General features: G+C 36.7%; 1 protein-coding gene across 1 annotated transcript; it reads right to left on the bottom strand.

Annotated features, from left to right (window-relative positions):
- Window positions 1–52,959: 52,959 nt before the first annotated feature.
- MFSD14B (major facilitator superfamily domain containing 14B) lies at window positions 52,960–129,715 on the bottom strand. The gene is made up of 12 exons (XM_027874966.1): window positions 129,409–129,715; window positions 102,138–102,233; window positions 96,024–96,086; window positions 90,289–90,416; window positions 88,287–88,401; window positions 75,953–76,171; window positions 75,018–75,131; window positions 70,396–70,467; window positions 65,158–65,270; window positions 63,255–63,352; window positions 55,944–56,101; window positions 52,960–54,680 (listed from the first exon to the last, which is right to left on the bottom strand). The coding sequence occupies exons 1-12, from the start codon at window positions 129,559–129,561 to the stop codon at window positions 54,477–54,479; spliced, it is 1,533 nt and encodes a 510-aa protein (XP_027730767.1). The 5' UTR covers window positions 129,562–129,715; the 3' UTR covers window positions 52,960–54,476.
- Window positions 129,716–144,179: the final 14,464 nt, after the last annotated feature.

Below are 144,179 nucleotides of genomic sequence, written 5' to 3'. Positions count from 1 at the left end.
AAAAAAGGCCGAGTCTTCCTACTCAAAAAAAAAAAAATCAATCTGGGAGAAGACCCTCAGAGTTTCTGGCCAAAACAGAAACAATTGCTATTTACAGTCACTCTGAGGCATCAAAACCCAAACAAAAACCAAGTGAAGATTGGGCTGGGACCTATTATTGGTCAATCAGTGAGAGCCAGAGTGATTTGGGTTTTTAAGGCATGGACAAGTAGCTCCCAATGGGCTTTATCAAAGCCTGGTTTTTCAGAGTTCTATTTCAAGAAATCATAAATGAAATTACATGGAACAAAAGAGTTCATTGTCCCAGTTTTAAAAAAAAAATAATAGAATAAATAATTAGGGAAGAGAAAAAAAATCTAGCCTCCAAACCCCAAGATATCTTTTGAGGTCTAAATGATCAAAATTTATATTCCTTTGGGAGATCTGCCCAAAGGATCTAGAGAGCAACAAGAATGGAGGACTTAAATGAGAAAGACCTAAAGTGAACATTGGAAGCAACCAGAAGCAGCAACCCAACACAGAAACTCTAGACCTAAGGGTTCTAAGACTGCATTAGAGGACCTAAAGATCTAGTGAGGCCTAAAACATAAGAGTAATCTACCCCAGGAGACAAAAGTAAGCATAGGTGTCTAATTTGAGACCAAGCAGTGCTGACCACCACACATAAAAGTGCAGCATAGGGCAGAATCTGGCCCTCTTGAACCAGGAGAACAATTTATAGTATAATATTGTAAGGAAAAATAATGCAGTAAGACTTAAGATCTCTGATCAAAACAGCAACCAATTATTTCTCCACAGAACCTATGCTGAATCATGTTACCCACTTCCTAATAAAGCAGTGATGGACTCAAAGTGTTGAAAGAGACAAATTTTTGGACTCAGTCACTGTTGTGTTGATTTGCTTTGCTTATCTATGCTTATTTGTGGGGGGGGTTTCCTATTTTTAATTAGGAAGAATGATTTGGTGGAGGGTAGGTAACAATAATAATGCAAAAAGAAAAAAAAGAGGGCCATTGAAATATTTTTAATACCCAGAGGAGAACAGAAAGGCACTTAGAAAGAAATACAGAGAAGCAGGACAGTTTCAAAAGTAATGTGTTGAATTTATTATGTGCTTTTAAAAAAATGAGCAATATTGAAGAGTCATGGGTTTATGTAGTATCCTCCTTTTCTGCTCTTATATGAAAATGCTCTTTTTTAATGTTTATTAAGTTCAGGTTTTTAAAAAAGAATGTAAGCTCCTTGAGGACAGGGACTGTCTTATATTTGTATTTCCAGAACTTAGCATACAGCTTGGCATAGAGTGAGTGCTTAATAAATGCTTTTTATGGGGCAGCTAGGTGGCAGGGGCAGCTAGTACTGGCCCTAAGTCAGAAGGACCTGAGTTCAAATCTGACCTCATACGCTTGACACTTACTAGCTGTGTGACCCTGGGAAAGTCACTTAACACCATAGCCTAGCCAAAAAACAAAACAAAAAACAAAAATAAATGCTTTTTATTCATTCATTTATTCATTCTACAATGCCCGTAAATGCTCCAGTACTGTGACCTCAAGGACTGTATCTTCAAAGTATATGTAAATCTGATCAAGGCAATGACAAGCCACGATTCCAGGGGACTGATGATGAAGAATGCTACCTAACCCCTGACAGAGAAGTGATGAACTAACATGCAGAAAAACATGCATTTTGGGACATGTTGAATTTGGACACACGTTTTTGAACACAACTAATGTGGGAATTTGTTTTGCTTGATCATGATTATTTGTTACAAGGATTTTGTTTTGTCTTGTTTTTGAAAGCTGGAGGAAGAGGTACAAGGGAGATAAAAATAAATGCTTAATAATTTAAAAAAATAAAATTTAACATAAATAATAAATGTTTCAAGTCTCAAAAAATGTAAATACATTATGAAGAGAATTTCTTTAAAGTGCATGTAATGTCAAAGACAGGCCCCCCTGAGAATCTCTAGTACTCATCTAACATTTTTCAGACTCAGGTTCCTGCCATTTCTGAATCTTATGTGGAACATGTTCTAGCCAGGTAGCAATGACTTTCTCACCAGATAATCAAGAACACTCCCCTGAAAATAACCATGATTGTCCATAGTGTCCTCAGGCTACATTGTTCAAAAGTGCTTTAAGATGAGCCAATACTGTTTGAAAAGAACAGGAGGTTTCCTTAGCTGTCCCCATGAATATTCCACTTCTGCTTTTTCTACTATGGACTTAATCTCATTCACCATCTCCTGTCATAAGTAAGATGCTTAAAAATTAGTTACCTTGACCACTGGGATTATAAGGACATTATTGAAAGGACTTGAAAAGATGCTATGAATACCTTGGGGGATGAGGGGGATGGTATAAAATACTGAGAAAGATATTTAGAAGCAGCAATAAGACTGCTGGGTTATCTGAAATTTTTGTTTCTTCCTTGCCAGGTATCAATTCAGGAACCTTGGAAGGAGCCAGGATCTCAAGTAGCCATCAGTCATATTGTCCTTCTTTGCAAGTATCTTTCTCAGCTGTGGGGATAAAAATTATCCAACCTACAATAAGAGAGATGAGGCAGAGCTCTGAGCCAATAACATTTTAGTCATGAGTTGGGAAAGGCAGGAAATATTTCCAGTGACTAGGTGGTCATAAGGTGGTCAGATGGGTGAAGCATAGGGTATCTCTACTGACTAGGTGGTCATAAAATGGTCATAAGATGGACACCTGCTCATGTTGGACAAGAGAGAATGGTCAGGAGGTACAAAAATAATTTGGGGGGACTTTCCATGTAGTTGAGTCACCTCTGCCACACTGGGCTTGGTCACCATGACAAGGAGAAAAATGGTGGAGGGCCTCTAGCTAGCTTCCTGTGATTACACAAGTGATCTTTCCATCTGCAGGTCACAGCTCTGGGGCCAAATATAGAGACTTATAATCACTACCCCGATCACATCAAATTAATACTAATTGGAATAGAGTAGGGGTCTTCAATGAATCAACTTGCTCACAGCACTTTATACCATATACCACCTCTGCCCCTAGGAATTCATAGCATATTTTGAAATCCTCTTAATGATGCCCTCATCAAAGTCTACAGGCTCCCCTCCCCTCCTTAGTGAGGGTCTACAATCCATATTGTACATTAATCCCCCAATTATTTGTTAGCCACAGTGGTGGTGACCCACCTCAACACACAATTGTACAATGTTTCCTATGAGAAGTTGACAGTGTAGGACCTGTTGTCAAGAAGACTTTAGCTCAAATTCTGACTCAAATCCTTACTAGCTACGTGACCTGGAAAAGTTACTTAACTTCTATCCTCTTCAATTGCTTCATCTATAAAACAGGTATAATAATATCTCACAGTGTTGTTGTAGGGATCAAATGAGCCAACATATGTAAAGTGCTTTGTAAACCTTAAAGCACGATATAAGTACTAGCTATAATTACTATTATGAAGCTCAAACCTGCTTGTTCACTTGCAGGGTCTGTACTACATAGGGCACTACTAATGTTTAATCCCCTCAAAACATCAATTTATCCTACACACTTTCCCTCCTCCACCAAAGTCAATATAGACTAGGTTAAAAAAAAACAAACACCATGCCACTTGAGTGCTCAGAGCCACAGCTCTCCACTCTGCATCTGCTGTTCTGCCTGGTGTCAACTCCACAGCACAAGATACTCCTCCCAAAAATTAAGCTCATCACCTCAAATCTCTTCACTGCGCTGCTAACTCAAGCCTTGATTGACACCACCTCCCTCAGATTCCTCCCCTGGAGTCCTGGAGAGCCAAAATCTTCTTAAATGCCTTCCTTTATAGAGGGGAGGCCCACCTCACTCTGCATCTGCTGCTCAGTCTGGTCTCAACTCCATGGAACAAGATGCTTTAGTGCAAGACACCTCCTGGCATACCCTCCCTTTCCTGCCTCCTTTTGTATGTTGTCTCTCCCTATTAGCTCCTTGAGGGCAAGGCAGTGAAACCTTCAATCTGCCTCCTACAGGAAGCGGGTGTGGAACTCAAACATACACACACACACACACACACACACACACACAAACACACACTACAAAAGCATGAGCAAGCCCTATATCCCTATTTCTGGCTGCAGTCCCTCCTAGCTGGCTTTCTTTGGTAGAACACCCACCACATGTTTCCCTAGATATGTTTCCCTCTCCTTCATACATAAAATGATGTCTTAACTCCTTCTAAAGGCGGAGAAACTAGTATTCATGAGCCTATTAAACATGAGTATTCTAAGTAAAGCTTAACCTTTGTCCTACTTCCAGCCTCTTTAATCAAACAACCAGTTTCACCCAATTTTGGCTGGTTCTTAAAGCTCCTGACCCAGAGCTACTTTTCTCTCAATTTCCTTATATGGAAATATAATCATTTCTTACTTCTCACATTTCTCTATGGAAACATGTGAATTTAGCTTATTTCTGACTCCCCTGGGGAACTTTAAGTCAAGTTACCTACAAGCAACAAGGATATTACTAACAAGTATTTTGAACTTAAAGCATACTATTACAAGTGTAGCCCAGCCTTGCAAGACACAGCAATCCCAGAATGTGTAGCAATGGATGTTCTAGAACAGAGACTCTCAGAAAGTTGCTTGTAGAGTGGCTGGGTCTTGTTCATGAAAGAAGAAACTGAAAGATGAGTGAGATAGAAGTGGAATTCAAATTGTAAGCATGTCCTCCATCTTTGGGAGGAACATATGGAGGAGGCGTTTCCTAAACCCTGGCTTGTTTCCCTGCCTTTCATTTAGAGATTCCCTGCCTTTCATTTAGAGATTATGAAAGTAATTGTAACTATACTGACCATAAAGAGCTATGGTCTCTGTGGTACTGAACGAATCTAGGTTGGGGACACTGGCCCCCTCAGAGACATTATCCCTCTCCCCACCACACTACCAAACCCTCTAAGCTGTAAAGGAAGCTATATGTTAACTGCTCCTCTCCAACATTGAAAAAGGAACTAGCTGCGCTCTGTTCTTGGCAGTCAAAAGCTCTTGGTGCTGCTTGCTGTATTTCCAATAGACTAAGCTGGACAGAACCTCCATGTTTCTTCTCTCCTACCCTGCCCCTTCTGTCTGTTCCATCTTTGACAACGAATACCCTACTGTAGGATAAAAGAACCTGGCACACTAACCTTTCTTATTTGGGGTTATTTTGGAGCAATAGCGGTTGGGAAAGGGTGACTCTGGAATACAAACCTGAGGAGTTCTCAATGACCTACTGCAGAAGCCTACATCAGGCAGGGAAGCAACTGAACAATGATTTCTCCCCACCCCCAGGTAGTTCCTACCTCGTGGCTCCTCAACACAACAGCCTTTAACCTGCACTAGGTGAAAAGGAGAAATAAATAAAAAGCAAAGAATGTGTTCTATAATCTGAATTTCATTCTCCTATACCAGAAGCTTCAAACATGTTACAGAGGCCCACAAAAGGCCAGGTACAACCCCAATTAAAATGTAATTGGAAAATATTTAACAAAATAAATAAAAATATAATAGATCAGAGACAATGTTAATAGATGATTTTCTAAGTCAATATGCAGCCCAAAGGGATCCTTTTGAATGATTTAATGCCCCCCTTTTCTACTTGAGTTTTACTGCCCTAAACCACATGTCCACAACCTTTTTTGTGTTATGGATCCCTTTGGCAGTCTTGTGTAGCCTGTGGTCCTTTTCTCAGAACAATGTTCTTGGTTTTTTTTTGTTTTGTTTTGTTTTGTTTTTTTAGTGAGGCAATCAGGGATAAGTGACTTGCCCAACGTCACACAGCTGGTACGTGTCAAGTGTTTGGTCTGAGGCCAAATTTGAACTCAGGTTCTCCTGACTTCAGGGCCAGTGCTCTATCCACTGCACCACCTAGCTGTCCCCAGAGTAATGTTCTTAAATTCCTAAAATCAAATGTGCAGAATTACAAAAGAAACCAATTATGTTGAAATACAGTTATCAAAAATATAATTTTTTTAAAGTTCATAGACTCTAGGTTAAGAGCCCCTGCCTTAGAGAGATAGATGGATAGATAGACTGAAAGACAGCAGATAGATGGGGAATAGATGTGTGTATATGTATGTATACACATACATACTACATATGTGTATAATGTATATATCTATAAATACACGTGTATTTATAGATCTATAAATACATCTATCATCTATCTGTCTATATGTATGCACTGTGTACATAGAGAATATTTTAGCAAGCCCAAAAGCCAAAAATGAAAGAAGGACAGTGGAGAGGGAGTGTACTGCCATGGATTCCTTTGGATTCCTCTATCCCTAGCACATGAACCTGTTACATATGGGGATTTCACACACAACACTCACAGTGTGCTCAAAATGCTACCCAAGCATGTGAGATGTAAAATGTTTTGTGTCCATTTGTTAGATGTATTTTCCTATCCCCACATAAGCATACTTACAATACTAACAGGAAAAGTCTTGATGTAAATGGAGTTGAAGAACCTTACTGAAGACAGCATTTACCTCCCATCCATCCATCACTGCTTCTGCTGCAGTCTAGTCCCCTTGTGCAATGGCTTCCACCTCAGTCCTGGCCTTGCGCACCCCTAGGAGTACTTACAGTCACTACCTTAGGCCCATCACCACAATTTTAGAGACCTCCCTCTCCCTCTTCCTCTCTCAACATTACTTCTCTACTTTCTTTTGGATCTCACAAATTACTATCCCAATCAGTACCTGCTCCTTATCCGTAGGTCATAGTGGGAAAGTGAAACCCTTCCTACTCCTCCTGTTCTGTATTGGATTTTTTAAAATATATTTTATTGATGCACTATTTCTTTTGATCATAGTCAGTTCTAGGGAAATTCCACCTTTCCGGATTGAACCCTCCTGAGTAATCAGATTTAGGATATCATCACTTTAGACATTCCTTCTAGCCATGCCTGTTTTACCATGAGGCAGAGGCCACACCCCAGTAAAACATCTCAGCAGAGGGGCTAAATCAGGTTGAGGGTAACTGATAGGCCTCAAACCTGTCAGTGAGTTAGGGGAAGGCTACCCCAAGAAAGTGAAGTCTTCCCTCCCAGAATGGGAGGATGAAAACAATTTGTTCCAATGGCCATGAAGATGGTTGAAGCAGGCGCTATGGAGCCCTTAGAGCTTGGTCAGATACTGCATTTTGGGCTATCACCAGCTGTCCTGACTTTTGTCTTGCACTGGATTTCAGTGACTCAGGAAGAGAGAGTGAGTCTGATGACTTTGCGCAATTCTGCCTCACTTAAATCCAATTCACACGTAAGTCAAGACATCACCCTGGATGTCATTGGTCCCCTTTGAAAATGAAGGATGAACAATGCCTTCTGCTCTGAAACACTTCCAGCAATTGGAATGCTAGTATTTGTTTTATTCTTTTGTATTTTGTGCATTTGACATACCAGAACGATAATAGTAACAATAATAGCAGGTATTTGTATAGGCTCTAAAAGTTTTAAAAAGAGTTTTACATGTTTATCTCATTCAAAAAACAGAGAACCTGAAAGGGTATTACTTACTACTGTACTCTTTGTCATGATGAGCATCACAACAGTTTTAAGTAGAGCTGACCTAAAATTCTAGACCGTCTCATAAAGTTATAGGAGCAGTCATATCACACTGGCTGGAATGCTAACCCAATCGGTGTTATCAATAGAACCTAATTCACTAGTATTTCAGGGTTCCTGGAAGGCCTTCACAGCTACCATAGCAGCCTCAGGGCACACAGTCCCAATCTGGATGAAATTCCCCTTCTCTACCACTGAGCTCCCCTCAAATCACAAATAGTTGGTTGGGCTTTAAGGTAAGTATTACTGATTACTATTATCAATAATTTATTATGATGATTTATTTATTATCAATGATTTAATTATTTATTACTATTAGTAGATTATTTATTGTCATCAAAAACAATATTACTGTAATCCCATTTATCATGTCATCATTAGTGATTTGTTATTATTGGTAGATTATTTATTGTCATCAAAAACAATATTACTGTAATCCCATTTATCATGTCATCATTAGTGATTTGTTATTATTGGTAGATTATTTATTGTCATCAGTAACAATATTATCCTCATCCCATTTATCATATCATCATTAGTGTAGGAGGCTGAAATTAGTTTTGCTCCATAATGATGTTATTAATGCATTGTCATTAGCCTTTAAGGAAGAGTATTACTATATAGAACCCTAAATATAATAGGTTCAATCATTTAAATTTAATATACTCAAACAATATCTACAAAAGATTTTAATAGTCTGCCTGCATCAAGTCATTTTGTGACTTGGGATTTGGGGTGTTTAAATACAAATGATTTAGTCCTTGCCAAAGTGCAGGTATAAGAAACTGATCCTATTACCAGTGGGTTTGGGAAGGTAGTAGGGGGCTAGTTTTATGTCTATATCTGAAATGTTATCCTGGGCTCCTGCTATTCCTTCTAAAGAAAATTAAACCAATAGTAGGGACCCGCTGGATTTCATTCAGACTCACCTTAGCTCCACTAACTTCTTCAACTGTACATTCAAAACAAAAATAACAGCAGCTCCTTCAGTGTAGCAAAGAACTTAAAACAAAGTGAGTGCCCATTAATTGGGGAATAATTTGACAAATTGTAGTATATAATACAAGTATGTGTTGGAGCTAGCTCAAACCAACCTATTGTTAAATTTTTAGTGTGAGCATTTATTCCTCAGACATTGGTAAGTCCTGCAAATCAAGGCTTGATTGATTGTTTAGGCTCAAGAAAGTGATGGAGAAAACATTAATAATTCAGAATAAACTTAAAGTATGTCTTGCTGTACATTTTTTTGGAGAGCCAGTTGTGAAACATTTATCAACACATCTGTATGTGAATATAATAAGATAGTGTTGCACTGTAGAGAAACTTGGGAAGACATGTAAACTGAGAGAAAGTGAAGTAGGCTAAATCAGGAGAACAGTTTATACAATCACCACAGTAATGCAGAGGAAAACAGCACTGAAAGACATCAGAAGCCTGAGCTATACTGGGACCACCTGTGGCTTCAGAAGGCTAATGGTGAACCTCGCCCTCCTCTAATTAGAGAGGTTGTAAACCATAGGTTCAAAAGGAAGCATATGTTTTCACACATGGGCAGTATGTTGTTTTGCTTAAATGTGCTATATTATAAGAGAGGAAAGAGGAGAGAGGAAGGAATAAGAGTCATCAGGAAATGACAACAAGGTTTTTTAAAAAGAACACAAATAAAACATTTGTTCTTTAAAAAGAATGTACTCCACACTAAAAGTACTTCCTCTGCAATCACAGGATCTAGGGCTGGGAGGGACCTAATCTAGGCATAGGATCACAGGCATAGAGGTGGAAGGAACCTAAGACACTTCCTAGTTCAACTCTTTCATTTTATGGGAAATTAAGTAAATTACCCAAGGCCATCCAAGTTACAAGACAGCAAAGGCGAAATTTGAACATAGGTCCTCCAACTCTAATCCAACCCCCTCATTTTAAAAATGAGCAAACTGAGGCCTAGAAAGATGAAGCAACTTGTACCAATGTCACCCAGGTATTAAGTAGCAAAGTCCATATTTGAACAGAGGCCCTCTGACTCCAACTTCAGGACTTTTAGTATTACACTCGTTCCTTCTAAAAGTATATAACTCTGTATATACCACTACTCAGTAAAGGCCTTTTCTCTAATGGATGGCTTATTTGTCAAGAGATCTTAGAGACTAATAACAACTTTTTTCAGATTTTTTTTGTTGTTTTTATTATTGTTCTTGTTGTTGTTCTTTGCTATGATGACAATCTGGTGATTCTGCAGCGTCTTCCTTGACTTTGTTTTGCTCATTCCATCCAGGCCAAGCCTGCTGATTTGTTTATAGCAATGCTTCCTGCAGTCATCACCATGTCGAGGGGGGTAAGACTGACTTAGAAGAGAATGCATCTGAGACTAATCTTAACATGCCACAGTAGTTTATAGCCTTTTTCCTCCCACTCTGACTTTGCTGATTGGAAGCAGGTGCTGCCCATTAGACACAAATGATGATGTAGTTCTCACAGAATAAGTTCACCTTGTGGATGTTTCATAACATACTCAAGTCCTTTGATGCATAGAAACTTGGTTCTATAATGACTGATTTCATCTGATTCACTGTTTATAGCAAATTCAGTTTAAGGAAAGGAAGGGAACTTGGTGAACAAGAAGATTCATGAGCATTGGCTTTTATTTTTTTAACAGTATTTTATTTTTTCCCAATTACATGTAGAGATAATTTTTCACATTCATTTTTTTTTAATTTTGAGTTCCAAATTTTCTCCCTTCCTCCCTCACCTCACCCCTCCCTAAGACAGTAAGCAATTTGATATAGGTTATCTATGTACAATCATGTAAAACATTTCCATATTAGTCAGAGCATTGAGTTTCAGTCTACACAGTGCAAGAAACATTCTCCAATAGCAAATTAGGCATCCGGAAACACATATTCATTGGTTCAGTTCACTAGGGTAGTATTTAGTACATTATTATTTTAGCCCACTTACGTAAGCTAGCATTTAAATAGTGCCTACTTTGGGCCAGGCATTGTTCTAAGTGCTTTATAAATATTGTCTCATTACCTCACAACAACCCTAGGAGGTAGGTGTTATTATTATCTTTATTTTACAATTGAAGAAACTGAGGCAGACAGAGGTTAAGTTCTTACCCAAGGTGACAGAGTAAATGTCTGAGACTGTATGTGAACTCATGTCTTCCTAACTCCAGGTCCAGCACTCTATACACTTCACCATCTAACTGCCCAATAGTCTGACCCTATCCTAGGACCTCAAAGATAATAATTCATTTCCATTAGCATTGTAAGGTTTACAAACCGTATACCTCTCAACCATCCTGTGACGGAGGTAATGCAAAGGTTATCAAATCTGTTTTACACATGACGAAGCTGAAATTCCAAGAAGTAAAGCGACCTATTCCTATTCATACAGTGTCCCAGCAAGAATTCAAACACAGGTCCTCTTGGTTTCCAATCCACCAGTCTTTCCACTATCTCACACTGGTGTTGAACTGTCATAATATATCACGTGCTACACTAGGGCATGAATGCTTAATATAAGTCAAATTCAATTACAGTGAAAGCTATTAAATTTGAATCTCTCATACAGTATAACAAAAATATTTTCAGCAACATTTTCTTCAACTCATCAAGTATTCATTGAATGCCTATTTGCTATAACAAAACTCCAACATAGTGAAATTCCTTCAGAGTGAAAAATTCCCTTAGAATTTATAGTAATGGGATTTGACCTGTTTCAGAATCTTGTATTAATATGTTTATCACATTTTGGAGCAATTAAAACAATCACAATTTATTGTTCTAGAATGCATCAAAATGTACTTCCAGGGCTGATGATAATAATACATGCTTCACACTCATCTTATCCCTTTCCCCCCAAAGCCTCTAAATTGCTACAAGGGAGAGATTTAAGGGAAATTAGGCTCTGGTTTTTCTAGACAATCACTCTGTAAATCTAAGAGAGAAAAAAGAAATAACAGGACTCAAAAGGGCTAGGTCTTTTTTTTCCAAGATGTGAGAAAAAAAATCCATTAGCTAAAGAATATGGAAAAATCACAGAGTAATTTAGTGTTATGGAATGGAGTGCTTGCCTGAAGCATAGGTTCATCCTATATACGTCTTTTGGCTGGCCCCAAAGTTTAGATTTCTTAATTTGGGAATTAGTCTGGCAAACTAGAGTGCCAATCTTGAGACACAGTCAGAAACATGCCTACATCCCATTGGTTAGACCAAACTAAGCCATAGTGGGGGGAGCTGGAGTACATAGCACCTGAAATTAAACGAGGCAACAATCAATTGATAGACCACAAGCATAGATCAAATTCAGGGTCAAGGCAGGTTGCTGGCATGCCCAATCGCTAAAATCAGAAGAGGCAAGGGTGAAGAGTTATAAGGTCAGGCAAAGAGTTGTAGGTTACTGGTTCAGAGGGAAGTCAGTCCTGCAGAAGAAGAATTGCTCCAATATGTAGACTCAGGTCTGATGTGAACTTTTAACTTCAAAGCTCCAGGACTATTCAGTTGTCCTTATCTTCTAGGTCAAGGACTCTTAGCCCTTTTGTATGTCATAGACCCCCTTTGCAGTCTGAAACCTATGAACCCCTTCTCAGAATAACGTGTTTAAGGCATAAAATAAAATCCATAGGATTACAAAAGAAACCAATTATATTGAAATATAGTCTATTGACAAGAACTCTGTGATCTAGCAGCTGGTCTAATAACTACAATAATTTCAAAGTAATGATGAGTGTAAACAATATTTCAAGAGAAATGCAACAGCTGTAATATGGTATGAAGATATATGTGGTTTTTATTGGTGACAAAGTTACAGGTACTGCTAAGACTACTTGTGATTTATTGCCTGCATACATAATTGAAGGATATGCTCAATTTAAGTTAGAACTTAGTAAAAATAAAGATGTCATTTTTTTTCCCCATCAAAGTTCATGGAGGCCCTGAAAATGGGTCCCAGGTTAAGAACCCCTCTTTCATATATCTCTGGATATCTCTAAATGTGGTTGTTAAGTAGACCTCACTAGTGTTCTCTGGAGTTAAGGAACCATTCTTACTCCATACCACTCCCCTGTGTTGCTGTCCCCAAGGACTTTTGATATTCTATTTGTGGCTAAAAGAATGACCTCATTCTCAGGCATAGGACCTAGATTTTGAGTTGGAAGACCTCAGAGGTCATCTAGTTCAACACCCTCACTGAGAACCAGAAATGTTAAGTGAGACCTGACTTGAAAGCTTATAAGGATTGGGAAGGAAGTCCATAATGTTGCAGGAATTGGGGGTGAGAGGGAGGAGGGGGACATTATAGGAGAGAGTCAATGTCTATCAGACTACTCAGGAGTGGCCATATTATCTTCATCTGACCTTTGTAGCCCAGGGCCAAGACTCTAAAATTTCCATTTATCTATTTTTAATGCCGAAATATCATAGTTGATCTATGTGTGGACTCACTCATTACTGGCTATAAAGCTATATTAATGTTTTTCAGGAGAGTGCTATACCCTAAGCTAAGTATTATATTATTATCATCAGTACTGAACCATATCCAACTGAAAGGATAACGTATATTCTTTCAAGAAAATGGTCACGAGAACCTAAATGAAGGTGACTTTTTCCCAAAAGTATGACTGTAATTGATGAAATTGCCTGACATCTCACATACCTATCAGTGACAAACTAACTTCTATTTTAAAATGTTTAATGTTAGAATTAAATACTAAGGAAAAAGTTATTTTTTTAAATAACAATGTTAGGAAATGGATATTAATGTCCTCTTCCCAACCAAAAGAAAATTGAGTGTTTCTCCATTCTTTTACATTAGCCAAGGGATAGTAATATGACAGAATGTTCATAAGCAATTTTGAAATGTAATTCTTTTTTTGTTGTTGTTATTCTAGATTCTCAGGTTTGTAGCTAGTAATTGGCCAGATGAAGAACTCCACTAAGTAAATTTTTGGCCGTTTGCCATTTTCTAAAGTGTGCTGAGTTAAAGAGAGATCAGAAGATATAAAATTTGAGAACTCTCTCATTCCAAAAGAGGGTAATACTTTTTTCTATGGGGACAAGAACAGGGCAAGAATCACAGGAGCAAGTCTTTTGGGTAGGAGTTTTTCTGGAATACACATATTCTGAAATGAAGAATATTAAGCACTAAACTTAGGATGGAACAATGAAAAGCAAAATTAAAAAGCACTACTTAGAAATTTATTTCATGAGTATTTTTCATCTTATTAATAAGCTGCTTGAGAGCCTTAGCAGAGAAATATTCAAAAGTACTCAGTCCCACAGAAATTCAATTTCTTTTTCCATTTTAAAAATTAAAGGTCTTCAGCAGCAATAAGGAACTCTTTGCAGGATAGAATCAAGAACAGCTGTATAACATTGCCAGCTAGTGGTCAGTGGACTACAGAACACAGTAACTCAAAACAGCAGGAATCCACTGTTTTGAAAATACTTAATGGCTATTTAAGAAATAATAACCATAATCATTAAAGCAAGTCTTGAAAATTAACCTCTAAGCAGAGTGCACATTAATTAACCTATAAAAATAGTAACATCTTAAATACATTTATCTTTTTGGAACAGACATTCTTGGACAATCTAAAAAGAAAAAGACAGCTCATTTAGAGAATACAGATAGCTGCATTATTTTGTTATTGCAGACCATTGGAGAGCCCTGTGTAAGGGGCACAATTTTTGCATGGAATCATGGTTACAAATGATTCAAAAGAAAGACAGTAAAACCAACAAAGATAAAAACCCAAGGAAAAGCTGTGAGGGGGAAGGGATGCTATCTACATAGAAACTTAAGCAGTGAAAAAATTAAAATTAAAGTTATTTTAATTTTTAAGGCAAACACTTCTTTTTATAGATGAGAAAACTGAGAAATAGAAAGAAGTCATGACTCAAGGTCACAGTCAGGAACAAAACCAAGAAAAGAGCATGGTCTCCCAACTCCATGGTCTTCACAGCACAGCAGCCCGCAACACTCTCAAGTGCAACTTGAACCAGATGAAAATGTAATTGGGAAATATTTAACAAAATAAAAACATAACTTAGATAATATTGATATGTGGTTCTCTAAGTGGTCCCGCTTCCATTTAAGCTTGATGCCACTGCTTCCCTACTATATTGCTATTTTCTACTTCACTTTATGCATTTTGCCTGGGTCTAAAACATTTGGGATTGTCATCCTTTAACACTTTAATGGATATCTGATCCCATCGATGAGGTATTCCCTTTCCTATGTGCACAATACAACCCATCCATGCCTTCTCATTTTGTGTGACTTTTGTTGATGTGCTCCCAGAAATCTTCTACAAAGGTTCCTCCCTTCACACTGGATTCTTTCCTCTGTATCTTTTGACATTTCCTAGATACTGGAGGAGCACATGACTGTTCATCAGTTATCCCTCAATCTCCCTACCTGATCAGTCTTCTCACTTTTAAAATCACTCATCCCTTTGGTCATATCCTCTGTATGACACTTCTCCTATGCAATGTTTCATTGTTAATAGCTTGCAGTCTATATATATTCAGCATGTACCTCCCCATTGATCTTTGGGTAACCCACAATTTTAATTCCATAGAGATTGGGATGGTTCCATGACTCATGACTGTGCAGCAACACTGGAAAAATAATATTTCAAAAATTGAGCCATTCCTCCGTGGATAAATGGTCAGAGGATATAAATGGTTCTTAAAACAAGAATTACAAACTATTCTTTTTTTTAATTTTTTTTTTATTTTTAGGCAATTGGGGTTAAGTGACTTGCCCAGGGTCACACAGCTAATAAATGTCAAGTGTTTGGTCTAAGGTCAGATTTGAATGCAGGTCCTCCTGACTTCAGAGCCAGTGCTCTATCCACTGCACTACCTCGCTGCCCCCAAATTATTCTTATCTGTATGAAAGACTGTCCCAAACTTCTAATAATAATAAATGCAAATGAAAAGGACTCTCATGTTTCACACCTAGCAAATTGGAAAAGTTGGCAAAAAATGTGTCGGCCATGTTGGAATTGTGGAAAGACAAGTACACTAATGCACTACTTGGAAGAGTCAGTTAGAATTACACCAAGAAAGGGACTAAAATGTTGATACCCTTTGACCCAAAGATCTCCTGCTAAGCATAAATCCTAATAAGGTTAAATATAGGAAGAGAGATCCAATATCTATAAATATTTATTCTTTTAAATAAATTTACTAGCAAAGAATTAGAAACAAAATGGAAAAGAAATGATTGGGGAATGATCAAACAAATCATAGTACATGAAAGTGATGGAATATCACTGTACTGTTAAGAATTGGTAAATATCATGGGAAACTTTACATGAATTAATAGAATGAAGTAACCATAACTGTAAAATATATAGTTATTAGAACAATGTAAATGGAAAGAAATAATAACAATAAAATCAAAACTGAGCACTGCAATTTAATGACCAATCTCAACACTAGAGAAAACATATAAGAATGCACATTTCTACCTTCTTTGAAGGAAGAGGGTGACTATACATACAGAACATGGCATATACAGTCAGACTTGATTAATGTGTTAAGTAGTTTTGCTGAATTTTTTCTTTCCTATTCCCTTTTTACTTTTTGAAATAAGGAGTGGCCCTCCAGATATAGGAGGAAAAAAAAAGATATATTTGCAAAAGAAGATGACATAAAAACAAAAGATCAACAAAATTATTTTTTAAGTTGGTCCCTTGTTTCAGGGAAAAATTTGGAGGTCTTAAAATGCATGAGAGTTTTCCAAATGTAATCCAGCTCATTGTCATCCTCCCATAAAATTCTGGGCTCAGATTATTGTGTCTCCAAATTGTCAAGCAGTCAGCAAGCATTTAGGGCAGCTAGGTGGCGCGGTGGACAGAGTGCTGAGCATGGAGTCAGGAAGACCTGAATTCAAACCCAACCTCAGACACTTACTAGCTGTGTGACCTTAAGCAAGTCACTTAACCCTGGTTGCCTCAGTTTTCTCATCTGTAAAATGATCCGAAGAAGGAAATGGCAAACCACTCTAGGATCTTTGCCAAGAAAATCCCAAAATGGGGCCACAAAAGAGCAGGACACAACTGAACAATGGCCACAGTAAGCATTTATTAAGTGCTTACTCTGTGCCAGGCACTATGTTAAACCCTGAGGATACAAAGAAAAAAACAAATTGTCTGTCCAAAATAGAAAGACTGACGGATAAACTATATGCTATCTGTTCAACTGCATACCATTGTTTAGAGAAGAGGCATTCTCATCCATTTGGTTTTTCCTATGCAGATAGTTAGGTTGAATTCTGTTGAGTAATGATGAATCTCATTAAGAAGGCACTACGACATTCCAGACTTTGATGCAATCAGTGCCATGTGTAAACTGGTATAACTGGAGGTCCTCACCATATATAGGGAATCCCTCTTCTGGTATCCTGGCCACCATGCCACTTCTAACAGTTTCTCTGTTGTAACCCTAATGGGGTCTCCCCTTCCCTCCTGACCTTTCCTTTCCAGCATCCCTTTTAGCTCCTGCTGGGCAGGGACTGTCTCTCATATCTGCAGCACTTAGCACAGTGCCTGACATACAGTAATGCTTGATAAATGCCCTATCTCTCTATCATCTATCTCAGATTTCTTACTCCTGGATCATGTTTTCCAACAAGTCTTCCCCATCCTCTTCTGTGACTACCCATATGTTGAGTCACTGATATTAAAGGAAATATTGATTACTTTGTTGGGTTTTATCAAATTCTTTGTAGAATTTCTCTTCCTCCTTTCCTTCAGCAATTTTTTTTAACTATATCTGTGATATTGTTGGTATAGGGTCTTCATGAGAAAACTTCCTCTTACAATACAGAGTGACAACAACTCAGCCATTTATAGTCTTAGATTTGCCTGGGGCCCGAAGAGAATGAATGAATTTGCCAGGATCATTCAGTCAGGGAGCATCAGAGGTAGATCTTGAACCCAGATTTTCCTCCCTCTGAAGCCCACTCTCTATCCACTATGCCAATCTTTCATGATGTTGGCACATAAACTTCAATTATCTTCATGGTGATCTTTCTGGTGACATTTATCATGAGCACTGAAAGATGAAAACTACATTTCTTGTTGCCTTTGGATGTATGATTAAAAACCAACTTTATTTCTTTACAAGGGGATCCAAAGGGGAGAAGGTAGGAGGAGGAGCAGATTAAAAATGCATGAAAAAATAATTTATTTTAAATTTTTTAATTATCTAGTTTTGTAATGTCTCCAATTATTTTAAAGTAAAATAATATCCCTTCATGATGAATAAATGTAATAACAGGTTTGAAGAGAAAATCCTTTAGAATAGTTTAAACTAGTTCAAGACAATTTAAGTTAAAGAAATAGGAAAACACAAAGTAAAAAACCCAAATCCAGAAAGCGTGATCCACTCTGTTGTTTATTGGATACACAGCTACTGTTACTGGTGGAAAGACTGTTGTGTTTGCTTGATGTAAGATTTTAACACAGATTGCATGGAATCTAATAAATCAAAATAACATCTCAAAAATGTATAAGCCTATAAATTTGCAGCTAACATGGCGCAATACATAGAGTGCCAGGCCTGGAGTCAGGAAGATCTGAATTCAAATCTGGTCTGAGATACTTACTAGCTGTGTGACCCTGGGCAAGTCACTTAAACCTAGTTGTTTCAGTTTCCTCATCCATAAAATGAGCTGGAGAAGGAAAAGGCAAATCACTCCAGTGTCTTTGCCAAAAAAACCCCAAATGGGGTCATGAAAAGTTAGACATGACTAAAACAACTGAACAACAACAAAAAATTGGCAAGACAAAATAAATTTTTTCTAGAGAAAATTAGATTCTTAATAAGCAAAAACAAACTTTTTTTTAAAAGTTTGACATATTATATCACAAAGAGAACAAATAAAAAGGAAAAGGACCCATTTGTACAAAAAGATTTATAGCAGCTCTTTTTGTGATGGAAAAGAATTGGAAATTGAGAGGATGTCCATCAATTGGGAAATGGCTGGAACAAGTTGTGGTATATGATTGTAACAGAATACTATTGTGCTATAAGAAATGATAAGTAGGTTGATTTCAGAAAACCCTGGGATTACTTACACGAACTGATACAAAGTGAAGTGAACAGAAACAGGAGAACACTGTACACAGTAGCAACAATATTATACAATGACCAACTGTGAATGACTTAGCTATTCTCAGCAATATAATGATCCAAGACAATTCCAAAGGACTCATGATGAAAATTGCTATCCACCTCCAAAAAAAGAACTGAGTCTAAATGCACATCAAAGCATTTTTCACTTTCTTTATTTTTTTCATGGTTTTTTTTTTACTTTTAGTCTGTTTCTTCTTTCACAATATGACTAATATGGAAATAATGTACATGATTGCACATGTATCAAATTGCTATATCAAATTGCTTACCATTTAGGGAGGGAGAAGAGAAGAAGAAAATTTGGAACAAAAAAAATCTTAATGAATGTTAAAAGTTGTTTTTACATGTAATTGGGAAAAAATAAGATACTATTTTTCAAAAAGTCTAAGACATCAAAGAGCTCTTTGCATTTTACAAGGTTGCTTGCAGAACTGCTGAGGGCCTCATTTTATAAGAGAAAAAAAGTGGTGCTACCTGCAACTATAGATATGGTCAAAATAATCCTTAAGAAATCATAAGCAAAACTGTTTCAAATGGTTCCTCTTGTATATAATACAGAGGAAAGGAAAGTTTTCCATTTATCTTCAGACCTCTGTAATCAACTAATGATAAAATTAAAATCTTGCATTTTAAGGGAGCAAAATACCATGTATAAGTAAAGATATTCATTTAATTACATCACATACCTTAGAGACAGGGATTGGATCTGTTCTAGTGAACTCTTGGATATAGAAACTCTCTGTGCCAATGCAGTTGTATAGACTTGCCTTGAGCTCTAAAAGATTAAACAGCCTGCATGGAATCACAGCTAGCATATGCCAGATGTGAGATCTGAACTCAGCTCTTTCTGGTTCTATGACCAGCCATCTTGGCTCTTTTTTTAATGATCTCATGCTGTTGAAATCTGCTGTTAGGAAAAATTCATTTCTCTGAAAACCTATTTATGTTAATCACACATCAAGAGAAATTTTCAATCTGACAGATGTTGGAATGAAAATTATATAGAATTTGAAAATGGTATTGGATTTTGCACCTGCAAGACTTCATTTGATATTCATATCTAACACAAGCCTACCATCATTAGTTAAACATATGGCCTCTCACATATTAAAAACTAGAAAAGTATATCAGTGAAACCAATTTGATAAGCAAGGAACAGAAGCAAGTGAAAACAGTAGTCCAATATTCAATAAACCCATGAACACAAACTACTGAGATCAGCTAGGTAGTGCAGTGGTTAGAGCACTGGTTCTAGAGTCAGGAAAATCCAGACTCAGGCACTTACTAGCTGTGTGACCTTGGGCAAGCAGCTTAACTCTGTTTGCCTCAGTATCTTCAACTATAAAATGGGGATAATAATAGCACCTACCTCCCAGGGTTGTTGTGAGGATCAAATTAGATATTTATAAAGTGCTTAGCACAGTGTTTAGCACATAGTAGGCACTATACAAATGCTAGCTATCATTATTATTACTTGGGGAAGAACTCTCTGAAAGCAAGTTGGCAAGAACTCAGTTTGGACTATCATCTTATACCATATATTATAATAAGCTCAAAACAAGTAAGCAACCTGAATATTTAAGGTCATGGCATAAAAAAATTAAAGACAAAGAAATCAGGTACTTTTTAAGGACAGTTCCCATCCTTAAGGATGGTAAACCTGAGTGATTGGGGGGATAGTAGTGCCCTCAACAGAAAAAGAGAAATCTGAAAGAGGGGTACATTAGGGGGAACAGATAGTAAATTCTTTTTTGGGCATGTGTTATACCTTAAAGCCAAGGGTTTGCCAGCTGCCAAAGTTTATTATTTATCATATATCTAATTTTATCAAAATGCTATACTTAACATTATTGCTCGTTTGACCTCAGGCATCTCCTAAATTCAATGCAATTAATCAATAATTATTTACTAAATACTTAATATGTACAAGAGAACAAGGTATACAAAGGCAAAGACAAAAACAAAAGAAATAGACTTTAAGGTACCTAATTACACTCTATTAGATAATTCAAATAATATTACATATATATAAGTATATAAGTTGATTTTGTTGACAGGAGGGTACTAACAAGTAGAAGAATGAGGAAGTCCTCAAGTAGCAAGTGAAACTTAGGCTGAACCTTGAAGGAAACTGGGGATTCCAATGGACAGAGGACTGGGGAGAAATCATTCCAGGGATGCAAGGTATCTTATGAGCATGCACAGAGAAAAGAAATAGAATGTCATGTACAAGAGAAATATGGGCCAGTTTGACTGGAACATAGAATTCATGCTAGGGAGTAATGTGAATTCAGTGTGAAAAGAAAGGCTGGAACCAGACTGAGAAAGGATTTAAAGACCAGAAGAGAAGTTTGTATTTTATGCTAGAGGCAATAAGAAGCCATTGATGCTTCTTCAGAAAGAAGGTAACAATCAGAACCATGCTTTAGGAATATCAATTTGGCAGCTATGTGGACAATAAAATGGAGAAGGTAAAGAACAGATGCAGGAAACCAATTAATTTAGAAGACTATTACAATAGTCAGCTTGATGGCACGATGGATAGAGTGCTGAGTTAAGAATCAGAAAGACTGGAATTCAAATCCAGCCTCAGACATTTACTAGCTGTGTGACCCTGAGCAAGTCACTTAACTTCTGTCTGCCTCAGTTTCCTCAACTATAACATGGGGATAACAATAGCACTTCCCTCATAGGGTTGTTGTGAGAATCAAATGAGATATTTGTAAAAGTGCTTAGCACAATGCCTGGCACATAGTAGGAGCTTAATAAATCACTATTCCATACTCCCTAGTCCAGGCAATAGGTGCTGAGGACCTAAATTTGGGTGGAGAGTAGATTTGTGCTTGGGGGAAGAACACTAACAACTAAAGGGATCAAGAAAGGCTTCCCAAAAAATTATATATATGTATAGATAGATAGAGGGCACAGGGTGAGTTGAAGATGAAGGGGTGATATCTGGAAAATAAAATTAAGGGGTGAGAGAGGATTATACTGGGAGAAGGAGAAAGGGAGAGGTAGAATGAGGTAAATTATCTCACATAAATCAGACAAGAAAAGGCTTTTACAGTGGAGGGGAAATGGGGAAAGGTGAGAGGGAATGAGTGAATCTTATTCTCGTCAGATTTGGCTCAAGGAGGCAATAACATACACACTCAATTAGGTATGGAAATCTATCTTACCCTACAGGAAAATGGTGGGGGAAGGGGACAAGAGAGCAGGAGGATGATGGAGGGAAGGGCAAATTGGGAGAGGGGGTAATCAGAAGCAAACACTTCTAAGGAGGGACAGGGTCAAAAAAGAGAATAGAATAAATGGGGGTTGGGATAGGATGAAGGGAAATATACTTAGTTTTTCACAACATGACTACTATAGAAGTGTTTTGCATGACTACATATGTATAACCTGTATTGAGTTGCTTGCGTTCTCAATGAAGGTGGGTGGGGAGGGAGGAAGGGAGAAAATTTGGAACCCAAAGTTTTAAAAACAAAAGTTAAAAGAAAAAGAGTGAAAAAAAAGAGCCTGACATTTCAATAAATTAGACTGTCCTTAAAAAAAAGAAAAGAAAAGAAAAGAAAAGAAAGACTTCCCATAAAATGTAGCACCTGAGGTGAGCCCTGTAGGGAGCTAGAGATTCTAAGGGGTGGAAGGCAAGAGAAGCCCCAAGAAGCTTTGGTAGTCAATGCCATCCAAAAACTGTATAACAATACTAGAAATCAAAGTCAAGTTACTAACATTCAAATTCTCTAACCATTAGAACTCTAGTTTCATCTCAAAAATCAAGTCAACAAGACTTTATTAAGGACCTACTATGTGCCAGGCACTGTTCAAAGTCCTCATAAAATGAAGTATTTTCAATTGGTTAAGGGATCTCAAGGTTCACATTAGCCTCTATAATATACCCAGATGGACTATGGACAGTCTATTAATACAGACTTTATACGTGGCTACCTGACATATTTGCATATTCTTGGGAAATTCTTTAAGATATTATCACTCCCATGAAGATAGCCTTTAAGAAATACATATTTTCCCTCTCCATTCTGACACTCAAATGACTGAAAAATGATGCAATATGGAGGCAATTGGAGAGAAAGAATGGACTTGAATAACCCATAAATTAAATAAACAGCTAACATAGAGGTGCAGGTGATCCGTGCACAAATGGACTTAGCAGACTTTGATTCTGTATAAGTCAGAATTTCCCTACTATTATAACTGCCCAAAAATGAAATGATTTGCCTCAAAAGGCAGTGAGTTCTTTGTCACTGGAGGTAGATGAGTATAGGCCTGTTGACCTGTCAGGGAAGCAGCGGAGGGGTTTCACGCTTCAGTTGGCTATTAGGCTGGATGACCTCCAAGTCTCTTCCTACCTCTAACATCCTCTACCCCTACGATTTAAGCAAGGGTTGGGCTGACTATATAATAGCTAGTGTTACTTCTAATTCTAAGCTTCAATGGCCTTTAATGGCCTTCAGCATGACAGTTCTTTTACTGATATAAAACTATTGTGGACAAATCTCTATTCTACATATCATTACAGCATCTGACTTCTGGTCTTTGTTTTCCCTAGCTCCTATCACAGTGTCTGAAATGTATTAGGTGGTGAATAAATGCTTGTTGAATTGAACTGAATATCTATAGGAATTCAAATGGAACAAAACACTAAAGAACTCAAACAAATAAAAACACTCTGGGCTGGTAGATGGATAGGGTGCTGGACCAGGAGCCTCAGACCCCTACTAACTAGCTGTGAGACCCCACACAGGTTACATAACTGCTATCTGCCTCAATTTCCCCATCTGTAAAATGAAGATAATAATAATAATAATGAAGTACCTACTTCCCAAGGTCATTATAACGATAAAATAAGATGTTTGTCAAGAACTATGTAAATGCTATTATTATCATATTATTCTTATTAAAACCACAATGCCCTTGACGAGCTCAACAACGCTGCCCTTAGGTAATATAATCACTTATTTAGCAAGATGATACTTTTCTGCACCGCTCTCTCTGTGTTCAGACATCTTGAACTAGATGTCTAGTAGACATCTTAAACTCAAAATGTCCAAAACAGAACTCATTATGTTTTCCCGTAAACCACCTCCCTTAGGTCCCCCCACCACCTTCCTTTCCTATTACTGTTGAGAGCAACACCATCCTCCTAGTTCCTCAGGTCTGGAACCTAGGAGTGAGTCATCCTGGATACCCCACTATCTCTCACACCACCTCCCCACATCTAAGCTGTTGCCAAGCCCTGTCAATTTCACCTCTGCAACATCTCTTTTATACACTCCTTCTCTCCTCTGATGGAGAAGGAAATGGTAAACCACACCAGTATCTTTGCCAAGAAAACCCCAAACGGGGGTCACGACGAGTCAGACACAACTGAAAATTGACGAAGCAACAATAAATCTCTCCTCTGACACTGCCATCACTCTATCCCAGGCCCTCGTCACCTCACACCTGGGACTATTGGAATAGCTGGAGGGTCTGCCTGCCTACTCCAGTATACCTTACATTCAGTCACTCAAGTGACTTTCCTAAAGTGCAAGTCTAATCATGTCACACACAAACCCAACTCAGTAAACTCCAATGGCTCCCTACTGCCTCCAGAAGCAAATACAAAATGCTCTCTTTGGCATTCAAAGCCATTCATAACCTCGCCCCCTCCTACCTTTTTATCATTCTTACATCTTACTCCCCAGTACATACTCTTTGATCCAGTGATACTGCCCCCCACCCCCGGCCATTCCACAAACAAGACACTCCATTTCTCAGTTCTAGGCATTTTCTCTGGCTGTCATACCTGGAACACCCTCCCCCCTCCACAATTCCCTGGCTTCTTTTAAGTCCCCACTACAGGAAGTCTTCCCCAACCTCTCAATTCCAGTGCCCTCCCTGTTATCTCTTATTTATCCTATATGTAGTTTGCTTTATATATATATTTGTTTGCATGTTCCCTCCCCCATTAGATTGTAAGTTCCTTGAGGTCAGGAACTGTCTTTTACCTCTTTTTGTATCCCCAGCACTTAGCACAGTGCCTGCCACATAGTAGGCTCTTAATAAATGTTTAATTGATTGATTGTTAAACTAGGAGGTACAGAAATACCAGTGAACTCCATTTCAGCAGTTTTAGTGGCCAGAGAAGAATCATTGTTTACTGCATTTGTGGCTCACCTTTGTGGCTCTACCTCAGGAGATTAGCTAATAGACCAACATCCGATAGCTCTGGAAAGGATGTTTCCTGTAGTTCTGATGTTGTCAAGTCAGATCTGAAAACAACCAGAATTCCATTCACAACTCTTAGAATTGGTCAACATGAAAATCTCCCAGAGGCCCTCTCTGCAGTCTGTATCTTGTTTGACACAGGCTTTGTGATCGCAATTATATTAGCAGGAAGCTCCATCGTGTCATTCATAGCCCATTTCCATAGTTCCTGCCAAAGATGAGCTGTCATAGTCAAAATAAGAAAGGGTAGACCCAGATAAAACAGGATCCAAAATGATACCACTTTTGTGTTGCAAATACAGGTGTCCCCAGACAACCTATAGTTAAGGTGGGAGAAGACACAGAGAACCACTTAGAAGTATGAGACAGCCTGACCAAGGTCACCACTGACTGCCAGGTCAATTGTAAGCAATAGCCAGCTGGGTAGGCCTGAGTTTTTGTTACTAATAAAATAGCAAGAAATTTCTCTTATGTAATATGACAAGAGGTATTGCAAATTAATGAAGTGAAAAACAGCTGTATGTCTAAAAAATCAGACTGTGCTAGAAAGTTTTTAAATTTTTAAAAAAAAATTTTTTTTTGTCTATAAGCAAAATAAGTTTTACCACTTATAAGAATCATCCATCGGGGCAGCTAGATGGTGCAGTGGATAGAGCACCGGCCCTGAAGTCAGGAGGATCCGAGTTCAAATCCAGCCTCAGACCAAACACTTGACACTAACTAGCTGTGTGACTCTGGATTAAGTCACTTAACCCCAATTGCCTAAAAGGGAAAAAAAATACCAAAAAAAAAAAAAGAATCATCCATCAATTGGGGAAAGGCTGAACAAGTTGTGGTATATGATTGTGAAGGAATACTACTGTGCTATAAGAAATGATGACCTCAATGATCTTAGAAAAACATGGACAGACTTGCACAAGATAATAAAGAGTGAAATGAGTAGAACCAAGAGAACAGCAATACAGTAACAGCAATATTGTTTTAAGAACGACTTTGAGGGGCAGCTAGGTGGTGCAGTGGATCGAGCTCCAGCCTTGGAGTCAAGAGGACATGAGTTCAAATTCAGCCTCAGACACTTGACAGTTACTAGCTGTGTGACCCTGGGCAAGTCACTTAACCCCGCTTGCCTCACACACACCAAAAAAAAAAAAGAAACAACTTTGAGTAAGTCATTTTAACTATTATAAACACCCAAATTAACTACAAAGGACATATGAAGGAAGATGCTATCTACATCCAGAGAAAGAACTGATAAATAGAAATATGTATAGAATGATTTACATACATACATATTTTATATATATATATATTATATTTATATATATTTGTGTCTAATGGTAGCCATATCTAGGGCAGGGAAAAGGGAGGAAAAAAAAGATATTGACTTGATAACTTTATTATCTCTTTAAAAGAAATAGCAAGTTACATATATTAGACTTGCAGTTTCATGTGCAATAATTCTTTGTTATACTATGTTATAGAAATGCTTTTTTATTCCATAAATTAAAAATTAAATATATAAAAGTTAAAAAAATGGATCGTACACTTTTTGAGGCAGTTAGGTGATAGATAGATACTATGTTAGAGAAATGCTTTTTTATTCCATAAATCAAAAATTAAATATATAAAAGTTAAAAAAAAAACCAGATCATACATTTCTCGAGGCAGTTAGGTGATAAGAGTCAGGAAGAAGGACCCAAGTCCTGCGTCAGACACTTAAACTTAGCCATCAGACCCTGGACAAGTCACTCAACCCCTCTCAGCCTCAGTTTCCTCATCTGTAAAATGGGGATCATAATAACCTCTGCCTTGCAGCATTGTATGAGAAACAAATGAGATAACTTTTGTAAAACACTTTCGTAAACCTTAAAGCATTTATGTATATGTTAGCCATCATTATTGTTGTTAAAGTAGTATGGTGTAATCTAGTAGCATCAACTCAAAGAGAAACAGATTCCTATGAGCTGCATACTTACTTAGAAAATGACAAATTAACATTATCTATGTTATATTGCATTTTTGTTCATTTTATCAAACATTTCCCAATTATATTTTAACCTGGTTCTGGCTGCACTGGGGAGTTGTGAGGGCTGCTTGCTAACCATGCCACGAGTTTAACACCTCTGGAAAGAGCCCTAATTAAAGGTGAAGATGATCTGGGTGGAAACTTTGCTCCACTACTAAACTTTTAGTTGTCTGACCTTAGGTAATTCACTTAGTCTTTGGGGGTCTCAATTTTCTCATCTATAAAATAAAGAGGTTGGTTAAGATGATCTGTAAAGGTCTTTCTAGATTTAAATCCTCTGAAAACTTGAGGTCTTATGAGTATTAAATCAATCAAAATCTTAGAACTATATCTTCAAGATATGGCAGAAAACAAACATATTCTTCAGAGACAAAAACATTTTCTTCAGTTGTTTTTCAGTTGTGTCTGAATCTTCGTGATATTTGGGGTCTTTTTGGCAAAGATTCTGGAGTGGTTTGCCATTTCCTTCTCCAGCTCATTTTACAGATGAGGAAACAGAGACAAGCAGAGTTAAGTGACTTGCTTGGGGTCATATAATTAGTAAGTGTCTGAGGCTGTATTTGAACTCAGGAAGATGAGTCTCCCTGACTACAGGCCCAGCATTCTATCCATTGTGCCATTTATGGAAGCATTTTTATGGTTCCATGAATGAAATGCCCTTTCATAGAATAAAAAACCAGGGAGTTCATTAATCCCTTTTGCTGGGAAGTGAAAACCACCAACTACTATCCCAAATAGATGCCATAAGTTCTGAACACAAAAGGTTAAAAATTGAACAATAGAAACCATACAAACAAAGAAACCAATTTTCTGTTAGGTACACTTAAGAAGCTGGTAAAGTAATTCTCTCTATATGTCATCAGCAAACTATCTGGGAATTGCCCAGGATGAAAGGTGTTGTCTAAATATAAATTATTATTGTTTCTAGGGCAAAAAGAGTTTGTACCATTTTAAAATAATACAACCACGCATTTTTTTTCTTTCCTAAAACAAATGAAAAATGTCTCTGACTCAAATGCTCTCAAAGTAGATGTGAAGCTTTAATTTAACATTCGAAGGTCAGTGCCTTCGGGCATCTTCTAGCTCTAATAATACATTGGATTTTGTAGACAGATATAGGACCTCAGCTTAGATTTTCTCCCATGACCAAACTGCTTAGTCATAAGTGAGCTCTAGTTTTTATGGAGACAGATGCCCTAAGTCTTTCTGAGACAACATGATGAGGATTTCATGCCATGATATAGCTAGATAGGAGGGGTATTTTCTATTCCCAACCTCGAATTACATGAAATTGCTGTTAGAAGTGATTGCCAGGGCAAACTTTTGCCAACAGCCTTCACCTTCCATAACAATCTCTAAAAAACCTGTCCCTAGAGTCTTCTAAGCCACAGGGATTAATGGCCTGGAAAACCAGTTATCAGCACTTGTATCAAGTCCAAATTAATTAAAGGAATGTAGGAATAAAAGAAGCTTAAAGGCAAGAATTTTAATTAAACACAATACCTAACAGTGGACATTCAAATGCTAACTTAATCAAGTTGCTATAATCATGTTTCAATCATGCTTTTGTCACATATTTAAAGTGATATTTGCCACTCCCTAGCTGTGTAACCCAGGTGGCAATCATTTCTTCCTCTGCATTTCATTTTCCTCTACTATCAAATAAGAAGGTTGTGATGAGAGATCCCTAAGGGTCTTTTCAGCTCAGATATTCTATGTTCAAATAAAGCTATAATTCTATGATCTTACTTGGGGTATGGTTTAGAATGGACTTTGGACCGTTCCATCATATTAACCTGATCGGTGAATCACAGAGTCAAAAAACAGAAATAGATGCTGTAGAAGGTGGCATCAGTGCAATAATTTAGTAAATGCCCACTCATCTAGAATCAGCCTTCATGAGCAAAAATCAATCATACTTGGTATATGACAATGTCTAAAAGAGCAACCTCTTTATTTTTTTTCCCAGCTATGAGCTGAGCTTTCCTACTCAGAAGAACAACAAGGTAAGCATGAAGGTCAAATGAAAATGGTCACATACGATGATCAATGTCAATTCCTACAAGCGAATTCAAATACAAAGTCCTTGTATTAAGCTGAGTCCAGATGATGTTTTGGGGGGGATTTTTGGGGTTTTTTTAAGACTCTTTTGTACTTATGATCTTGTTTTTCTCTCTTAAAGCATCAAGGCATTTTCAATTTTAATGATGCTTTGATTGGTAAAAACTATATCAAATCAGTTAGTGTTAATGCCATAGAAAGAACAATAATTGTCAATGTAACCATTTCAAGTTAAGAAAAAACACTGTTTGGAGTTATAGCAAAATGGCTGCATAAGAGGCTGTTTTATTTTGTTTTGTTTTGTTTGTTACTTTTATTTTGAACTTAACAAACAACAAATAAAACAAATATTTCCATATTCAAAGTAAAACAGAAAAAGAAAATAGTATATGATAAGTTCAACTTGTAACATGTAACTTTCTAAGCTATCCTGCCTGTTTTCTTCCAGACTTCTATTTTCTTCTGTGCATTTTTTTAAATGCTGCAATGACCCTCCTTTATTTTTTTTATGAGAGAAATATCTCCACCTGACTTCATATGGTAGACAACTGCTTCCAAAATACATTTACCACAACAGAAATTACAGAGGTAAAAACCTAGGTTTTATTATTATGATCAAGCATAGGATCAGGCTTCAGAGAAAACAATAAACCTGAACAATCAGGATTCTAATAAGGCCTCTTATAGGCAAAACCATGTCAGAGTGACAGAAATAATTCTTTTACATATTGCCATCTTGTTAAAGAAAAGACAGATTCAAGGATTATAGGAAGATGGCGGAATAAGGTGGGAAATTTCCTCCACAATTTAAAATAATGCCTCAAAGTGAACGTTCGTGCAGCAGAAATAATTAAAAGTCCGGGTTAAGCAGTTGTCCAGCCTAAGACAATTTTTGAGGACTTTGGGAAATACCTGACCTCTGGGGTGATGGTCTGGTCTAAAAGTGCAGACACTTCCAGGCAGATACTACTGATTAAACCAATAACAAGCCTGGGGGGGAAAAGGGGGAAGGCTGCAGTGTGTGTGGACTGCAGCCTCTCAGCTTCAGGAACTTTCACCCAAAGGACAGTGTAGGGGTCAAGTAACTCATAAGGGAGAAACTACAGGACCCTCTGCTGGCTGGTGCTAGTTGAGGGGCTGAGGTTCCCTGACCAGATATGGTCCCAGGCTTTGGCTGTGGTTGAGAAGGAACAAGCACATGCCAGTGAGGGTGGTCACAGAGCAACAGTGGCCCTGTTGACTGTGGTCACTCACAGGAAAGCAGAGTCCCTGGTTTTGGCTCCAGGGCAGAGGGTTAAGCTGAAGCTTGCAGCCACAGGAGAGACTGCAGGGAGTAAGAGTATTTGTAGTGACAGCATTGCTGGGGGCCCTGGTCATGGCTCAGAGGCAAAGATGAGTACCTGAGATCAGGCCCCCAGACAGAGCTGAGAAAAAGCAACAGCATGACAAACTTGAAGCTTAAGACACTGGCCCCTACACCCTGGGACTAAAACCCAACTGTAACACAAAGTTAACAGCCAAGAAATAAGCTGCTTAAAAAAATAAATGTGTAAGCAAAAAAGAAAGAATCCAACCATAGATAACTACTATGGTGATAGAAAAGATCTGGGCTCAAACTGAGGAGACAGTGAAGTCAAAATAGCTACTTCTACTTCAAAGAAAAATGTAAAATGGTCATAAGTCCAAAAAGAGTACTTGAAAGAGCTTAAAAAGGACTTTTAAAATCAAATAAGAGAGATTGAGGAAAAATTAGGGAAAAAAATAAGAACAATGCAAGAAAATAAAGAAAATTATGAAAAGAAAGCCAACAAATTAGAAAAAAGATCCAAAAACTTACTGAAGAAAATAACTCTTTAAAAATTAGAATTGGGCAAGGGGAAGTTAATGACTTTATAAGACACCCAGAAATAATAAAAAGAAAATCAAAAGACGAAAAACATAGAAGAAAATGTGAAACACCTCATTAGAAAAACAACTGACCTAGCAAACAAATTAAAGAGAGACAATATGAGAATTGTTGGATTACCTGAAAGCTATGATAAAAAAAAAATGTAGACACTATACTTGAAGAAATTGTTAAGAAAAATTGTCTTGAAGTTTTAGAACTAGAGGGTAAAATAGAAATTGAAAAAAAAAAATCCACCGATCACCTGAAAAAGATTCCAAGATTCAAACTCATAGGAACATTATAGCAAAGTTTTGAAGCTCCCAGGTTAAGAATAAAATACTACAAGCAACTAAAAAGAAATGATTTAAATACTGTGAAGCCACAGTCAGGTTAACATAAGATTTAGCAGCTTCTACATTAAAAGACTGAAGGGCATGGAACAGGATATTCCAAAGAGCAAAGAAGCTGGGTTTGCAAACAAGAAGAACTTACCAAGCAAAGCTGAATGTAATCCTGCATGGGGAAAAAATGGATATTTAATGAATTAAAAGACTTTCAGGTATCCAGGAGGAAAAGAACAAAACTAAACAGAAAATTTGACCTACAAGAATCATGAGAAACATAAGAAGGAAAACATGAAAGACCAATTATAAAGGATTTAAAAAGATCAAAATGTTTACTTCCTATATGGGAAAACATTATAACTCTAGGATTTTATCCTAACTAGAATAGTTAGAAAGAATACACACAGATAGAATGTTTGAGGTTGAGTTGAGTATGATGGCATGATCCTAAAAAATAAATTGGTAGGGAGAGGTAAAAATGGAGCAATTATCTCATATAAACAAGTCATGAATAGAAGAACTGTTACAGGGGAGGGCAGGAAGGAGTTGAGGGCCAGGAGTGCTTGAACCTTATTCTCATCAGAACTGGGTTAAAGAGGGAATGGCATATACATGTCGAACAGTATAAAATTTTTCTTAACTTACAGAGAAATAGGAGGGTGAAGGGATAAGATAAGGGAGAGACTCTCAGAAGGGTACACAAACTAAGAAGTTAAGAGGGCAAGAGGATAAAATAAGGGAGAGACTTTTAAAAGGATGGCTAGATTAAGGAATAAGAGGGCAATGGGAAAGGATAACTGAGGGATTCTTAGAAGGGGTATGGAATAGAGGCAGTGGTCAGAAGTAAATTAAATATCTGAGGAGGGATAAAGAGAAAGAGATAAAGTGAGGAAAAATAGGATGAAAGGAAATACACAACGAGTAAGGTGAACTCACCCATAAAACAGAAATGGATAGTAGAATGGATTAAAAACCAGAATCCAACAATATATGCTATTTACAAGAAACACATTTGAAAATGAGAGATGCACATAGAGTAGAATTTATTATGCTTCAGCTGATGCAAAAAAAAAGCAGAGTAACAATCATGATCTCTGACAAAGTTAAAGCTAAAACATATTTAAAGAGACAAACAAGGAAACAACATTATGATAAAAGGCATCACAGATAATAAAGAAATATCGATACTAAACCTATAGGCACCAAATGCTATAGTATCCAAATTTTTAAAGGAAAAGCTAAACAAATTACAGATAGAAATAAATAACAAAACAATTATAGTGGGGGACTTCAACCTTACCCTCTCAGAACTAGATAAATCTAACCAAAAAATAAATAAGAAAAAAAGACAAGGAAATGAATAGACTCTTAGATAAGCTAGACATGACAGGTATCTGGAGAGAACTAAATGGGAATATGAAGGAATATACCTTTTTTTCAGTGGTACATTGTACCTTTGAAAAAACTGATCATATATTAGGACATGAAAATTTCATAGTTAAATGCAGAAAAGCAGAAATATCAAATACTTCCTTTCAGATCATAATGCAATAAAATTATATTTAATAGAGACCATGGAAACACAGATTAAAAATTAATTGGATACTAAATAACCTAATCTTAAAGAATGAGTATGTTAAAGAACAAGTCATAGAAAAAATAAATAATTTTTATTAAAGAGAAGGATAATAATTCAACAACATACCAAAGCCTATGGGATGCAGTGAAAGCAGTAATCAGAGGAAAATTCATATCTCTAAATGCTTACATCAATAAAATAGAGAAAGATTAGGCCAATGAATTGGGTATGCAACTAAAAGAAAATAAACTAGAAAAAGAACAAATTTAAAATCCCCAATTAAACACCAAATTGGAAATCCTAAAATTTAAAGATGAGATGAATAAAACTGAATTAATAAAAGCATTGAATTACTAAATAAAATACATTGGTTTTATGGTAAAAAAACAAAATAGACAAAACATTGCTTAATATTTTTTAAAAAGAGAAGAAAACCAAATCACTAGTATCAAAAATTAAATGATATACCACTAATGAAGATGAAATAAAAGCAATTATAAAGAGTTATTTTGCCCAATTGTATGCCAATAAATTTAACAATTTAAGAGAAATGGAAAACTATTTACAAAAATATAAACTACCTAGATTAACAGAAAGGGAAATAGAATATCTAAATAAACCTATTATAGAAAAAAAATTGGGGGGTCAGCTAGGTGGCATAGTGAATAGAGCACTGTTCCTGGAGTCAGGCGGACCTGAGTTCAAATACGGCCTCAGATACATAACACTTACTAGCTGTGTGACTCTGGGCAAGTCACTTAACCCCCAATTGCCTCACCAAAAAAAACCAAAATAAAACAAAAAAAAAACTAGACAGGCCATAAATGAGCTTCCTAAGGAAAAAAAAAAGCATTAGGACCAGATGGATTTACATGTGAATCTTGCCAAACATTTAAAGATCAACGAATTCCAATATTAAATAAATTATTTGGAATAATAGGCAAAGGAGTCCCAACAAACTCCTATTATAAAACAAATATGGTGGTGATACCTAAACCAGGAAGAGCAAAAAGAGAAAGAAAATTATAGATCAATTTCATTCATAAATACGGATGCAAAAATCCTAAATAAAATACCAGCTAGGAGACTACAACATGTCACAAAGATTATACTTTATGACCAAGTGGAATTTATACCAGCAATTCAGAAATAGTTTAACATAAGAAAAAAACTTAAAATAATTGATTATATCAATAAAAAGTACAAAAATCATATGATCATATCAATAGATGCAAAAAAAGCTTTTGATAAAATGCAACACTCATTCCTATTAAAAACCCTTGAAAGCATAGTTATAAATGAATTTTTCCTTAAAATGATAAGAAGCATCTACCTAAAACCATCAGCAAGCATTATTTTTAATGCTGATAAGCTAGAATCCTTCTCAATAAGAACAGGAGTGAAACAAGGATGTCCTTTGTCATCAATATTATTCAATATGTTATTAGAAATGCTAGCAATAGCAATAAGAAAAAGAAATTCAAGGAATCAGTATGAGCAATGAGGTAATAAAACCATCTCTTTTTGTAGACAATCTGGTGATACCATTGGAAAATCCTAGAGATCCAACTAAAAAGCTAGTTGAAACAATAATTTTAGCAAAGTAGCAGGATTTAAAATAAACCCACATAAATCATCAACATTTCTATATATCAGCAGCAAAACTCTGCAAGAAGAGATAGTAAGAGATACTCCATTCAAACTAGCTATAGCTGGCATAAAATAACTGGTAGTATATCTGACAAGACAAACCCAGGAATCACACAATTATAAAACATTTTTTACACAAAGAAAACCAGATTTAAATAATGGAAGAAATATTAATTGTTCATGAATGGGCAGAGTCAATATAATAAAAATGACAATTCTACCTAATCTACTTATTCAATGACATTCTAATTAAATTACCAAAAAAATTATTAACCTAGAAAAAAATGATAACTAAATTCATTTGGAAGAATAAAAGGTCAAGAATATCAAAGGAATTGATGAAAAAAAAGTAAAGGAAGGAGGTTTAACAGTGTCAAATCTTAAACTATATCATAAGGCAATAATTATCAAAACTATCTGGTACTGGCTAATAAACAGAAAGGTGATTCAGTGGAACAGAGGAAACATACAATACACAGTACTAAATTAGTTTAGTAACCTTGTGTTTGACAAATGTAAGGATTTAAGGTTTTCAGATAAGAATTTACTATTTGTTGAGAAAATTGGAAAGCAGTCTAGCAGAAATTGGGTATAGACCAATATATTACACTATTTACCAAGATGAAATCAAAATGGATACATGACCTAGATATAAAGGGAAATATCATAAATAAATTGGAAGAACATGGTACATATTACCTATTAGACTTATAGACAGAATAATGTATTAATAAACAAAAGACAGATAGCATTGTTAGATTTAAAATGGATAATTTTGATTACATTAAATTAGAAAGGTTTTATACAAACAAAACCAATGTAGCCAAGATTAGAAGGTAAGCAGGAAATTGGAGGGGGTGGATTTTATAGACAGTTTCTTGAATAAAGGTCTGATGTCTCAAATATATAATTTTGTCAAATTTATAAGAATATGAATCATTCTCCAATTAACAAGTGGTCAAAGGACATGAACAGGCAGTTTTTCAGTGAAGAAATCAAAACTATATATAATCATATGAAAAAATGCTCTAAATCATTATTGATTAGAGGAATACAAATTAAAACAACTTTGAGGTATCATCTCACTCCTATCAGATTGGTTAAAATTATAGAAGAGGAAAATGACAAATGTTGGAAGGAAAATGGAAAAACTGGAATACTAATACACCATTGCTGGAACTGTGAACTGAACCAACCATTTTGGAGAGCAATCTGGAATTATATCCAAAGAGTTATGTGTATACCCGTTGACCCACCAATATCACTATTAGTGATATTTTCCATGCCTTCTGAGAACTGTTTCCCAAGGTGATCAGGGAAAAAGGAAAAGAATCCACATGTTCTAAAATATTTATAACAGCTCATTTTGTAGTGGCAAAGAACTGGAAATTATGGGGATGCCCATCAATTGAGGAATGGCTAAACAAGCTGTTATATGATTGTGATAGAATACTACTGTGCTATAAGAAATGATGAGCAGGTTGATTTTATTTTTTTTAATTTAATATTTTATTTTTCCCCAACTACATGTTAAAAACAATTTTTAACATTAAAAAAACTTAAATTTCAAATTCTGTCCCTCCCCATTGAGAAGGCATGCAATTTGATATTGGTTATACATGTGCAGTCACACAAAACACATTTCCATGTTAGTCATGTTGCAAAAGAAAACAGACAAAAAAAAAAAAGAACAAGAAAAATAATGAAAAAGTGTGCTTCAATCTGCATCCAGACTCCACAAGTTCTGTCTCTGGAGATGGATAGCATTTTGCATCATAAGTCCTTCAAAACTGTCTTGGATCATTGTATTGCCAAGAACAGTTAAGTCATTCACAGTTGATCATCATACAGTATTGTTGTTACTGTATATAATGTTCTCCTGGTTCTGTTTATTTCACTTTGCATCAGTTCATGTAAGTCCAGGTTTTTCTGAGAACATTCTGCCCATTATTTCTCACAGCACAATAGTATTCCATCACAATCATATACAAAAACTTGTTTAGTCATTCCCCAATTGATGGATATCCCCTCAATTGCCAATTCTTTGCCAACATAAAAAAGTTATTATAAATATTTTTGTGTATATATAGGTCTTTTTCCTTTTTGTTTTTCATTTCTTTGGGATACAGACCTAAATAGTGATATTGCTTGGTCAAAGGCTATGCATGGTTTTATAGCCCTTTGGACATAGTTCCAAATGAGCAGGTTGATTTTAGAAAATCATGGAAAGACTTGCATGAAATAGTGAAGAGTTAAATTAACAGAACCAAGAGAATGTCATATATAGTAACAGCAATACTGTTCAAAGAAAAACTGTGAATGACTAAGTCATTCCGAGTATTAGAAATACTCAAATCAACTACAAAGGACCTATGAAGAAAGATGCTATCCACCTCCAGAGAAAGAACTGATAAATAGAATTATGCATAGGATAGTTTTACATGTGTGTACTTGCGGGGTTGTGTGTGTGTGTGTGTGTGTAAAATAGTGGCTTTCTCTAGTGTGAGATGGGGAGAAGAATGGAAGACATTTTAGAACTTAAAATGTAACCTAAAAAGTCAATTAAATTTAAAAACAGAAAAGACAGATTTATAATAGGATACTTGCTTCAGTGTCATAAAAATCAGACAAACTTAAACAGTCATAATTGCACCCATCCCCTAAGGAAATGAACTTTGTTAAACAAACTCTATAGGTAAAGTAAGTGAGGTTACAGATTAAACCACATTTAGAGGGTTCACAAATAGGCTAAAAGAAGAAGGAATTTACATGTCACCAAGAAGTTGAGGCCAGTTAAGAATTACTGTTCATGAGAACAGACCCCCAAATCTAAAAGTTATAGAAAGAAATTTATTAGGTCATTTGGTAGAGGAGCAAGAGCCAGAAGGGGAATGGCTCCCCTCACCGCACCCCAATTCTGGAAGATTTACATGATAAAGGATTTTGACAAAGGTTTCCCACACAGGAACCCCATAGTTAAGCAATTTTGTCAAGAGGGAATCCTAAAAGCAAGTAGATTGAGATAGATATAAGTAACTGTAACCCTAAACAGAAGCTTAGCGTGGACCCTTCAGGACTACCTGGATATGGTAACCCAAAACAAGAATGCTTTGGATGGATCTGAGACCTGGGGGAATCAGAAATACTTTGCTTATTGACATCTCTGGCATTCCTAGAGAGTTAGTGAGGTCAAGAAATGTTGTGGATATAAACAAACTTTAATTACATAAGATTGGATTTAAGCAATTTTATTGTTAATTAAACAATATTATAATTAATAATAATAAAATTAAATTAATTTTTCCTAAATGGTATAATAATTCATTTTCCCCACAGAATCTTCTTCTGGCTTCTTACCTAAGGATTGCTTAAGGCCCCATGTAAATTTTCACATCCCGTGGGACAAATTTTGGTGAAGTGAGTTTAATAGAAGATAGGCTTTCAGTTAACCAAAAGTTGCAGGAGGGATGGCCCTAAGCCCCAAATAATAAAAATTTGTCAAAGGAAATAAAAAATCCCCAATACATTTCTTTTCTTTCCTCTTCCCTTCAAATCTACTGTCCCTGAAAAAGAAAAGGGAAAACTCTTATAATACATACACACAATCAAGCAAAAGAAATTTCCATTTGGAAATTGGCCCATGTCCCAAAAATGTACGTCTCATGTTTTATCTTGAATCTATCACCTCCTGGCAGAAGTGAGCAGTGTCTGCATCATGAGTCTTCAGGAATTATGGTTGGTCATTATTGCATTGATCAGAGTTCTTAAGTCTTTCAAAAGGGTTTGTTTTTACCATGTTGTCCTTATTGTATTCATTGTTCTCTGGGTGTTGCTCACTTCGCTTTATATCAATTCATAAAAGTCTTCCAAGGTTTCTTTGAAACTGTCCCCTTTATCATCTTATAGCATGATAGTATTTCATTACATTCATATGCTATAATTTATTCAGCCATTTCCCAAATAATTAGCACCTCAACTAGTTTCCAATTCTTTACCACTCTTGTAATTCTTGTGCCCAAGCCACGTTTTTTTTTCCCCAAGGCTCTACTTTAAGTTAACGTGAGGTCATTGTCTTCTTCTTGGTTTACCCCTTGGGCAACAGACACTGTTTCTTATGTTTCATGTTTTGTTTTTTGTTCTCTTTACTCATATTTTCAACATTAGTTCTTGATTTGAGATTTTGTGCTCTGGTCAGTCATGTTTGATCCCTTTGAATGGGTTCAGTAGACCTTTTTGAGTCATGTCTCCCTTATAGTCTGGAAGTACCTGCCATTGACAATTGGACTGGAATGGCTAATTTTAGATGTCAAGTCCTTGACTTCTACCTCAGTCTCCTGCATTTCTGCTGAAGATTCTGGCCTCATCCAGACTCGAATTTCTTCACCTCTTTGTCTACTACCCAATTGTGAGTTACTTCTATCCTCTGCTGTGGCCCTGACAGGCCCAAGACAGACACTGGAGAGATCACACTTTAAGTTCCAATTAAATTCAAGAAATAGATATAAAAAGTTATATCATAAATGAATTAGACAATACAGTAATTAATACAGAGTCATTTTTATTAACAAAAAAAAGGGTGACATGAAGAAAGTGATATTTTAGAAGATTAGTTTGCTTCCCAGGAACATGACGGTATAATCCTTCAGGGGGGAAAAAATGGACATTCAATGAAATAGAGGACTTTCAGACATTCCTGATGAAAAAACCAGAGCTGAATAGAAAATCTGACTTTTAAATGCAAGATGCAAAAAAGCATAAAAAGGTGAACAGGAAAGAGAAATCAAAAGGGATTCAATAAGGTTAAACTGTTTACATTCCTACATGGGAAATCAATACTTGTAACTCCTAAAAAACTTTCTCATTATTAGGGCAGTTAGAAGGAGTATACATAGACAGAAGACAGGAATGTGAGCTACATATGATGGGATAGTTATCTAAAAAAATAAAATTGAGGGGTAAGAAAGAGAAATGCACTGGAAGAAGGGAAAAGGGATAAGTCGAATGTGGTAAATTATCTGACATAAAAGAGACACAGTAGAGCTTTTACAGTGGAGGAGAAAATGAAGGAGGCAGGGTGTGAGTGTGTGAACCTTACTCTCATTGGAAATGCTTCAAAGAGGTAATAACATACACACTCAGTTGGGTATAGAAATTTATCTTACCATACAGGAAATAGACAAGATGAAAGGGGAGAGAGAAAGAGTAGGATAAAGAGGGGGAAATAGAATGGAGGGAAATATACAAGTAATCATAACTGTGAAAAAAAATTTTACAGCACGTTTCTCTGATAAAGACCTCATTTATCAAGAATACAGAGAACTGAGTCAAATTTATAGAAATGAAAGTCATTCCTCAATTGATTAATGGTCAAAGGATATGAACAGGCAGTTTTCAGACAAAATAATCAAAGCTATGTATAGTGATATGAAAAAATGCCCTAAATCACTATTGATTAGAAAAATGTAAATTAAAACAACTCTTTGAGCTACCACCCAAACTTATCAGATTGGCTAATATGACAAAAAAGTTAAATGACAAATGTTGAAGGGGATGTGGGACAATTAAGACATTAATGCACTGTTGGTGAAGTGGTATAGTGATTCAATTATTTTGTCATGCAATTTGGAACTATGCCCAAAGTGCTATAAAAGCATGCATACCCTTTGACCAAGAAATACCACTATTAGATCTGTATGGTTGAAGAAGTTATTGTATATAATGGTGATGGAATACTATTGTGCTGTAAGAAATGATGAGCAGGATGCTCTCAGAAAAATCTAGAAAGACTTACATGAAAAAAGTGAAATAAGCAGAACCAGGAGAACATTATGCACAGTAATAGCAATATTTTATGATGTTCAACTGTGAATGACTTAGCTGTTTCTTGGCAATACAAGAATCCAAGACAATTCTGAAGGATTTATGATGAAAAATGCTACCTACCTCCAGAGAAAGAACTGATGCAGTCTGAATGTAGATCAAAGCATGCCTTTTCCTTACTTTATTTTTCTTGGGTTTTTTTTTTTTTGGTCTATGTTTTCCTTCACAACATGACTAACACAGAAATGTTTTGCATGACTGTACATGTATAACCTATATCAGATTGCCTGTCTTCTCAACTGAGGAGGGGGGGAAGAAAGAGGGAAAGAATTTGGAACTCAAAATTTTTTTTTAAATGTCAAAAATTGTTTTTACATGTAATTGGAAAAATTAAATATTAAAAAAAAAAACAAGAAAGCTCATTTCCAGAGTAAAGGATTTAAATTGGGCCTTGAAGGATAAGAAGAATTTACAAGAGAAACAAGACAAGGTGTCTCAAAAGTCTTAGTGCAATTTTAAGTATAAATAGCCTACCATTAGGCCTAGAACATAATAAGAATTCAATAAACAGTTGCTGAATGAAATTCAATAATAGTCTAATAAACATTTATTAAATGCCTACTATGTACCAGGCACTATGCTAATCACTGGGAATTGAACAAATGCAGAATACAAAAATCAAGAGTGGTTACAAAGTATCAATAATTTTTGAATACACTTTAGAAACTGGTCTGGCCAAATTGGAAAGTGTATGTTGGATAGTAATAGAGAAAAAAAAGCTGGACAAGTAAGCCAGATTATGAAGTCTTAAAAGTCAGGCAACAGAGTTTGGACTTGATGCAGTAATCAATATAGTCATTGTAGGTCAGCAAAAAGCAGAGGGTGTCATGAAGAAAGTGATTTTTTTGGAAAATTAGTTTGCTTTCAAAAAGCAGAATGGATTATAGGCCTGAGTCACCTGCAAGAATTATATTTTTCTTGCCATTGATATATTTTGTTTTAGATCATCTATATTACGTATCCCTTTCCCACTCAGCTAGCTCTTATACTGCTTCCAATCGGCCAATCATTGAGTTGCCAGGGAGATTCAGGATCCTAGAAGTACCTGTGCCAATCAAACAGATTTTTTTACCCAGAAGTCTCAGAAATACAGGTTTGTGAGAACCTTGGGGATAAAATGGAAGTCATAGACATGGCATCTTGCCAAGTTACAAGGAGGAGCAATATTCAGTTGGTGTAAAAGAGGCACATGCCCTCTCATGGAGCACCATTTCTCCCACTCTGCAGTCCTTGCACAATGGAATTCTTGCAGGTTGCAGGTGCAAAGGATGGCAATCAGTAGCTGCTGAGCCTGTGAAAACAGATGATCATATGAGGCTGATGAGCCTCACACAGATTACTCTGACTCCTCTCTTTTCCCCTCCTTGAGTAGGAGAAGCACCGCCCCCCCCTTCCTCCTCCATTAATTCTTCAAACTATCTGTTTCTCTCTTCTTAGAAAGGGGCAGAGTTAAGAAAAAGAAGCCTAGCCTGTTCCCCACTGGCTGCAGCCCTCAGGCATATAATCAATCAACAAGCATTTAGTATACACCTATTAAGAGGCAGGCACTGTTTGGGTGGAGGATACAAGACAAAGAATGAAACAATCCCTACTCCCGAACACATTATGTTTTACTTTTACTGGGGGCAATATCAAGTACATATAAAAATATATGCCGCCTTACCATAAAGTTAATAAAAACAAATATTTCCAACCCAGTTAAATATAGGTTTGTTGGGGAGGGTACTGGCAGGTAGAAAAATCCTTCCATGTGCAGAACAATGAAATAATGATCCAAAGAAACTGGTTCCTTAATTGTTTATTGTCCTTTATTATTTATACATTTATCCTCCCTTGATATAAAAGAAAAGTTGGCCGAGACCAAAATCTCAACAGGCTATGATTTAATAATGCTGGCTTGGGGTAAGACCTGAGAAGAGGTTTTATCCCTTTAACGGGATTGGAAACAGAATTCCTTAAGAGCATCAAATTGAGACAAGCTGAAATAGGCTGAAGCAACAGTTCTGCCCTCATCTGGAGAAAGCATACAGACCAAATATCATCCCCTATTCTAGTAAGGGTAACAAGGCCTACTATTAATTAGCACCTACTATGTGCCTGGCACTGTGCTAGGTATCTTACAAATGTTATCTCATTTGATCTTCACAACAACCCTGGGAGGTAGGTGATATTATTATCCCCATTTTACAATGAGGAAACTGAGGGTGACAGAGGATAAATAGCAAGTATCTGAGGTTAGATTTGAACTCGGATATTCCTGATTCTGAACCAGGAACTCTATCCACTACACCACCTAGATGCCAATCATTAGTAAGAAAAACTATTGAAGCCACATATTATTGTTAATGTTATTCAGGACCAGTACTACACATTGAACATATTTTTTCCACAGGGAGTAAGGTAATAATCTCTTTATATATAAAGGCTCATGTCCCATGGTATAGTTACATTTATAACAAAGAAAATAATAGAACGAATTAACCAATACATCAACCAAATTTAATATTATATATATAGTATTCCAGACCTATAATTCCTATCTCTGCAAAAAAAGGAGGAAGCTGCTTTCTCATATCTCTTCTTCAGGCCCAAGCTTGGTCATTATAATTACAGCACCCAAATTCTAATTTTTTTCTGTTCTTTCCATTTACATTGTTGTAGTCATTGTGTATCTTGTTTTCCTGATTCTGTTTTTGTCACTCAATCACGGTTCACATAAGGCTTCGCATGTCTCACTGTTTTCATATTCATTGTTTCTTACAGCACAGTAATATTCCATTACATTCATGTGCCACAATTTAGACCAGCCATTTTCCAGTTGATGGGCATTTACTCTGTTCTTTGATGCTACAAAAAGTACTACTACATATATTTTGGTGCATGAGTCCTTTCTTTCTCTTTGACATCTATAGATATATATATATATATATGCTCAGTAGCAAAATCACTGAGTCAAAGGGTATGGACATTTTAGATACCTTATTTGCATAATTATAAATCACATTTCAAAATCAACCATTGGGCAATTGAGGTCTATTGTTTCTGATTCTTCCTTACTGAGACTATTCCACTGATCTACTTTCCTATTTTTTCATCAGTAAAAAAGACCTTCAATGATCACTACTTTGTAATTCAAGGTCTGAAAGTACTATTGCCCTTCATTCTTAATTTTTTCCCTATTATTTCCCATTCGATATTGGACCATTAATTCAAGAAGCACTGACTCAGAAATCATAGGACCCAGGTTCAAATTCTGACATTGATGTTTACTACTTTCATAACTTTAAGAAAATCACTTATCACCCCTCAGCCTCAGTTTCCTCATTTATGAAATTATAGAAACAGACTAGATGGCCTTTGGGTCCATTCCAGCTCTAATTGCCATCTAAATGAATTATTACTTTGCCTGATTTTATAAAGTATTACCTAACAATAATAGCTAACATATATGTGTGTATGTGTGCATATATATTAACATATATGTATACATAAATATATATGCATTTTTTACAGAGACAGAGAGAAGAAGGGAACAATATTACAAAATACATATTGTCTCACTTGATCCTCACTAGAAGTCTATGAGGTAGGTGCTATTATTATCCCTATTTTACAAGTGAGGAAACTGAGGCTGAGCAGTGAAGTGACTTGACTAGGGTCATACAATAACAAAAGCAAATGTCTGAGGCAGAACTCAAATTCAGATCTTCCTGACTCCAAGTACAACACTATCAACTATTCCATCTAGCTGTCAGTAATAATAATAGTATTTATACTGCATCTTAAGGTTTGCTAAGGACTTTACAAATGTCATGTTACTTAATCCTCACAACCCTAAGAGGAAGATGCTATTATTATCACCATTTTACAGATGCCTCAATTTGGCTAAGAGAAGTTGCATAGCTATCAAGTACCTGAGGCAGAATTTGAACTCATTTTCCTGACTCCAGTCCACCACTTTATAGCACAGAGGTCTCTCCAAGTAACTCCCACTACTTCCTCTATACTGTGTATGTAAATAGCTGTTTTGCATGTTGTCTCCCCTACTTTGCAAGTGAGTTACCTAAGAGCTGGGACCATGTTTTTTGCCTTTCTTTGCATCCTCAGCATTTAACAGTGTCTGACTCATAATAAGTGCTTGACTAAGACGGTTGCCCCCTATATCCCTTACAACTCTGAGTGCATTTTTCTAAGATTCACAGTCCTCCTCCCACATTACTGTAATCTACATTAATAAAAATCCATGCTCGTTGGGGCAGCTAAGTGGAGCAGTGGATAGAGCATTGGCCCTGGAGTCAGGAGGACCTGAGTTCAAATTGGGTCTCAGACCAGACACTAGACACTTACTAGCTGTGTGACCCTGGGCAAGTCACTTAACCCCAATTGCCTTGCCCCCCCCCCAAAAAAATGCATGCTCACTCTTTTTGCAATGGTAAAGAACTGGAAATTGAAGGGATGCCAATCAAGTGGGGAATGGTTGATTAAGTTGTGGTATATAAATTTAACGGAATATTATTGTGCTATAAGAAATGACGAGCAGGTTGATTTCAGAAAAACCTGGAAAGACCCCAACTGATGCAAAGTGAAGTGAGCAGAACAGAAGAACACTGTTAACTATACAATGAATAAATGTGATTAATTTTTAAAGAATTTTAAATGTAATTCTCTACTGCTAGAGAATGTTTATTATTTTTTAAATAATTTTATTTTTCTCCCCAATTACAGGTAAAGTTTTGTTTGTTTGGGTTTTTTTTGCTTTTTGGTGAGGCAGTTGGGGTTAAGTGACTTATTTCAAAAGTTAAATTTCACTGATTATACTGTATTTTGAATAACTCCTAATTTTTAAAAAAAACTTCATTAGGAAGAACTGCAAGAATTTTACCTTTTGTGGGTACCCTTTACTGATTTTCCCCAATATTCTCAGCAATACAATGATCCAAGACAATTACAAAGGACTCATGATGAAAAAATGCCATCCACTTCCAAAGAAAGAACTGATGGAGCTTGACTGCAGATCAAAGCATGTTATTTTTCATTTCATTTTTTCATGGGCTTTTTTTCTGTATCCTCTTTCACAAACATGACTGCCGTGGAAATGTGTTTTTGATTGCACATATAGAACCAATATCAAACTGCTTACCATCTCAGGGAGCGGGGAGGTAAGGAAAGGATGGAGAATATTTGTAACTCAAAAATTTTTTTTTAAATTTATGTTAAAAATTGTCTTTATCAGTTCAAATCAGGCCTCAGACACTTGACAGTTACTAGCTGTGTGACCCTGGGCAAGTCACTTAACCCCAACTGCCTCACCAAAAAGCAAAAAAAAAAAAAAAAACTTTACCTGTAATTGGGGGGAAAAATAAAAGTATTTAACAAATAGTAAACATTCTCAAGCAGCAGGGAATTACATTTAAAATTCTTTAAAAATTAAAATGTATGCTCTGGTTCTACTACAAACTAGTTTTCACTTTCAACCAATCAATATCTCTAAACTGGATGACAGGGTTGGATCTGATCCCTCTCAGTCAGGGGTAGGGAACCTGCAGCCTCCAGGTCACATGCAGCCCCCTAGGTCCTCAAGTGCAGCCCTTTGACTCAATCCAAACTTCACAGAACAAATCCCCTTAATAAAGGGACTTTTTCTTTAAAACTTGAACTCAGTCAAAAAGCCACACCTGAGGACCTAGAAGGCCACAGGTTACCCACCCCTACATCTAAGTCCTTCCAGCTGTAACACAGTATAGTCTACATTAAAATTAAAAAAAAAAAACTTTACTAGCAATTCATAATAAAAGACTTTGGAGAAGAAAACTCCTATGTGAAGAATTTTATATTCAGTCAATAACATTTTAAAAGCTCGAGAGACAGTTTCTGGGTAATTAATCATTTTATTAATAAAAGAGGTCAGTGGCACTCTTGAAGACCAAAAACCATCACAGTGATGAGGACAGGAGCTTGACCCCAAAAAGGAAAAACCCTGGACTTTCCCACATGGCCTAATCTCTGGCATTCCCCTGAGGCTATAATTTCATCAACTGGCCTTTCATTATGGCTACACCCAATCTCTCAATTCTGTTACCCTTAACCTAGCCCAGACCTCCCTATGTCCCCCACCACTTCCCACCTTTAATTCTATTTAAGCTCCATTCTCCCTTGGCCATCCCTGGAGTTCTATTACCTCATAGACTACTTGGCCACTCCTAGTTCCCTCCCATAGTCTTTCTGTATATAAGGTCCATCTTGTCTCCATTAAGTGGCTCTGAGTCTTATAATCTAGCCAATAGCTCACAGACACTCAGATTCCTTAAGAGTCTAGCTAATATGATGAATCTTCGATAAACCTTATTTTTGGCTGAAAGAAGGCTTGGGTCGAATTCTTTCAGGCAGGACCCGCATGTCGTGATTTTGGAATTCCAGGACCCCTAACCTCTAGACCTCATCAATGGCAGCAGATTCATGACTTAAATGCACTTGGAAAAGTAGGTGTTCCAGAGGTTGGCAATCAACTCTGATTGGTTAACAAGTGAGAGAATGAATATTATGATAAGGGGCTAGACCTACTCTAATGAATTTTGATTATGTCATTTACTTCTAGATTATCCCCAGCCTTGGGCAATCTAATCAAACAATTTATCCCCACTCAAACCTGAGTAGAACACAATGGGCAGGAATTCACCTTAGAATAGATTTCTTATAAGGTTAGGTGGGGTCTGACCACAGAGGAGAAAATTAGTTCAACTTTCAGATGACACTGAGCTTTCAAAATGTGGACTTCAGGAAAAAGGGGGAAGTCTAGATCTCCCCAAATCACTGATTATTAATAATCATCTCTCACCAGGTGGGAAAGTGCCTAACAAATGAGTTTGTATTTAAATGATGGAAATAATAGGGAGTACTAGAGTTTATGGGGCTGGAGTGGGGGGGGGGAGTAGTTGGGATGACAGTCAGAAAAATAGGGAAATCATTTTGGCAACTATATATGGAAGATAGATTGGAGAAGGGAAACATGAAGCAAGAAGACATTTAAGCTGTAAAGGACAATTTTAAAAGGTATATAAGCAACTGATACTCATTATGAGTAAGGAGATAATAAGAAATTAAGTAGATGAATTACAATCTTGGGTGTTTAAAAAAACTTAGAGATGACAGGGGTGAAGTGATCATTTGGCTTGACAGGTAACATGATCTCTGAAATAGTACAGATTCTTTTATGAGGCAATATGGTCGTAATAACTAGACCAGGATGATGGATAGGAAGAAGCCAAGAAAGAGAACACCATAGGTCAATATCACTAATTTTTAATCCATGCAAAAATTTTAAGTAAAATCCTGGAAAAAAGACTACAAGAATACATTCAAAAAATGATTCACTATAACCAAATTGAATTTCTACCAGTGATGGTTCAACAGTAGGAAAATTATTAGCACAATTTATCACATTAAAAACATACACAAGACCACATGATTCTATCAAAAGATGTATAAAGTATCTCTGATAAATACAACACTTATTTTTTTTGTTTTGTTTTAGGCAATTGGGGTTAAGTGATTTGCCCAAGGTCACACAGCTAGTAAGTGTCAAGTGTTTGGCCTGAGGCCGGATTTGAACTCAAGTCCTCCTGACTCCAGGGCCAGTGCTCTATCCACTGCACCACCTAGCTGCCCAACACTTATTTTTGATAAAAAAAAAAAAAATAATCACAAAAGAGCTGCTAATAAAAAGCATAGCTATAAATATATAGATCCCTAGTGATGGGGCTGATGGAACAATGGGATCCCTAAAAAAAGGGTCCTTGAACTTGCCCACAAATTCCAGCAGCCCAGATCCCTGGCATTTGCCGAGGCATCCAGCCAATCCCAGTAAAATCCTTTCAATCGTCCTTTCACTGTGGGCCACCCCAACTCTGCCCCCCACCCAGCCTAGCTTTTCAGTCTCAGTTACCTACCACCCCAGGCTACTTGCCACTCCTAGATCCCATCCAGATCTTCCCACAGTCTTTTTCCCTATAAAAGTATCAGTCTTGTCCTTATCAAAGGCACAGACTCTCTAGGAATCTAGTCCACCCAACAGGTGTCATAATAAACTCTCTACTTGTGATGAGGTTTAGGGGTTCAGGGGTGCTGGGACCCCGAAATCAGAACTCACAGGTCCTGCCCAAAAGAATTCGATCCAAGCCTTCTTTTAGCCAAAGACAGGGTTTATTAAAGATCCGCCATATTAGCCAGACTCTTGAGGAATCTGAGAATCTGTAAGGTACTGGCTAGATTCTAAGAATCTAAACACCTTAATGGAGACAAGATGGACCTTATATACAGAAAGACTGTGGGAGGGATCTAGGAGTGGCCAGGTAGTTTGGGGTGACTGGAGGACGGGTCTAAGGAGATCTAGATGGGAGTAGACAGTAAACTGGGGTGAACAGAACTCCTGGGACCTGGACCACAGGGGCCAAGGGAGAATTAAGCCTAGTTAGGATTAAGGGTGGGAAATGAGGGGGGGTTGCCATAGGGAAGGTAACAGAGATTGGGTGTAGCCACAATGAAAGGCCACTTGATGGGATTATAGCCTCAGGGGAACACCAGAGATTTGGCCATGTGGGAAAATCCAAGATTTTTCCTTTTTGGGGTCTAGATCCCAACCCCATCACTTGGACTGAAAGAAGGCATGAGTGGTTGAATTCTTTCAAGGCAGACTCCCACCCTGTACTCTTGCATTTCAGGGTTCCTAGCACCCCTAGACCACATCACTAGCTTTTCACTTTATAGTCAAAATAACATTTGCAATGGGAAAACAGAAGTAATCCCAATAAATATAGATGGAAATCAAAAATGCCCATTCTCCCCACTATTGAGATTGATAATACCAATAAGAGAAAAAGAATCAAAGGCATAAATGTTGGCAAAAAGGAGACAAAATTCATCCTTATTTTTAGAAGCCATGATTTACATAGAAAACCTGAGAATTTCAGCAAAGAAACTAACTGAGATAATTACTACCTTCAGTAAAGTGGATTGCAAAATAAAACCATGAAAATCAAGGGTGGTCTATATAGCAATAACAAAATAGAAAAGGAAGTAAAAGAAAAGGAAATCCAATTCAAAATAACCATAAAACACATAAAACATGTGGGAGTCAATCTACCAAGACACACTCAATACACAGAAATATAATTACAAAATATTCTCAAGATATTAAAAATGATAAATAATTGGAGTACTTATTGCTCATGGTTGGACCATGCTAATGTAATAAAATGACAATATTACCTAAAATAACTAATACATTGCTATACCAAACTACCTAGGGGTATGCTACAGAGGTAGACAAAGAAAATTTTAAAATTTGGAGAAACAAAAGTTCTGAAGTATGAAGGGATATAATGAAGAAAAAAGAAGGAATGAAAGGGATTGTAGTTCTAGTACTCAAATTATATGATAAAGCAGCAATCATCAAAACTATTTGGTTAATGCCTCAGGGGAACAAGTCAAGTCAACAAGCATTCATTAAATGTTTACAGCAAGCCAGACACTGTGCTAAGCACTGAGAAGAGAAATAGAAGCCAGCAGAAAGACAGCATGCCACATATGGAAGAAAATGGAAGAAAAAGACTTCTAGAAAACCAAAGCTTTGGGTTATCCCTTTATGCCAAGCTCTTTATGCTTGAATTCACTTTCCACTGAATTCAGCATGTGCTTGTGGAACAATGTGTCATACTTTGGGTGAGGTATTCTGTACCAACCTTTTTTTTTTTTTACACCCCATTTTTACCCCCTTTCTCTAAAAGCCTCTTAAGGTTGAAGAGGGGTGGTAGGCTGTAGATGCAGAATGTGTTATATGTTGGTGAGATGTGGCTAATGGACTGGTTTATCTTGAATTATTATAATCCTTTGTTACAAAAATTAAAAAAAACTATTTGGATAAAAAAATAGATAAGAATCAGAAACATTCAGATTCAATAAACCTAAAAACATCAATTACTTGGCAAGAACTCAATTAGACAAAACTTCTGGAAGAACAGGCAGAAATTAGAGTTAGACCAACTAGTACCTGATAGAAGGCACAGTAAATACAATGCCGAGCCTAGCTAGAGTCAAGAAGTCTCATCTTCCTGAGCTCAACTCCAACCTCAGACACTTACTAGCTGCATGACCTTGGAAAGTCACTAAATTCCATTTGCCTCAGTTTCCTCATCTATAAAATGAACCGGAGAGGGAAATGGTAAACCACTCCAGTATCCTTGCTAACAAAATCCCAAATGAGGTCACAGAAAAACAACTCAACAACAGTACCATAGAGATTGTGAGAAATAAAAAAAATTGTGGAAAATATGGATCTATTCTTGGTTGATCTTATGTTCTCACTGGAGAAGGAAAGACAACTATACATGAAATAGCCAGTTTTCTATCTATTGGGCCAGTTGGCTCTGTGACTTGGAGCAAATAAGTTATTTTGTCTATTATAAATACCTAAATTAACCATAAAGGACATATGAAGAAAGATGCCATTTGCATCCAGAGAAAGAACTGATAAGTAGAAGTATGTATAGAATAAGTTTACATATATATGCCTATTTGTGTCTAATAGTAGCCATGGGGGGAGGTGTTGAAATTTACACGAAATTTTGTTGTATATTTGAAAGAAATAGCAAGTTGTGCATGGTAGATTTGCATTTTCATGTACAATCATCTTTTTTATTGCACTATGTTACAGAAATGCTTGTTTTATTCCACAAATTTTAAAAAAAAGCTGTCAATTAACTGATTTGGCTAGCTGGAAAATGTACATACACACACACACACACACACACACAAATAGCTATAGTGGTAAAAAGGAAGGTTTTCACCCTAACAGAAATTTTGTGAAGTTTCTACCACTACAAACATCACCCCACCACCCTCAGAAAAAAAGAAATCTAGAGACATTGGATCATATGTGTTGAGTTTAAGAGCGCTTTGTTCAAACACCTCATATTTTTCAGATGAAGAAACAGAGGCTCAAAGAAATAAAGGGATTTGCCCAAGACCACTCAGGATTCCAACTGAGGGTCTCTATCTCCAAAGTCAATACCAAAGGCATAGAAAAACACTTTAAGTATGCATAAGCAAATGTGTGTGAATGGGTACAAAACTATAAACATCAGTACAAAGAGGAGAACCTTTACACTTATTTTGTTATGTCAGATGTGCCTTCAAAATGGAATAAATTATGCAGGTAAACCCAAGGAAAAAGAATTATTCAGTGACCGAATCAAGGACAGAGCATCCGGTGTGGTTTCAAGGTAATCTACAGCAAAAGACAAAACTAGGTAAGCTGTGCTTTTGTAAGGTACACTGTCTCTTCTAAGAAACTATTCTGTTCATGTGAAACAGTATACTGGCAAGAGGGACAGGGAAAGTATTTTTAAAATGAAAAATTAAATCAACTGTTAAAGTACTTGAGATTGTTATCACAGATTCAACATTTTGATGCCTAAAAGGAGTAGGAAAATTAAGATTAGGTTGTTTTTAAAAGATTTTTTTAATAAAAATTGGTGTAGAAATAAATAAATAAAAATTGGTGTATTAAAAAAACCACAGCTTTCAGATAGGATTTAAACAGTTTGGGGACATAAAATAAACTGTGGCAAAAATATGAACACTTAAATCAAGTTAGGAAAGCTGCTTCCTTATATAAATCTTAGCAGTTTTTATTTGAAGTTATTTTCCTACAACTTTTAGGAACCAAAATGTTCACCTCTGAGAGCAGCAACAGCTTACCTCTTTTGATAGTTGATTTAATTCTTTTTCTTCCTACAAAAATATCTTTTCTGTGCTTTCACCACTAAACTGTTCCATATGAATGAAGCAGTATCTCAAATGGACAATGTATCTTGTATGTTTTGCTCAAAACTGGTAAACCATGTTCAGGATGCCAAATAGTATTTTCAAATTAAAATTTTACAGCATAGGAATGGCTACAGAACACAACTCCCCCAATTTGTAAGATTGAATGTTTCAATTTGCCTTCTTGATAAAACATAAACACTGTTAATTTACTTAAAGTCAACTCAATAGGTCATCCATGGATTTACTTAAACAGTGTGAGATGCATGGTACATCACAAACATTTTTAGACTTTTTCGATGTATTGATCACATATGCTCATTTTTTTCCTTTCCTTTCCTTTTTTTTTTGATCTTTGAAAATATTATTCACTACACAGAATGCTCTCTAGGAAGGGAAGGGAAAGGAAAAGAATACTGGGGCAAAATTCTGGTGATGTAAAAAAAAAACCATAAAAACTTGTTTCTAAAAAATAATTAAAAAAAAAAAAGAAAGAAAAGGAAAAAAAATAATAGTGTGAGTCCAAGAAATCTTAGAGATTTCAAAGATCTGTGAATCTGGAGACCTAAAATGAAAAGATGGCGAGATGCCTATACATAAAAAGAGTCCATGAAAATAAACTTGTGAGAACTTCAATATCCATCCATATAATAGCAAGGAAAAGTCTTATTTCATGTGGCTTATCAGAAATTTATCTAAAAAGAAAGCAAGAAAACTATTGCTATTATTTGCTTTAAAGAAATGAAAGAGACTTAAACATTGAAGTTGTAAATTTATTATGCATTAGGAAGGTTATTCACTTAAAAACCAAGAGCAGAGTACAAAAAGCCTGTTACCTCTTTTCAAGGCAGAACATGTTTCAAAATATATTTTTTTTCTTTTAAATGTATTCAGTCAGTACACAATCGTTTATAAAAGCTGTATATATATATATTTTTTCAGTCAATACCCTCATTATATTTATAAATACAAGATTTACACAGCACCCCATCAGGAAAAAAATTAAAACTCCTTACAAATATCTACATATATTTCATACATATAAAACATTCATAGGAGTGCTTCATTAGAGTTCGATGTTGTTCAATGGTCCTTTTAATGGTGCAGCAAAATACATATAAATTTGTATAGATTATTTCCCCCATAAAACGTCTCAAAAGTTACCGAGGGACTTGTAGTGAAAGTAGGCCCACTAAAGCATCACTCTTTCAGAAAGGAATTTTACATGAATGTTCCCATGAGATTCAGCAAGTGAGATAAAGAGATTGATATGAAAGCTAAATATGATAATAAATGCACATCACAGAGCAGTTAAGGCAGTAGTGCAATTAACGGGAACAAAGATTTCACAGGTCAGTTAAGGGGGATGGGGAGAGGGAACTGAGTAATAATTGTGCGCAAACTTGGATATATATTCCCTTAGCACCCAGTGATTTAGTCCCACACACTTAGGAAGGTTCACATTTACTGGGCCTTGGAGGCAAGGAAGTAACTTCTATTCATTGTACCCACCTAAAGACTTTTTTTTTTCCTTTGAAATCATTTCTGAAACCTTGAATTTAGTGGTTCAACATGATCTATATTTAAAGAACATTTTCTTTCTAAGTTATAGAAAACAGAACATCACTGCTCTCTGTATTATTACTGCCCACTGGCATGATGAATTTTGCTGTAGTTAAGACCTGGGAAGGATGAAATAATGCTGCAAACTGATGTTAAGATGATTCCCTTCCTAAAAGTGACTGTAAAGTATAGCCCCCTCCCCGAACCACGTGACTGAATGGGATATACATTCAAGGAAACTAGCAGAAACACAGAAATGACCCTTAACTATCTCTTGTAAAGGAAACATAGTCTAATTTAAAGCCTGCATGGTTTGCTTCAAGCGATTTCGAAAGGTTGTAGTCATCATGACTAACTGCATTTCTCCTTTTAAAGGTAGTCAAACTCCTCTCTCTGCTACAGAGGTGCCCTTTACATTGGAGTTTCAAGGTTTGGGCTCTGGACCACCATTAGAGGTGCATATCATTTGCAGATAAGAATTTCAAATCTTACCTTGTTCCTAATATATCAACAGAATGGGGGAAGTGGGGGAGGGTGAAGATCAGTCTCAAAAACTCAGCCCTGGTAAGGTGTCAATATCATCACCACAGGGTCCTATAATTTTCAAATTCTTTCAGCCCTTTCCACGGTTCTCTGCTTGCTGTAGCTCCCTCTTTCTGCAATGTGCACTGCTCAGGACGTGGATGTGCAGTCTGCCCCTAAGAAGAGAGTTCTCAAACACTGCTATCTTGCAGCAGGGGTTCAATGTCCTCATCACTGCCTCGTTCTGGGTTGGCGGGCAGGTTGCCACTGATGCTGCTGTTGTGCTTCCTATTACTGCTGGCTTTGCTATGTCCGGGGATGAATAAGGCAACCAGGAAAGCCAGGAAGACTGCAATTGCACCAAACAGGAACGGTGGGCCAGGAATTTTGGCTCCCTGAGATAGCCGGAGAAACAAGAAGAAAACAAGGTGGAATGGAGTCAACTGTACATGACAAAAATGTGTTCTTTCCAAATATCCTAAATCACTCAGATCCTTGCTTCTGTTTAGCATTTCTGTCTTCCCAAAATATATGAAGTCACACTTCTCATGTTTGTTTTCTACACTAAATGACTGCTCTGAGGAAGAAACAAAAATGGAATTTTGGGGAACCAAAGCAAGCTACAATATCCAAATTTTTAATAGACAGCTAGACTATTTCTTCATCTTATAGTCCCCTCATCTCCATCCCAGAAGTTCACGTCCGAAATTTCTGTTGTTGTTCAGTCGTTTTCAGTCATATCCGACTCTTAGTGACCCCATTTGAGGTTTTCTTACAAAGATACTGGAGTGGTTTGCCATTTCCTTCTCCAACTCATTTTACAGATGAAGAAATTGAGGCAAACAGGGTTAAGGGACTTGCCCAGGGTCACACAGCTAATAAGTGTCTGATGCCAGATTTGAACTCAGAAAGATGAATCTTCCTGACTCCAGACCCAGCACTCTATCCACTGTGCCACCTAGGAAGTATAAAATGAATTAATCTTCTACTTTATCTAACATAAAACTTCTGCATTATATTTCTAAATAAGGGTACCTATACTAAATGCTCAGAATGGGAAATGGTGTACCAAAGAAATATAGTAGTCTTCCAGTGTGAAGGATCTAAATCTGAGAAGTTAAATTATTTTAAAAACTAGATTGATTGAATGATTGAGGCTGTGTCTCCCCTATCTTACCCAGGCTGAAAGTAGTCTATGTCAATAATGATCAGCATGGAAGCTTTTACCTGCGAGGGCTGGAGATGACCCACTCCCAGTGGTTTACCACACTGGTGCTGGACTTAGTGTAGATACCCAATAGGTTTTAGTCATCCTGCAGCTCTGAAATCCAGGGATTCACCAGCCTCAGCCTCCCCAGAATCAGCAACTACAGGCATGCACCACTATACCTGGCAATAACTAAATTATTTTAATTGTGAATTAGCCTACCTTCAACTCAAACATAACTGACTACAACCTTCCCCTTATATGGTTAAATTACTGAAACGTTCCCTCCTTGTCTGCAAGGTACCTTTGAACACATGTCATTTTTACGTAAACTGTCTGTGTGTGTGTATACACATATAAGAACTATCCAAAAGTCCTGGGACAAAATTTTATTGTCATCTAGATACAACCAGTTTGTTATAAGCTATGAATTTATTACTAGTTAATTTACCTTACTGTCAGAATCCTGAATGGTGCTTTCTTCAGAACTCTGAACTGATTCCAATTCTGTTAACTCCACATGGAACAAAAAGAAGATGAAGCCATACAGTGCTGGTCCAAGGCCATTACACAGACCTCTAATTCCAGTTATTATTCCTTGGGCAACTCCTGCAGCAGAATAAAGGTAAGTGAGGTGACAGGTATTTTCACTGACAGGGTTCTATGTTTGCAATACGACTGAATCAGGTCTCAAAAGTCTGGCATAATATCATAGTCCTGTGGATTCTGTGACTTGCTGCCATGCTCCCTGATATCAGGAAAAAGAAAGGTTTTAAAAAGTTTAGCACAGGGCTTGGCACATAGTAAGTGCTTAATCAATGTTTACTGATTGATTATATACCCAGTCTCACTGCCTGGATTCTCCTTCATAAATCCTGAAGCAGACTAGAAAGTTAGTGAGGTCCATGGACAAATGATGACTGTTTAAGAATCTATCCCTCCTCAACCACCATCAAAAATCTCCAACAGAAGTAGCAAAACAATCTTTGGGCAATTCACACATAACCTATCTACTAGTTAACCACTCCCCTGACGGTTATAGTGAAGATCTGCAGAGCATATCAGAAGTAAAAGTTTCTGGAGCTTTCTGGGGCTGATAAGATGTCACCTAACAGCTTATGTTATATTCACTGAGCATAGTAAAACTCACAAGTCCTTTTCTCTGCTCACTACATCAACTTGGAAATACATCTCATTCCTTTTTCATTGCCTTTACTGACTCTATCCACAGTATCTGTCATTGGCCACAAACACACGGTGTCCTCAAAGGCTTTAGTAGCCTAAAACTTCTGGGACACCCTATATATCTGGATAGAAAGAAGGAACAGTATGTGACCACATTCTATCTGAACTATTATTAGTAGTAATACCGGTAGTTAAAAAAATAAAATAAAATAAAACTCACATTTATATGGCACTTTGAAGTTCACAAAGTACTTTCCTTATCAAAATAAGGATGTGATGGAGGGGAACCTTAAGGCATATTAGTAGGAACAGTTTGTAGCAAAAAAAATTTTTTTTAATTATAATAGTTAGTAATTACATTTATGTAGTGTTATAAGCATTGTATGATGCTTTATAAATATCTCACTTTATCTCCACAACAACCTACAGGGAGGTAGGTGCTATTATTATCCCTATTTTACAGTTGAGCAAACTGAGGTAGACAGAGGCAGTTAAGTGACTTATCCAGGGTCAAGAAAAGAATTAATAAGTGTTCGAAGTTACATTTGTACTCAAGTCTTCCTAACTCCAGGTCCAGTGCTCTAACAACTGCACCACCTGGCTACCTCATATACCTTTATACTTAAAATCTGCCTCATTTATCTTCCCACTGCACTTACTTCTTTCTGTTCCAAATGCTGACCAGCCTAACTCAATGCACCAGAATAAAGACAGGGCCCGTCTGGCCTGTTTCATGATGAAGAAAGAGTCTACGGTTACGCGCAAACCTGCAAAGACAGCAGGACTGCTTTTTTCGGATGTCCGAGTCCATCTCTTCCTTGAGTTCCTACAGATACTACCATTCAAGAAATGAGCAGCCCTACCTTTCAGACACGGCTGTCTCCTCCATTTGTTCCTATGCAAACAATCTCCTATGTGCCCTTATCTCATCTGGGCTGCTGAATTCTTTAATCTTGTCCCAAATTCCTCTACTGCTCAATGCCAGATTCCAGGATTGTTTTACATTGAAGTAAGCACCAAACGTGTCCTTGATGTCTCCTTATATCTCTCTGCTTCTGACCCTGATAAAGTCTGCTCATTTCCCATCCCTCTTGGATTTATTACATATCTACAACTGTATAACTATGCCATCATATTCAATAAAACTTTGAGACCCATTGCCATTTGCGAGTGAATCTTCAAGCTACAGTTTTTTATAATAAACTTTAAATAATTTACCTACTACTCAGACAGTGGTCTTTTGTGTTACCATCACAAGTTTGTATCCACATCATACTTTAAAATTACAAAGCATTTTACATGAATCATCACATCTGATCTTCACAGTAACACTAAGAAAGAAGTAGCACAAATATTACTATCCCTATTTGGCAGATGAGGAAATTGCAGCTCAGAATGGTAGTCAAAAGTGATTTGCTCAAGGTCACATAACTAGTAAGGGGGAGAAATGGAATTCAAACCCACGACTTCTGACTCCACGTGTAGGGCTCTTTCCACTACACTAAACTGCTGAACTGCAATAACTGAGAACCCCCTATAGTATGCAGGGGTAGGGAACCTGAGGCTCCAAGGCCACATGTGGCCTTGCAGGCTCTTGGGTGCAGCCTTTTGACTGAATCCAAACTTCACAGAACAAATCCCCTTAATAAAAGAATTTGTTCCATAAAACTTGGATTTAGTCAAAAGGTCGCACTTGAGGACCCAGAGGGCCACATATGACCTTAAGGCCACAGGTTCCCCACCCTTGCGGCCTATACCATAAAAGTATTTTCTGTATTCTTTTTTTTTTATACCTCCTCTAGTTATTACACTGAAGGACTGTATCAGAAGGTATCAGAAATGTCAGTGTTTGCAGCTTTCAGACTGGTAAGATGCCAGGTATATAAAAACCACAGCTTTTATTCAACTTTCATTTTATCATAATAGTATTGACAAGCATCTGTATTAATAAAGCAAGTCTAAAAGTGTATCCCAGGTACTATAATGGAAAGAGCAATCAAGACCCCATCTATTTGTTTCCGAAACTATAGTTGTATGTGCAGAGGGGTTGCTAACTTGCTTCTCTACCACTAGGTGGCGTGCGTTCGCTCTGTATCTAACACTGTCCCATCCCTCCTTTTCAAGAACTGAACTGATTTATCCTATTTGGGTAAATCCTTACATAACTGCCTGAAAGGAGCACAGAAAATGTTTTGCCCTACATGTTTATTTTTTTTAGCTGATGTGAATAGTTTGTCTAATTTCTGTCCTAATTCAAATATGCAATGGAGTCAGAAAATAATAAACTGACTACAATATATACAATCCAATATATACAATCAAAGTTCTGACCTCAGCCCCAATTTCATTATGGATATTTCCAGTATCATAGAACAAAGAACATTATTCTTCCATATAATAGGTACTCTCCACTACCTGCCAACAATTAATTTGGGGGGGAGGTGGGGATAAGGAATAGGAAGAATAGAGTAAAAAGGGAAAGGTCTAATTCTGACAGTATTAAAAGTTAGAGAGGAGGAGAGAATATTAAATCATCAGTGTCTTGATCCTGAAGAACTTGTTCCTTCATCATTTTATCTTTAGAACAGCCTTTACATCTTACTTCAGGTTTTCCCCATTTGTCTGTCACACGCAAATCTCAAACTGACCTTTTCTCTATCATAATACTCTGGAGCAGGAGTGGGGAACCTGTGACCTCAAGGCCACATGTGGTCTTCTAGGTCCTCAAGTGCAGCCCTTTGACTGAATCCAAGTTTTACAGAACAAATCCTTTTATTAAGAGGATTTGCTTTATGAAGTTTGGATTCAGTCAAAGGGCTGCAACTTGAGGACCTAAAGGGCCACATGTGGCTTTGAGACCGCAGGTTCCCCACCCTGTTCTAGACCACTATGTGGTATCTGCTGCTACTGGCCATATCCTCCTCTTTTCCTCCCATTCCCATGATACCACATGGGAGAACCCTTCCAGGGGAATTTCTCTGTATATTCCTTTATTAACTCCTCTTTCTTTTCCCAAACCTTTAATAACCTCAAAGTTCTGTCCTTAGCCCTCTCTTGTCATCTCTTTGCACATCCTCCCTTGCCGATGCCATCAACTCCCAATGCTTCAGTTACTGTCCCCACATGAATGACAGATTCTAATCTCTGTGTCAGGGCCCTACAATTTCACTTAAGAACACCAATCCCACATCTCCAACTCCCTACTAGACATTTCTACCTTGATGTCAATACCTCAAAACCCAATATCCCCAAAACAACTGACTCCAAAACAAGCCCTCTTCTGACTACTCTGGATTTCGGTCAGCTGCACCATTCACATTCAAAACCTAATTGGTGTCTGACTCATCGTTTTTTCTCCAGTCCCAAAGCCAACCATTTAAAGAGTACCATCAATTCCACTTCTAATTCTCAAATTCAATCCTTTCATATTTAGAGATGGAAGGGGCTTTTGAGATCATTTACTCCAACACCCTCATTTTATAGTTGAATAAAATGAAACCCAGAGGCTGTCTTGACCAAGGTCACATGGCAGCAAAGCCAGGAAACTGAACCAAGGTTCTCTGACTCCAAATCTGTCACTCCTTCCAATGCCACCTCCCTCCTTTCTAATCTCACTGTTAACTACCCACCTGGACTACCTAAACAGTTTATTAACCAGTCTTCTCTCTTTTACTCTCTTCTGCCTTCAATATATTTTTTACACTGATGACAGATTATATTTCCTCCGTATACACAAATATGATCAAATCAGTCCTTTACTCAAAACAGTGAGTGGTTCTCCACTAACAACTCTGCCTAGTAATCAAAGCTTTCTATTTTCCCAGTTATATCTCATATTATTTCCCTCCATACTACCATACTAAAGTGTCATACTTTTATCAGACTTAAATACCAGGCTAACGTATCATACTACGTAAAAAAAAAATAACAACAACAATAATAGTATTTATATAGTGCTTTAAAGTTTGCAAAGTACTTTACAAATATAATCTCTTTTGAGCTTCACAAGGACCCTGGAAGGTGGGTGCTATTTTCATCTCCATTTTACAGAAGACAAAAACGAAGAGGACAAAAGTTTAGTGATTTGCCTGTGGTCACACAGTAAAGCATCTGAAGTGGGATTTGAACTCAGGTCTTCTTGACTCCAGGTCCAAGACTCTCCTCTTTTAAGACCCAACTAAAATGCCATGTCCTCCATCATTCACAAAAATTTCAAGCACTTCCTCCCCCCAAATGGAAATAATTCTCCTTTCTCTGACTTCATATGCATCCATCCTGTAATTCTTCTAGAGTATCATAGTCCACTCTATAGGAGTTATTACAAAGTATTACATACTTGACTGTGTTGTATACCTTTTGCAACTGTGTTGTATCGCTACAAGATCCATCACAGAAGGCAGAGCCCATATCCAATCTCTGTATTTTCTCCCACGACCAAGCACGACGCTTTGCACTTTAAAAAGGTTATTGAATAAACATATAACACACCTCTTTTTCTACTTTCTACTCTCTCTTCCAACAACAACAAAAATCTTTGTTTCCCAAGTCAATTAGCAGTATTTTAAATGACATGATCTTTTAACAAACAATATCACCTTATCTATCATGATCCATATTGATTTAGAAGACAAAGCTAATCAAAAATATGAGTAGTTATTTTTGATGATAAAGAGTGAAAGTGAGAATTCAAAATTGAATGGAAAGGCAGGATAGCTCCACTGGCCTTTTTAATATTCAAAACTAGGGAATATAGTTTTTATGAAAACATGAAAAGTATGAAAGCCAAGCAGAAAACAAGGCAGGTAACTGGAGGAAAAACAGTTTTGCAGCAAGTTGATAAAGGTCTCATTTCCAAGACAGACAGGGAACTGATTCAAATGCATAATAATAAAAGGTCATTTCCCAATTGATAAATGGTCAAAGGATATGAACAGGCAGTTTTCAAATCCAAGCTATCAATAGCCATATAAAAAAAAATTATCCAGATCCCTAGCAATTAGAGAAATGCAAACAAAAGCGACTCTCACCAATAGGATTGGCAAAAGTGACCCTACAAAAAGGAAAATGATAAATGGGGGAGGGGGAGGGGAGAGAATTCGGGGAGGGAAAGCAGGTGCTGCTACAGGAAAACGGGTACATTAACTCACTGTTTGTAGAACTATGAATTGACCGAGCCATTCTGGAAAGCAATTTGGAACTATGTACAATAAGTTATTAAACTGTGCATGTCCTACAACCCAGTATTACCAACCCTAGTACAGAGAGATCAGAGAGAAAATGGATTCGTACATACAAAAATATTTATAGCAGCTTTCTTGTGGTGGCAAAGAACTGGAAATTAAAGGTGCTAATGAAGTGGGAAGTAGCTAAACAAATCACAAGTACATGAATATGATGGAATACTATTGTGCCATAAAAAATGATAAAGAGGACAAAGAAACCTAGGAAGACTTTTATGAAATGATGCAGAGAAGTTAGAAGAATGATTGCTACAAAACCAACATGGTAAAAACAATCAGCTTTGAAAGACTTAAGAATTCTAGTCAACACAATGACCAAGCATGATTTCAGAAAATTCATGATAAATCATACTACCACTTCCTGAAAAAGAGGTGATGAAACCATAGTGCCTACTGAGATATTTTTTTCTGGACGTAGCCAATGGGAAATTGTTTTGCTTAACTATACTAACTTGTTACAAGAGTTATATTTTATTTTTTCAATGAGGGAGGGAAGGTGGAGAAAAAGGAAGACTTTCTAACCAAAAGCTGAAAAACATTAAATTCAAAAGAAAATATGTTGGGGATACTCTTTGATCTAGTAATATTAAAAGGACCCAAAAAATGTACAAAAATATTTATAGCAACCCTTTTTGTGTTAGCAAAGAACTGAAAACTAAAGAGGTACTCATCAATTGGGGAATAGCTGACCAAATTATGGTATATGAATGTAATGAAATAGTATTGAGTTATAAGAAATGATTAAGTAGAAGGTTTCAAAGAAATCTGGAAAAACTTGTATGACTTGATATGGAAGTAAACAGACCCAGGAGAACGATTTCTAAAAAACAGTAATATGGTAAAGACAAATAATTTTGAAAGACTCAAGAACTATTGATCAACTAATATTTCAAAGGACTCAAGATGAAACAGGCTACATGCCTCCTAACAGAGAGGTAATAGACTAAGGAGGCAAATTGATATACACATATGTTTATATGTATATGTATACGTATACGTGTGTGTATATTTGGAGGGGGAATGAGGATATGGCCAACGTGGAAAATTGTTTTGCTTGACAATACCTATTTGTTACATGGGTTATGTTTTTCTTTTTTCCGAGGGAGGGGGTAGGGGTAGGGGTGGGGGAGGGTGGGGAGAGGTTAAAAGGAGAAAAAATAGATCTTCATTCAATTTTTTTAAAAGTAAAATTAAAAAGCAAAGAAAGAGAATGGAGGGAAAAAAGTCAAGCAGGAAAACAGAAGCTAAAGAAACCAGTATATAACTCCACAAAGTTAAAGTATATGAACTAGCCAAGCAATCCAAGACATATAAACAGGAAAATTAATTGACCTCACCTTGCTGGTCTGACTCTGCATTTCGTGAAACAAGTGCACTGACCGCTGGAAATGTAATACTTGACATGGCTGCTACAGTTCCTGCTGCCCACATCATCCTGCAATGATAATATGTCACTGTGTGAACAAATACTCCAGTCACATAGAAACTCAAAGAATTTTCCTCCACATTTCCTCTATACTGGGGAGTGAAGGAATACATGTAATTTGAGCTTCCCAGTGTGAGTTTTGTTTTTCATTTCTTTTGATTCTTTGCTTCTCCTCTGGAAAGACATAAGCTCAATGCAATGGAGCTCTCTTCAGCTTACATTCATCATGCTTTCCCTCTTATGATCTAATGAGCAAATTACAAGAAGGAAATTCTTTGCTTTGTACCTTGAAGTTTCCAATCTTCCCATTTCCCTTCAGGCTACCTCATTTGCTTCTACCCACCTACCAAGCCAAGAAGGAATCAAAGGTGAAATTTAATGCTGGCAGGCTAGCAGAATTCACAAGGACATATTGTTGAAGTGTAACCAGTGGAAATGCTGAATGAACAGATCTGAAAATTCAGGATAATACACCAGATTCTTCCAAATGTACTGCCTTTAGCCTCTAATGGCTAGCACTGGGATCCCCAAAGAAGGTAGCAATTAAGGGCAAAAAAGGAAGACTAACTCTAATATTAAGAAGGAAAACTAGTCCCTTTAGACTAGACCTTTTCTCAAGCAATTGGATTCAAGGACCCGGAAACCAGGTCCTTATTTCTGGCTAAAATTGGTGGACAAATGATATGCACAACCTTATTAGAGAGAAAAAAAAAAACTCTTGCTCCCTTCATAAGGTTTACAGTTAAGAATAATGGGGTTTCTATATCACCCAAAGTACACAGGTCTAGCCCTAAAAGGTAATAAGGGGGAAATAATGAAGTTATAATGAAATGCTACATATTAAAAACAATGGGAAGGAATTTTTTTATTTTCTAAGATAATTAACGATTCATAGAAACAGAGAATCACACGATGACCACCTGTATTTATGCCTCCAAATTGGTTCAGCAAATATTACTTAATGTACCAGAATTTCTGTGTCAAGTATATGCAAAAATATGTATTATAAAGGAGCAGGGCTAGCTCTATCAATACAACAAACACAATTAGCAACATAATAAACTAGAAGTCAGGCACACAATGAAGAGCTGATGAGGAGAAAAATATGGCAGTGTTTTGACCTTGTAGTAATCAGTAAGATCTTTCTGTATTGCAATCTAATTTATTAGGCAGTGTCTTTAGTATCAGAACATATATGATCTATTTCCTGAAGAAATTTAAACATTGAGAATAGGCAAAATGTTTAAAAGACCTACCCCTCGAAAAAAAAAAAAAACTTGAAAAAATATAATACATAAAAACATCTTTTTTTAAACAAAATTTAAATGCAATAGCACTATTTTTTTCTCAAATTCAAATTTTATAAGAATAGCAATATGGACTAGACTTGTGGTTTCTTCTATACAAGGAACTTCCAGATGAGGAAATACCCTCTACAAATGTAGGTCAGCACTTCCACTACAACTTATATCCTTATTGAGTAAAGACATGGAGAGATGAAGTGGTTCAATCAGTCAGAGGTGGAACTTGAAGTCAGCTTTACCTGGCTCCCAGACCACCTCTCTGTTCACTACTCCACACTGTCTCTCAGCATTTCTTTTCCTTTCAAGTTCAAAACTTACAATCCTGTAAAATCCTCAATTTATCTAATCCCTAAAGTTGTATTATATTATAAAATTTGCATGTATGCCATTTATGGAAAGCCTTTTCCCATTCTTAATTCCCTAAAACCCAAAGATCATTCACTTCAAGCTAAAGCTCTTCTAAAGGGCTTATTTAGAAATACATGACTACCAGAAATGCTAGATCCTTACCATGCCTGGGATCCAAAACCATACCAAGCCAACTGGAACATCTGAAAACCCAACCCCAGGAGAACAGTGTTCTTATTTCCTATTGATTTCATCAAGATGCTAAGAAACACTGTCTGAAAAGCAAAAGAGAAAACCTGTGAGAAAACCACTTTAAAACATTTCAAGTGATTTTCTGCTTTATAAACAACATGGATATCACAGAATACTACCAAATTAGGCTATAAAGACAACAACAGGCATTTATGTAGTGCTTTAAAGTTTTCAAAACTGCACACACACACACACACACACACACTCATTTAAGATGATGCATAATGCTGTGACTCAGGATACTTAATAGATAGGGTCATATCACCTCTTAGAAAATGATGACTATTTGTTCAATTCCAAAGGTTCAGAGTTTAGATACCTTCTGAGTTTTGCCAGGAAAAAGGATTCAAAAGCTTTTCCTTATTCTGGTCCCTCTGCACCTCTCTAGTCCAGGGCTAGCCAAAATATAGCTAAACATTCTTCTTCTAATGCTGAACAGGAATTCATTAGTCATTATGATCTAAAATTACATTTCTAATTACCTCTGAAGAAATGTTGCTTATTTGTCAACATTTATTAAGCATCCATATGAAAAAATGAAATTGCATGGAGTGTAACTAGTTTTACAAAGCAGGAATTCAATAAATTAAAACTCTAGTGAAAAGACAAATATAAATATATCTATGCCAATAGTCCATATAGATACTTCACATTCCAAGGATCCATGTTTTTGTTAATATGAGTACTCCTTCCAATAACCCAGATCGATAAACCCAGCTACAGCTTGTTAAAACATGGCTTTACAGAGTTTCTATGGTAAAAGAATTCATCTACATACAAACAACTTGGTGATTAGCCTTAATTCACGGTGTTTGGATGAGGGAGACGGCATTTGTCAAGCTCAAAGTCCTTTCAAGATGGTAGAACCTGTAAGTTTGTGCTCTGCTGGCATAACCTTTTAAAAACCAGAGTCATCTCCATTCCACAATGAGGCTCTGAAGGAGGCCTCTAATACACATATCTTACCTAGAGAATCTGAGGTGAAAAGACCTTTGAAAATATCTGCTTAAGACAAGAAAATTGATGCATGTATATGATAGGAGTACTGAAATAGAGCTGGAAAGTAGGTATTTTGGGGTTAACCAACTAACTGAAGTTATTATCGGAGATAGGGACAAATACTGGATCTATTATTGCATTCATATATGGAATTCCCAGTTGAGGATACTTCCTCTAATGCAGGTCAGGATCTTCTGTATATAAAATCTTAAACAGAGATTAAGTGACATGTCCAGGATCAAATAACCAGTTTAAGTCAAAGGGAGGACTTGAACTGCCTAAAAGTACTCCTGGAGTTCTCTGTCCATTACACCAGAGTTGCATAAGACTCTCAGATGGCTACTGAAACAGTACAATTCAACACAGTTAATACTAATTTGTGGAGTACCACAGGAATTAGTTTCTATTTGAATTCATCACTGAACTCCATGATACCTTTTTATTATTAAGAATAAACCAAAAAAAATCTCAGTCATTTAAATTAAAACTTAATTTGATTTACAAATGCAAACACTCAATCTTCTGAATTTAGCATTTTACACAAAGAATATGACATTTGCATTTATTACATTTAATTTTTTTTAATTTGTGAATTTAAAGAAATCAACATGCACATTTCCTTACACAAAGAACAGAAGACTGTACATGCAATGGTGAAGCTTTATCATGTACTTTTTTAAGTCTATATTCAATTTAACATAGTAGGACCAATAATCCCCTGTTTGTCAATCATTTTAGAACTTCCTGCTTGTAACTATTACCCCTCCTTTTTAAACCCACCTCCTTTGTCTCTATCAGTTTCTCTGTTAGTTTTAATGTATTTTTTAATTTTATTCTTATTCTGAATTTAAACATTAAATAAAATAGGCAGTTCTTTATAGTCAATCAATCAAGAAGAATGTATTAAACACCTACTAGGTGCCAAGCACTATACTAAGTGCTAGAGACACAAAGAAATTCAAAAGACCATCCCTGCCCTCAAGAAACTCACAATCTAACAAGGGAGAAAATATTCAGATATGTACAAACAAGCTAGGTAAAGAATAAATAAGAAATAATCAAGAGAGGAAATGTATTAGAATTAATATATTGTAGAAGAGGCAGAGAACTGAACATTAAACTGCATAGAACATACTCTTTTTAAGTCTGTAAGTTCAAAGTGTGGTGCTCACTCCACCCTCTCCTCCATATCTGTATATTCTTCTCATGCATGTCAATTAAGAGAACTAGTAAGTTTCTTCCCTGCTTCTTCCTCATTTCTTCCCTAGTGTATTTTATTTTCTGTTCCTTTTCTTTCCCCTCATTAAACCAAACAAAACCATACCTAGGGCTCATGTTTTTTTTCCTTAGCTCTTTCTCTGGCATTCAAATACTGGGTTCTGAAGAGACACATTTCTTCTCCCCTTACTAGCATATAAGCAATTCTTCATCAGTTGGTCCCAACCAACTGCTCAAATGTATTTACCTTTGTCTCTGGTATTTGCATTTCAAAGATTCAACCCAGCTGTGGTCTTTTCATCAGGAAAGCTTCAAAGCCCTCTTTCATTAAGGTTCAATTTTTTTTCTCCCACAGAATTATACTCAGTCTTGGCAGGGTAAATTATTCTTGGTTGTAAGCCTTTTGTCTTTTGGAATACAGTTTTCCAATATTTTCTTTCATTTAATCATAGCTGCACCAGAATATTTAAGTCATCTGTGATCTTGACTGTGATTCTCCCTTACTTGAATTCTTTCAGTTCTGGATGTTTACTGTATTTCTTTTCTTTGACCTAGAAGCTCTGGATTTTGATAAGGTCAATCCTTAGTATTTCAAATCTGGGGTTTCTTTGAAGAGGCTTCTGGTTTTAATAGGCCTAGCCAGTTTTCCATTATGCTTCTTAAAATATGGTATCCAAGTTCTTGTTTGGTCATGGTTTTCAGGGAGACAATTGATTTGTAAATCGTCTGTTTTCTAGGTCAGCTTTGTTTTGTTTTGTTTTGTTTTTTGGCGAGGCAATCAGGGTTAAGTAATTGCCCAGGGTCACAGAGCTAGTAAGTGTCAAGTGTCTGAGGTCAGATTTTAACTCAGGTCCTCCTGACTCCAAGGTTGGAGTTCTAGGGCAGTTTTTGATAAGCAGATACATTTTATACTCGTCTATTTTTTTTCCAACTTTCTGACTTTGAATTTTGACTTCTAATGTTTTTGTTCTCTCATGAAATCAGTTAGTTGTTTGTTCTACTCTATGTTCAGCGAGATCACTATTTGGGTAAGGTTTCCTATCTTCTGTTCTAAGTTAATTTTTCTCTTTTTTATTTGTTTCTTGAAATATCTATTTTCTTTTAATCTTGTTTCATTTCTTTCAGCCACTCTTGGACTAGCCTTGTGGATTAGTTGCTAAGGCCCTATTTTTACTTGTGATGTAACACTCTTTTTTTTCTAGAATAATCACTTGATTTTGTCTTCACTCATAGTATTTCTTCATTGTGTTTAATAGTTTTTTCTGTTTGCTCTGCATTGAGTTTCTGGATTGGGACCTTTTGCCTTTACATCCCAAGTTGGTTGAACACAATGGCTAGTTCATAGGAAGCACTTAATAACTACTTGCTGAGAGCAAGGTTCTACCCCCTCACCACTTCCCACCCTTTCTCTTGGATGGGGTGGGCAGCCCAGCTTGGGCCTGCTTCCCCTGCAGACTAGAAGCCAGGGCCTATACACTTTGGGATAGGATGACTGAGACCAGGCCTGTACTCTACCATAGTCCATGCTTCTGCTTCTTCTACTGGTGGCCTCATGTAAGTATTGGTCTTGTCCCTTTTCTGCCTCTTCATCATATAATCCCACAAAGGAATCTGGTTCCATCTCCTGCTATTGTCCTGACAGGCCCCCATCAGATGCTAGAGGTTCTAAGATATTTGCTAGTGTACAAGTGGGAATTTTCTGTAACCTTTCCAGTCACCATCTTAGTCAAAAGTGCACTTGTCTTTATTACTAATGATTTACATACAAAAACTCAAGTCCTGTGACTTAAGTTCAGCACCTTTTCTACAGTACCATGCTGCAAATATTTTATCCTAGAGGCAACCTAGAGTCACTGAAGTTAGTTGAGTAAGGGAGTCACATGGTCAGATCTACCCTTAAGGAAAATAACTTTGGCAGCAGCTGTGTGGAGAATAGAATGGAGCTAAGGAGAGACTAAAGGGACAAGACCAGTTAGAAGGCAATTGTAATAACTAATATGAGGGATGATAAGGGCCTGAATTACAGCAGAAGCTGTGTGAGCAGAGAGAAGGTGCCAGATATGAGATATTGTAGAGGTAAAAGCAGCAAAATGTGGCAAATGACTGGGTATATGGAATGAGGGGTAGTAAAGACAATTTAGGACAATTCTGGGAATTACAAATCTAGGAGACTTGAAGAATGGTGGCGCCTTTGAAAGAAATAGCAAAATTTGTAAGAGGAGTGGGCTTGGGGGGGCAAGGAAGAGAGGCAAATTCTACTTTGAACATATTGGGATTGAAATGTCTCTGGGAAAGCCAAATACGTTAGCCTATATTCTGTCTTTCAATGTGTTCACGATCCCATTGGTGTGAGTATATTCTGTTACAAATCAGAAAGTATCTATGTTTCCTCACCCTGTGGGATTCTTGTCTGTATTCCCTTCCATTATAACCTTGATAAAGGATCTACCTCTACAAAACAGAAAATAGTGAATTTATCTGAAAAGAAAGGTGTATCTTACCTTCTACAGTCCCATGTTTATGATACATATGGGAAAAGGGGAAATGAATCTTGCCAATTACTCATATTATACATATACTTCTAAAATCTACTACAGTTCCTCAAATTTGGGGGATTTCACTCTTACTCAAATTTCCTTCCCTCTTTGAGCTTCAAGATAGTCTTTCTTGGTAGTAATATTATTTGGCAAGACAGATTTTCACATACACAAAACAGAAGTAATGTAACTAAATCACATAATCCTAGACAGGCTACTCATACTATCTGGAGATTCAAGGCCTCAACTGTTATAAAATCTGCCTTGAGTTCGCAAGATGTAAAGGTCCTGAAGAAGTTGCAAAATGTAATCTGAAAAAAACTAAGAAGCAATACAATAATTAAATACCCAATAACTTCAATATGCTATTGAAAGTGTTTATTTTGACACTTACCTGAGCTACAATGGACAGGATTCCTACCATAGCAATAAATGCTGCAATTTTAGCTGATCCAAAACCTATAATCTGAGAAAGTTAATAAAAAAAGAAGATATTAGTAATGTTAATATCCTAATGGTAAAAAAAAAAGCTAATTATTTTTTTCATCCACAGGAAAACAATGCTGAGATAAGGTTCACTAATGCAGCATCTAAATGACTAACCAGAGAATTCTGAGATTTGAAAATCTAAACTTAAACAGGGTTCATTCACAAGGTGTATACATGAAAATTATTAAATAAAGAAAAATATTCAATGTGTTTTTTAAAAATATAAGTCTGCTCCTTCTTGTTTTAAACTTTTTTGAGGGGAGGAGACATTCTTATGAATTCTAGTACAGATATCAAATTATTAAAAGACATAGAAACCATCTGCCAGTTTAACCAAAGCATTTGCCAGACAAATCCTATAATATCTTATCAAGAAACATCACATACATGGATGAAACATATATTTTAAAGGTCACTGAAAATTGTTTTGGCTGGAAAATTAATCACCTTACTGCTACAAACAAAAACACAGGTAATATTATTATGAAGTAAATTAGGCACAGGGTGGGGGAGGGGCAGGAATAAGAAAGAATTTGGAACTCAAAAAGTTTAAGTGAGTGTTAAAAAATTTTTTTGATGTAATTGGGAATATGTAATGAAATAAATAAAAATTTATTGTTTTTATAAAGTAAATTAGGAATTATTCTACCATAGAAAAGTAAAGGGCAGCTAGGTGGCGCAGTGGATAGAGCACCAGCCCTGAAGTCAGGAGGACCTGAGTTCAAATCCGGCCTCAGACCAAACACCTGATACATACTAGCTGTGTGACCTTGGGCAAGTCACTTAACCCCAATTGCCTTACAAAAAAAAAGAAAAAAGAAGTAAACCAACAAGTTGGGAGGTCCGGGGGGGGGGGGGGGGGGGGGAAGCTGTCTTCACTCTCTAAGACATCCCAGGACAAGTTAAAATGAATGCAGATCTGCAGATCTACCAAATGCTCATATCTTCTAACCTCACAGCTCTGGAGCTGTTAAGTGAGAGAAGGTGAAAGGATTATGGCATATAACATAAAATCCTCTAGCATTTAAAGCCCTTATGGAACAACTTGGATCCTCCTATCTTTCCAGTCTTCTTAAACTTTAATTCCTTCCATATGCTCTACAATCCAGCAATACTGGTGTCCTTGCCATTTCACTGGCTGTCTCCAATGTCTGGGATAATCTCTGCCCTCTTCTCTGCCTACTGGCCTCCTTGGCTTTCTTTAAGACTCAGCTCAAATCCCACCTTCTGCAGGCCCTTTCCCCCTCCACCTTCCTAAAAAGAAGATGGGGTATCCAGGTTACATGGAAGAGAGAACATAAAAATAGACGTTTAAAAAGCACAGAAAGTTGTTAGTGCATTCCAGGGAACAGCATGGAGGCAGGTATGGAAGCTATTAAAAACCTCCTTTTTAGTTTAACTGGAAATACTCAGAAATAAATATTTCTCTAGTCTAAAGACCTTACTCTTTTGGAAAGTAAGTAAAAAGTCAAGAACAAAAGCTAAGGCCCCTTGGGAAAATGGATTATAGGTAGTTACCAAACTTACAATTAGATCATTAATTTCCCCATTAACTTTCCCTGAAGGAATCAGAGTTATGACCCACCTAAAGACAAAGGGAGAAAAGAGGGGAAAGAGTTAATAAGCATTTATATAACTCCTACTATGTGCCAGGCACTGTATTAAATGTTTTTTTACAAATACTATCTGACTAGATGGAATAGAATGTTAACCTTAATCTGTATTTTATCATATTGTAACCATCTTCTTGTTCGAGATTCTTAAAAATGTTACTTCAAATCGTTTTTTTGTTAGAGATAAAAATTCCAGGGTTTGAAGGGACTCTGCTAGCTTGGACATCTCGGTCTGAGCTAGAGATGTTTGCATTTAGAATAATGATAAATTAATAAAAATTGTCTCTGGCAGACTATTGCCTAAAACACAGAAAACAGAATTATTTTTTTTCTTCAACAGGAGAGAAGGAGAATGTCAAGTTCAGAGAACACCAAGTTGACCAGTGTCTCTAGAATGCATAAAGATTAATGTGAATAAGTATGGAAAAGAGGGCTAAAACCAGATTGCAAAGGGCTTTAAATGTCAAGCTATGGATTTTCTATCTTAGCCTGAAGAATTCTGAGACAGAAAGGGACATGTTCCAATTGTATAACTCTGTTTTAGGAAGTCACTTAACCTCCTAATAACAAAAAGAAAAGGAAAAAAAGAGTTTAGGAAGCTCTGTTAAATATAATCAAGGGGAGATACAGGAAGCAGAAAGAACAATGACAAGGGAATTCAAAGAGCTGAGGTGAGAGGTATGAGGGTGCAAATTAAGACGATGGCTATTCAAGAGTGAAGCCAAGGAAAAACAAAATATTCAGTTTGAAGGGATGGTCAACAGTGTCAAAAGCTGTAGAGATGTCCAGAAGATTGAGGACTGAGAAAGGACTAGCAGATTTAGCAGTTAAAAGATTTCTTAAATAACTTAGGGGAAAGAATTTCAGAAGCCAGATTACAAGGAACTGAGAAACAAGGAGATGAAGAAATGAAAACAATGACTATAGAAAGCTTACCCTAAGTGTTTGGCTGTGAAAAGGAGGAGAAATATGATGAGCAGGCAGATTTCAGAAAAACCTGGAAAGACTTGTATGGTCTAATGCAGAGTGAAGTAAGCAGAACCAGGAGAATGTTGTACACAATAACAGCCACGTTGTGCTATGACTAATATTGATAGACTTAGCCCTTCTCAGCAATGCAAGGATCTAAGACATCTCCAAAAGCCTCTTGATGGAAAATGCTACCCACATCCAAAGAAAGAACTATGGAGTTTGAATGCAGATCGAAGCATACTATTTGCTATTTTTTCCCTTCTGTTGTGTTTTGTTTCCTCTTTCTGGTGGTTCCTCCTATTGGTTCTAATTCCTACTTACAACATCACTAATGTGAAAATATGTTTAATAGGAATGTATATGTATAGCATATATCAAATTGCGAGCCATCTTGGGGAGGGACGTGGGGAGGGAGGGGGAGAAAAATTTAAAACTCAAAAGCTTATGGAAGTGATTGTTGATAAATCAAAATAAATTAATAAAGTTTTAAAAAAAAAAGGAGGAGAAATAGCTGACAATAAGGAGACAGCAGGAACAAGGAAAGGACAGAGGAGAACTGGGCATGTTTTATAGGTAATATGGAAGAAGTCAGCCCATAAGCAGAAAATGGAGACAAGAGACCTTGGGGAGAAAAAGAGAGGAGGAGGAGGAGGAGTGCAGAGAAGAGGATTAAAGAAGCTGGATGGGGGAGAGTAACACAGGGTTGAGTTTGGGTAAGATACGAGTAGCAAGAGGACAAGGAAGCAAAGGATTCCAGGGTAGAGGTCTCATAACTGAACGGTTTCTCTACAGGGTTGTTGTTGTTGAGTTGCTTCAATCGTGTCCAACTCTTTGTGACCCCATTTGGGGTTTTCTTGGCAAAGATACTGGAGTAGTTTCCCATTTCCTTCTCCAGCTCAGTTTACAGAGGAGGAATTGAGGCAGACATGGTTGAGTGACTTGCCCAGGGTCACACAGCTAGTAAGTGTCTGAGGGTGGATTTGAACTCATGAAGATGAGTCTTTCTGATTCTAAGCCCAAGCCTCTATCCTCTGCTCCAGCTAGCTATGGGGCCCAGGAGTATAAGCTGCAACAGCAGGAGAGAGAGGGATGACTAACCGTCACAATCATGATTCAGAATAGATTAAGAAAAAGTGAACCAGAGGAAAAGCTGGAAAGATGAGAGCCTGTAATCAGTGAAAGCAGTTTGCTTTTCTGAAACAAGCTCTAAGGTCATGGCATCCCCTTCTACCTTGGGTGTCACTTCTATAAAACTTAACAAACTTCTAGAGAAATTTAACTTATCTGGAATATAAGCTTTCAGATAATTTTTAAAAGTAAGATGTAGTCTTCCCTTTTTTCGCTGTCTGAGGGCTATTTCTGGCTGGAATGATTTTTACCTTTTAAAAAATTTCTAATCCCCTGTTCTTGTGTTCTATCTGTGCCTAAGTGTTTCTTTCAGTGAAAGCAGACTTAGAAATTTTCTCTATCCATTTTTTGCAGAAATAACATAAGATGAGTTCTGACTCTGACCCCAGAGGAAAACAGGCTCCACTTAGGAGCCTATACTGGAATTAAGGTGATAAACATCGACACAGCTGGCCACCCAGGCCCAAGGACACAACGCTATTGTCCTTGGGATGCAACACCAGCTTAGGCTCTCCAGCTAGCAACAGGTTCAGCCACGTAGCCAAACTACTCTGTAATCTCTGAACTGAAGGCTGGTTTTCAAAATAGTGAACACTGACTGATGGGAAGTCCAGCAGTACGGGTAGGATCAAAAACCCTTCAATGTGATAGGTATAGTAGAGGAATTTGATTACCAGGGACTTTAACAGCAAGATGGTAAATGGGGCATTGGTGTGTTATGGCTGACAGTTTGGTGTTCTACCCCTTTCACCAATCTGAGGTATTGGTGAGCCCTACCATACTCAAACAACTCAGGTATTTGAAGATTACTCACCTGTCTCAGATAGAGGAAGAAACTAGAATACTGCCCAGCTTCAGGAAGGTATGAAAGAAAGACTGTGATACAGATCCGCAAGACTGTGGAATCTTTTCCCACTTTCTTCAGAGACTGAACAGGAGAAAAAAAAAGAAAACACACATGTAAGTATACTGTCAATGTCCATGACACTGATATTCCCCAATATTCTACAGTTAGCACCAATGCTATGATCCCTTAGATAAATAAAGAGTAGTAGATAATAAAAATAATCAGGGTAGATAAATCAAGAGCTGACTATGTTACAAAAAAAGAAACTCATGGAATAATGTATCTTAATGATTACTCCACTACAATCTTTTCATCAGAAAAATAAGTCAATGGTAATGACTCAAAACTTTGGAAATGCTTGTTTTGGGTCTTTCGAAGATCCAGAATACTCTATTTTCTGTCTGTTAAATAGTATTTTTGTGCCCCATGCTGAAAATCAGATAATAAATTCTGAAAAGGCAAATACCCTTGGAGACTATCAAAAAAATCAAAAACCTCTCCTTCACTCACCATAGAGTTAAAAGCAATAACCAGCAAGGCAGTTTCATTACTCACAAATTCACTTTTCATTCATTATTTGTAAAGAGAAGAACAAAGGAACCATGGCAAAAGGAAAGCCACCAGAACCCTAACGCAAGCCATTGGTGACACTTTCTCTGCTTTCTCTTTATCCTTGAGGCCATTTCATGTTTTAATTAAAAAAAGGGCAAAGCTCAAATCCTGTGTGGATTCAGCCTTACATTCACTGATTGTCAGTAATCCATCCCCTACTTTTCTCAGTGGAGAGATACCCAGGATCAAGTAGCATTAGTCAGGGCTGTAGAAATTTTCTTGATTCGTATGGCAAGGGTGCAAATTATGAAAATCAAACATATGCTGTTTCTTGACTGATAGAGTTTTACCGCAAAAGGGTCTGCCTGCTCCCATGAAATTGAAGGTCCCCAAGAAGCAGGCCTCATTTTTTCAGACAGAGATTCTGGGACAGCTAACAAGATAAAGCAGATATCCAAGAGAGCCACCACTGTGGCCACAAGCACAACCGGGTTATCTCCATAGCTGGCAGACAGATATGCTCCAATAGCAGGGCTGGTTACCAAACTTGCTGCAAATGTGGCAGAAACCTGCAAGAAGATGCATCCAAGAATTCAGTGATTCCTAATCTTTTTCAAACAGCAACACTTTACACTATTAACTTGGTTATTTTTAAAATCCATGATACCCCTTCCTTCCTCCTGTAAGTATTTTACAGCATATATGTCTATGAGCATAATATATGCATCTATATACATATACACATAGAAAGCAGTGATACTTTAAGTGAATTCAAATAAATTTTGTTCTGAACATGGTCTAACAAGTCTAACAGGAAACACTATAAAGTGCTACATGCTACAAGTAAAGGGTTGGGAATCTTGCTAACATTAAAAATAATCACCACAACAATGTCCAGAATCTTTCAGTAAATTTTTAATTAGGTTAGAAAAAAATCATAACATGTAAATTTCACTGGAAACTATTTAATTTATAAGTAAGCCAAGTTCTTTCCTCTTTATTCCACTGCTTTCATTTTATGACCATTTGGGGTTTGTTGAATATTCCACTAAAATGAGAGACAGAAAATGAAACATAAGCAGTTCAAGGGGCAGCTAGGTGGCACAGTGGATAGAGCGCCGGCCCTGAAGTCAGGAAGACCTGAGTTCAAATCCGGCCTCAGACCAAACACTTAACACTAGCTGTGTGACCCTAGGGCAAGTCACTTAACCCCAATTGCCAAAAAAAAAAAAGAATATTTGAAAGTTGGAAAGGCTGATGCTTTCAATTTACAAGGACTAACTATATTATGGATTTCAATTACCAGCATTACTTTTGTCTTCTACTACCAAAGATAAAGGTTGTGTTGTGATTTCTCTTTATATTATGTTCCTAGGAAAAACTGGAATTCCAACTTGATTTTTGACATTCAGAAGTACATATTCAGCAAATAAAGCAGGCCACAGTATGACCCATCACCACTGAAAGACATGGCCTGAGTCCATCTTTACCTGTAAGTATAAGACAGCAGTACCTATAAGTACAGAAATCACATCCTAGATTGGCCCCAAGCACATCCTTTGCATATCCAACCCCTCGACATCTTCCATTTTCTTTAGTTTCGTTTCTAAGAATTCCAAAGGAGCTGCAATCTAGACTAACTCAAGAGACCACATTTAGCCAAAATGACAACAGAAGCTCTCAGAGGGCTCAACAAATGATTATTTGTTCCTATCTGAGATCAGCATGTTTTGAAGATGAAGCTTCAGTAACTGACTTTCTTTCTCTACAAAACGCCTATGTGAGGAATCCCTTGCAGATCTAAGGAGGACAATGAAATCTGCACATACTCCCTATAATTTTTCTTCTTCATTCCTGCCATTCTCAGTATCTCAATAATTTTTTCTTTTGGAATAACTTCTCCATTAATTGATTTCTTCTTCACAAGCTTCTGAATCATTACCTTCTGTGTGGCATTCATAATCTGACCCCCACCTAGTTTTGCTCATACTCGGCCTTGGAGCACATGACTCCGCTCCACTCCCAACACGGCTCAGTCACACTGACCCTCTTGATATTCTACCACCCCATGACCTGCCTCCATGCCTCCGCAGAGGCTAGGTCCATGCCTGTGATATACTCTGTCCTCACTTCTGCCTCTTAGAATCCTTTCAAGACTTTGCTCAGGTGTCACCTTACACATGAAGCCTTTCCTAACTTTCCAGCAGCTAGTGCCTTCTCCTCAAAATTAGTTTATAAATTTATACACGCATTGTCTCCTCCTATAGAGTGGGAGCTCCCTGAGGGCAGGTACTTTCATTTAGGTCTCTGTATCCCCCAGCACCTATCACAGTGTCTGGCACATAGTATATGATTAATAAGTGCTTGCTGATTGTCACTTCCCACACAACAACCCATTCTCACTGCTCCTAGCAGCTGTCTCATTAGCCCCAATGACCTTGACCTTCACCTCTCAAAGCCCCAGATGCCCCCCATCTGGCCTCAGTCCTAACTGGGCTACTGTAGCCCCACATAGCTTGGGGCGTCCCTGGCTCAGTCTGCATCTTCCCATGTCACTGTACCCCTAGGTTGGGAGTAGGCAGTGAGGACTGGGCCAGATGCCCCAAAAAGCCCTACTGGTTCCTTGGCGTCCACAATCACCCTAACCTCCTCAACCCTGCTGCCTCTGCCTCCCTGACTGTCTCTGCCACATCTCACAACCACTGTTGCTCTTGGACCAGATCAGTACCTGATGCAGTCAATCTAGTTCCAGTTAGGAGCTAATGTCCTTAGCTACTCTGGCTCTACCTGCATCTGTCCTTGTTGCCACTGCTACTGACTCCTTGGAAAGAAATTAACAGGGTCAAAAGCTCCCAAATCTCACCCTAAAGTCATCACCATAGCCCAGATAGAGCAGCCTCTGGCAGGAACTGGCCATGCTGGATGTTTGGAGACCTCAGGGCCTGTTTTTGTTTTCCCATACCCTAAATGAACACCTTTGTACACTCCATTAGACATATGGCACCCTTAACTGATGTCAAGGACAGCCTGGAGAAGGAAGACACTGGAATAAGGGAAATCAGTTTCTCTAAGAAGCTAGAGCAATAAACCACGGAATGGGAGATGAAAGCTTGAACTAAGGTTAATGTGAATGGAGAAATGCAAGCAGATTTATGAGATGCTATGAGAGGGAGAGAAAATAGGTTTTTCCTGACTGGAAAAAAAATAAAATTTAATGTAAAAAATAGTCTAAAAGAGAAAAACAGTTGCTGCATGGAACAAGATTGAGCATATAAAAGTAAGAAGGATAAATAATAGCAGTAGAAAAGGCAGGCCAGACCCAGAGTTGAGGGTTGTCAGGATATGAGGGACAGAAAAGAAGGCAAAGGTAGAAGACAGTGCCTAGGATCAAGACTATGAGGCGAGCCTCACACAATCCAAGTAAGGATTCACAACTCAGATATAAAAAGTTATATCACAAGCAAATGAGAGGTGGAAGGGGAGGGAAAAGAAGAAATTATCTTTTTAGAGTGATGGATAAGGAAATCATTCATGTCCAAACAAGAGATGGGATCACAGACTATAATTCAGATAATTTGATTATATAAACTTAAAAAGTGTTTGCATAAATCTAATATAGTTAATATAAGGGAAACCTAACTGTGAAAAAAATCTTTGTAGCAAGTTTCTCTGACAAAGATGTCATGTTCAAGCTATCTAGGGAGCTGATTAAAATTTATAAGAATAAAAGCTATTTCCCAATAGATAAATGGTTAAAGGTTATGAAAAAGTAGCTTTTCGAGAAAGAAATCCAAGGTATCAATAGCTATCAATATCCAAGCTATCAACAATTAAAGAGTACATGAAAATAAAAAATCTAATCACTATTAAGTAGAGAAAAACAAATTAAAGCAACTCTAAGGTTCCACTTCATACTGATCAAATAGGCAAAGGTGATCCAAAAAAAATGAAAATGACAAATATTACTGTGACTGTGGGAAAATAAGCACTGATGCATACGGATAATGGTGGAACTATAATTGGTCCAGCCATTCTAGAAAGCAATTTGGAACTACGCCCCAAAATTTACTAAACTGTGCATACACTAACCCAGAAATACCAATACTAGTATTTTAGCCCAAAGAGATTTTAAAATTTTTAATATTTTATTTTTTCCCTAATTGCATGTTAAAAATTTTTTTGCTATTTTTTTAAAAGTTTTGAGTTCCAAATTCTATCTCTCCCTTCCTCCTGTCCCTTCTCTCTCTGAGACAGCAAGCAATCCAATAGAGTTTATACTTGTGCAATCATGTAAAACATTTTCATATTATTCATTTTGTACAAAAAGACTCCAATTTTAAAAAAATAATGAAAAAGTGAAAAATAGCATGCTTCAGTCTATATTCAGACAGTATCAGTTTTTTCTCTGGAGGAAGACAGAATGCTTCATTATGAGTCTTTTGGGATTGTCTTGGATCATTGTATTGCTGAGAATAGCTAAGTCATTCACTACTCTTCATTGTACAATATTACTGTTACCATGTAAGACGTTCTCCTGGTTCTGCTCACTTCACTTTGCATCAGTTCATGTAAGTCTTTCCAGGTTTTTTTGAAATCATCCTGCTTGTCATTTCTTATAGCACAATAATACCACATATTGTGGTATACCACATATACACCACAGCTTGTTTAGCCATTTCCCAATCGATGGGCATCCTCTCTATTTCCAATTCTTAGTCACTACAAAAAGAGCTGCTATAAATATTTTTGTACAAATAGGTACTTCTCCATTTTTTTTGGTGTCTTTTGGATATAGTCCTAGTAGTGATATTGCTAGATCAAAAGATATGCACAGTTTTATAACCCCCAGAGAGATTTTAAAAGAAAGATCTATATGTTCAAAAACAGTTTTAACAACTCGTTTTTTTTTGTAGTAACAAAGAACTGGAAACTTAATAGGCTGTCCATCAATTGGGAAATAGCTCAATAATATATGATTTATGAATGAAATATTACTGCTTCATAAGAAATTATAAAAATGGGAAAATATATTCTAATAAACTTGAATCATTTCCCTGTACATCTTGGAAATGAGACCTTTATCAGAAAAACTTGCAACAAAGCTTTCTCCAACTCCCCCCCCCAAAAAAAAAAACCTTGGATGACAATGTGTAACGGAAAAGGGAAATATTTGGCCAAAGACTGAGGGAATGAATGAATAAAGTGTGGGATGTGAATGTAATAAACATTATGAAGCTATAAGCCAGGATGAATAGAAAGAATCTAGAAAAATGTGGGAAGACTTACATCAAGGGATGCAAAGCAAAGAAACAGAGCCAAAAGAATATCCAAAATGATGTAAATGAAGTCAATGAGGAAAAGCAACAAAGCCTGGGTCAACTAAAATATTGGTACCACATTATTAAAGCTAAAGGAAAGGAAGGAAAGAATTTATCAGGTGCCTGCTATGTGCCAAGCACTGTGCTAAACATTTTATAAATATTATTTCATTTGATCCTCACAACAACCCTGGGAGGTAGGTACTATTATCCCCATTTCACAGTTAAGTAAGCTGAGGGAAACAAAAGTTAAGTGATTTGCCCAGGGTCTAGTAAGCATCTGAGTAACTAGTAAACATCTGAAGTTGAACTCACTTCTTGATTCCAGGCCCAACATTCTATTCTTCCTTTCTATTAACCACAAGTAAACTAAAAGTGGAAAGTGAACTAGGCTATCAGACTATGGGGATATTAGGTTTTGGAAATATCTGCTGGGTCAGAACAAGAGGTATCAATAACATTCTATTTAAAGGAAAAAAATTTTTAGATGAAATTATTTTCATGTAGAAAAACTTAAGGGGCTGGGCAAAATGATTCTTAGGTTCCTTCTAGTTCTAAAAATTCTGATTCTGTTATTTTTTCAAAGCATTTTCCATTCCATTATCTTTTTATCCTCAATAGCCTGTGAAATGGGAAGGCACTGTGACAAGTCAACAAGCATTAATTAAGTGCTCAATTACTATGACCAAGACACTGTGTGCTAAGTGTACAGTGACCAATTTTACAAATGAAAACTACTGAGGCAGAGAATTTAATGACTTGCCAAGTTATTACACATGGAATAGACTAGGACCTAATCACATCACTCTCAAGTAAATGTTCTTTCTCATTAACCAGCACAAAAATATGACAGACAGATGTTAATTGCTGTAGAAATTGAGATGAGATCTTTTATTCCCCAATAACCCATGAATATTTAAATTTAAAAGATACAAAGGGCATATTTAATGTTGCAGAGTAAGAAAAAAACCATACCTGCAAATCTGCTATGGACAGTAATAAATATTACTAATTCTATTTTCACAGAATAGCTACTGGACAGTTGTTTTTTTCTCACATCATAAATCATTAAAATAACAGTAGCTCAAATCTTCATGATTCTATTACTGACAGCCAGATTTGAAAAGGGGGAAAAAAAGCGAGGTTTTTTGATTAAAGAAATACAAAGAACTTATATTTCTATATCACCTAAAGGTTTACAAGGATTTTTTATTAATGTACGTATACACACACACACACACACACACACACACACACGATTCTGTGTATTATGTGTATATTTGTTTATTTATTAATTTATTTCCCTCTCATTTGATCCTCACAATAACCTTGGGAGGTAGGTATTATTATTATTATCTCCATTTTACAGCTGTGGAAATGCATCCAAAGTGGGATTCTAAATTAGGTCTCCTAATTCTAAGCCCAGCACTCCATCTATCACAACATCTAAGTGCTCCCTACATATTTCCACTCAAATTCCCTTTATTCTGGTTGATTTCTCCCAGTGACCTGACTTCCTATAAATTCTGTACTCCAGTACAGAGAAAAGGAAAACGAAGGTGAAGATGAAGACCCTGGAATATTTCAGCATGGTGACATAATAAGGCCAGAGCTACGATTCATGAAGGAGAAGAAAGAGTTAATTATTAGATTTAGAAAAGTAGTAATAGAAAGGACTTAGTTGCTCTATAACCTTTCCTTTCTTTTTGCAAGACATATTCATTAGTAAATGACAAGCTGCCAAAGTAACCAGGCTTACTACTGTTAATGATACTGCACACTTGACAAATCATTTTCCCTGAGAGGATGGCTTCTGTAATGAGTACAGGTCAACTGAAATTCACATTTTGAAATCCAATTTATGCATGCATAAAACAGATTTCAAGTTCGACCACTTCAAGTTCAAGCTGCTCCTTTGGAGCAGTGCCCACTGGAATTTTTTAGCATAAAAGAATACAGTAAAATGAAGTCCTCTTTAAAATTCCATAGTACACATGACAGAAACTCAGCACTGGAGACCGCTTTATTTGTCCTGGGCATCTAAAGCGTTAGTGACCCTGCATGAGTCAAGCACCTTTTTGTCTATGTACATATATATATACCTGGATTCATATACTTTTTTACATATGTGTTGGTAGGTAGACTCTCAATATTTTGTATGTTCTGTAGTTTTCTTGAATGAAATTTCCTTTCCTATAGCTAGGTTTTGTTGCTAATATACAAAAAGGCTGGTTGTTTATGTGAGTCTATTTTATATCCTGCTACTCTCCTGAAATTATTTTTCAATGAATTTTTAGTTAAATCATTAGGATTCTCAAAGTAGATTATCGGGGCAGCTAGGTGGCGCAGTGGATAGAGCGCCGGCCCTGAATTCAGGAGGACCTGAGTTCAAATCTGACCTCAGACCAAACACTTGACACTTACTAGCTGTGTGACCCTGGACAAGTCACTTAACCCCAATTGCCTAAAAAAAAACAAACCAAAAAAAGGAAAGTAGATTATCATTTCATCTGCAAAAGGTAACTGTTTCCTCTTTGCTGATGTTTACTCTCTCCATTTCTTTTCTGTTTCTTATTGCTATAGCTGTAATTTCTACCACTATATCAAACAATAAAGGAGGCATTGTTTGATATTTTTAAAAATTATATTTTACCCCAAATCTTACTGAAAAGCCCTCTAGAGGGCCAGCTAGGTGGCGAATGGATAAAGCACCAAACCTGGTTTCAGGAGGACCTGAGTTCCAATCCAGCCTCAGACACATAACACTTACTAGCTGTGTGACCCTGAGCAATTCACTTAATTCCATTGCATAGCCAAAAAAAAAAAAGTCCTCTAGAATTTCTCTGTTAAAGATGCTACTTCTTGGTTTTCAATATACAAATTACAATATGAACAAAAAAAATGTATTCTTACACTTTCTAATTTTTTAAAATATAAATGTCTGCTGTGTTGTATCTAAAGTTTTTTTGGGGGGGTTACTGATATAATCATGGGATTTTCATTGGTTTGTTATTAATATAGTTATTATGTTTATCATTTTTCTAATATTGAAGCAACCCTGCATTCTTGGCAAAAAATAAAAATTAAAATCTAACCTGCTCACAAGTGTATAATCTTTTTTACTATGTTACTGTAGCCTCTCTTGCTAATATCTTAAGCAACATTTTTATGTCAACATTCATTAGAGTGGTTTATTGTTTTCTATTTCTGCTTTCTCTCTCCATGGTTTAGGTATCAAGACCTTATTAGTTTCTTAGAAAGAATCTGATAGGATCTCTTCTTTTTCTATTCTTGCAATTTATATGATATTAAAATTCTCCTTTGATTACTTGATAAAATTCACTTATAAATCCATCAGTATCTACCCCTCTCCACACCCCTATTCATACCCTTTCCATACCCTCCCCTTTCACTTATGGCTTGTTCATTTATAGCTTCTTCAATTTCTTTTTCTGAAATTGTTATTTAAATTCTCTATTTCTCATTCTGTTCATGTTGGTATTTTATATTTTTGAAAAGAGAGATCCATTTTTTTGTTGGCATATAAATGTACAATGTACACTTTTTTTTGTTGGCATATATAAATTTCCTTTAGTTCCTCTTCATTTGCTATGAATTCTCCTTTGTCATTTTTAATGGGAATTTTTCTTTTAAAAAAAATCAGACAAGTGAACAGCTTATTTTATTAGATTTCTCCTTTGTTCCCTCTCCTCCCAAAGAAACAACTTTTGATCTTATTTCATTAGGAATTTTTTCAATTTTGTTTTTAAAATTTCTATTTTCTTCAGTTGGGTTTTTCTGAATGTTGACTCTCTAGTTTGTTTTTTAAGTTGCCCTCTCTTCTTGATGAAAGTGTTCAGAGAAATAATTTTCCCCAAAGACTACTTTGGCTGCATCCCCAAAATTCTGGAAGTTGTTTCAGTTTTGTAATTTTCTTCTATGAAATTATCTTTTATTTCTATGATCTGTTCTCTGATCCACCAGGTTCTTTAGAATTAAATTTAGTCCTCATTCAAGTTTGAATACTTTTTTTTAAAATGCCATTTACTGAGGATAATTTGATTGTGTTTCAAAGAAATAAAGGATTTGTTTAATATTTCTGCTTTTCTATATTTTTTATGAGGTTTTTTATGCCCCAGCATATTCAATCTTTGTAAAGATGCCATTTACAGCAAAGAATATGTATTCTTCTCTATTCCCAAAAATCTACCCTTTTTCTAAATTCTATTAAGATCCTGAACTTTAGGTCTCCAAAGGGACATATTGAGGTCTTCAACCATTATAAATTTGTCATCTATTTCTCTCTGCAAATCAACTAACTTTCCTTCAAGTAGGTATTTTGTCATTAGGTGCATATATTAAATACTGATTACTTTATTTTCTATGATGCCTCTAAGCATAACGTATTTTCCTTGCTTAGCTCTTTTAACCATGTCTACACTTTTACTATTGTCTTTGTCTGAAAGATAATTGTTATCCTTGCTTTTTTTTTAACTAGTCTTAGACATAATAAATTCTGTTCCAGCCTCTAGTTTTAACTGTGTAAATCTTTGTATTATGTTTTTAGTAAGCAAAATATTTTTATATTCTGGGTTTTTTTTTAAATCCATTCTGCTGTCCTCTTCTGTTTTATGGGTGAGTGCATCCTACTGTCATTCATAGTCATAGTTAAACTATAACTATAAACTATAGTTAAATGTATTTGTCTCCATCATACCCTCAATACTTATTTTTTCTCTTCAACTCCCACCACTGTCTTTGCAGAGAAGATCAACAAAAGTAACGTATACTTGAATTGGTGTGCTCCCATACCATGGCCCTTCTCTTTATCTAATCACAAATACTGATTCTTACACTTTTTGTTACTTCCTTTTAATCACTAATTTAAGATCTACTCTCTACAAGTAATGTTTCTTTTGCTTGTGTCTAGAGGATTAGCTTACCACACCTAAATTGCTGAACACGCTACATTAATAATTGTCTATAAAGATGGATACCCAATTCCCAAATGCAGCAATAGAACATTTTCTACACGGCAAATGTTTGGCAGAATAATAGCCATACTTTTTAGTATTCACATTTAATATGGCTTTATTTAACAGGGCTCATGACGCTCCTAAAACCTCAGGCAAGAATTCATTACTATGTCTCAATAAAGTCAGGGACAAATGACCCTTCAATCCTCACATTCCCCAGCAGTATACAGAAGTAGTAAGCATTTTTATTACCATTTATAAGACCGGAAACAAAAGCACAAAAAGGTCAAGTCATTAATCAAGATCTCAGAGTCGGTAAATGCGACTGAGAAAAGAACCCAATAAAGTGCTAGGCACAGTAATTCATTCTCTGAATTAATAACAAAGTATTTTACTTAATGGGAAATCATGTGCTTGTAACTTTTAAAGCTATTTATTCATGAATACGGTTTTTGTGTTTTAATATATAACTAACTACTTGAGCAAAAATTGCAGCACAACCAATGTTTCTCACCATGCTAGCAAAAAAAAAAAGGCTAAGATAAACTCATATAAGGAGACAACAGGCATGCTGAGCAAGGTTTAACAAAAGTTCAAGGCTTGGATCTTAATATCTGAATTCCTTAAATTTCAGAGTTCACAGGTCTCAGAGACCTGAAAGGGCATCTACTCCACCCAGTACCTGAAAAAGAATACCTCTTACAAAATACTCAGTAATTACTCAATTGGCCTTCACTTAAAGAACCCCAGAAGGAGAGAAACTAGAACCTCCTGGACAGTTCATTCTACTTTTCGTCAGTTCTAATTGTTACAAAAGCCAAATCTACCTATCTGAAACTTTCCACTCACTGCTCCTACTTCTATCTTCTAGAGTAAAAGTTCAAACACCAAGTCCATGAACTTAAAAAAAAAATTTAATAACCGTATTTCAATACAACTGGTTTCCCTTGAAATCTTCTTGATCTTGTTTAGAAGGGGTCACAGGCTTCATGAGACTGCCAAATGGGGCCAGTACACAAAAAAAGGTGAAGAACCTTTGCTCTGAGGCTATCGATCAAGGGAAATCCCTCTTCCACCCAGTAGCACGCCAAACACTCAAAGGGTCATCATGTTCCCCATCAAGTCGTCCCTTTTCCATGCTAAACAACCCTGGCTCCTCCAACTAAGCCTCATGACAAACTCTTCCAAACTCTTCATCGTCCTGGTTGCCTTGCCTTGAATATTCTCTAATTAATTGAAGTCCTTCTTAAAATATGGCATGTGTTACTGAACAAAATATTCCAGATATGGTTTGTCAAGAGTCAAAAAAGTCAGTGGAACACTATACTTTTCTGTCTCTGGCCTAGGCATACATTAGATACTTAATAAATGTTGACTGACTAATTGATTAGCTTTCTTGGTTACTATAGCATATCGCAGACTAATATGGAAACCACTAAAACTCCTATATCTTTTTTAGCCAAAATGCTGACTAGCAGTCTTCTGTGAAGCTGATTTTTTAAAATCCAAGTCTAAGATGATTATCTATTTATATCTGTATATGTGTATACTTATCTCTATTAAATCTGACCATACTGGATTCATCTCCAAGTTCTAATTGGCCAAAATCTTTCTGAATTTTCATCATCATCTATTATATGCTTGTTATCTCTGCAACATAGTTTCCACCTATAATACAGTTTCAAATTAGCTATTAATTTTGAAATGTAACCTTATATAGAAGAGTTGTTCACACTGAAGGAATTTAAAGATGTATAAACGTAAAGTTACCATTTCCTATCCAAGTTAAATTAACCAAGAAAGGATGGTTTATAAAATGTTCTTCATTGTGATCACCACCAGCACCATCATCAGTATTATCATGATCTATATTTCAACAGCACTTTAAGGTAACAACAACCCTGTGAGATGGTTTATTACCCAATTTTACAGATAAGACTCAGAGAGTTGGACTGATTTGCTCAAAGTGACAAGGAGAGTGAGCCAGGGCTTCAACCCCAAATCTACTACAAATCTACTGCTTTTTCCCCTACACCACCCTATTCTAGGACAATATAATAAGTTCACACTCACTCTTTCCCTTTAAAAAAAAGGGGGGGGGGTTACTTCACAGGTTTTTTTCTTTAAAAATTCCCTTATGACCTGCCCCTAAATCAACTTTTTAATACTCTAAAACAGAATGAATAAAGAAATGGAAGGTTCTAACTTCATAACACTAACTGACTCCTTGTTCTCTTGGCAAGAATTCTCTTAACACTCTAACAATCTCCTTTGTAGTGAATTCAATTAATATTCACTCATAATTTTTAAATTGGCATTGTGTTGATTTTCAGTACCACTTACAAGGTAATTTACTGATTACAAAACAAAAGGTCCCTCTGATATCTTACCAATCCATAGGCAGTACTTCTCTCATGCTCTTGAGTAATGTCAGCTACATATGCAAATATTACAGAGAAGGTAACTGAAAAAACTCCAGACACAGAAATCATAGCAAAGTACCACCTACAAAGAAAAAAATTAAGTTAAAAACAAAGACTGTCTTGCAAACAATGGAAAATCCTAACATTCCCATGTTATTTTATTATCAAAAGAAAATAGATGTATATGACTTATAAATATGTCTTTGGTTAAGATTTCCATAATTAACATTCACAAAATCTTTTTTCCCCACTGATTACGAAATATGACTTATCATTTACTTAGTTAACAGAAATAAAATTTTTTGTAACTCTCTCCCTCTAGGGCATAAAAAACATTCCTCACTCATAATAATGAAATTATTTTCTTGACAAACTGCAAAAAAGTTATTAAAACTCAGACTGACAATTAGCAAAGGTTAGTAATCTTATTATAGCTTGAAATATAAATTAGTTCTGCCCACAATGAACAATTTACACCCAAACCATTTTCCAAAGTGAAAATTCTTAAAAGTATTAATTTATCAAAGTCTAGATGCCTATTGGATAGATGTGTCCATTACATTGCTTCCATTAAAGAGAAAAAAAAAGTATACCAAAGCAGACACAAAGAAGTACAAGGGACAAGAACTAACTAGAAATTTATTATCCTTATGCTCAAAGTATAAATGGGGTATGATGATGATGATGATGATGATGATGATGATGATGATGATGATGATGATGATGATGATGATGATGACATCTAGGATTTACATAGCTTATTAAGGTTTACAAAGTACTTTACCAATTATTATTTCCTTTCATCCTAACAACAACCCTGGAAGGTAGGTACTATTATTTTCCCCTTTTCATAGATGAGGGAACTGAGGCTCAGGAAGTAACTTGACAGTGTCACAAAGCTTATAAGTGTCTGAGGCTGGATTTGAATCCAAGTCTTCCAGGCTCCAGGTCCAGTGCTTGTCTTAATCACTGCATCACACAGCTGCAATCACAGTCTAGCCCTTCTGACTCAGAACTATATATTTTTGGTAAGAAGAGATAAAAGGTTAAAAAGTACACATTACTTGCTGGCCGAAATGGGAAGAAATCTTTGCTCCCAGACAAAAACATCCATAATAGTTCTGACTCTACTTGCCTAAAATTCAAAATCTTTGGCTCAAAAAGAGAAGTTCATGGCAGAACAGTTTAAAAGAAAACAAAGTTCAGAAAGAAAGAGCTTGCTCATAACCCTAAAATTTTCACATTATCTAAAATGAAGCCTTAGATGTTGCCATGTAACTTCTTATGGAAAAATTTGCTTCAGAGAATGTTTTAAGTTAAAATGGTACCTTATGGCTACAAAGTAAATTTAAGCACTTAAATACTGGCATGAGATTTACATAAAGGATCTGTGATTTCATCGGCATGAGATTTATAATGTGCAAAACACGAGTCTCTTTTCACAAAGAAAAAAAAGTAAATGTCTGCTGCAAACAACTACAAAAACTGAAGGTGCTTTTAAAAACAAAAACAGCATCGGGGTCACAGGAGTTATTTTAAAAATTTTAAAGTATTCATTTCGACTTTCTAAAAACAGGAATCTCACAAGCTGCATGCACACTGTTTATAATAATTAATAACAACAAGTAGCCTTTTGCGAGTGCTTACTATGAACCAGGACTGTGCTAAGCACTTTACACTTAATATCTCATTTGATCCAAGATCCCAACAGCACAAAACTGTGAGTAGGACTTCAATCACAAGTTGGATGAAATGTCCTGCCTTGTAACACTTACAAATGTGAAGTATGAGACAAGTCACTAAAGCTCTGTGAGCCTCAGTTTCCTTATCTGTTAAATGAAGGGATTAGACTAGATGGTCTCTAAAGTACCTTAAAATTCTAAATCTACGATCATTTCCTAATTATATTCAGTCTCCAAAGAACCCAAAAAGATCATTCAGGCCACCTGGGAAAGGCAGTGTCACTTACCATGGGCTTATTCTCATTAATGGAATTGGGAAACATGTGAAGAAAACTGTAACTAGAAGAAAAGGTTTTCTTCCCCATACATCAGATAGAGCACCTATAAGGGGGGCACTCAGAAAGGATAACAGTCCCTAAAAAAAAAGGAGAAAGAAACAAAAGTGAATGCATACATAGTGCTTGTACTTCGAATCTAATATCATTTAAAATCTTTTATTTATTTTGAGTTTTAAGTTTACATGTCCGTAACACAAAATCATTTGAAGTATAAGCCCCTTCAACCTCTCTTCATACTTCACATAAGAAATTGTTTTAAGCAAATATCAATGGAAAGGGAAAAGGGCAGGGCTAGAGTAGTTTTCAAAAGAGACTGGAAACAGAGATGCAATTTACATACAACTGATCATACTAAGAGACTTTAAGACACATCAAGGTTTTGTCTTCTGACAGTTTCTGAGAAGCCTAAGAACAAGAATTCAATTAAGATTTAACTCACTTGGGGTAAATGCCATGTTTGGCCCTAGGCGAGATAGAAAATTCCATGACCACATGGCGCCTACAGTCTGATAGAGAAATAAGACCAACATATGGATAATAATAATGCAAAATATTATATGTTAAGTGCATCAGAGAAGTATAAAAAAGCACTAAGTCTGAGGGGAAAAATCATTACCACCAGGGGTTCAGGAAAGGCTTCAGATAAGAGGTGGCATTTGAGTTGGCTTTTAAAGGATGGATAAGAATTCAACAGGTATAATAATAAAGGAAGTCACTAGCAGTAGAGAGAGCAGAGGGAGCAAAATCACAAAAAAGGGAAATGATAGAATGTTCAGGGACAGATATTAGTGCTATTTGGCTTAAGCATAAAAAAAGCACTTGGAGGGGAGTAACATGAACAAGGTAAAGCTAAAAAGGTGGAGAAAAGGTATACCAGACTGGGGAGGTCCTTCAATAGCAAAGCCAAGGAGTTTGAATTTCATTTGGTAGGCAACAGGGAGCCATTAACGATTTTTTTTTTTGTAGAAGACTAGATACCTCCAGATCCTTCTATAGTGAACAGTATTCTGTCAATATACCTAAAAGAGCAACTATTAGAGGGAAGGGGACAAAATTTTCACATCAAGCATTTCAGATGAAGATAAAAGGGGAATTGATAAATATATCAATGACAATACAGCAATGATAAAAATATCAATGGGGGAATGACAAGAGTCATTCCACAACAGATGGGTAATCAAAAGAAACAAACATAGTTTCCAAAAGTGCAAGCTATTGGGGCAGTTAGGTGGTGCAGGGGATAGAGCACCAGCCCTGGAGTCAGGAGGATCTGAATTTAAATCCAGCCTCAGACACATTAACATTCACTAGCTGTGTGACTCTGGGCAAGTCACTTAACCCCAACTGCCTCACCAAAAAAAAAAAAAAAAAAAGGTGAAAAAGTAAAAATCAGTGGGACGTATATGTACTAAGCAGAAATCAAGATAAACAATAGTTCCCATCTGGGTTGTATGAATGGAGACAAGAAGAAGCCTAGATGGATTTACGCTACACTTCAGTCATAATGACCAGAGAAGTTACTATGGAAGAAAGACAGGAAGAGAACACAAAGACATGGGGGAAGAAGCAGAGGTGACCTCGATCAAAGTTGCTCCAATGATCATTGGTCAAACCATCATAACCAGAAGAAAAACTTGTCTCTACTTAGAATATATAATGATAACATAGCTCCAACAATTACAAAAGTTTCAGGAAAGAAGAGTCACCATTCTGGCTCCCTTTCCACTAGAGACAATGAGCAAAAGGGAATAGACACCATCAAGCATCACAACACATAAATTATGGTTGCCAAATGATCCCTGTGTACCAAACACCACAAGCTACTCTTAAGGGACTTCTATCAAAGAAAGAAAAGGAATTTTCCTAAGGAATTCTTAAAGAGAGAATTAACTGTTATTCCCAGGACTAAGATGTACAAAAGATGCTTAAACCTGGACAGAACTATCAGCCTAGTAGCCAACGTGGCCTCTTAACATTTACCATTTCACAGGACTGAGTTCACTGAGCTCATTGTGTCTCAAAGCACTACCAAGAAGATGGGGAGAGGGGGGAGGAGGAGGTTGGCAAATACATATTCTGGTCATTTACTCCCTCAGAATCCAACCATTAGACTAAGAGTAATACAGGCATGTTGTCTTCCCCAATTAAACTGAGCTCCTCAAGAACAGAGATGGTCTAAATTTTCTCTTCATATCCCTACATGTGCTTAGATCAATGCTTTGCATGTGGGAGCTTAATAAATATTTTTCTATTCATCTATTCTTTCTTCCAACGCTAATATGAATTTTATGAATGAATTTGAAAGATGAGCAGCAGCCCTGGGGAACAGGAAAAACAAAATGTCAATCACCACTTGCTCAAAAGTTTCATTTTTACAGAAAGAGAAACAAACCACACTCTGATTCCCTCACATTAAGTCATAAGGCACATGCATTGTGAAAGAGTTTGAAATCCAGACCTTTTTTTTTACAGGGAGTTTTCTCATTTTGGTTCATTACAGTGTTTTATAGCAAAACTTTCATTTTCATTTCTCAAATTAAACTGAAAAATTTTGCTCTTAGGAAAATTTATTGTTCTCACATGCTACAACAGATAACAGCCTATAATCTGGGGGAAGAAAAGTAATTTAAAACAACATACACAGACCTCAAACTTAGTGCCTAGAAGAGACACTGAAAGTCAACATAATGAAAATTCAATTTGATTTTCCCACAGGATAATTTTCCTGGCCAAGGGACTAATGCCCAATTTTTATAGAGATGGTCACAAACACCATAAAGATTGCAACTAGATATAAATTCATTATAAGGCAATACTTTCTATCAATCCTATATAATTTAGCTTAATTTAATTTAACCAATCCTCAGAAAAGGGGCAATTAAGGGAAGTAGTCAACTGTTAAATCTTAACTGCCAAGAAAGGAAATTTGTCTGAGGCTACAAGGCAGATAAGTCCTTGAGAGAGAAAATCATAGAGAGGGGGAAGTTCTCTTGGTCCAGAAGCATACAAGAAAACAGTCTGAGCAGTTATCTTAAAGATTGTGAATTACCGCTGGCTGAGATTTGGGATAACAAAAACTTTATGACTTTCCTGGGAAGACTGAGAATCTTAGGACTAGAGAGTTCAAAATTATTTAGGAGAACTGTTTGTTCTGGAGTTCTCGTGGACTTGAGGGAGGGGCTTTCCACCCAAATTTAGGGGCACCAAGCAGGGAAGGCAAGAGTAAGACTGGTGACACAGCCTGGAGAACAAAAGGAAAGACTATGAATGCCTGAGCAGAACACAAACCAACTAAACTGAAGGGTAAGAATTAAGTCCAGTCAATAGCTCCTTTCTTCTCCCTACTTTTCCAAGAGTTTAAATCTCAATCCCTTTCTTCAGAAACCTCCCTAGACTGGATGGGTATTTGAATGTTTATCTTTGTTTTTTGTGACTTGATACTGCTAATAAATTACATATCCATAACAGTGACTTTGCCTAAGTCTAAAAATTTGTAGTCTGAGATTGAGAGCAGGGAAGGTAGCCCAGGGGAACAGAGATTTCCCCTAGAATGGCTCTGGGATGTGTACTGCGCCAATTAGAGAGTTTCTGCAATTTTGGTAATTACTGTGAACATTCCAGAGTATACCCACCAGAATGCCTTTGACCCCAGGTCAAAAGATACTGGATTGAGGCAGCTAGGTTGTACAACAGATAGAGCACTAGCCCTGGAGTCAGGAGGACCTGAGTTCAAATCTAGCCTCAGATACATACTAGCTGTGTGACCCTGGGAAAGTCATTTAACCCTGACTGCCTTCAAAAAAGAAAAAGTATTGGATCACACCCCTACACCAGGATACAATGACAACAACAATAATAATAGCTAGCATTTATATATGTTTCCATATATACATATGTTATCTCATTTGAATCTCATAATAACCTAGGGAGCTAGGTATTATTTTTATCCCCAGTTTAGAGATGAGGAAACTATGGCTCAGAGAAATTTAATGACTTACCCAGGTTACAAAGCTAAGTATCTAAAGCAGTATTTAAACTCAGGTCTTCCTAACTCTTAAGTTCATCATTCTATCCTCTAAGTTCAACACTCTATAAAATGAGCCACCTTGTCTCTAGAACAGAGGTTATACCTACTTTTAAGAAGGTCCTAAAGAAACAAAATTTTTCTCATCTTTAGAATTTTTTCCTTAAAGAGATTTTAATCTGTTCTTCTTTAAAAACAAACATTTAAGAATGAAGATGATGAAAGCTACCCAAGGCTGATGATGGGTACAGCATGGAATGAAGGACAAGAGGATAAAGGAGTGGAATATTTTGTTTAAGTCATTAACTAAAGAGTCACGACTGTAAAAGAAAAAGGGGGTGGGGGTGGGGGTAAAGCAAGGTGATAAACTCGAAGAGAACAGTGCAGGATGAAGATGGATAGAATAAAAAAAGGATTCAAAAACAAGGAAGGACAAAAAGAGAAGGGAATTTCCAAATTCAAGACCATGAAGATGGCACATTTCTAGGGGACGCTAGGATGCTTAAAGGGATATCAAAACAAATATTCAAGTTCTAAAAGGAAAGATGGGGTGGAAAGTAAGACTGTAAGCCACACACTGAGCTCCTTAGGAAAGGGCTAACGGTGATCTGAATGTCAGTAGATACCCCTTCCCTTGTTTTGTCCTCAAAAAACACATCCCTCCAGTTAAGCCAGTCAATTATTGTACCTTTTACACACCATGTCCATCCCTACTTCTATGCCACCTTTTCTCCCGTCACTTTATCAATCCAAACTCTCTCCATTGCTAAGGCCCAAATCAGGCCCCACTATATCATCTTCTACTACAACTCTAGCCCACACCAATTCCTTTCCCCTTCTTGCTTCTCTGAGACTCCCAACCACAGTACCAACCAACATCTGCCTTATCTCATGCTGCCAACGTCACATGGATAATTTTATCCCCCACAAATTTTTATGCTCCCCAGCTGCACAGTAGCCTCTCCTATTTGAAGAAAAAAAAAGTTCCCCTGGAGGTAAAACAGTTTTCCACATGGTTCATTTCTATGGTAGATGAAGTCTGTGAGGTACACCACAAAAATGTGCACAGGTCACAGTTTGCCATAGAAGCAAATGGTAAATCCCAAATGACACTCCCTTGTGGGAAATCTGTAAAGTACAACTATAAAGCTCAAGATGCCCATTAATTTATGGTGGTGGTGTTTTAGGGAGATGTAGGAGTACAGTGGATAATAAGCCTAAATGTTGGATTAAGGGTTCTGAATACTATTATCCTAATTAAGCTTTGCTAAAAGGTTCTATTCAATGTGGTTAGTTGCTTATTCCCTCTTTGCCTAAGATTCCATGAGTAGGTAAAGGGTAATAACACTTATCCAGCTTCCCAGATTGTGGGAGGAAAGAACTAAAAACTCCTGTAATTTGGAAACCCTTTGCAAATTACCTAGCAAATGTTCATGAAAATTTAGGAAAACTACATCAGGTTCAAGCTGTTGTAAGATATTAGTAAACTTGATAAATGAAGTTGCTTTGTTTTTCCTATGTAACTCAGGTCAGACCCTAAACCTCGATCTCCAGATGAAACATTAATTGTCTCCCCAAGCATTACCTGAATACCCTAGAGGTCTTATTTATAATTCTAGCTTCAGTCTTTATTCAACCCACACAAATAAGTCTTTTTTACCTTCACACCCTGAATGAGACCATTCATGAGGAAAGTATGTTGAGGAAATGTTTCATGTAGGACCTGCCAAAAGAGAGACAGAGAGAGAAAAGGTCAAATAAACCACATCACAGGTTGAAAAACAAACAAAAGAACAAAAAGAAACCTTATTTTCAGAGACATACAGAGAAATTTTGCCACAACTTTTTTTTGCCATTATCCTCAAAAATACCCTCTTCCTTGTATCCATCAAAACTCATCAGCATTTAGCTAAATACAGTAACTATCATGACACCTCTTTGCTCTCTACTGTTCACGAAGTCCCTGATTTATGTCAGATCGGGTACTATTTAATTTTGTCAATAACTAGATCCAAAAGTTTCCAACTGGAATATACAAGTATGGAATTGCTAAATGGTGCCAGAAGTTGCACAACCATGATAATCAGGCCCAATACAATATTTATAGTATCTCATCACTGCAGGGAGGTCATCCTTTAACTCTCCCCTATCACACTTCCCAGAAGAGCTGTTCAAAACTTTTCAGCCTCAGCTTCAGCCTTCTTCCTCTGTCCCTCTCAAGCAGAGCACACCTCATATTTTGCTGAATATTAGAACACATTTGTCATGAGCTCTTCCTCTCTCCCCCAATAATACATCTCAAACACCCCATCACGGTCCCCATTTCTGCCTCAGTCTCTAGTGAACAGTGGCTCATCTCCTTGCCAAGGCCAACTTCTCTGCTTATGCCCTCGACAACTCTGCCCAGTCTCCTCCAGCAGATGGTATTCATTCCCTGCCCCTCTGCTTTTCAGCCCCTATCTATTTATTGGTTCTTTCCTTTCTGCCCACAAACATGCCCAAGTACCCAACTCCCTAAAACTCTTTCTCTCTCCTTTTTTTCCAGACAGGCTATCTATATTTGTTAGTTTTTCCTCTATTTTCCCTTCACTCACTGCTCAAGCCTGTTTGGCTCTCTCCGATTACCATAAATCTTTTATTTGACAAAATCTGATGGTTTTTTCTTGGTCTTCCTCTCTCTTGACCTCCTGGCAGCATCTAACATTGCTGACCACCCTAAAACTCCTGATCACTTCCTCCTGCCTGGGTAATCATTGCAAGGGTTTCTCCTGTTTCTTCTCTCATAATTTCTTTTGCTGGATCATCATCCAGGTCTTGTCCCCTATGCATGGTTGTAACACAGGGGTCTATTCCAGGCCCTCTTCCTTCTCTACACTTTCTTCCTCAGTAATTCTATCAGCTTCCATGAGTTCAACTATCATCTCCAAACAGATGATTCCCAACCAGCCTCTCTCCTAAGCCCTGGTAGCACATTACCAACTGCCTAATGAACATCTCCAACAGGATTGTTCCATAAGCATCTCATATTTAGCATGTCCTAAACAGAATTCATTCTCTTTCCCCCAAAACCGTCCCCCTCTTCCTATCCTATCCATTTCTTTCAAGAGTGCCACCATCCTGCCGGTTAACCAGGTTTGCAAGTTAGAAGTCAATCTCAATTCTTTAATCTCATTCATTCCCATCCCCACCATCCAAGTTGCCAGGTCCTGTCAATTTACCTTTATAATATCACCTGGCCTTTGAAATCTTGGTAACCAACATTTGGGAAAACGACCACATAAACATTGGGGTCACAGCACACTTACAAATTTAAGCAAAATTTTTTCTCATGTAGGTGATACAAATGAACCAACAGCCCAGTAAAGACTAACCACCTAGCTGCCACTAATTTGTCTTCGTGTGATGCTACTGTATAGCCAGAAAACAACTCACACTTAATACAGCAATTTAAAAGTCACAAAACATTTTTTAATACTTTCTGAAAGTATGCTTTTATCCTCATTTCCATGATAAGGAAACTGAGGGTCACAGATGTTAAATGACTTGCCTATGATCCCAATAGTATAAAAACAGACCTCTGTCTGAAACCTGACATCTCTTTGGCAGACTACAAACAAAGGTCTATTGACTCAAGTCTTTCAATGACTCAGATTTGGATCAATCAGTAATGAATGTGATTAATTATATGCAGAAATTCACATATATGCACATCTGATTGTGCACTGCCATCAAAAAACAAAAACAAAAACAAGGCAATTCTCAATCTGGTCCAATACCCTCCTCCCATTTTATGGATAAGCCAATTGAGACCCCAAAAAAGAATGATAAATTTCCAGTCTAGGTAACCATTCAATTCAATAAAATAAAACCACAAAAACTGTGGAAGTGTCTTTCTATATGCCTAGTACTGTAGTCAATGCCCTCAGAAAGTTTCTCAGAGAGGGGAGAGAAGAGGATAACAGGAACGGCATCTGTTTTATGAAGACTGAGTTGGCTTCCCTTGGGAGGAGAAAGGCTGTCCTTGGGATTTGGTCAGCCCAGGAGACTAGCTGAATAACTGGTTTGGCTCCCTTGTTCCTGAGGCTTAAATGTATTAGTTTGTTTGCAATGATTTAACAGTTAAATTCACTGCTAAAGTTGGGGGTATGTGGTACAGAAGGGAGCTTCAGGTAGGGACTAACTAGTCAGATACAGCACTTGGGAAAGCTGTGGATAGAGCTATGTTACAGGGTGTATGGTGAGCCCTCTCAATGGGATAAGGAGGTGACAGTCACTAACACTCTGGGGTTAGGTGGAGAGATGCTTAAGACGCTTGACAGGGAAAGCAGGAATATAACAAAACTAAGTATCCCTTGGCCCTTAATAATGGTTTTGAAAAAGCTAGATCACCAATCACATTTGGAAAATGAAGATAAGTTGGTTTTGTATATTTAGCAACTGGAGGGAAAGGTGAATGTATTTTTGATGTTTGAGGACTTTGCCTGGTGACACAGGGGAGAGGGCACTGAACTTGGAACTAGGATAACCCTCAGTTCAGACACCTAATAGGCTGTGTGACCCTGGACATGTCACTTCGCTCCTCTCAGCCTCAGTTTCTTTATGTGTAAAACAGGGATAATAAAAGCACCTACCTCCCAGGATTGTTGTGAGGACCAAATGAGGTCATATATATAAAGCACTCCGTGAACCTTAAAGCACTACATGAATGCTAGCTTTCTAGATCTTGAGGCAGAACAGTTTATAGACCTAGTAACAAAAGCACAGGTGAAAAGGACAATGACGGTATGGTTGGGAGCTAGGGAAAAGGTACAAATAACAAGTACAATCTCTGACACAGAGGTTTCACTGAAGAATGTCTTAAACCATTAAACTCTGCTGAAATTAGAGTTATAAAGGAAAAGAAAGGGAGCGGGAACAAAGGAACATTACCACCCTACCCGCCCCTACCTCCTGGGGAGTAACTTCTTCAATACAGGAGCTAGAGGGTGAGCCAGTTTTCACTATCAACCAACTTGGAAGGCTGCATAAGTTCAAACAGCAAACTAATGCATCATTAGAACAAAGACTTATGAAGATGTGATCTGCTGGGGGTAACTCCCAAGTTTTGTCAGTAATAGAGTTCAATGGCTTGGAGACCTTACAGATGTGTTCTTTCTGCTGAAGTAAGAGACCCCAAATAAAGATTTCCCCTTTGCCCAGTGGAGTTTGTTAGATTTGGCCTCCAAAAGATAAATTCCTCTGTAGCCATTTATCCAATAGGAGATATCAAAAGAGGAAGTGAAATCTTAAAAAATATACATTTTTAGTGGATTTGGTAAACAAGATTTATGCTCCCTTAACAGAAGTCCTGCCCCCTATCCATAGGGCCACCATGTGGAGGGTATAACTAATCTCCTCTTTTGGACACAGCCACACCTGAATAATTTCAGGGTTTAATTATGGAGCTTTGCCACCTAGACTATAACTGCCCAGGCAGATCAACTGTTGAAGTCTGAGGGGAGATTAGGACAGCCCTAGCAACTATCTGGGTTGTCCACACAGCTGGACATTTTAAGGATGATGGGAAGAGACATCTATAAGTTAGGTGAATACAAGGTGATGATGCTCTTTCCTATAGGGAGCTCTGGGTCGCTTTTGAAACACTGGACAAGATAACTGAGACAGCCTATGAAGGTGTTAGTAAAATTACACCAGAACATACAAGACTGGGACAATAAGGATCCTTTTGTCCCACCCAAATTTGGGACATCCCTGCAAGCCTCTACCCCATCTATTGATTTCCCAACCCCATTAGGCCACCTAAAGGTTTTACATCCAGATCTAAGGAGTTATTAGAATGAGTTTCCTTAAGGCAAGAGCTGAGGTTTGCCCAAGACTTAGTCTATTCTAACTACACAACTAGAGGCCATAGGCCTGAATCACTATGTGTTGGAGGATGGGGGAGCAGTGCTGCCAAATAAAGGGCTGCTACATACAAGCAGTCATGTTACCACTGTAACCAGGGGAACCATGAGAACATCACAGGAATAACCCAGTTTCTGCTGAAGGTTTGGGGAGGAAAATAATCAAGGGAAAGAACACTCTTGCTCAAGGGGAGGTCATTCTCAGTTGTGGTAGCTCTTTAGGGACAGCGTATTGTGGGCATGGATACCATAGACTTCTTGGGAGTCAATAACTATATGAGTACTTAAGGTAGCTCCTATGTCACTTACTGTGGAAAGAGATACATGGAAGCAGCAGACATCTAGACAATTAAAATCCCTCATCACTATCACACCATGACTCTTACCAGGTTTGTGATGCATTCCCCAAAGTCCTCCTATTTCCTCTTTTTATCCAAGAAGTCTGCAGTATACTCTAACGATAATATTGCCATTCCTTCTGCTTCCAGTGACATTCTCATGCAAGTGCCCTCCAGCACACTTCCCTTCCTCCCCAGCCCTGCCACAGGTCCCAGATGTCCTCACATAAATCTATTTTATTAACATACAATGGTTCCCATCACTCTACCTCCATTTACCTTTTTACCAATGGTGTTTCTTCTGAAAAAGAAGATATATTCTCATCATGCTTCTTAGCCAAAAGTGTGACACCTCTGGGGTCAAACTTGCCTCACTCTGTTTAGTTCACCTTACTTGTTAGCCATAATTTGTTCATTTGTGTAGAAAGGCCAGACTACAGGCTTTACAGACTGCTCCTTTCTTGAATTTTGACTACTATGAATTCCTCTAATGCTACTGTTCTTCCTGTAACTTAGCTGCTCTAAATATAGCACTCTCCTTAATAAATCCATGTTCTTGTATACTGAGTTTCTTCTATACACTATACTTATACCTACATGGTTTCTATGGTTAGCAGAAGGCTCTTTACAATAATTCCAACTCCATACTTTGCCTAGAAATTTAATATTTCAGGATTTTAAAAAAATATATAATTATAAAACCAAACATAACTCTATTGAAATAACTCTGGTTGTTGTTCAGTTGTGTTTCACTGTTTATGACCCCATTTGGGGTTTTATTGGCAAAGATACTGAAGTGGTTTGCCATTTCTTTCTCCAGCTCATTTTACAGATGAGGAAACTCAGGCAAACAGGGTAAGTGACTTGCCCAAGGTCACACAGCTAGTAACTAAGTCTGGATTTGAACTCAGGTTGTCCTGACTCCAGCCCCTCCTACCCACTGTACTACCTAGCTGCCCTGAAATAATTTGCCTATATGCAACATGTATTTCCACAAATACTTACCAAATACGTAGAAATAAAAATATTCCCTTCCTCCCCTTAGGTACACCTCAGCATAAATGTACATATTGTTTAACTCGCTAAGATAATAGGTTTCTTTAAAGATCCTTAGCTTTCCTCATATAACTCTATCTCTGCAGCTCTGGTATCTACTATACTGTTTTCCTTCTGAACTATTTTCCACAAAAGGGAGAGACCACAAGCACCTACAGAAGATAAGTACCGTGGACCTGCCCTATAATACTGCCAAGACAACTCAGACTTTCCCAAGTATCACTCATCATTCATTATAACATCCAAATAGCAATCAGCAGAACTGATGCAAATAAACACAAAAATAGTGAGATTTAAAATCACTGGAAACAACTATTCCCAAGCAAACTGCGAGCAATCCATCAGAGTCTGTCTGTCCCTCTCTCTCACATAAACACAAATATATGTACGATTAACCCACCCATAAACACAAACGTGTACAGATACACACACACACACACACACACACACACACACACACACACACACACTACTTACTATGAGCATAGGAGTTGTAAGCAGACCCCAAGCAAAGAACTCAAGGAAGATGACGACAACTGCATGGTATACACTAGGATGGCCAATACCTTGATGCTAAAAAAAAAGAAGAAAAAATATGAAAAAATTGTGGCCAAATAATACATGACTTTCCAAAACATGACAGATTTTGAAAGAGTATTAATATTTTTTTAAACACACGATAAAATAACTTGGGGTCATTCTATATCTCTAAAGTACCCTTCACACTTTATGTCATTATGTCAGACACCAAGCTGGCATTGTACAAAATGTCAACAGCAAAGAAAATTGTGAACATGTTTAAAATAATATACTATTCCCTTATTTTTATTTTAAAGTTCTATTTTACAAACACATTGCATAGTAATAAAACATTTACACAAATAAAGCATTTTTATAAGATTAAAAACATAAAAGGAAATAAGAGCATAAGACTTTCTAATCAAAAATAAAAATCCTTTCTAATCATCTTGATTAGAAATATCTGTACATCTTCAATTTCAACATCAGAATATACCAATTTGAAAATGCAAACACAATACACCATTAAAAAGTCCCTTCCTATTATTAGCATTTTGCTTGGGTAAAAACTGAAAGTAAAAACTGAAAAAGCAAAACTGAAATTTTTTTTAATCTTCTAAATTCATGGTAGAATCAAATAACTATATTACATTTTTATTGACAAATTAAATACAAGTCATTGGGCATTTTAACCTTAATAGAGTATTTTGTTTTAAATTTTCCTATATAAGCATTTAACACCTTAATATATAGCATTTAGTAAGAAAGAAATAATGCCATAGCGAAAGAACAAAGGTCAATATTTATTAAATAAATTTTGGTCTATTTTAAAATCTCTCTCACCCTCCTGTAATTCCGATTTCTTCCAAAGTACTCAAACTTTGCCTTTTGCCATATAGCCCCTCCCTAGTCCATTGGTTCCAGATGGATCACAGGATCATATATTTGGAGATGAAGAGATCTAGGACATGATCTACTATAACCCCACAATTTTACAGATAAGGAAACTGGCCCAGACATGTTAAGTGACTTGCCCAATTAAGGTCACACAGGTAACAATTAGCAGAGCTGGAATCTGAATATAGATCACTTGCTTCCAAATTCCATCTTTCAACTGAGTTATAAAAGTAAAATATTTCAACTAAATAATAATAACAGCTGACATTTACATAGAGTATACAATGTGCAAGGCACTATGCTAAGCTCCTTACAAATATTATCTCATTTTATTTTCACAATAAACAAACCCTAGGGGGTACCACCCAGATGAAGAAGCTGAGGCAAACAGGGTTAAGTGACCCAGAGTTACACAGCGAGTAAGCATGAGGCTGAATTTGAACTCAGGCCTTCCTGACTCCAGGCCCAATGTTCTATCCACTTGACCACCCAGGTGCCCTAAATACATGCATTAAGTAACATGGTGTACAAATTTCAAAATGCACATGCCAAAAATAGTTTAAAAAATACCTCTTGTATACATCATGGTTTTATATCAGTATAAACTACAACACTTTAATTTGTCTCCACTGACAACAAACACAACTCCCCTCTTCACAACAATCAAAACCTGAGTGCTACAAAATTACAGTAACCAAGTCCAACCCCAAAGAAAAGATGACAATACAACTCAACCAACTTCTTTGAATAAGAGAGGGACTATGGGGATGGAACACAGCATAAAACAACAGACATTTAAAGTTGGTAAGTGTTACCAAACCTTTTGTTTTCTTGTTTTAAAATTCTTTAAATTTAAATAAAATTCTACATAAAGGGATGGTTTTCTGGAGGGACTTAGAAGGCTTCACTTGGAAACATAAGTGATAGAAAGGCAAAAATATTCATAGAAAATTATTTTTTTCAAATAAAGTAAAATAAGTGGTTAAAAGGAAGATTTTTGAACCACTCCCTAACTGCGTAAGGAAAGTGAAATATCAAAAAAAGAAGAAAAATAATAAAAAGATAAAACACTAGGCAAGGCAAGTAAATAGGAATTGGGGGAGGGGGAGAGAGAAGCCTAGCAACAACACAGTGTAAATAAAACATTTTTCTTATTTAGTTTAAAAAAACGCATCTCAAGAACTAAGTACTGACTAAATACAAAATAGAGGAAAAAACATACCTAATAATTATAACTTTAAATGTGAATGGATCAAACAATCCAAAATAGAACAAAAGTGGCAGAAAAGATAAGAAAGGAAAAGCCAGAAATCTGACTTATGGAAGACATATATCTAAAAAAGGACACACACACACATACACAAACACACACACAGAGAAAACAATAAGTTATAATAAAATCTACTTCACATCCGATGATTCAAAAAATTCAAAACATAAAGTAGGAATTACCATAATGCTATCAGATAAAAATGATAAAAATGTTTAAGAATAACAATATCTAGAAAAATAAAGAGGTTAATTACATGGTCAGATATCAAACACACCAAGGTCATTCATTGCATCCCAGGCTATCATCGCCCATTGTCTTGACTTTTTGTCTTGCCTCTGGACTTCGATTACTCTGGGAGAGGCTGACAACTTCATGCATCTCTACCTCACTTAAATCCAATTCATGAATAAGTCAAGACATCACCCCTTGATACCATTGGTATTCTCTGAAAACGAAAGACAACAACTATAACACCGTGAACGAATTAATAAATGAATGAAACAAACATTTATTAAGCAGGGAAATGTTGGCTAATACAGTAAAAAGAAAAGAAAAATTCCTCTACTCAGTGATAATACTCAAAGAAGATCTTTAAGGATTATCTTGCCTGGAAAACCAAAGCAAATTTCCGTCAAATTAAGAAAGCACAAGATGTCATAAGAAACAACAAAACAAATATGATGAATAGAGAGAAGCAGACATAACAAGACTTACATTAACTGATGCAGAGTAAAACAGCCAAGCAAATATACATAGTGACTACAATACTGTAAAAATGGAAAGAATCACAAAATAATCAATAATGAAAGTTGCAGAATTACCAAGAAAAAGAATGGCCCCAAAGAAGAAGTATGAGAAGATACCTCCCCATCTTATTCCTTGGTAGAACTAGCAGGATCATAAATGGAACACTACATCTATTTTTCAAACCTCTTTAATGAACTGCTTAGTGTTGCTGGGTTTTTTCCCCTCTTCTTCCTCCTTTTTATTTTTTTCTACTAAAAAATATTCTTTGTTATATGGGATGGATCTTTAAGAAGGGGGAGGAGAGGAATGTAGAGAAAAATTTAGGCAATGCAAGAATAAGAGACATCAATTTTAAAATTTAATAACTAAAGAGAAAGGAGTAAATGTTCACCATGACTAACTGAGGTTCATAATTACATATAGCATACAAAACAAGTACTCCCAGGAGTTTCATTAAATATTTGAAACTTTAACCAAGGCCATGAGCTTCTGCACTAAAGTCTTCGGAAGCCTATTCAAACTGTAACACCACACACACAGCTCTAAAAAAAAAATACAGCTCAGAGAGGTAGCAAGATGGCTAAGGAAGGGATTGTATCTAAGTCTAGTTTTCCTTCATTACCTTCAAATAAGAAGATGTGCCCCACAATGAGTAACAGAATATAAACTGAAAGAAAATAAAATGTTTACAAGGAAGTCACTGTAGAAAAATAGCATAAAACCAGAATAAGTAACAATTATTAATACAAAATAAAGACTATGGAGTAAGAGGATGCCTGAAAAAATTATAATTCAGCATTAACTATAGCCAGACCCTCAGAAATGAGGATGGAACTCCTCTACAACTCCAAGAATGACATGAAAACACAATAAAAAAGTTGATAAAAAATAGAGTAGGGGCAGCTAGGCGGCACAGTGGATACAGCCTTGGAGTCAGGAGGACCTGAGTTCAAATGCGTCTTCAGACACTTGACACTAGCTGTGTGATCCTGGGCAAGTCACTTAAGCCCAATTGCCTCACCAAACAAACAAACAAAAAAAAAAAAAATAGAAGAGAGAGACAGCAAAGAAACTGAATGGTACAATAATAAGGGTCAAGTCAAAAGACAGTATAATCAGGAAAATACAAGTCTGTAAATCCAAAACCAAATGAGCTCAGACAAAAATGCTAAGTCTCATTTGAATCCAACCAAAATATGATGAAACAAAAAATCTGGATATTTCTTTTAAAAGCACAAAGGAAAATTGCCACAAAATATTAGTACCTACAGCAGACAGACAAAATCCACAGGTCACTACAAGAAGATATTCTCCCCCAGGTTTAACTTACCCAGAAATGTGGTTGCAAAGATGCAGTACTCACAATACAAAAAGAAAAGTATTTTAAATGGTCAGAGACACACAGCTCACATGCCAGAGAACTACAGTCAAAATTGCCTAGGATGCCTAGGCAATGAACAAGGTAGAAGAGGAAAATCTGGAATATGATATATGCTAAGGAAAAGGAATTCAGCTCGCACCCAAGGATTACATCCTTAAGAAATGAGCTTAATCATATCCTATCAATTTGTGAACAAAATTACTGTCGGGTAAGCATGCCTTTTGAGAAAATCTGAGTTGGACATTCCTAAAAATACAAACAGCACACAAAGGAAATTTAAGAGTAAAAAAAAAAGTAAACAAGTTTGAACAGTTCAAAAGAGCTAACTCATAATCTAATGTTTTGTATACCAAAAGCAGGGGGGAAAGTGTCCTTCCCTGGATTTTCAACAAGAAATACTCTTGAGTAATAGTTCTCAAACTTTTTGGTCTTAAGACCTTGTTACACTCTTAAAAATTATTATGGGTTCCTCTACACACTTAAAAATTACTGAAGACCCCAAAGAACTTTTGTTTATGTGGGTTATATCCATAAATATTTACCATATTATAAATTAAAACTGATACTTTTTAATATTCATCCATTTAAAATAAACCCATTATGTTAACATAGCATTTTATGAAAATACTATGTTTTCCAAAACAAAAAAATTAATGAGAACAGTGGCACTGTTTACATATTCATGCAAATCTCATTAAGGTGTTCTAGCTTAATAGGACACAGCCAGATTCTCCCATCTGCTTCTGCATTCCTTTAGTTGCAATGTTGTTTCAGTTGAAGTATATGAAGAAAATCCAGCCTCACACAGATAGGTTAGTTGGAAAAGGAAGAAGTACTTTAATAGTCAAATAATGTCTTGGTATTATTATAAAAATAATTTTGACATCAAGGATCCCCTGAAAGGGCCTCAGGGATCCTCTGTTTCATGGCATATTCTACTAGAAACCTCCTACCATGCTCATGCTGAACCATTGACTGAGGCCAGCTAGTCAAGAACTAGTTCTGAATCTGACCATATTATAATCTAACCCATCTCTCTACCTTCTTTACAAGAATAATAAGATATCTGATCAAAACTTGGCTAAAATCTAAACAAACTATATCTGCAGAATTCCCCTCATCTACTACTTTGGTAATTCTGTCCAAGAAAAAAAAAAAGGAAATGGGGTCAGTCTGCCCTAACTCATTCTTGATGAAGCCATGACTCTTCAGAACAACTGCTTTCCCCTTCTAGCTATTCGCCAACTGCCTATTTAATAATCCTTTCTAGAATTTTCCCAGGAATTAAAGTCAAACTGATTGGCCTAGATTAGTTAGCAGACACGATTCTCTTTGCTTTTTTTGAAAATCAGGACAGCATCCATTTCTCTAATCTTATGGTATCTCTCCTGCTTTTCATGAGCTCTGAAATAACACTGACAGTGACTCAGCAATGATATCCCTCAGTTCTTTCAGGACCTGAGGATATAGCTCATATGGGCCAGGTGACTGACATGAATTCATCAAGAACAGTTACAGTGCTCTCTTAAGATATCCTTACTCATCCTGGCTATAAGCTCTCTATTAGTCATTTCTGTTCTATCATTTCCAGTGTAAAAGGTCATTCGCCTTTGCAGAGAAAATAGAAAATAAATGAAAGGGGAGCAGCTCTGCGCTCTCCTTGGTGTCAGTTATCCAACTCACCCCAGGCAAAGGTCTTATACTTTCTCTGATCCTCAGAGAGCGTATGTATTTTCCCCAATATAACTTTTTTTTACATCCTTAAAAAATATTTTATTGTGCAACATGTCATCCTTTGATTACAATCATTTGTTTGGCACAGTTTGGCACTGAAATCACAAGATTTTGACACGTTAAATTTTTTTTTTGGTCATGGAAACCATATATTACATTGGGTATTAATTAATTAAAAGCATTCCTTTAGCAGAAAATCCATTTTTTTCCAAATCTAGCTTTGATTATAAACCATAAATTTTCTTTTTTTAAATACATTTTTATTTCACTAAATATTTCTCAAATACATTTTTTTAAATTTTTATCAACATAACTTTTAAGCCAACTTTTTGTTGGCTTTAACTTCCCTTGCTAATCTCAGAGCATTCTGAGATTTAGCATGCATCACACAATGGACAAAGTAACAAGTCACACTCTCGTATACATAGTCCACTATTTGCTCTTATTACAATCTTCCATACATTTCTTTCTTTCTTTCTTTCTTTTTTATCTAAATTGGTTGTTGATCCTACCTGTTAGTATCTACATTTGGTCTTTTCAAACAAAGCCCAGTTTTCCTCCTCACTGAAACTGTTTCCCTCTGTCTTCAGAATCTCATTCTTGTACAACTCCCACTCCTCCTGGCCTGAATTTCCCTGAAGCATTTACATCCATGGGATCTTACCTAGCATTCTTTGAAATCCACTGAATCTGCTTTCCCAAAAATCAAGTATGTGCATTCAGATGTCCTCTCCTCTACTATAAACTCTAAAATGGATGAGTGACTTCCCTGCAAGGTTCCCTCATTTCTCTGCCAGCAATCAAATCCTCCCTATTGATGAGAATCAGATCCAAAACAGAATTCTTCCTAATTCATTCCTCCACTTTTAAAGGATAAAAGTATCACTAAGGTAAGTAAAGAAGTTATTAACTGCTCTGCTTTTGGCAGATGTCTGAATAAGTGAAGTATCCCATCATTACTATATCCTCTATGTCAGGTTTGTGATATTTCACAAACTCCTCAACTATTTCTTCATTCTGTCCAAGTGGTCTATAGTATACTCCAATGCCAATATCACTTCTATTTCTTCCTTCTCCAATCTCTCTCTGTCAAGCTTCTCTTTTCATGTTATAGGTGAGGTAACTGGAGACCAAAGAAGTTACATACTCCATCAAAGAAGCTGAAAAGCAGAACTGGAATTTTAACCCAGATTTTCTTTTTCCTAGCCCAATGTGGTCCAAACACCACAGTTTGCTGCTAAAAATCAACATGTCATTACTTGCAGTGTTAACACTGGATTTTCTAAGCAAACAAATGGGCTCAACAAAAATACGACACCAATAAATGAATGCAAAAAAAGCATTCCATCTTGTTCTCTTTGCATATGCCCTTTGCAAAGGCTCTCTTCCATGAAATCAGCTCCACCTATCTATAATCCCTAGCTTCCTTCAAGACCCAAGTTTATGTACCCTTCCTCTTATGAGGTAAGTCTTTTCTGATATCCCTAGATGTTAGATGTTCTCTCCCACCTTAAATTATCTCACTCCCTCTGCAAATTCAGACAAGCAGGACAGTATTGAAAATAACATAATGTATAATGGGCATCATATTGCTTGCCTTCTCAATGGGTGAGGGACGGGCTTGAGGGAAGAAATTTGGAACTGAAAATAAAAAATTTTTAACAAAGAAAACAGCACTGAATTTGTTATATCTTTGGAGGGAGAAACAAGCTCTTCTTTTTCCATTCTGATTTGTATATGGTTATTCTCATTTTATTTGGTGCTTGTTAATTCCATAATTTTTATGAAAAATAAATTTTAATTTTAAAAAATTTTCTTATATTTATATCTGTTCAGTTGCCTATATTCCCCAGTGGAATATAACGTCCTTAGTGTCAAGGATGAAAGCATAGATTCTTAACCTGAAATTCACAAACTTGGTTTTTTTTAATATTTTGATATATGTTATTATAATTGGCTTCCTTAACAACTTAGGTATTCTATTTTGTGCAATTAAAAACATTATTCTGAGAAAAGGGAACGGAATAAGCATTTACATAGCACCTACTGTGTGCCAGGCACCACATTAAGTCCTTCAAAAAATATTCTCTCATCTGATCTCACAACAACCCTGCAAGGTAGCTGCATTATTATCCCCATCTTATAGTTAAGTGACTTGCCCAAGGTCACATAGTATGTGAGGCTGCATTTGTAAGCAGGTCTTCATGACTCCAGGTCCAATGCTCTACCCACTGCACCACCTAGCTGCCTCAAGAAGAGGTCCCTAAGTTTCATCAGATAATTGCTGCTGTTCAGTCATTTCAATCCTGTCTCATTCTTCATGACTCCACTTGAGGTTTTCTTGGCAGAAATACTGGAATGGTTTGCCATTTCCTTCTCCACTTCATTTTTACAGATGAGGAAACTGAAGTAAACAGGATTAAGTGACTTGCCCAGGGTCACACAGTAGCAAGCTTCTGAGGTCAGATTTGAATTCAGGAAGCTAAGTCTTCTTGACTTCAGGCTGGGCACCTTATCCATTGTACCACCTAGCTGCCCCCTAAGTTTCCAGACTGACAGAGGATGATACCAAAATTTCTTTTAAAAAAAAGTAATGGGGCAGCTAGGTGTCGCAGTGGATACAGCACCAGCTCTGAAGTCAGGAGAACCTGAGTTCAAATCCAGTCTCAGACCAAACATCTGACACTTAACAGTTGTGTGACCCTGGGCAAGTCACTTAACCCCAATTGCCTTAAAAAAAAAAAAAAAGATTATGAACTCCTGCTCTAGAAAAGTATTTGACACCCTGACCGCTTCCTATATTCCCAGTTTTCTTACTCCAGAATGTATTGACAATGCTATTCCTTGCCTAGGACACTCCATCTTCCAACTGACTCCTTGCATTTTCATTGGCTGGTCCCCATGCCTAGGACGCCCTCACTCCTCACCTCCTGGCTTCCCTGGTGGTTTCCTTCATGATTCAGCTCCAATCTCACCTCTACTGCAAGAGGCCTCTCCCAACTCACCTCCTCCCCAGCTGTTTAAATCTGTGTGTTTATAGTTGTTTGCATTTGTCTCCCCTGGTAGAATGTGAGTTCCTTGAGGGCAGAAACTGGGGGGTCGGGGTGGGGGGGGGGGTCATGTGTTCAGTTTTGTTTTACTCTCTTTATACCCCCAGCACTTTGCACAGCGCCTGACACATTTATAGTAAGCACAAGCTTGATGACTGGCATCAAGTATGAGAGAATAAGGAGATGGAAAGAGGAATTGTTATCTGTCCTATACTTGAAGTGCGTGGGCTCATAGGTTTTAGGCTTTATATGAATTTCAGCAATCATTTGGTCCGACCCCCTGATTTTATAAGGAAATTGAGATCCACAATTACGTAGGTAGTAAATAGCAGAAGAATTTAAATCCAAGTCCTCGCAATTCCAAACGCAGCCAAGAATTCCAGATTCTTTGTACTGCCCTCCATACCAACTTATCACAATAATCTCCCCTGTTTTAACAATGTTGCAAATAAATCACACTTATGAGAAGGAGAAAACTATCTGCCAATCCCTCATCCTCCCTTTCAGGACGCTGCAGCCAATAGAGGTTAAATAACCGATTGTTAAATTTTCAGCATAAGTATTTACATCTAGGAAATTAACAAACCCTATAAATCTGGGTTTGATTTACTGTTTTGTTGATTAGATTTAATAAAATGATGGAGAAAATGTTAATAATGCAAGGGGGAGGGGGGCAGAGCCTGTTGTACCAGCATATCCCAGAATAAGTCTTTCCCCAAGTGTTTGAAACAACAAAGATTCTTCTAAATTCAGAAGTCCACACGCTTCTGGCACAGTTATCACCAAGCCTTTTTGGTAGTATATCAATTTCAGTTTAAAGTTTCTAAGCATTCACTATAAATATATAAGTAGACATTTATTTATAAATTTTATATATATACTATCCTAAAGTATTATACACACTGTAAAATATAAAAAAAATTAAATGATGTGAAAGATGAAATAAAATCTCTTAACAGCATTTATTTACCATATAAAAAGGCTTTTTACTCACAAAAATATTAATATTTTAATGAGAACAATGTGATTTAAGAGGCTTCATTATTTTTTTAAATCATGGTTTGATACTTGGTGATACAGCAATTCAAAAGTCTGGTTCTAAGTCTAGTTTATTTCTATACTTGGTGTTGGCAGGTATCCTAGTTGCAAAAGATATCTCACAAAAAAGATGTGGATCCAAATGGAAGACCTCCGTGCATCAGTGGTTGCTGAGCTTACTAAATCACTACACTTACTTTTCGGCTACTCAGAGGGTGCTATATTTTTAACACTGGAAGATTTAAAAGCAGGTTAGAAAACACCATTTCCAAGTGTTTTGTGGACAAATGTAATAAGCCTTTATACATTATATTTACTCATTGGTTTTGGCCACAAATGTTGAGTTTTCAAATGTCCTGGTTTCATAATATCCTTAGTTAATATCTCCAGGAACAATATATAATAAGGACGTTAATAAGAGTGAATGTTCCTACAGCACAAAGACCAAGCTGTTTGAAAACCATCATCATCCCTCAGTATCAACATTACAAGCCATCTCAAAACCATCCTGGACTATCACAAATGTTCTAAAGAAGTAAACCTTATACTGCCTCTCCTTGCAATATTAAGGTTGTATTCTGATTTAAACTTTTCCTCCATTTAATGTTACTATTCTTTTTTTTCTGACAGATTTTGAAATGAACTGGTTGGCAATACTGGACAGTAATTCAATAGCATTTCTGTAGTCAGTGTGCCAGTGATAGAAAAGAAGTAACATCTGAAAAGATTCGTTACTTACAAAGGTTAGTTTATACAGAAATATTGTTAAAAATGAAGTAATATATACAATTGAATTTGAAGTGCATTTATCATTTAATACAGTGCTTGTCAGTAGCCAGCAGAAAAATAAATATTTTCTATTTTAATTAGTGATTCATTTTCATTGACTTGGTTAGGTGGCTAAAAATAAAAATGACTTTCTATCTCTCAGGAAAAGAGCTTATAAAATTCTCCTACCATTTTTAACCACATATTTGTGTTAGCAAGCATTTTTACTTTATTCTGGTTTTAAATCAAAATAAGAAAATGAACATGATGCAGAACCAGATTTAATACTGTGTTTGGTACTTAGCCAAATATTGCACACCTTTGTTCAAACGAAAAGTCCAACACTGAAACTAAGTATATAGATATAAATATAGCTACACACTTAATATGTGTGTATATGTAGATATAATTATATTGGTAAACATCTTCCAAGTTGTAACTTACTTCATTAAAAATGTTATTTATATTAAACAAAAGTATTGTAAGTAATAGTAAATAATAGGCCTTATGGGATTACCTCTTATAATTCTTACAGAATTTTCCATGTAAAATATTTGTAATTTTCTTATTAGTTTTATAATTCCACATTTAATTACAGGCAGAATAAAATGTTATATTTTGTCACATATATTATAATGTAAATTTTAATTTAAATCTTTTGGAACAAAATTTGTCATTATCATTACTGTAAACATTTAATGAATAAATCTAAAAGAATATTAAGAGTAGTACATTAAATTATTCTGGAGATTCACAAAACATTTTTTTTTCTGTTAAACAGATTTGCAGAATTAAAAAAAAAAAAAACTTTGGAAACCACTGCTCTAATGCCACTTACAGTCCACCTGGCAGTATTCAGCCTCAGAACCAGGTGCTCTCAAAATTAATAGATGACTAGACAAGAAGCAACTCTGGACCATTGAGCTATGTGCTGCCTATCCACAGAGGGAGGGAAATCTAAGCCAGAAGATCCAAACTATACTTGTGGCAGTACAGGTAATGGCAATGTACATAATAAATATGTGCTCTGGGTCACAGACATCTTGAGGATTTTAGGCAGAGAGAGATGATAGCACTGGAAGGGTCAGAGTTGAGGTAAAGGAGCCAGCTGGTATTACAAACACTAAAACGTGTGAATCATTTTTTTTTCCAGGCCAGCCTTGGACTTAATGTGATTTCTGAGAAAAAGAGTAGTCCTCCTTGCTGCCATTCCTTTTTCCTTTCCCAAAAGAGAAGCAAGCGTAGTACACGCACTCTAGTGACTAGTCCAATATACCCTCGAGGTTTTCTAAGACAGTACTTTTCATTCCACCATTATGGGTAAAAGGTTTAAAAAGGCAAATAGCCTAGTAGAGTTAACAACAGTGTGAATAAGTTTCAAAATATGAAAAGTAAGAGTAGTAAAGAGAAAAGGGCTGGTTGGCCACCTAAAACTTAACTAGAATGTCCTCAACCTAACCAAATTCTACCAATCCTTCAAGGCCAAACAACTGAAGTCTCATTTATTCCACAACTACTCCTGTCAAAATCGACATGCCTTTCCTTCAGCTTCTCATACATGCTACTCAATCTCACATAAATCAGAGATAAAGTACGTTCCTATTAATATCATTTGTTATTGTTTCATATGTGTAATTCTTGTTCTTCTTCCAAACATTTTAAGTATTAGAAGCTTATTACCATAGATTTCTGTAATCGCAGCAGTGTTCAGCATAGAGGATTTGCTCAATAATGGCTTACTGACTATTTACCAGAATCGAGGTCACAAGTCTTTTTCCACAGTCGAGAATCCTTTACATTATAAACTCAGAGGGCAAAAACTCATTGAAGGAATATCCAACATTCTCATACATCCAGAAAATTTCCAAACTGCTAAATTCTTTGAGCATCAACCTAACCTTTGGAAATCTGACAGCGGCCGGTACAGTACCCATAAGTGTAAGTTTGTTTATGCCCCAAAGACAAAAATAAAAAACGTAATTTTAGCATGGGAAGGGGCTTAAATATCCAGTCCAACACCCTTATTTTAGAGATAAGAAAAGTGGATCCCTGAGGTTAGGTCATTTGCCTAAGGGGACACACACACACACACACACACACACACACACACACACACACACACACACACACACACACACACACACACACACACACACACCCCTAGTTAGTAACAAAGTCAAATGTACAAGCTCCCAGTTTAGGGTTCTTAATACTTCCCTGAGTCTATTCAAACTATTTGGTGATGAATAACCATCATTACTTAAATATAAGACCACATAAGAAGACAGACTCTAATCATATCCTAGATAAAATTATAGGGTGGATGTGTCTCTCTAGAAACTATATTTCATGAGTAGCATATGGTTAAATCTATGTAATGACAATACATATATATGCCAACAAACAAAAACACTAGAGCAGTTATCTTTTGAAATGCAATGATATAAATAATCAGGTGCTAACTAACCAATTTCTGGTTTTTGTTTAGTATAATCTTTCTAAAATGTATATTTTAATGTATTCCATCATAAGTGACAGCTAATCTAATCATTAGACAGCTAGGTGTGATTTTTTTACTAATATGATATGTAAAAAAGGGGTTAAAATAGTTTTGCCACTCACATAATTTGCCATTGTACTTCAGAAAGGCCTGAACCATGTAAATCTGCTTATTCTCATGTAAAATGCAATAATTACAAGGACATATTAGTAATTACTCATGATGTTACAATTGATAGTTTCTGGGGCACAACTCAGTTAAAACAAATATGAAAACCATCCACTTTACTACAAGAATTTTCATAAGCTAAATATCTCCCAATATAATCACTTATTAGCCCAAATTCATCTTTTTTTCCTCAGTTAAACATTAATTTATAAAATGCCTATTCTTCCTGAAAGCACTTGAGTCAAGAAGGAAGATTCCATTACACATACTGAATTATATTTAGAACAAAAAGATGAGACAAAATAAATGAGCTGACTGAAAGTTTCTTCTCCAACCCACCCACCTATTTTAATGCCAGAACAACTGCATAAGGTGAGGATAAGAGATTAAATTTACTTTTCTACTGTTCAAGTCACATGGCCATGGCTTAGATAATTTTCTGAGAAGAATCAACTGCTGAAATAATCTCAGAATGCCTTGTATATAGGTGACAGCTCAGCAAATATCTAGTGAATGCTTTATCTTCACCTCCCTAAATGCTGGGAATTTCATAACAGAACCAAACCAACTTGATAAACCAACAGTATTGGCACATAATCATCACTGTCTACATAGGTTTGCAGAGTAAGGCTATCTCAAAGTCTCTATTTTGCATATCTCAAAATATGCAAATAGATTCCATTCAACAAGCACGTATTAAGCAACTACTATGTGCCCAGTGTACAGTCTCTGCTCTCAAGGAGCTTACATAGTACATTACTGGAAAAAAACAGCACATGCTGAGATAAATTATGTACAAGCTCTGTAAAGAATAAATACAAAGTAATTTCAGTAATTCCCCAGGAGGGGAAAGAACTAACAACTGGAGAAGATCAGTACAGGCTTTCTGCAGGGAACATTCATGTATAATACAGAGACCAATGTCTTCTTATAAAATACAGTATAACAAGCTTCATACTCCATGATAATTTTACAGCCTTTTCTTAGCTTGGCAGGTTTGCCCCACACAAAATGAAATATAGTAAGTTTCAGGCCCTGGCACATCTTTCACTGAGGAGAAAAGTGGTGGGGATGAAACAACAGCGGCAACCAACCAGGTGAAATAAGAGCTTCAGATCCTGCTCATAGATGCATGGGGCAACAGAACAGCCTATTCACCCCCAGGCTTTCTCAGAAGGAGGGATTCCAGCCTGCTGAACTCGGCGGGTGGGTCTTTTGGATCAGGCCACCTGCTGACAAACTGGAGAAGATAAGGTGGAATAAGAATTCCAATAACTTTGCAAAGAAGCCCCAACGAATGGCTTACAAAGGGTGGGTAATCCAATAAAAATTTTATAGATTTACAAAGGACAGAGAGTACCTTGGGCACGCAGTCGGCATTTAATAGATGTTTATTGAACTGAACACTACTCAATGGCAGGCTCAGCAAGAGACAGGACAGTATACTGCCAAGCGTATGGAATTTGTAGTCAGAGGACGTGGGTTCCGGGTTCAATCCCAGACACCACCTCTGTGACCTGGGCAAGTCACATTACTTCTCTGACCTTTTCCTTAATTTGTAAATGGAGGAGGTGAGGGGAAAGGTCAGACTAGATCAGGGGTGGGGAACCTGCTGTGTCAAGGCCACATGTGGCCTCTAGGTCCTCAAGTGGGGCCCTTTGACTGAATCCAAACTTCACAGAACAAATCCCCTTAATAAAAAGATGTCTTCTGTAAAACTTGGACTCAGTCAAAAGGCTACACCCAAGGACCAGAAGGCCACAGTTCCCCACCCCTGGACTAGATGATCTCTGATCCATTCCAACACTAAAGCTATGAGCCTCAGTATCCTGGGATAATGGCAGCCTAGAAGATGAAAAACTCTCCCTCAATTGGTCTTTCCAGCTTCCTTATACCCATAAGACCTATCAGCTCAGTGGATGGTTGTATAGTCAAGGTGGCAGAATATTAACAATATGGTAGAGACAATACCAAGGAGGTCTCAATAGGAGAAAATCTGACGTCCATCAAAGATAAGAAATGAAGGTGGCTGTTTTTGTAAAAGCAAAGAATGAACACTTTAGTGATAAATAAAAACCTTGGGGATAAATACTGGATCTTGAATTTCACTTATATAGGAAACTGTCAGATGAAGAAATTTCATCTACCAATACAGGTCCAAAATGTTCTCTGCAGTTTATAGTCTTAGCCAGTTGCCTAGAACATTGAGAGATTAAGTAACCTTGCAGGGTCAAAGAGCCTGAATGTCCCAGAGATGAATTCAGATTTTCCTAGCTCCTACTCTCTAACCTACTATGCCACTACTTCTCTTGAAATTTTGTGGTTTTAAAAAAATATCAACGTATAGACTGACAGAGATGAAAATACTTAGTTTCAAAGAAAAGGCTCTAAGTGGAGCTGTTTGGTGAACAGCCAATGGTCCCAAGTTTATTCAAACCTTTCTGCTATATCCTCTACACCACTAGTTTAGGAAAAACACTTACAAAAATCTTCACCAGGTGGACAACCTTCTGATAAGGAACCCATGATACAATGAGGGCAGTTTAGAACCTCAGTCTTTCCCCTAAGTAGCCCATAATTACTTTTTTTTGTGCCATAAAAATGTGAGATCCTTGCTCTCTCCTACTTCTACAATCCAACAGCTATGAACAGGGGCCTTTTTAAATCAGGTAAAGATTACATACGCTAACAGAAAGAATATTCATTAGGTACCAGATTTCCCATCTATTTCAAAGTGCCAACAAAGTATCCTGATATAGACAGGCCATACCTCAGGCCTCTGACCCAATTCCCAAGAAACTGCACATCTTTCTGCTTCCAGAATACATCACAGCCCCACCCCTTTGCAGCTCCGTTTTAATGTGCTGTCTTCTCCCATTAGACTGTAACTTCCCTGAGGGCAGGAATTGCCTTATTTGCTTTATTTGTATCCCCAGAGCTTAGCACAGTGCCCAGCAAATATTAAATGCTTAATAAATGTTCTATCTACCTGCCTACCTATATAACAACAGAATACACTGACTACAAGAGGACAAAGGTGGTGAGAAACATGTCAATTTCCCCACAAAACAGGCTCCCTCAAGCTTAGCACAGTTCCTGGTACATAGTAGGTGCTTGATAAATGTGTATTGACTGACTGGCTTCACCAGTCTTACTAATGGAACCATTAGTTCTCCCAGCTGGAATCTCCCCAAAGTCATTTTTGACTCCCACCTCTTTCCAGTTATATACAATCCTCAGAAAGATTGCATTATTAACTTCAAACTGTCATTTCACCTCACCCCTTCCTCTCTGATCTTACTCCCACCACCCTTGTCCTTCCTCACATCACCTCACATCTTGATTATAGTGCAGATGCCCTAAAACAAGCTTCCCTGACCAAGGAGCATTCTTCCCTCCAATCCATCCTGAACACTGCTCTCATGTTGCTTCAATATCAGGTATCTCTGATTTCTTAAGTGTGAGTACTTCCTCCACCTACATAGCAGAGGTTTAAAGAACTGCCCCAAATGAAAAATTCCTCCCGGATGGCCTGAGAAGAGCTTCTCTAAACTTGACTTGGGTTGAATTTAGAGCACAGTAGTGTGCAAGGCTTGGAGTCAGTGAAACCTGGGCTCCATTCCCACAATACATCACCAAACTGCCTCTCCAGCATGGTAGGCCCTGCCAGAATTTATACTCTCATGGACTGGGTCACCATGAACCCAAAGTCACCTAAACACCATTATGAGGCAACCAAGGATTTTCTAAAATACCATTTTTCATCTCTAAGTGCTCATTCCTTTTGACCCAAAGATCCTTGGTCAGGTTTACACAGAAAACACAAGACCCAAAGATATTCAAAGAAGATTTATTTCTGAAAAGGAAAATCTAGAAACAAAATACATGCCCAGCAATTAGGTAAAGGCTAAACAAACTACATACATAAGAAACAGCACTGACTCTGGAGTACCTTCTGTAGCAAGTCTATCAGCACCATTTTTCCAACAGCACATGCTCATGTCGTTTCTCTGTGTCATATTTTGGTAATTCTCACAACATTTCAAACTTTTTCGTTATTATTATATCTGTTATGGTGATCTGTGATCAGTGACCTTTGATGTTACTATTGTCACTGTTTTGGGGCACCAAAATCATGCCCATATAAGACAGAGAACTGATAAAAGTTATACGCGTTCTGACTGCTCCACCAATGGGCATTCCCCCATCTCTATCCCTCTCCTCAGGGCCTCACTATTCATTGAGACAAGAGAATACTGGAGCAATGGAGAAAACTGCGTTATTGTCTTATTTTATAAAATTGCCTCAAACACCTCAACCTTCATCAATCAATAATCTGATCCACCAGCAACCACCAACACTGACGAAAGTCCTACCGGCAAAAAGATTGCATCTTGCTGAAGGCTCAGATAATGGTTAGCATTTTTTAGCAATAAAGTCTTTTTAAATTAAGGTATGTACATTTTCTTGGACATAATACTATCATACACTTAATAGAATACAGTATAGTATAAACAAAACTTTTATATGTACTGGGAAACCAAAAAATCTGTGTGATTCACTTTACTGAGATATTCACTTTATTGAGATATTTGCTTTATTGAAGTGGTCTGGAACTGAACCTGCAACACCTCCAAAGTACTCCCATATATATATGTTGACTTCATTTGACTTGTGACCACAAACAAGTCATTTAAACACCTCAGCCTTCAGTTTACTCAATGATAAAATGAGGGAGGGAATGAGGAGACGGTGGACTAAAAGCTCTCTGAGGTCCCTTCTAGCTCTGGATCTGTCATGCCAAAATTCTAATAGACTATTAGCATCACAAGATCAACAAATATTTAGAACTCAGAAAAATACACAAAGACCTGGGACGTATATGCCAGTGAAGAAAGCAGAGCCATAAGAACAGTATACACAGTGCTGATGTGGAAGCATACACACAAATAATAATACTGAGATAGTACTAAGAAATAATATTAAGGCGACGTTCTGATCTCAAGCCCTTCACTCCATGGAAACAAAAAAACCTTTCACAGGTTTCATCAACGCCAAGGAGACAAAGTCCCGATTTGAAGTCCTTTGGTTTCACTTCAACCAAAATTACCTCATCAGTTTTAAAAGGAAGACAAAGTCAGTGAGGGCTCCTCCTAAAATTAAAAAGTGTTTTGTTTGTGGTGACCAAACTAAGAGTGGAAAACTGTCTAATTCAATTAAGAGAAATAACTTTTTGTTTGCCTTTGACCAAACTTAGGAAAGATTAAAAAAGAGGTAATGATTGTTTTCACAAAGATATTTCTCCAACAGCATACCAATATTGACTTATTGTTCTATTTAAGCAAATTAAAATCCCTTGCACTTGTTTTTTGTTGCTGAGAAATTTTGTCTTTTCTTTCATGATTATTATAAATAAATATGAATATTACAAATGTACAATAAGTCACATAAACAAATACTATAAATACACATGGGGGAGAGGACTCTGGATCTCCTCACTCTAAGCAGGAATACTGGATAATAATAATTTAGCTAAAATCATTGGATATTAATTTTTAAAAGTATTTGTAAATTAGCTAAAAATATTACATAATAATATATTAGCTAAAAAGTTTTTCTTCCACAACTAAAGCAATTTAAGGAAAAAAAAAAGGAAACACTAAAAGGGACAAAACAAGTCAAAAACAGTGGATAATTTTGTTACAGAATGAATGAAAAGTTATTAAGCACTTTGCTAAAATCTGGGTAAACTATGTTCACTGAATCCCCTTTATCTACAAGCTCTGAAGAAGATGGAGCTGACATAGGGGATGCCACACTATGTACAAAGAGGAAAAGAAAATTAAGCCCATGAAGTAAAGAAAGAAGAAAGGGCTAGACTTGAGATCAAAGAATTATAGTTAAGCTACACCCAGTCAGAGAAATAACCTCAAGCCACAAAAGAAAAAAAAATGCTTTGTAGAATAAAAAGGGTCAATAGTAAGATTGCACTGATTTCCATAATTCAAAGATATTTCCCTAAACATTTTCTTTGATGATGGTAATTCTACCCAATCCATTCAGCTTAGAAAGGGTTGACTTTCAGTCCCATGACACTCATGTGTATCTGTGGTTATCTGAAACTTACAAAAACATAAAGACAAAAATTTTTAAAGGGGACTATCATGATAGTACCACATGGGTAGCATTTTTGTACCTTGTCTCATTACAGGATACAATACCATTAATATTGAATATCGATGCTGTTGGTTGGAATAATAATAATAATAATAATAGTAGCAACTAGAATTTATATAGCACTCTAAAGTTTGTGAAGTGCTTTACAAATATCTTATTCTTGGGGCAGCTAGGTGGCTCAGTGGATAGAGCACCAGCCCTGGAGTCAGGAGGACCCAAGTTCAAATTCGGCCTCAGACACATAACACTCACTAGCTGTGTGACTCTGGGCAAGTCACTTAACCCCAAATGCCTCACATAAAAAAAAATAAATAAATAAAATATCTTATTCTTACAACTGGAAGATAGTTACTATTATTATTCCCATTTTACAGATGAGGAAACTGAGGCAAAAAGAAGCCAAGTGACTTGCCCTGGGTCACAAAGCTATTAAGTGTCTGACACAGTGATATGCTGCTGGTAAAGGTTTAACAACTAGGGGGTGGGGAATATGTGTCCATGATGAACTTTTAAGTTTAGTCTTTATTAACATTTTCTCCACCACTTTAAGTCTACCAGGGGTGGGGAACCTGTGACCTTGAGACCACATGTGGCCCCCTAGGTCCTCAAGTGCAGCCCTTTGACTAAATCCAAACATCACAGAACAAATCCCCCTAATAAAAGGATTTGTTCTATAAAACTTGGACTCAGTCAAAAGGCCACATTCAAGGTCCTAGAAGGCCACATGGGGCCTCAAAGTTGCAGGCTCCCCACCCCTAGTACACAATCAACAAAGAAATAAATCAGCCCTGATTTATAGTATTTGCCAATTTCTGAAAGGTAAATGGTCACAATGAATTGGCTCTGTGAGTTGGCTCTAACACACCACTATGCTGAATCATATTTGAAATCAGGTCTTCCCAATTTCAAACCCAGCACTCTATCCAATGCATCATCCAGTTCACAATTTCACACTAGCATTTCCTCAAATTGCCTTTTTGGAAAAAGAATAATTAATTACTTATACGAGAGTACTATTATTTTTTTTTGGTCCAAAATTAATACATTTGTGTGATCTTATAGTCTATTCTAAGTGGAGGAGGTATGTATGAATTCTTGTCAAAAGTTACTTATCTTCTTTAGCAAAATATCCACTGAGCCCTGGAGATTCTTCCCTAAAAACCAACTAACCAGATCCAACTTTATTGGCAATATGGTATTGGTAGAAAAAGATTTGGGTGAATATGTAAAAATGTAAGAGGAAAAACAGAATTAATGGTACAGTCATGAATTAACAGAAGCAATGACATAAAATAGACAAAATTAAATTAGAATAAGTAAAGATGAACACCAATCCTAGTCTTATCATAAACTTACTTTGCCACTTCCAGCAAATGCTCTATGTGCTTATATTTTCCCAAAGTGAAATACTATCACTATCTTAGCATTACTATTTAAGAGCTGTAATAATTACTGGAAAACATTCCATAGTCATTAGAATAGAACAAATATGCTTTTTTTCTCATTTGAAAGAATAAATGGCCAACAGTAAGGGTAAAACAAACAGAATGTGTTAAGGAATTAGATTCCATTGAAGCTACAAAAGGAAAATGGCATGTAAATGCTTTAAATAAAGGAATTTCCTCCCAGATGGTGAAGCAGTAAGATGCCAGGAGACAGATGAGACCAAATGTCCTCAACCCACTCCCAAACTCAAATGAAAGAAAGAGAGGAGAGAGAAAGGGAGGAAAGCAAAGGTGGGAAATGGAGAAGGATTTTTTTTTTTTGGTTGAGGCAGTGGGGTGAAGTGACTTGCCCAGGGTCACACAGCTAGTAAGTGTCAACTGTCTGAGGCTAGATTTGAACTCAGGTCTTCCTGAATCCAGGGCTGGTGCTTTATCCACTGTGCCATCTAGCTGCCCAGAGAGGGAGAGATTTTAAACTGAACTATCAATTTCCAGACCAAGGATTATTAACTAGATTTCAAAGAAGTGTGTGAGGGAAAGGACATGAGACCAGAAGAGCAAAATGGAGGTCTTGGACACATAGCTTCCTCTTTGGCTTTTTTTGCCTAACCTCCTTGAGAAGGCTATCTACAACAGATACCTCCTCTTCCTCTCTCACTCTCTTTAACACACATGAAGCAGCCCTGACTCACTTAAATCCAATTCACTTGCAAGTCATGGCATCATCTTCCTGATGTCATGGTCCTCTTCGAGAAAAAAAGGCAAACCACACAACAACTTAACACACCACAATCAGGATTCTGACCTCAGCATTCAACAGAAACTGTTCTCTCCAACTGATCTCTGTAACAGCAAATCCAGTGGCCTTTTCTCAATTCTCATCCTTGTTTACCTCTCTGAAGCCTTTGATATCGTCTTCTTTCTGTTCTCTCTTGGTTTTCCTGCTACCTGTCTCTTTTCCTGGATCTTCATCTACCTCCAGTCCACTAACCCTGGGTTACCACTAAGGTCCTGTTCTAGGCCCTCTATGGTATTTTGCTTGGTAATCTCATCAGTTTCCATGCATTGAGTTATCATATCTATGCTGATGATTGTCAGATCTATTTATGCAGCCCTAACCTCCAGACTTGAGACGTATTGGATATCTCAAAGGGCTTACTGGATATCTCAAACTAGATATCCTCTAGACATCTCAAACTAGATATCCTCTAGACATCTAAAATTCATCATGTCCAAAACTGAACTCATTATCTTTCCCCCAAAACCCTCCCCTCTGGGAGTATCACCATATTCCCAGTTATTCCAGCTCACAACCTACATGTCATCCTTGACTCTTCACCCTCTCACCCCACCCCATGTCTAATCTGTTGCTGGGTCCTCTCATTTCTACCTTTGAGAAATCTCCCTTGAATATGTCCTCTTTTCTCCTCTAATGCTGCCACCACTCTGGTACAGACCCTCATCACCTCATACCTGGACTATTCCAATAGCCTGCTGGCTATTCTTCCTCCCTCAAAACTCTCCCCACTAGCCTATCTTCCGATTAACTGTCAAATCGATCTTCCTAAAGATCAAGGATGACTAAGTCAAACACACACACACACACACACACACACACACACACACACAGACTCCCTATCATCTCCAGGATCAAAGAGAAAATCCTGTTTTACTTATAAAGCTCTCCATAACCTGGCCCTTTCCTAACTTTCCAGTCTTCTTAGATCTTATATCTCCTTGCTGACCCATACAGACAACATTTCATCTGTCTAATCCAAGGTTCTTCACTGGCTCTCCTCCATGCCTGGAACTCTCTCCCTCCTCATCTCTGCCTCCTGGCTTTCTTCAAACTTCAGTTAAAAGTCTCACCTTCTGCAAAAAGTCTTTCCCAATACCCCTTTAATGATTGTGCCTTCCCTGTGTTGATTATCTCCAATTGATCCTGTATTTATCTTGTTTGTACATAGTTGTTTGCATGTTGTCTCCCCTACTAGACTCCTTGAAGAGCAGAGACTGTCTTTTGCCTTTCTTGTATCCCCAGTGCTCAGTACAATCAGTGCCTGGCACAGAGAGACACTTAATAAATGCTTGTTTCCCAACTGACTGAACAGAAATTTATAAGACCAAAAGCCATTGCCCAATAGAGAAGCAGTCAAAGGATAAGAATAAATATTTCTCAAAAAAGAAATCATAAAGTATAAATATATTAAAGAATACTCCCTATCACTAATAATAAAATACATTTCAAACAACCCTGAGATTCCACCTCACATGCAATAAATTATAAATTGCAAAGATAACAAAAAAAAAAGGCACAGTCAATGTTGTGGGAAGATAAGCACACTAAGGCATTGTTGGTGGAGCTGTGAATTAGTACAACTATACTGGAAAGGAATTTGGAATTATGGAAATAAAATGACTAAAACATCCAAATCTTTGACCCAGCGATTCCACTGCTAGGAATACATCCTAAGAAGGTCACTGACAAAAAGAAAGGATCCACATACACCAAAATATTTATGGCAGCACTTTTTGTGGTAGCAAAGAATTGGAAATAAAGTTCCAGTTTCTCCAGACTGGAGAATGGCTAAACAAATTATGGAACATGAATGTAATGGAATATTACCATGCTGCATTTCAATGAAAATATGATCAATACAGAGAAGCATGGAAAGATCTACATGAACAGATACAAAGTGAAGTAACCAGAACCAAGAAAACAACATACATAATGATTACAACAATGTAAACGGAAAGAGCAACAACAAGAAATTAATTAAATGTTACAGAGTTGCAAAGCAAAATCACCAAGAAGAGAAATGACTATATAATTCCCCTCTGCAGAGGTAGGAGGTCTGCAGGTCTGCAACACTGCATATAGTCACAATCTTTTATTTGATACATTGATTGATTTTGTCAATTATTTGTCCCTTTTCTTCTGTTTTCTATTATAAACCTATTATAAGACATTGCTCTCTCTCAGAAGGGAGGATTCAGAGGGAAATTTATTTAATGTGTAAACAAAAAATTATCAATAAAAACTTACTTGAAAAAAGGCAAACAACCTAGACATAAAGGAGAGTCATAGCTTCATATGTAATCTTTTTTTTCTGTTCTTTGTATACAGAAAAGAATGTTCATGTTAGTTCATCTAAAGTTCAGAATAACAAAAATTTAAATTTAAAAAAAAAATCTGCACTCAATGATAAGGCAAACTACTTTGCCCAAATCACCCCCTGTATGAGCAGAAACACTTAGACAGAATCCTACTTAACCCCACCTCCCAAGTCCTTTGCCACTCCAACCCAAATTCAAACACTACAGAAAATACATTGAGTGTTTGTGAAGAAATATCTGCTGTGCCAAAACAAAAACAAATTAATTTTTTTAAATAAAAGGCAAAAGAAAATGCAACATCTGAGGGGCAAAAAAAAAATGCATGAGAGTAAATTCAGCAATGAACATATTTATATATCACATTAATGCATAAAATGTGTGGGTGGTCCCTTACCACACAGTCAAGTCAACATGCCATTCCCCTTATTAAGTATAGCCAACACTCTAGAAACTTGTCCTAGTTATTCACTGTCAAATGGAGGTCAACCCATTTCTAATAGCCTTCATACTATATATTCCCACATCCAGTGATACTAAGAAGGAATTTAGTTGCAATTAAAAATTCTCATGTAAACTTCTTGATATTACTTAAAAGGAAGTATTAAGAAAAATAAAAATTAATGAGGCCCCCCAAAAAAAGGCAAAGTTTATTCATGGGGACACAATTTACTTAGGAGCTTACTATCACTAACAGAAGTCAACTGACCAGCTCTAGGCCATCAAGAAATGAAAAAGTTCAACTGGATACCAATTATCCATAGAAAGATTTCCCTTTCCCTGACACTGTCCTGTAAATTTCTGACAACTGATGTTTTTTGTTTGTTTTTTTTAATCTGTGAAGTTGAGAAATAATGTTTTATCAAAGGAAAAAAGGGCCAACAGTTCAAGATATATAAGAGAATTGTATCCCTTTCTAGTTACTTTTTTGTTGTTTAGTTCTTTCAATCACGTCTGACTCTTTGTGACCCCATTTGGGGTTTTCTTAGCAAAGATACTGGAGTGGTTTGCCATTTCCTTCTCCAGCTCATGTTATAGATGAGGAAACTGAGGAATACAGGGTTAGGTGACTTGCCGAGGGTCACACCGCTAGTAAGTGTCTGAGGCTAAATTTGAACTCAAGTCTTCCTGACTCCAGGTCCAGCTTTCTATCCACCACACCACCTGTCTCTATTTTCTAATTACTACTATACATAAAAAAATTTCCATTCCAATTATCTACTACTACCATAATAATCTTGTGGTATACATTTTGCCTTACAATATATCAACATATCAAACATTTATGTACAAACTTTTTTTTAAGAGTTGGAAGAGCTTTCAAGATTCTTTTCTAACCCACCAAGGGATGGTGATATGTTAAGTGAAATAACTAATGGCCTAACTAGGACTCAAACCAGTTTATGTTCCTAAGCAGTGACTTTAGATCTGTACAAGTTACTAAAATGTTTGCATATATAGTTAATCTCCACATTCCAATTTCTGTTTACCTTATTAAAAAAAAAAAACTTTTTTACATGGCTTCAAAATTTCTACAATCTCTTCAATGCTGGAGAATTGTTTTAAAAGCAAACAATATGTAGGGATTACTAAATAATATTGATATACCATTTCTCTTCCCCAAGCATAGGCTAAAAAACACTTAAACCACTGGCTCCAAAACAGAGACATCGCAGGTTTAGAGTTGTATAATTGTGGACCACAAAGGCTCAAACTGGAGGCAAAGGCTATATGCCTAGACTGCCAATGAAATGAGAAAAACTCCTTGGGGCCAAAAATGATTTGGGGAAGGTCATTTCTCTGGGAGATCTAGACTATCTGATATAGTGTTAAAGCAAGTTGCCACCTTCCTTCCTGGCAAAGAGTTCAAAATTCTGCCTCCATGTCAACTTGACCCAGTTTTTTGACAAACCTCAGGAAAGATAAAACAATACACAGACTAACTTCCTAACAGACTAATTCCAATGACTAACTAATACTAACTTTCTGGCATGGTGGACTTTGAAGACTGAAGCCAAATGCACTAGCAGAAAATGGTTCCTGTTTATTTTAGGTTTGGGTCCAAAAATTGGGTCTTCAGAAAAGCACTTAAAAAAAAAAAAACAGAAAAGCACTTTAAGATTCACTACCCCAGAAGCTTATGCAACCAAAAAAATAAAAATCCAGGTTTGAACTCTAATGTTCTTAATCCGAGGATCTATGAACTTTTTTTTCATATTTTGTTAACTGTATTTCAATATAATTAGTTCCCTTTGCAATCCCATGTATTTTATTCATTTAAAAACACACTCCGAGAAGGGGCCCATAGGTTTCACTTGACTGCCAAAGGGTTCATGACACAAAAAACCCAGCTTTGACTAAATCATTTAGGTGTTTCGTTTCTCCTTGTGGTAATCATTTTTCTCGTTATGGGATGTGCCCGTTAGTGGGTGCAGTCTGGAAGCATTCCCTCTCACATCAGGGATCTGATACATGGGGAGACATCAGCTCATGCCACTTCAAGTCCAATTTTGGAGAGAGAAAAAAAAAAACCCTTCCCTGACTCTCAGAAAACATGCATAAATCCCTGTCAGGTGCTCCATGTTGCACTGCACACAAACTTTCAGGCAAAGCTCCAGAAAAGGAACTTTTGTTTTTTTCAATTGTAACTTTGTTCCTCCCCATTTAACTACCCACAACGGTTTCTTCTCCCTCCTGACCTGGAAGTTAATTGGGTCTGGAGCTACGACTCCGGTCCCATTCCCCAGGTACCCAAGAAGCTGGATGGAGTTGCGAAAGCATCCGGGGCTGGGAGCGGGGGTGGGAGATGCTTCCAGCAGAGGGGAAAGTGCTCGCTGGGGGAGTCTGCAAGGATCCGCCGCCCACCGGGTGCCATAGCTCCGGGCCGCGCACGCGTGTGCTCCCCCCTATCGCCCCCCAGGATCCCCAAGCGCTCACCGAGCCGCTGCCCCCCAGCTTCGCGCCGATCCTCCTCACCAGCATAATGCGGCTACTTCTCTTTTTGCAGATGCCGCCTCCTTCCTCCGCCTCCGCTGATGCCGCGGGTGCCGCCGCCTGCTCTTCCTTCTCCGGCGGCAGCTCGGGACTCATACTGGTCCCATTTCCCAGCCGGCTGGGAGGGACGGCGAGGCAAGCAAGAGGAGGGAGAGGAGGGGCTGCGGCTGCAGCGGATTCCGCTCCCGCCCCGGGACCCTCTCGAGCTGGCGGCGGCCTCCTCCTCCCGCCGGCGCTCGTTCCGTCATCTGCTTCGCTAGGGCCAGCCGCGCTCGCGCTGAGCTCGCGCTGAGCTCGCCCGGAGGCGGCGGAGGCGCCAGCAGCGGGGCGCAGGGAGAGGCAGGCAGCCCAGCCCAGCCGATCGCGGCCACTGGCTGGGGCCGGGGGAGGGGCGCGGGCGCCCGGGCGCACGCGCACTGCCGCGCGCCTTCCCCGGGGCCGCCGGAGCGCCGAGTCCCTAGTACCGACCGGACGAACCCTGCGGCGGCGCCTCGGAGACCGCCCTGCCCGCTCTGCCCCGCAAGCTAGAAGACCGAGACCCCGCTGCTGAACCCGGGATACCGCTTCCCCAAATTTTACACGCCTCCGGAAACGCGTCACTGCATCCGCTTACGGCCAAAGCGCGCCCGCGCCCCGCCCCCATCTCTCCTTTTCAATCTCCCTCTCTCCAAGCTAAGGGGAGGAGCGGGTGCTGGCTCTTAGGGGCGGTGGAAGCGTGGAAAGCTGGCCTAGGGCTACTGCGGCTAAGGCTGGGGACTCAAACGCAGCAATCTGGGCAGCCAAGTCCCACGGCTTGTAGAATGCTCTGCCTTCTAGACACTTTATGTTGGGGATAATACATGCACGTCTGAGTATATACACCATAAATACAATTACATCTCCTTTGAGATGGGAAGATAGCAATGTGGTTTCAGATTCAGTGATGTGGGAACATCCTTTCCTATAGTTGTTAATAGATTGCAATTTTTTTGGAGAACTATTTGTGCATATTTTTGACCATTGGGGAATGGCCTTTGGTCTGTTTGTCTGTATGTCTGAGATATTAAACCCTAATCAAAAATATTTGATATGGAGATTTTTTTCACTGCTGGATTGTTTCTCTTTTTATCGTAGATGTCTTAATTTTGTGCAAAAGATTTTCTCTGTCATATAATCAAAATTATATAATTCTTTATAATTGCCTCCATCTCTTGTTTGGTTAAGAATGTATTCCTTTGCTATAAAATTATGCATACCCTTTGACCCAGCAATAGCACTTCTAGGTCTATATCCCAAAGAGATCATACAAATGGGAAAAGGACCCACATGTAGAAAAATATTCATGGCAGCTCTTTTTGTGGTGGCAAAGAATTGGAAATTGAGAGGATGCCCATCAACTGGGGAATGGCTGGGCAAGTTGTGGTATATGAATGTGATGGAATACTATTGTGCTATAAGAAATGATGAACAGGCTGACTTCAGAAAAACCTGGAAAGATTTGTATGGTCTGATGCTGAGTAAAGTGAGCAGAACCGAGAGAACTTTGTACACAATAACAGCCTCCTTGTGTGATGACTAATACTGATAAAATTAACCCTTCCCGGCAATACAAGGACCTAAGATATCTCCAGAGGCCTTGTGATGGAAAATACTATCCACATCCAAAGAAAGAAATATGGAAGTTGAATTGCTATTTTTTTCTCTTCTGTTGAGTTTTGTTTCCTCTTTCTGATGGTTCCTCCTATTGGTTTTAATTTTTACTTACAACATCACTAATGTGAAAATATGTTTAATATGAATGTAAACGTATAGCCTATATCAGATTGTATGCCGTCTTGGGGAGGGTGGTGGGAAGGAAAGGGGAGAAAAATTTTAAACTCAAAAGCATATGGAAGTGATTATTGATAAATCAAAATCAATTAATAAAAAAAAGAATGTATTCCTTCCCCAAAATTGTAAAAGGTATAATAGTATGCTTCTCTTGTAATTTTTTTGTGATATGATCTTTAATAATTATTCAGGCTGCATATCTATTTTGAATTTATTGTGGAACGTGTTGTAAGATGCTGGTCTAAGTCTAATTTCTTCCAGTTTGCATTTCACTGTTCCCCACAGTTCTTAACAAATACAGAGTTCTTCCCTAAGTAATCTGTTTACAAGTTTATCAAACACCAAAACATTGAAAACCATGTAATCATCTCAATTGTGTTAAAAATGTATCTTGTTCTTTCCTTCTGACCAACCCTACCCCTCTTTTACAATCAGTATAGTAAGTTTATAAGTAGCCAGTATGAAGTGGCAATAATAAGAAGTAAGATTGCAAAGGGAAACCTAGAGATCATGTGCAAACCATTCCAAAGATCAAAGGAATTTAATTTACAGATTGTACCATATATTAACCAAAAATCACATCCTGGTAACGTATGATGAATCAGGGAAAGTCATATAGACTTTTCTGTTAGGGTCTTTTGGTCCTGTAACATGAAAATCTCAGACAAGTTCCAGACGTCCACAGTAAGACCAGCAGGACAGCAAATGACACTGATGATGGGGTATGATGTGGATATGTTAAATGAACTAAACCCAAGGTGTCACAGATAAGAGTTAGTCTGTTGCCTTCCAAAAAAATCTATACGAATAAGACCTCAGACTCCTGCCCCGCCCCTGCCCCAGTGCTCCTCCATATCCTTCTGGGTCCATGATGAGTACTCTCAACCCTAATCTATATGAGTGATTCTTGGTGCCTCTCCTGCTTCCCATTCCCTTCCCTATCGAGACCTGCCTTCCTTTGCCACCCTGCCCTGACTGAATGCTGTCTGCCTCTGTAACCCTTTCACAGCTTGTCTCTGTACCTTCTGTAACATTTGCCCCTACAACCTCTGTGCCTTATTAACATGAGATTGCAGCCTTACTTCTGGTGCCGTTGTGGTCTTTCCCAGCCAGTACCCAAAGAGGTCTGAATGCTTCCTTCCATTTCATAATTTCTTAAATTATCAATTCATCAATAGACATAGGAAAAAGCCTTTGACAAAGTATAACACTTTTTTAAAGTCATTTTTTTAAATTTATTTTCAGGCAATTGGGGTTAAGTGACTTGCCTAGGGTCATACAGCTCGTATCAAGTGTTTGGTCTGACGCTAGATTTGAACTCAGGTCCTCCTGACTTCAGGGTTGGTGCTCTATCCACTGCGCCACCTAGCTGTCCCTAAAGTATAACACTTTTATACTAAAAACCCTCCAAAGTATAGGCATAGAGAAACCTTTTTTAATACTGTAAAATGCATTTATCTAAAACCAAAAGCAAGGATTATGTGCAATGAGGATACATTAGAGCCTTTTCCAATAAATATGGGACTGAAGCAAGAATGACCACTCTCACCACTATTATTTGATATGGTTATGTAAATTTTAGCAATAGCAATAAGAAAAGAGAAAGAAATTAAAGGAATAAAAATAGGTAAAAAGGAGATTCCTGTTTCCTGAAGATATGATGGTCTACTTGGAAAATCCCAGGGAATCAGCAAAGATACTAATTGCATTATTAGATATTAATTGAGAGTTAATAGTTTCAGTAAAGTCTCAGGCTACAAAATAAATCCTCAAAATTCAATAGCATTTCTATATAACAATAACAAAACACAAGAAGCAATAATAAGGAAATCCCATTCCAAATAACTACAAAATGAAAAAAAGTGGGGAATCAACATCCCATAGCATACAAAAGACACATACAGATTCAATTACAAAGTGCTCAGTAAAGAAATAAAGAATGACTTAAATAGCTGGGGATTATTCAGTGCTCATGGCTAGGGTATGCTAATATAATAAAAATGATTATATCATCAAAATTATTTTACACTTTTAATGCTTTGCCAATTATATTACCAAGGCGATGCTTTATAGAACTTGATAAAATAATAACAAAATTCATTTAGAACTAAAAACAAAAAATCTAGAATATCAACGGAAAGATTAAAAGAAGTAAGGCCAAAAAGAAGTAGCATTTCCAGACCTCAAATTATATTAAAAAGCTGCAGTTATTAAAACCATCTGGTATTGGTTAAAGAATAGAGAGGGCAATGGAACAGACTAGACAAGGAAGATTGAGAAACAATAAAACTCAATAACCCAGTGTTTGATGAAGTGGAAAACTTAAATTACCTAGGGAAAAACTCCCTATTTAATAAAATCTGCCAGGAAAACTGGAAAGGCATCTCAAATTAGAAGTAATTTCAGACTACTTAGAAGAAAATTAGGCTTAGATCAACACCTTGCACCATATTCCATAATACGTTCTGAATAAATATGGCCTTGATATTGAAAAATTAGAAGAGAAATGTATTATATACCTCTCACAGCTATGGGTACAGGATATATTCTTAACCAAGCAAAAGAGAGAGACAATTGAAAAGATAGAATGGATAACTTTGATTACTCAAAAGTGAAAAGCTTCTTTACCACATTAATACATCAAGGATAAGAAGAAAAGTGGTCCAGTGAGAAAAACACTTTGTATCAAATTTCTCTAATAAGGGTTGGTTTCCAAGATGTATAAACAATGTAGATAGATAGATAGATAAGCAGACAGACACATACATACATACATACATACATACATACATACAGCTATAACTAATAGCCATTCCCCGATAGATAAATGGTCAAAAGATATGGAAAAAAAAAACACTTCTCAAAAGAACTGCAGTATATTCACAACCACTTAAAAATGCTCCAGATCACTAATTATGGGAGAAATTGCAAATCAAAACAACCTTAAGGTTCCATCTCATGCTCTCCAAATTGGCAAAAGTGACCAAAAAAGGCAACAGTCAAATTTGGAGAGGTTGTGCAATAATAGGCACACTAATATATTTTTGGTAGAAGGTGTGAAATGGTGCAACCATTTTGGAAAGCAATTTGAAATTATGTAAATAAGGTGACTAAAATGTCCATACCCTTTGAATCAGTGACTTCATTACTACGATTATGCTCTGAGGAAGCCATTGATAAGAAAAAAGTCTTCATAAACTCCAAAATATTTGTAGCAGCACTTTTTGTGACAGCTAAGAATTGGAAACAAAGTAGATGCCTATCAATTTAAGAATGGCTAAACAAACTGTGGTACATGAATGTAATAGAATATTATGGTGCTGTAAGAAATTACATGTATAATGAATACAAAGAAGCATGGGAAAATCTAAATGAAGTGATGCAGGATTAAGTAAGCAGAGCCAAGAAAATAATATACACAGTAACTTCAACAATGTAAATATAAAGAACAACACAGCAAAAATCAAAAGTAAATGTAACAAAAAAGTAAAGATGAAACAGGACTTGAATGAAGAGGTATAAGAAGACATCCCCAACCTATCCTTTTATGAAAGTGAGGGGTCCATAGATGTTACACACTGCACATGTTTTCAGACTTTTTCAATGTATTGATCAGTTATGCTGACTTGTTTTTCTCTCTTAAAAAAATACTATTTGTGATATGGAGTGGCTTTTTGGAAGGAGATGGAGAGGGAATACATGGGATAACTATGGTGATGTAAAAAAAAAAAAAGAAAAGAAAATGATGTACAGACTGACTTCAGAAAAACTTGGAAAGACTTGTATGGTCTGATGCTGAGTGAAGTGAGCAGAACCAGGAGAACGTTGTACACAGTAACCACCATGTTGTGCAATGACTAATATTGATAAACTTAACCCTTCCCAGCAATACAAGGATCTAAGATATCTCCAAAGGCCTCGTGATGGAAACTGCTATCCACATCCAAAGAAAGAACTATGGAGTTTGAATGGAGATTGAAGCATACTATTTTTAATTCTGTTGAATTTTGTTTCCTCTTTCTGGTGTTCTTCCTATTGGTTCTAACTCTTACTTACAACATCACTAATGTGAAAATATGTTTAATAGGAATGTATATGTATAGCCTATATCAGATTGCACACCATCTTGGGGAGGAAGGTGGGGAGGGAGGGGGAGAAAAATTTTAAACTCAAAAGCATATGGAAGTGATTGTTGATAAATCAAAGTAAATTAATTTAAAAAAGAAAAAAGAAAAGAAAGAATCAATAAAAACTGATTTTAAAAAACAAATTTATCAAACCCCAGATAGTTGAGTTAAGTTATTTCAGTTTCTTCCTTCTCTAGTATGTTCATTGATCTTATTTTCTATTTTTCAAACAATACTAACTGGTTTTGAAGATTGCTGCTTTTATATTTGAGATCTGGATTGCTACTCCCCCTTCATTCCTTTTTATTTTGATTTTTTCAACACACATAAATTTATTTTCTCTTCCTCCCTCCTCCCCCACATTAAAAAGACAGAGAAAAACAAAACCTTTTTAACAAATATGCACAGACAAGGAAAACAAATTCCCTCATTGGTCATGCTCAAAAAATACATGTCTTGTATGGCCCTGAGGCAATTACCTCTCTGTTATTTGGTATCTTGGTTCTTTATTGGTTATCCAGCATGGTGGATGGTAGTTGCATTAAAATTCTTAAGTCTTTCAAAGCTACTTCTCTTTACAATGTTGTTATTATATAAAATTTTCCACCTGATTCTGCTCATTTCATTTTGCATATAATTATAAATAATATAGTAATTGATATAATCAGCCATACCCCAGTTGATCAGCAACCCCTTAATTTCCAGTTCTTTGCAACTACAAAAAGAATTGCTATAAATATTTGTGTACATATCTGTCTTTTTCCTCATTCTTTTGCCTCTTTGGAGTGTGATCCTAGTAATGGAATTGCTGATTCAAAGGTTACACATGGTTTAGCAATTTGTGGAACATAGTTCCAGATTATTGATAGTTTGAATGCCTTCCTTTGAAAACTACCTGTTCATATTTTAGAAATGAGATGCTTAACAGAGAAACTTGCTGGTAAGATTCCCCACCCCCACACCAATTATCTTCTTCCTTCTAATTTTAGCTACATTGGTTTTGTTTATGCAAAACCATTTTTAATTTTATGTAATCAAGATTGTACGTTTTACTCTGAATAGAGATCAAAGCATACTTTTTTCACTTACTTTATTTTTTCAAGTTCTTTTTCCTCTTGATCTGTTTCTTCTTTCACAAATGTAACTAATGTGGAAATGCATTCTACATGGAAATACGTTCACATGTATAACCTATATCAAACTGACTACCATTTTAGGAAGAGGAGAGGGGAGGGAGTGAGGGAAGGAGAAGAATTTGGAAATCAAAAGCTTGTAAAAATGAATGCTAAAAATTGTCCTGACATGTAATTGGGGAAAAAAAATTAAATTAAAAAAAAAAAAGCCTGTCCAGTTTATCTACTGTGATTCTATCTAGCCCTTGATTGGTTATGGACTCTTATTCATAGACCTGAAAGATCTTTTTTTTTTCTTTCCTCCTCTCATTTGTTCATAATGTCAACTTTATATCTAAGTCACCATATCCATTTGGAGCCCATCTTGGTACATAAGATGAGAACTTGTTCTATACCTTATTTCTACCAGACTGCTTCCCAATTTTCCCAGATGTTTTTGTCAAATAGTGAGTCCTTATCACAGTAGCTGAGGTCTTTAGGTTTATCAAACAGTCAATTACAATGTTCATTGACTTCTGTATGTTACATACCTAATCTGTTCTACTGATGCAATGCTCTATTTTTTAACCAAAATATTTTGATGATTATTTCTTTGTAGAATAATTGACATCTGTTCCTCTATTAGCCCCCCTTTCTTCCCACTTTTTCATTATTTTGCTTAAGAATCTTGACCTTTTATTCCTCTAAATGAATTTCATTATTATTTTTTCTAATTCTAGAATAAGGTAATCCTTTGATATTTTCATTGCTATGGCCCTAAATATGTAAATCAATTAGGCCATTTTTTCATTTCTATTACATTGCCTCAACATTCCCATAAGCAATTAAGATTCTTCCAATTACTTAGATATATCTTTTTTTCTGTAAAGAATGTTTTTTGTTGTATTCATACAATTCCTCTGTGGGCCTTGAAGGGTAGATTCAGAGCAAGGAATAGTTTACCTGTCAGATTTATGGAGAACAGAAGAATTCATGACCAAACAGGAGATAGAGAACATTATGAAATGCAAAATGGATAATTTTGATTACATTAAATTGAAAAGATTTTGCACAAACAAAACCAACGCAACCAAGATTAGGAGGGAAGCAGAAAACAGGGAAAGAATTTTTACAACCACTGTCTCTGATAAGGGCCTCATTTCTAAAATATATAGAAAACTAAGTCAAATTTATAAGAATACAAGTCATTCTCCAATTGATAAATGGTCAAAGGATATGAACAGGCAGTTCTCAGATGAAGAAATTAAAGCCATCTATAGTCATATGAAAAATGCTTTAAATCACTATTGATTAGAAAAATGCAAATCAAAACAACTCTGAGGTACCACATCACACCTATCAGATTGGCCAACATAACAAAACAGGAAAATGATAAATGTTGGAGAAGACATGGGAAAATTGGAACACTAGTGCATTGTTGGTGAAGTTGTGAAATGATCCAACCATTTTGGAGAGCAATTTGAAACTATGGCCAAAGGGCTATAAAAATGTGCATACCCTTTGACCCAGCAATAGCACTTGTAGGGCTATATCCCAACGAGATCATAAAAATGGGAAAAGGACCCATATGTACAAAAATATTTATAGCAGCTCTTTTTGTGGTGGCAAAGAATTGGAAATTGAGGGGATGCCCATCAATTGGGGAATGGCTGAACAAGTTGTGGTATATGAATGTAATGGAATACTATTGTGCTATAAGAAATGATGAGCAGGCAGACTTCAGAAAAACCTGGAAAGACTTGTATGGACTGATGCTGAGTGAAATGAGCAGAACCAGGGGAACTTTATACATAGTAACAGCCACATTATGCGATGACTAACTTTGATAGACTTAGCTCTTCTCAGCAATGCAAGGATCTAAGACATCTCCAAGGGTCTCATGATGGAAAATGCTATCCACATCCAAAGAAAGAGCTATGGAGTTTGAATGCAGATTGAAGTATACTATTTGCTTTATTTTTTCTTCTGTTTTGTTTTGTTTCCTCTTTGTTTTGGTTCTTTCTATTGGTTCTGATTCTTCCTTACAACATGACTAATGTGAAAAATACATTTAATAGTAATGTATATGTATAGCCTATATCGGATTGCACACTGTCTTGGGGAGGAAGGTAGGAAGGTAGGGGGAGAAAAATTTAAAACTCAAAAGCTTATGGAAGTGATTATTGATAAATCAAAATAAATTAATAAAAAAAATAAAATGCAGTGCCCAGAACTGAGCACAATAAAAAAAAAGGTAGATTCAGAGTATTTTATATTTTCTGTAGTTGTTTTAAATGGAATTTTTCTTTCTATCTCTTCTTGATGAGGTTTGTTGGTAATATACAAAAATATTGATGATGTATGTGGATTTAGTTTACATGCATCAACTTTGCAGAAATTGTTATTTCAATTAATTTTGTTGTTAATGTAGGATCCTCTAAGTAAACCATCATGTCATCTGCAAAAAGTGACAAATTTGTTTGTCTATTCTTTTTCTTGCCTACGCTTATTTCTTTTTCTTGTCTTTATTATAGCTAGCATTTTAAGCACAATAGTAGTAGTGATAGTTGACATCCTTGCTTTATCCTTGATCTTATTGGGAAGACATCCAGTCTATCTCCCCATTTCATTCCTATCTTTTTTCATTATTTATTTTAATATCTTAAATCTTTTGTTCCTCCAAATAAATATTATTATTAAATTGATTACTTAATTATAATTGAGGGAATATTGTTATTAATATTTTATTATCCCTTTGAAGTATCCTTTTGGCAGTTTGATTAGTATGGTACTAAATCTTTAAATTAACTTTGATAGTATTGTCATTTTTAATAAAAATGACTGGCAAGTCAAAAACACTGGTAAGATCTAGTCATAAACACTACATATTCCTCCATCTATTTAAGTTTCTCTTTATTTCTTTAATGAGCATTTTATCATTGAATCTATATGGGTATTAACTGTGCTTTGATAGAGTGATTCCCAAATATTTTATGCATTTTGTTATTATTTGGGTTTTGTTTTGTTTTGTTTTGTTTTAGTGAGGCAATTGGGGTTAAATGACTTGCCCAGAGTCACTCAGCTAGTGAGTTTTCATGTGTCTGAGGCCAGATTTGAACTCAGGTCCTCCTACCTCCAGAGTCAGTGCTCTATCCACTGCATCACCTAGCTGCCCCCGATTTTGGGTTTTTTAATGAGGCTTTCCTATTTTGTGTCCAGTTTTTAAATCTCATCTTCTCCCCCCTAACTCCAACCAAAAATAGTACCATTACAAATATGCATATTCATGCAAATAAATTTCTGCATTAGCCATGTTCCCCCTCCAAAAAAGCAAAAAATAGAAGAAAATATGTTTAAATTTGTACTCGGAGTCTGTCAATTCTCTATCTGGAGGTAGATAACATGTTTCACTATAAGTCACTGGAATTGTGCTTTGTCATTGTGTTGATCAGAGTTACTAAGTCTTTCAAAGTTTATTATCTTTATGATATTGCTGTTACTGTATAAGTTGTTCTCCTGGTTCTGGTCACTTCACTTTGCTACTTTATTTATATGAGTCCTCCCAGGTTGTTTTTTTTTTCTTTTCTGAAACCATCCCCTTTATCATTTCTTACAGCATAATATTATTCCATCACATTCATATGCTCTAACTTGTTTACCCATTCCCCAATTGATAGTCAATGATTATGAACATGCAGTGTTCAGAGGAAAAGTCAAAACTATCAATAGCTATATGAAAAAAATACTCTAAATCACTAATAATTAGAGAAATTCAAATTAAAAACAACTCTGAAGAATCATTTCATACCCAACATATTGGCTAAGATGAAAAAAAAAATAATATGACAAATGCTGAAGGGAATACAGGAAACAGGTACACTACACTGTTGGTGTAGTGCATGGAATGGGATTGGAGGAAGAATGGTCCATGTATTCTGAAAAGCAATTTGGAACTATGCCCAAAAGCTATACACATCCTTTGACATAGCAATACCACTAGTGGGTCAAAGAAAGAGGATCAAAGAGATCAAAGAAAAAGGAAAAAGACCCACATGCACAAAAATATTTATAGCAGTTCTTTTTGTGATAGCAAAGAATTGGAAACATTTTGTTATTATTTTGAGTGGGACTTCACTTTTTATTATTGTTACTTGGATTTTGTTATTGAAGAGCGTTCTGTTTGATAGAATGTGTTCTTTCTTAATTTATGAGAATAATTTGTCTATTATAGGTATTCATTTTTCTTTAAAAGGTTGATAGACTTCTTTGGAGCCCTATCTCCCTTGACTGTATCAAGAACTCCATTTGACTTCCTGAACATCTCCAAACCCTGCCTTCTGCTCTCCAGCCATCATTCTTACCTTCTCCCCATTATAATCTTGAACTCTACCACTAGAACAATTGTGGGCTCTGACAAGTGAGTTTTCACTTAATTTTGCCCAGATCCATGCTGCTACCTTATTTCTAGCTTATCTCCCATCCACATTTCCCCTCCCTTACCTCTAACCTCAAACCTTCTTCTCAGCTCCCTTTCATGATTTACTTTCTCCTACTGGGATATAATCTCCTTGAGAATGAAGACTTTCTTGCTTGCCTTTGTTTATATCACCAATGCTTAGTACAGTGCCCGGTATAAATTAAGTGTTTAATAAATATCATATGTAATATTCACATATTATATACGTAATATATAACAATATATACACATATATATACATAACTAGTTACTTTTCTGTACCTTGCTATAGCTTTTAGTGGATATTTTGCTTTGTTATATGCAAAGGTATGCTGGGTCCAGCTTGTGAACCAATTGTTAAATTTCCTGTGTGAGAATTTACACCTCAGAAATCTGAAAATACTACAAATCAGGGTTTGATTTTGTTGTTGTTGTTGGTTATGAAGCCTTCAGAAAATGGTGGAGAAAATGTTAGTAATGTGGATTATACTTAAAAGTGTATTGTACATACTTTTCTTTTCAAAGAATCAGTAATTAAACATTTACTAGAATACCACTACTTGAATGTGATATTGATGATATCTATCTTCCCTTAAAGATTTTTTTGAGGAGAAGAAAATTTTGATTACCTTGCCTCTCCTCTGTAGCCCCCTCTTTCTTTTTCCTGGAAAAGAAGAAAAGAAATTTATATTGAGATAATCCATTTTCTGTCTAAATATATTTACCTATAAGTTTATCCTTAAACTATGTATTACCTAATGCTAAAGCCAAAACAAATTCTTAGACTCCTCCTCCAAGGTATAAAATAATTTAGTTCTCCCATTCTGATTAAATTGATTATATTAAAATTTTGTCAGGATGTATAGGTTACCTGAATTGGTTATTATATCAAACTCTGTGACCAAGGACACAGTTCGTACTAATGATTTCATATTTAAGGAAATCATTTAAATATCTTCATGCTTAATTATTGAAAATTCCACTAGGTGGAAGCATAGTTTCAAATGTAGCAGAAAGATTCTCTCCAATGGGGGAAAAAAAGCAAAGCCTTTCAAATGTAGCACCAAAAAAGTTTTTTGAATAATTTACACTTTGTATGGGAAATGCAATACTCAGATCTAATACTTAGTTCCACTATCCTGATTAATGTAATTATAGAAGGCCTAAAGTATCTGTTAAATCAGTAGGTAAACTAGGTATGAACAAATTCTTTATTTCAAAGGAGTGAGATACTTTGATCATTGGATAAAATCAAGGGACTCCACACAAGAAATGTGTTAGGATTGTTTGAAAGAATCAGAAATACCTCTGGGCTTTTACATGTACTTTTTAAAAATAAACTTATTATGAATTTAAGCACTCCAAAAAAGATCATTTCTGTACACACAATAAAGCACAAAAAGAGAATTCTCTATGAAAACTTAACTTTCCATTTCATTCTGCTTGCTTTTTTAAAAAAGCATATAATAAATTCTACATGTTACTTTAAAACTAATCTCCTCTGTGTTTCCTAGTTATTTTACAGCAAGCCAGTTCAGAATCAAGCATTCCATCAGAAGTTCCAACAAACTAATCTAGTAGTGGTAGAGAGATTGAGTTCTTCCTCTCCTCTCCCCCAGTCACCACCACTCTGAACAGAAGATAACCTTGTAAACTTCCACTCATAGGAAGATTTGGTCTTCTATCCACATTAGTAACAGTGTCCCCAGAGCATCAGTGATTGATGGCAACATCTGTATCAAAAGTTGAAAGCACATTGAGGACAAATTAGCTATAAGGAGGAAAGGCAACCTCAGGACTCTATAAGGGCACCAACCTTCAAAGCCCAACAGAGATCTCCAGATAAGGGGAATTTTATGAGGATTCTATAAAAGAAAGAAAGGACTTTTAGTAACCAGAAGGTGTGAATTTTTGCCACATACATACTCTTCAGTGCTCCTCATTCTCTCTGTACTTTATGGCTATTCTCCCCACAAACCCTGTCTGTATTTATGAGAAAGTGTACAGACTTCTGTGGATTTCTCCTTTGTGCCAACTGTTATTACTATATAATCTAAGTGAATATATATGTGTGTATATATATATATATATATATACACACATATATATATATCTTTTTTTCTGCAAGGTAATCGAGGCTATTGGCTGATAATCAATGGAGACCATAACAGGTTCTTATGAGAGACAGGATTAGAATTTTAGGCCCTTTAAGGTTACCGCAAGTATTCCAAGCAAAAAAATAGTAACCACCCTCTGGGGATCTAGTCTATCAATTGGGGGGGGGGGGGTTAGGAGAAACAGCCCTAGAGGAAGTGCTATGTAAAGATTACAAGGTTGATTACTTTCTTTACTCAAAACTTTCTTTCCAGAAATTGCTTTTGTAATGGAGATATAATCAGGGAATCTCCTACATCCACTAAAATGGAGCTATCCCATGGAATATGCATGGAAATGGACCTGGCCACTTGCTAAAGAATATTCATGACTACTGAATGGTCCCCAGATGATTCCATGACTGGGACCTGAATCCCAGTGTATGAGGCACTGAGACAATAGACTTTTAGAATAGTGACTCTGGCCTTTCCTATCTCTTCACTTTTCCCTTTTTCTCTCCTATCCTTCTGTTCTCCCTACCATTCCTTTACCTTTCTCCTCCCCTTGCCTATTTCTCCTGGCTCTCACTATCCTTTCTCTTTTCTCCCCTCCCTTCCCTTAAATAATGCTGTTATGAAGATTAGCTGACGAGGATACCAAACCCGCTGCAGCTGACATTATGGGGTTATACCAGGACACATTCTCCAAAACAGCCTCTGAGGCCAACAGCCACAGTGAAAACTACAAACTTCTGGAAAATGTGAATAAACTGAACAACTTGAAGAATCTAAAAATGAAAGAAATTGTAGTACACATTAGTAGAAATCTGAAAGACAAGCCAGAAGTATGCAGCACATTTCAGCATAATCTGGATCATATCACTAACTGAGGAGCAGGTAGTAACTATTGAATGGGCAGCCTATGAATTGTTTGCATTTTCTAAGAAGATAAAAGCCAAGTAGAAGAAACTGTTGATTGTCTTTTGTTTTTGAAGAGAACCAATTAAATCATGGAATGATGTCTTGACTCATAGGTGAATTGGATTTAAGTGAGACAGAGTTACACAAAGTCATCAGCCTCATTCTCTCTTCCAGAGTCATCAAAGTCTAATAGCAA

This window comes from Vombatus ursinus, unplaced genomic scaffold (assembly GCF_900497805.2).
Source record: "Vombatus ursinus unplaced genomic scaffold, bare-nosed wombat genome assembly UNPS02014807.1, whole genome shotgun sequence".
Classification (NCBI taxonomy): Eukaryota; Metazoa; Chordata; class Mammalia; order Diprotodontia; family Vombatidae; genus Vombatus; species Vombatus ursinus.
This window is presented reverse-complemented; position numbering and strand designations above follow the sequence as displayed.

Excerpts from the sequence above, each read along its gene's own strand:
- MFSD14B (XM_027874966.1), bottom strand. The coding sequence starts at position 129,561 with ATGAGTCCCGAGCTGCCGCCGGAGAAGGAAGAGCAGGCGGCGGCACCC. Across the intron at positions 76,172-88,286 it reads GAAGTACTGCCTATGGATTG|GTTTCTGCCACATTTGCAGC; the intron begins GTAAGATATCAG and ends ATCTTCTTGCAG. Across the intron at positions 75,132-75,952 it reads AGCAGGCAGACCCTTTTGCG|TCTCTGAAGAAAGTGGGAAA; the intron begins GTAAAACTCTAT and ends TCTCCTGTTCAG.